General features: G+C 39.5%; 5 protein-coding genes across 11 annotated transcripts; 4 read left to right on the top strand and 1 right to left on the bottom strand.

The window, feature by feature from the left end:
* Positions 1–7,447: 7,447 nt before the first annotated feature.
* exoc3l4 (exocyst complex component 3-like 4) lies at positions 7,448–34,307 on the top strand. 2 transcript variants are annotated; one of them, XM_080870646.1, is made up of 14 exons: positions 7,448–7,857; positions 8,664–8,949; positions 11,654–11,764; positions 12,913–13,137; positions 15,490–16,102; positions 18,307–18,424; positions 20,242–20,367; positions 20,601–20,701; positions 22,034–22,126; positions 24,410–24,533; positions 27,079–27,201; positions 27,871–28,023; positions 28,615–28,736; positions 33,956–34,307. In XM_080870646.1, exons 2-14 carry the CDS (start codon positions 8,685–8,687, stop codon positions 34,173–34,175), a joined length of 2,394 nt encoding a protein of 797 aa, XP_080726772.1. In that variant the 5' UTR covers positions 7,448–7,857; positions 8,664–8,684; the 3' UTR covers positions 34,176–34,307. The 2 variants fall into 2 exon arrangements, with proteins under 2 accessions (XP_080726772.1, XP_080726773.1); XM_080870647.1 differs by lacking the exon at positions 20,242–20,367.
* An 18,859-nt stretch (positions 34,308–53,166) lies between these two features.
* Positions 53,167–59,308, top strand: LOC308389322 (tumor necrosis factor alpha-induced protein 2-like). Its single transcript, XM_080870662.1, has 12 exons — positions 53,167–53,245; positions 53,469–53,702; positions 53,960–54,602; positions 54,856–54,967; positions 55,175–55,297; positions 55,895–55,989; positions 56,105–56,197; positions 56,300–56,423; positions 56,526–56,645; positions 56,740–56,895; positions 57,743–57,864; positions 58,582–59,308. The coding sequence occupies exons 2-12, from the start codon at positions 53,522–53,524 to the stop codon at positions 58,730–58,732; spliced, it is 1,920 nt and encodes a 639-aa protein (XP_080726788.1). The 5' UTR covers positions 53,167–53,245; positions 53,469–53,521; the 3' UTR covers positions 58,733–59,308.
* Positions 59,309–69,405: 10,097 nt separating this feature from the next.
* Positions 69,406–74,967, top strand: LOC308389323 (exocyst complex component 3-like protein 2). The gene is made up of 6 exons (XM_080870663.1): positions 69,406–69,412; positions 69,498–69,652; positions 69,748–69,903; positions 70,460–70,581; positions 71,452–71,598; positions 74,879–74,967. Exons 3-6 carry the CDS (start codon positions 69,775–69,777, stop codon positions 74,883–74,885), a joined length of 405 nt encoding a protein of 134 aa, XP_080726789.1. The 5' UTR covers positions 69,406–69,412; positions 69,498–69,652; positions 69,748–69,774; the 3' UTR covers positions 74,886–74,967.
* On the top strand, positions 71,496–90,765 carry LOC308389319 (tumor necrosis factor alpha-induced protein 2-like; the record flags this gene model as incomplete). 4 transcript variants are annotated; one of them, XM_080870652.1, is made up of 12 exons in its annotated part: positions 71,496–71,593; positions 81,593–81,826; positions 82,096–82,741; positions 82,995–83,106; positions 83,314–83,436; positions 84,023–84,117; positions 84,233–84,325; positions 84,428–84,551; positions 84,654–84,773; positions 84,889–85,044; positions 86,244–86,365; positions 90,140–90,765. In XM_080870652.1, the coding sequence occupies 11 exons, from the start codon at positions 81,646–81,648 to the stop codon at positions 90,279–90,281; spliced, it is 1,914 nt and encodes a 637-aa protein (XP_080726778.1). In that variant the 3' UTR covers positions 90,282–90,765. The 4 variants fall into 4 exon arrangements, 3 of the variants coding, with proteins under 3 accessions (XP_080726778.1, XP_080726776.1, XP_080726777.1); XM_080870650.1 differs by lacking the exon at positions 71,496–71,593 and adding an exon at positions 78,941–79,001; XR_013970252.1 differs by lacking the exon at positions 71,496–71,593 and adding an exon at positions 81,127–81,265 and having other exon boundaries at positions 86,244–88,190; positions 90,140–90,265.
* A 2,507-nt stretch (positions 90,766–93,272) lies between these two features.
* LOC308389490 (uncharacterized protein) lies at positions 93,273–101,133 on the bottom strand. Of its 3 annotated transcripts, none has more exons than XM_080870940.1 (11): positions 100,986–101,133; positions 99,590–99,884; positions 98,886–98,970; positions 97,308–97,412; positions 96,890–96,990; positions 96,679–96,780; positions 96,379–96,505; positions 96,184–96,288; positions 95,926–96,081; positions 95,679–95,800; positions 93,273–94,813 (listed from the first exon to the last, which is right to left on the bottom strand). In XM_080870940.1, the coding sequence occupies exons 1-11, from the start codon at positions 101,071–101,073 to the stop codon at positions 94,672–94,674; spliced, it is 1,428 nt and encodes a 475-aa protein (XP_080727066.1). In that variant the 5' UTR covers positions 101,074–101,133; the 3' UTR covers positions 93,273–94,671. The 3 variants fall into 3 exon arrangements, with proteins under 3 accessions (XP_080727066.1, XP_080727068.1, XP_080727067.1); XM_080870942.1 differs by having other exon boundaries at positions 95,926–96,078; XM_080870941.1 differs by having other exon boundaries at positions 98,886–98,967.
* Positions 101,134–102,850: the final 1,717 nt, after the last annotated feature.

Genomic DNA, 102,850 nt, shown 5'->3' with positions numbered 1-102,850 from the left:
GTGTGATAGATTAGATGGCGTGAATTCTAGTGTTTTCAGTCTGTCTGTAAAGATGTTCAAGTGAATGCCATGGACAATTCTCCATGTCATTTTTCTTGTTGTCTGTTAGTGTTTGACACAGCAAGTATCAGCCTAAGTTTTTTTTTTTTCATTTAGTCATTTTTCATTTTTGGATGACCATCACTTATGTGGAAACACTTCCTCCTTGGACCTCAGACACTTATTCCATTTTCTACAGTCAAACTTTCTCCTAAATTCTTGTCTTAGAGCTGCAGGCTTCTCTCTTAAAACATCGTCACCACGTGCTCTGCTTCACTTGGAGGTAAACATAGTTTTGTACATAGAGAAATGGGGAAATGTGCATGTTGGTTCCAAATGCTTTTGATTTACTAGCATATGCGCATTGGTGACATCAGAATAGTCTGGCACGCAACGTTTCACAAATCTAACAGTAATTTTTCGTGTGGACTTGTTTATGTATTAGTACATGAGGCCCATTGTCTCCACCATGTTTCACAGATAATGTGGTAGTGAAATGGATCACAAGCTGTTTCTCTTCTTCTCTTGACTTTCTCTTCCCATGTTTCTTAAGTTACAAGTTAATCTTGGTTTCAACTTTTCAAAGATGGCTTTTCAAAACCTGTGCGAGGTCTTTTAGATGTTTTCTGGCAAATCTAATCTGACCTTCTTGTTCTTCAGTTTAACCTCATGTTTGCACCTTGTTTTAAACCCTGTATATTTACAGGGTATATTTACTGTTATCATCCACTTTAGTGTTCTTCTTTGGTCTTTTGGACCTTTCAGTGTTGCTGAGCTGGTTGGAGCATTCATTCTTCTTATGAATAAATCAGATTGTTGATTCGGCCGTTTCTAATCAAGTTTTTCCTGTCTCAGATGGGTTTATTTTGATTTTTGGGTCTAATCACACCCTCTTTCACTGGCATTAACATCTCTTTAGACCTCATGACTACATTCCAGTGAAATAATATAAACTCCAGATCTTTTGTCTGCTTAAACTGTCATGGAAAAATCATGGAACTGACCTCACCTAATCATGAAAATACTTTATAATCAACTGTATAGTACAGGTAGCCTGCATTTAAACAAACAGTGTAAATTTGATTGAACTTAACCATCTTCATATGTAATTTATTTTCAATCAAATCATTTTGTAATTTTACAAAGAGTCAAACAGAGCATAAGCATGGTGTTACACTTTAATTTGCATTTAAGCACAAAAGAAGACATTTACAGTCTTATGCAACATTTAGCGATATTTGCAAGTTCTTTCTTTGGATAAAAAATACAAATTAATTGACTAAACACAAACTGAGTTAGCTTAAATTTAAAACATTCGTTCATCATAATACAACAACAAGTACTGTTGTTTTTATGCCATGGTGGACTCAGACACACGTGCTTTGCACCACAGCAATATTTATGACCCTGGATAATAATAAATCTACTGGAAGTGCAGGGCCAGCTCAGTGTTTCCTATTTTCCTATTACTGTGTTAGATACTGCTGAAATCATAGAAACCATGTGTTGTAACAAAATGGATAAATAATACTCTGAAGCGCTGGAACATTGTTTCACATGTAACCTTTGGGTAAATAGTGAAGTTTTCATTTTGATATTATCCAGTAGTTTTGTAAGAATAGAACAGAATAGAATAGAATAAAATACTACAACATAAGGTAATGCTTTTTAAAAAAAATAATAAATACACAACCACTGAAAGAAGTCAGAATTTCTGCAACTTATGTTTCTTGGTTTGTGCAAGTTAGTACTGAATAATTCTTTATTCTTGTATATGTACCAGAAGATAAATGGTAATATTGTGTTGACAGTAAAGTAACAAAACACACTGTTTAAAAATATTTCCTTTGTGCTCTGATGTTTTACACACTATTGTTTGACATCAGAAAAAGAAAAATGACATATTTCACATATTTCAGTGACATGTCAATCTCAAGGAAACCAGACATATAGCCGTCAAAGTCAATTAATTTCTCAGGTAAAAATATTTTAATGTGTATTATTGTTATTATTTATTTCTTTTGTATTTAGTATAAGTGGCTTAACCTGGTTTTTTTCCCAGTTTTTGTGATTGTAGCTAAGAAGATTTAAACATTGCTTTACTGAAATGCATATATGGTAATACCAATAAAAGGCCACTATATCCACTAAGCAATTGATTCACTGTTTTTTTAACCCTACTCCACTCACACTTAGTCACTTATTTCGATTTCAAATGTCTTCTTTTCCTGAATCGAATATCTGTAATGATGTGCATTAAAACAGCCCTTGGAAAAAAAAATATAAAGCTCAAATATTCAACTTTTTTTTTTACTCAAATAGGTATGGACAAACACTCAACCACTGCACCGGCAGTGTTTGGGCTGAAACAAATACAGCACACAGCCCCCTCTAGTGGACATAAATGTCCTGATATCATGTCGGATTTGGTTTTATTACAACTTGTTTACATTTACCTGCCTCCCCAGTATATAAGTGGTAACCAGCCTGAGTCAGATATTTTCTCTAACTTCTCCTAATGTTAAATATTGTACAGGCACTTTTCCTTCTTTACATCTTTAAGAAGGTAATACAGAGGGAAAAAGTACAACTCATCTGTTGCAGGAGTTTTTCTATCTGTTATGATACCTCTTGTTGTATATCATTCTTAAGCAGCCAATGCAACACAGCCATAGGTGAGCTCAGACCCTTTTTAGTGGTCCCATTAAAAAAAAACATCCTTAAATTTAATCACAGCACCCCTAAAAGTAACTATAGTAATAGTTGGCTGGCATATCGCCAGTTGCCAGAAAAAGAGCTACTTTATTGATTCAGTTTGTTAAAGATTTCTATTCCTATTCTGTTTAAATTGGGTTTCAGTGTTTATTAACAGCACAGCTCCAGTTCCAGGTGACAGTAAGTTAAAAGGATGCTACCTGTCGACATCCAGCAGCAGCCTGTATTCAGTTTGAATACTGCTAGAAATTGGTATGGATCAATTTGTGCCTTTTATTAGTTTGTAAATTCTGTTTCACTGTTACTTTTAACTTTTGGGTGACCGCACAAGGTCTGAGAGAGGAGGACACAGAGGGAGAGAAAGAAACAGGTGAGACATGTACAGCTGTAGCTTCTGTTTTGGCCACAGTTAATGATAATTTTACATAACTAAGCTGTTTTATACTGATATCAAAAATGGATCCCCAACTGCTATTACAATAATGATCATCAGATTATAGTATTGTGCTTTTTGTAGTTGAATGCAGTGTTTGTGCTATTATCAGTGGAACGAGGGCGTGCGGAGGATGGAGAGAGAGGGCAGAGCGATTGTAGAAGAGCAGGAAGAATCAGGTGAGTAAATGGGCAGACGGTGAGGTTAGCCGGAAATGTTTTACCAAATAAGTTGACATGCATTTCATGGATACTGTGTGCTTTCCAGCAGCACACTTAAAAATATCTGTGGTTTTTCTTAAGAACGTACTAGCTAATATGAATAGTAGTGTTTGATGGGATTCAAATCATGGCCTAAACAAGATAGCTGAAACTGCATTGGCGTCACAGACTACAAATCTGCCCCCCACTCTTGGATTTAGGATAGATGATGATGCTCTGTGCTGAATCTGCAGAATGAAGGGAGGGTTTGTATGAATTTAAAAAAACTCTCTTACCATTTTGCTTCTTGGCAGTGAGATTTTCCACTTTGTTTATTGAATAATGGTACTTTAAGTGCTTAAAGTACCATTGTCCTGTCCCCTCTCCCCTCAACCGACCCTGCTCCGGTCCTGAGCACTCATGAGCTGAGGCGTGTGTTCCGGAGCATTAACACCAGGAAGGCGGCCGGGCCGGATGGAGTGCTGGGCCGGGTGCTAAAAGACTGTGCTGCGGACCTGGCGGACGTCTTCACCTCTATATATAACACCTCGTTGTCCTGTTCACTGGTACCATCCTGTTTCAAAGCAGCAACCATCGTTCCCATCCCAAAACAGTCAAATGTCACATGTCTGAACGATTTCAGACCTGTGGCACTCACCCCCATTCCCGCCAAATGCCTGGAGAGACTGGTCATTAAACACATCAGAGCTGCTTTTCCACCATCCCTGGACTCGCACCAGTTTGCATACAGGGAGAACCGGTCAACCGAGGATGCGATCGCCACAGTGCTGCACACATTACTGAAGCACTTGGAACACAGGAACACCTATGCACGGCTCCTCTTTGTAGACTACAGCTCGGCTTTTAATACCATCCGGCCATACAAACTCCGTCCCAAACTCCACCAACTGGGACTTAACTCCTCTCTGTGCAACTGGATTGTGGACTTCCTCACTAACCGTAGACAGAGTGTCAGAGTGGGTAAGAACACCTCTTCCACCCTTGTGGTCAACACCGGTGCCCCTCAGGGGTGTGTTCTGAGCCCTCTGCTATACACTCTCTTCACCCATGACTGTATTTCCTCCTGCGCGTCCAATCTCATTGTTAAGTTTGCAGATGACACTACAGTGCTCGGACTTATATCCAACAATGATGAGACAAACTATAGGACAGAGGTGCAACAACTAGAGTCATGGTGCCACGACAATAACTTGGTCTTAAACACCAAAAAGACCAAGGAGATCATTGTAGATTTCCGGAAGAGGGGTCATAACAACCATCTGCCTCTCTTCATTGGCAGTGAGGCGGTGGAGAGGGTGAGCAGTTTTAAATTCTTGGGGGTAACTGTGACCGAGGACCTGTCCTGGGGCAACCATATCACCTCAGTTGTACGGAAGGCCCAACAGCGCCTCTACTACCTGAGGAGACTGCGGAGCGCACACATTCCCAGATCTCTGATGTTGAACTTCTACAACTGTGCCATCAGCAGCGTTCTGACGTATGGATTTCTAGTGTGGTTCCCCAGCTGCACCAAGGCCGATCAGCAAGCACTCCAGCGGGTGGTGAAAGAAGCTGGCAGAATTATTGGAACAAGTCTGCCAGAGATCAGTAATATCTTCCCCACTCGCTGTCTGAGGAGGGTGCACAGTATCCTGCGGGACCAACATCACCCTGCGCGCCACCTTTTCCATCTGCTGCCCTCAGGGAGAAGGTACAGGTCTATACAGGCCAGAACATCCAGACTGGCCAACAGCCTGTATCCACAGGCTGTGAGGCTCCTGAACTCTCTGCCCCCCTCTCACGGACAATAACCATATCCAACTTCTTAATAGCAATGAACTGGTCTGCATTGGTGCATCATATCTTTATTCTCTTCCCCCTCCTGCCCCCCCCCCTTTCTTAAATAGATAACTATCATATCTGATATCATATCTCACAGTACAATAATATTGAATGGGTTGCATTGTTGTATTTTGTCATGTTTCTCAGGTCTTTGTCTGAATTTCTACGAACATTATTGCTAAGGATTGTCTTATTGCATTGGAGTCACACTGGGTTAAATATGTACACTTGGGTTTTAAGGGGTATTTATTATTTTCTTCTTTTTTTTGGGTTGTATGGAAGCCCCAAACGCAATTTCATTGTTCTTGACAATGACAATAAATAAATAAATACTAAATACTAAATACTAATGATTTGGTTGACCTCCATGTGTTTAAGAGATTGAAAAAAAGCTGTGCTCTCCTCACAAGTTGTTCTTTACTTTGGAAAACTCTGGTCAAAATGATTGAGACTAAAGTTTCCACCTTAAAGCTGTTTATTATATTTAAATCTGTGATTATTTATTATGAATTATTTTTAGACACTGCAATATGTCATCAGCTATTTAAGCTGTTTTTGAAGTTGACATTCTACTGAAATTGCAAATGTGGAAAGAGCTGACTACATTTGAAAGAAGTATATTCCATTAATATTAATTTTAGAGCACTAACCCTGGCATTGTGGCTGGGGGCTGAGGCCCTCTAAAGCTTCGTATCTAGATTCGCCCCTGAACATAGCCAAAGGTTATGCAAGAGAAATATTTAATGATGCGTCAGTTTGGGTCCTGAGTAAGTAAAGCTCCGTGGATAAGTGGTCCCAGTAGGGGAGACCGGGGATAGTTGTAACATTTTTGACATTTCTGTCTGTAAATTGGAGCTCGTTTAAGGTAGTGGATTCAAAATGTAATGCAAAGTATTTACATGTGTCGGCTATTAAATAGTGCAGCTATTTTCTCTGCAGCACAATTACCCATTGCATGGTATGGTCTCAAACACAAAGAGTGAAATGTTACAATTAACCCCATAGTCTGGGTTAGTTGTAACATATCCTGGGGTGAAATGTAACACAATGAAATAAGGGTACTGACAAAATATTAACATGTAATCTCTGTTTATTCAACACATGAATGCACTTAGAGCCATTTATGTAGCTCTGTGTGTGTGTGACAGAATGCAGAAATCTAGCTTTTGAACATATTCCAACCCCCCCAAAAAAGACAAAATATGGAATTTTCTGCAACTGAATATTTCATTAATTTTGGTTGGTCTTCCTTGAGTTTGGCCTCATTGGCTCAGTGAGCATTATAACCTACAACTCTTGCACCAATGTTAAACATAACAATGAAGCTGAAAAAATGTAGTTGTTCACCAGCATCGCAATTCCATTTTACTTTTTATCATGGCTTACCTTGGTGTGGTTTGCAAAGTGCTTCAGAAAGATGAGGAAATCTGTTTCTTGCACCCATCCTGATTTATTTCCACTACCAGTACTTCCTACTGGTCCATCTCTGACACAGTGGTCTGCATAATGTATGTGTGGGAACACAAACAGTGAAGTAATTGTGTTGCCAATGGCATTAACCACATATACAAAAGCGACCAGTGAACCTCTCTCTGCTGATGTCGTTGCCCCAACTTGTTTAATATAAGTTAAAGTAATAGTGTGGTAAGTTGTAACATCTGCATTATTGTTACAACTAACCCAGACTGTTGCTGTTACAACTGACCCAGACTCCTATAGCCATGAACTAGCTAACATTACAGCCAACGGCTAAAACACTAGCTCTAAAGACCTACACAGAATATATCCCCATAGACATACAAATAACATAATTTAAGTTTGATGAGTTTAACTGCAAAGCAGATAATGCTATTAGAAATTGAAATAAAGTAGAAAAACTTACTTTTTGGCATACAAATTACTTTTTTTCGTGTTAAATTGTCTGTGTTTGACAAAATGTGCTGATTTTTCACATGTGATAGCAGAACTGAGTTGGGCATGCACAGGATGAGTCACATCATTTGAAACTTAGCCCTGATTGGAGAAATTGGAAGTGTTACAACTGACCCACGTTACAACTATCCCCGGTCTCCCCTACAATTTAAATTCTGAGTCTTTTTCGTTGCTGCGCTCTTACGTACAGAATGAGCGCTTGTTGCACCACTGCAAGGTTTAAACTCTTAACCTTGAAACATGAGCTGATGGGGGCAACGCGGCTGTAGGATTTTTGTGTGTGTTCGGGGGAAATCTTCCTGTAAACTGATCAGGGTGTTGGGAAAAGTAAAAAAAAAATGTCGGTCAGTGGTTTCAGCTTGTGCTGCGACCGACACTCCCGCTGACTAAATGTCCGTTTAATCATTAACAAGAGGTCTCTCTGTGTGTGTTTTTTCAGTCCGTAAACCTGCTCACTGGAAGGTGATCTCTGGCTTGTCCTTGTGCCCAGAGAAGCTAGTTCGCCTGCTTCACCTTGTGCTTTTACCGCCGGCTTTTTAAAAAACTTTCTCCTACAGAGACACAGCTGACGGTAAAGATTTCCTGTCTGCCTTCATGCCAGCAATGCAAATTTAAGAAAGCGAAAGCACCGAATAAGCTATAAAGAGTGAAGCACAAAAACAGCGGAAGTTTTATTAACCGAGGAATCGGCCAGAGGTAAGTTGACTTTTCTTTCCCCCTCATCCGGTCATTGTTAGTAGCAAACCTTTATTATATAAAATAATATAATGTAATAAAATAAAATCACTATATATATATACTGTGAATGCATTCAGCAAGTAGCATATTTTTGGCATCTATATGCACATATAGTAAAAGAGTTGTTGGAGGTTTGACCTCTGCTTCTTAATCCACATCAGAAGTTATAGAATTTTAGTCGCTGCAGTCATTTCTAGTAAATTATGAAGACATGTCAAGTCATGATCATGTAACACATAGTTAGAATTATTATTATTATAATGTCTTGAATAAAAAGTGATTGTTTTTAGGTTTTTTTTCTTTATCTCATGACTCTGCAAATATCCAAATGACATTTTTGGATGTCATTTTTTGTACATTGGTCCAGAGCTACATCAAACATGTAGCATCTGTCAAAACAGTCACTGACCATTTTTTGTTCATTGACTGACTTCTTTAATATTGAACTCCTCTCCTTGGTTTTAGTTTTTTGTTGTTGTTGTTGTTGTTGTTTTTTAAAAACAGCCAGAGAGAGACAGGGGAATTTCTTTAGTTCAGCCTGTACCTGCAGATACAGCAGTTTTAATTTTAATCTGCAGTGTCTTTTGGGTGCTTATGAAAACTGCTGGCTCATGTGTTATTAGTCAACAAAATTCCTCCACCCATTTATTTTCTCAGCAGTCACAATGATTAAACACTCACACACATGCTCACTTGTAGAGCAAAGGCACGGCACAGAGAGACATTTTGTCCTTACAACTTTTCTTTTACATTTTCACTCGCAGTTGGGTAGTAAATGAAATGAGATGTCGCAAATGATGGAAAAGTCTACCGAGAGCCCCAGCGAGGACAGAGCGTCCTTCAAGAGCAACGGGTCCATCAAGAGCGATGAGAAGTTGTCGACCGATGGCGGCACAAAGTTGGGCAGGCTGCGATCGTTTAGAAAGAGCATCCAGCATGCAACACAGAAGAGTCCTCTGTCATCTGTCAAGGGATCAAAGGTCACGTCCAAATCAGATACACCTACAAATGAGTCAGATTCTGCGGCTTCACCACCACCTCCGTCACCCAGTGAGTACCCTCATGGCTGTAATAAAATCTGCTGTGAAGCAGGTTTTGCAGACAGGTGGAATCTCAAGGTCAAAAGAAGAGCCAAGAGGATCTTACAGATAATTTACACCTCGCTATCTCTCTTAAAAAGGTCCTCTCACAAAACATAAATAATGTTGTGTCCTAGCTCTTATTAATTAATGCTTGTTTACATTTTTTCCCATGAGCGCCCAGGAGAAAGATCGTGTGAAGTCATTCCCCTCAGATGTGGGTGCTATTTTAAAGAGAGTATGCAAAGGTGAAAGGAGCAGTTGTCTGGGAAAAGGGCAGAAAGGGCCAAAACGCAAATATATCCGTTTGATCAAAGTATCTTAGCAAATGTCAAACAAAATGTTTCCTTGCTCAAAGAAGGACTGCAGGACCATGCATTACTGTGCAAAAGTCTATATTTTCCAAGGAAAGTGGAAAATTGCTCCAGAGATTTATTGGAATTTGTGCAAAAAATATGAAAATGTGGTATGTGAGGCTAGTATTTGTATTTATATTTTATATCAATTCTAATGAGCATGAAAATCAGTATTTGTTATGGCATGGCCACCTTTTACTCTCCAGCTTGGCCTGAACTCTTAGCCAAAGTTTGTTTTGTAATTTCTTTAAGTAGCCTTCAGGAAGAGTTCTCCAGGTTTCTTGATATTCAGAGCTCTTCTCTGGATGTTGGTGGCCTTTTTTCTGTTCTTTGTCAACATACATAGTACATGACTGATAGTGTTTTCTTTCTAGATGTTCATTCACTGCATTGGCGGCATTGTGTGTAGAATTTTGAGTTGAAAAATGAATGAGTCCATTGTAATCAGGCTGTAACATGGCAAGATGTGGAACAAGTGAAGCACTGTGAATACTTCCTGGATGCACTTTAAGAAAGTCTGGCTCAGTATCAGGTAGATAAATTACTTTTATCTGATTAGATGTGTATGAAATGTCATTTAGCATATAAACCAAAAACATCATGATTCAACGATGAATATACTACACTATAGTGTACCTCCAGAAGAGTACAATCAAAGAATAATTGATTAAAGCGCAGCTATGCTCAGTAGAATACAAACAACACCAGCTTTCAGAAATGGAAAACAGCATGCTGATGTCATGTGTTGTGAGTGAGGCAATAATTACCTTTGGAGTTCATGCTTTGCTCAAAGTTCTCCTGACTTTAGCCTGAGGACACTTTAAACAGGTCACACTTTAGAAACATGAGGCTTTGCTGTAAGATGTCAACACACTGCTCCCTTTCCTGACAATAATAATAATACAAATATAAATTCTTAATAAAATGAGCAAAATCCCACGTTTTCAGTTATTTTCTGGATTTGTGGATAAAACATATTTAGCTATTGCCCACTCCCATTTGTTACTGCTGAACTTTTCAGTCTGTGCAAGAGGGTGGAAGAAACCACTCTACAGGTCTGTACAGGTCTGTCCACAGCTCCAAGTTACCTCAATTTGAGCCATGGTTACAGTTATCCTTCCCCTCAGGTCTGACATTTTAATAATAATTTCATCCTGCAACACGTGGAATTTGCTTGTGATTTTCCCTGTGAATAAACGTCTAATTTTACTTCACTGTGGTGATTTCTGACCGTTTGTACATGTGAGACTTTAGAAATAAAGTCCTGTCCTGGCCATCAAATCAACTAATTAGTAGGAAAGCTGTTTGAATGTAGATAATTTGGGAAATTTGACAAAAGCAATTCATTGCTTCACAGGAAAGGAGTTGCCTCTCTTTTCATGGCACCCTCTTAGAAATTTTCTGTTGACGAGGCAGAATCGGGCCTCATTTAGATCCATGTTGTCATGTTTCACTGTTAGCAAAGGTCAGGAGTTCAGAGGAGCATCAAGCCTCCTTTTCATCTATTTTTAAAGTGAACTAAAAGCTTGTTTTAAAGCTGCTGCTGATGTGCAGTTTGTCCAAGCTTCATTTTAGAAGGAGAAGAATGAACATTAATTAACTGATTAAACATTCAAAGAGATTATTTGTGTAGATAAGAGAGTTTTCGCAGGGGGGCGTGTAGTCCTGGAGCGTCCAGGTGTGTGTGCAAATTCACCCCAAGGTCTGACCGTGCAATTCTCAGAGAAACTGCAAAAAAGATGTTTTGTCACAATGCACAAGACCACATTTGGAAAAAACCACACACAGCAAGTCAGTGCAATCACCTCATACCAACTCTCACTTGTGAATGAGGGGTTATGATTTGGGCTTGTTTTGCAGCCACATGATCCGGGCACCTTGCAGTCATTGAACTTCTGTGTAATCTGAGCCCATCTGCCCGACAGTTAAAACTTGGCTGAAGTCGGGTCATGCAACAGAACAACCATCCCAAAACATTTGGCACAAGTTATGTGATTATTTGTAAATCATTATCTCATCAGAAATCAGGTCAGGCTGTCTCCTAATGATGAAACTCATTAGGAGGCAGCTTTTTAGGCACTAGCACTCTGAACTTTTATTTCTAACACAGCTTACAGTTTTTTGCATTCTTCAGATTGCATAATAGCATTGCCAAAGCCATGCACATACAAACACCCACATAAATGGATATAACCTTTAGTTTATATCCCTGTGACACCACAAAGAGAAATTTCTTTGTTTTATTAAACTAAGGACTCCAGAGTCAGTTTATGAGAAACTTCTGCTGCTACTGATGTGCTCTTCTTGCCTCTCTGTCAGGTCTGAGCGCCGGCTCTCCGGCCACCCCTCTGAAGAACAACCAGAAAAAAGATGATGATGAGGCAGATGCTTCTTTTCGCATATCCAAACCACTGACACGATCAAAGACAGGTAAAATGTTAACTTTAATACTAGATCAATGTTGCTACATACTGGCAATATTAAAATATTAAACTGCTACCTATATTTTTTTAGTATTTACAAATTTACTACTAATAATCTACTCTAGAAAGATCAGCGTTCTATAGTTGGAAGTAATGTATTCAGGTAAAGCTGCTATTTCTTTTTACAAGTGTAACATTAAGATATATGACTGATTATTCTGGCCCCTCATTTTCCTGGCAAACTGATTTCTGTTAAAGCAAAATAAATAAATAAAATAAAATACAAAACAAGTACAAATACTACTTGATCTTAGTGACGAGCCCACAAAATGATGTGAATAAAGCATTTGGTATTAACTGCATTATTAAATTCATGTCTAACACTTTGGATTCAGAATTTTATTTGCTGGTTGACCAGCATGTTTTCACATCTAAACATACATCATAAATGCACAGACGACTAGTATAAAAAGTGTCAAGTGTTTAAAAACCTCCCTCATCGACTTTCGTATTCAAGATTACTTCCTTGCAAACAAGCAAAAAAACAGTAAAATCGGTCCAGTTTCTTCCAGTTTTTTTTAAAGGACACACTGCACAACATATGTCATGGTTTCAGCTAGTACATCTTTGGTAATCACCTTGTTGGTGCAAAAATACTAATACGAAGAACAAGGAATAAAACAGAAAAGTACAAACAAAGAATACTTGATTGAAGGACAGCTATGCCAAGTAGAATACCAGATATACAAGTTTTCCTCAATGGAAAACAGCAACTTGATGTCATGTGAGGTGAGTGAAGCAATAGTTATCTTTAGAATTTATCTGTTGCTCAAAGTTCCCCTAGGTTTTCACCCAGACCCTTCTAAGTTGAACTGGTAAGCGCCTTATACTTTAGACATGTAAATATGAGTCTTTACTGTAAGGTGTAAACACACTGCTCTGTTTCCCAAAAATGAGTCTTATAGTCCGTACAAAGGTAATAATATATGTCTATGTGAAAGAGCAAATCAAAGTGCCTAAAATCTGCACATTTACAAATTGCCATTATAGTGGAGCATATAAACTTACGGCTTTTTGCTGCTGAGTTTAAAACTATGCCTGTAGAAAAGGGAGGATAACAAAACACCCTGAAATCATCAAACTTTTCTTTTTTAGATCCTGGTACTTCCAAATTCAGTAATTCTTTTATGAAAAGAGGAGCATCCATTCGTCGGAGTCTGAAAATGGTTACTAAGAAGGATACTGATAAAGTCTCCACTAACTCCATCTCTGAGGCCTCAGTGGAGGAAGACATGGAGGAGAAAGAGGAGGAGGAGGTTCTTAGAGAAGAGATCGAAGATTGCTACGTACTGCCAAGTATCCCCCTCACACCACTGTCAGGTACAGTCTCCACTACATGTTCACGTTGGTTTAAATTGACTGTGACTTCATATAGCACATTTTTGACTGTAACAATTTTTCCACCTACAAGTGAAAAGGCAGAATAGCACCGTGTCTCGAATGTCCCCTAACATGTTTTCTGTGTATACATGCCACGCTGTAGTCTGGATCTGTCTCTTTACTGTTTGTTTTCGCAACAGACAGAGCCAATGATAAGAGCTTCCTTTGTCATGTAAATAACAGAGGGTCAGTTTATCTGTAGACACAGTTTCAAATCCAGTCTCATAAATGGGACACTGGTTTAGCTGTTAAAAAACAGTGATGGTGGCATCTTCTACTCTTAAGAATAAGTTGATGGATTTAAGAGAATTATAATCTCTTTCTTATTTAGGGACTCTATGAAAATGATTGACAAGCTCGTTAACTATTATAATGCTGTAACACCAGCAACATCAACTTCCTTGCTTCCCTGAAAACCAGGATCGTCTCTTTTACCTGCCTTTATGACTTTAATAACCTCCTGCAGTTTAACTATCTGGTATGTGTTATCTGATTTCATGGATAGATACAGTTAGGTATCATCTGCATAGGAGTGAAAATGATATTATAACAATACTGCCTGGGAATGATGTATAACAGATTGAGTCCCAGCACAGAACCCTGTGGAACTCCATAATTAGCCTTTGTGAAGAAGACTGCATAAACAAACTGGAGTCTATTAGACATGATTCAGTCGACTGCAGTGCAGTATCTTTAATACCTATGGCATTCTGTAGTAAAATGTTATGGTCGAGAGTATTGAACCCTTCACTGAGGTCTAGCAGGACAAATACAGAGATGTGTCTGCTGCCAGAAACCAAAATGATGAACCTTGTCCTGCGTGTCACTTGAAGATTCAGCTTTTTAGATCCAATTAAAAAATAAAATCACTCACAAAAGATTGTCTGGAGAAAGCAGAATGTGTTGAAACAAAGTCTATCAGGCTTCTACAACAAGAGCAGAGTCATATAAAAATCAAAACAGAGCAGCGAAATAACACAAATTAAAGCAACATAAGGGCGAAGAGCCTTAAGCACATCCACAAAAGGCAAGGTGATAGGGTAACAGAGAGATAGAGACGTAATTTAAAGAAACAAAGAGAAAAGAAGTAACGGAAAGAGAGAAAAATGAAGCAAGGGGCACAAGAGACAAAGAAAAAAAGAGAAATATAAAAGAGAGTGGCAAAATGAAGCGAAAGGGACATGGACCCCCTATTGATCCTCTACTTAATCACACAAGCCAAGGTGTGAAAGTAGAGGATCAATAGGGGTCCATGTCCCTCTTTGGGGACACTCCCATAGGGCTTAAATCTGGGACTCTCCACCATTTGACCCTTAAACTGAAGAAGCTTATCAGATGAGAGGTGGAACGTCTTCAAGCAACTTAAAAAAGTCCAGACGCTTTTCTTTCCAAGCTCCTTAGACTACAATGACCTGGATGACTGAGAACCTTCACAGACATTTCTTTATAATTTCTCAGTAACCTTAAAACCCATTAATCTCACGAAGAACCTTCAAAGTCATAATTTTTCACATCAAACGTGTAGAATCAAGGATTACCTCCAAAGCACAGCATAGCTATGGTAATGGCATATTTAGTTAGTAAACATAGCTTACTACAGATAGCATAACTGACTACTACCTAAAAATTACTTCAGTATATAAACAAAACACTTATATTAATTATCTAAATTTAAAATAAAAATTATTACTTATTCTAAAACACATTGCCTCCACTTTAAGAAAAAAGACTTTAGACATTTAAAATTAATTCAGATATTTCAACATTATTTAATTTCATTGGTATGCAAGTGTGCCAGGATACTGTACCAGCAGCTGAAATTGCAATTTGCAACAGCCTTCTTTGCTAGCCTATAGCAGGAGACCAATTCCAACTCACCATCTCCACAAAAGCTGCAGGTAGGTTTCATTACAGGGTAAAATTAAAGATCTTTGATGTTTCTGAACTTTTACTTTATTAACTTTTGCTGTTTAACTATGATATCCAGTAAAAATGAGCAGTAATCCTATTTTACAAGGATTATACCGTAAATCTAAAATTAAATTCTTTGACATCAAGCAGCATCAAGCCAGTGTAACGATGTGACACCTGATGTGATGAATTGTTCTGGATTTACTGTTTCTGAATGAGCTGCAATAAGTCTACTGAAGTCTGGCTTTTTTTGCTGCGTTTATGTTGACTGGAGCAGCACTACACTCTGATTTCTACCATTGTGGTTTCATAATGAGACATAACTGATTACAGGAGCTCTGTTAAGCCCTTGGTGATACGATTACTTCTGCTTGCTCACAGTGATGGAGATCAACAAACTGATAGAGACGGGGGAGCTGGAGGAGGCTCACCTGAACCTGCTCGCCCTGCGGCAGGAGTTTCACCAGCAGCCAGAGTCGTGCTCCGATGGCTCAGCTATGGAGCTGGCCACAAGGGAAAAAGACCTCAACCTTCTCTATGGAACAATGAGGAAAAAGGTCAGCGACATAGTGTGCGACCCTCTCTCCGACAAAAACAAGAAGCTGCTGCTCCAAATGGCCCGCGTCATCCAGGAGGAAGAGAAGAGATTAAGAGAACCAGGAGGCCTGAAAGACAGCTGGATGGACGCTTGGAGGGAATCGGTTAGTGCGGGTGTGCAGGTGAAGGTGCAGAGTGTTCACTTGGACAGAGTAGAGCAGAACTCCGCCTGGTTAGCTGTTCACTTGGGTCTGTTGGGTAAAGTCATTGTGGAGGACTTAGAGAATGTGAAGCAGGAACTGCGGTGGTCCTACCCACCCAGTTTTAAAGTCTTCAGCACTTATGTGAGAGGTTATAACAGAGTCGTTGCACAGCACCTGAAGAAGCTGGAGCAGCAGGTGACGGAGCTGAAGGATTTCTATGGTCTGCTGGACTGGATCATCAACAAGTACAAGAGGTGAGTGGGTAGATTGTTCAAATAGGGCTGTTGTTTTTCCTCAAGGACACCTCTCAAAGGAATTTCCTATTCAGCCAAAACAGTACATAAATAGATGGAGACAAAATTGAAATGAACTCTTGTGCATTATATTTCACTTTTTAGAATGATGTTAAACAGTATTTTCTATTTATTGTGGTGTGATCACAAAAACTGACATGCAGTTACTTATTGTAATGTAGTTTTGTAATGTAATTTCTAACTCTGATGCTGTACAGCTTCAAAAGCGTTCAGTCGTCTTTGTCCAACATGACATTTGTCATTAGCCTTGCAAACATAGTTTGTTGAAAGCAGCTACAAAATTGAGTACCCTATAAACAATCGTTATGCATCATTTTAGCCAGTCACACATTGCACTGTTGACAGACCGTACTCTGCCAAGAAGATTTTATTTTGGTAGCATTTGTGTGTCATTCTTACTGTACTTACTTACTTACTGTGATCATGTTAGCGATCCATTAAAATTTGGCATACATCCACTTTCAAAGTCAAGTTAATGATTTATTGGTGGAAAATTGACAAAGAGCCTTAAAATTTCTCATGTATATCTCACATGTATATGTATTGTCAACATATTGAAAATAATGTATAAAGATTTTAAATATCATGTCACATTTGACCTCTGACCTCTCCTTTAAGGCCAATTGATAGGCCAAAGTGATAATAATGCTATATAGATTTATTTAAAACTATGTTTTCTTTTTATTATTAAATTTAAAAAAAAACCTTAAAGTCATTGTTTCAATAAAGCTCTAGATCTGTTGTCGAAAAAGGACAAGCATTAAAAGTGGTCAGATGATGGGCACATTTCCTGTCATGGTTCTCTGTGTGGCAGGCAGTGATTGGACCCAAACGCAGGACTCTCAGGTGGTATTTTTAACTTAAAGGCAGCAGTTTTTATTTGCAAAACAAACTGAAAAACACAATACACGAGCACTACAAATAAAATTAAAACTCAAACTAGGACGACTGACCTAAACTGGGAGTTCATGGCATGACATGACAATTCAAAATACACAAAACACTGGGGCATCGACCCAGGACCGTGACATATCCAGTAAGTGCACAACCCATCCTACCACAAATGAAAAGAGCTTTTTTTAAAAATATGTTACATATTAAAATGCTTTTTTATTTGATGATTGCAGCCAGTAAAAAAAAAATCACCAGCATTGTGTTTCCTCAGGTTTGAAACCTAGAAAACTGTGAAAAACTTGTGGTGTTGCATCTGAAAGCTGTGGGTGTTTGTTGGGCAGTGAAGGTCAGAAAAGCTCAGCTCTACAAGTCTCCATATTTCAGTAACTCTGCCTCTGCTGCTGTGATTTAGGCTATTCTTTATAGTTTTTTATGAATCTCCCATCATTACGTTAGTATGGTGAAGAGAATAAGTGAATTCAGGTGTTTTTTGGAATATACATAGAATACAGAAAATGTATTTTGTGATTTAAATTGAATTCAGATAGCCTTTGTAATGATTGCATACAGCAAACAGAGACAGATGATATGCAATAAACTCCTCAGTCGGATTCTTTGAAGGCGTGATGTGTTATGCAAACATTATAAAAGGGAAAAGTATGTCTGCATGTCCTCCTGCAGCTTTTTTATCATCTCAGATTTACAGGGGGAAGGCACCTAAAACCACATCTTCACTGTCCACATAAAAATGTGTTCACACATGGTGCAGACAGCCGTTTTAATAATACCCAACACAAAAGCAGGACTGCGAGCGTGAGTGAGGTAGGCAGTGCTGACATTATTTGTTGAATCAGGGCATGGGAAACATAAAATAAACCTGTGCTCAGAACAACATTTGGGAGACCAAAAATAAACAGCTGATCTGATAAAAAAGAAGCACAACACTCTCGAGGCCAAAATGGGAAAAATAAAATCAGGTCACGACCACATTTTTCACAGATTATGTAAAATAGGATCCTCTTCATAAAGTATATCGCACACAGACCATAATGTAACATGGTTTTCATAAAGCAAATACACTCATTCAATATTGCATTGCAGTGTGCAAAGGACTACTGAATGTATTTAATTGGATTTTATGTTAGATTTTTTTAAACGTTTTATTTTCAACATCACAGGTAGGAAAATGTATTTTGGCCGATCTTAGTACCACAAAATGTTGTGAACTGCATCTTGTTTCACTCCAACAGTGAGAGGATCATGGGAAGTCTGTCTCTGCAGCCAGACATCCAAGATGAAAGCACTGATCTGCAGCTTGAGGAGAACTTCCTGAAACAAGTGAAAGAGAAGTACTGCAGGAGAATGCAGGTGAGGCGCTCACACTGAACTCACAACACACAGACTTTTAAATGTGTTTCTTGTTGGAATTTCATCCATAGATGAAATTTTAGTCTTTCATATTGTTATTCTTTGTGTAATTATGAGAATGAGTTGAATTAAAAGACCATTGAGATATTATGAAGCACACACTTCATTACTATATGTCTTTATTATGCCTCACTTTAAGAATAATGTCACGTTAAAAGATCTGCTAACTGGTTTTGTGACTTTCATGACCTAAACTGAGCTGACTTGACATGAATCAATTATGTATAATTGATTCATTGGTTTGTGGATTACCATTTGTGTTTGCTTTAGCTGTCTTGGCTTTTATGACCTGGGTAGAACTTCTGAAGGGTTAGGGTGGAAGTGTGGATAGATGGATGGATTGGTGGATGAATGGAAACCATGGAAAGAGAGGTTAGGCTGAAAACAAATGCTAGCTAGCTGGGTTAGCATAGTGAGCCCGTACACACAGACTCAGATACCAAATTATCAATTATGTAGATATAGATACCTAATTAGTGCTAGCATATACATTCAGCAAGATAGTACACTGAAAAAACCCCCACATAAAATCCATCACACTCACAAACCAGTGTGTGATGTCACAGGAGCTAAGTGGCCATCAAGTGGTTATTTATAGAAATGCAGTTTTTGCTAAATGGCTTGCATATGTGAAGGAACAAAAGGTGTCTGTCGCTAGGTATTTTCTGCTGTTGTTTTCTTCTAAAATTGAATAATTTGGGGGAATATGCATTAAAAGTCTAAATATTTAAAGAGAGATTGTTTTGAAGAAATGTAACAGAGTACTATCAATCTGTCTACATGCCAGATAGCCTCTCAGTAATGGTGGGATAAGTTGCAGTAAACCTCCAACATTCAATCAGATTAGAAGTTTAGTGATTAACTTGGTTACATGATGTCAGTCACTACAGGCCAGAGGTTTGTTTGGTTTTATTGCTTTAACATTCATGCCATAAAACACATTTACAGTTTGAGCACACTGATGTTGAACCAGCTACAATCTTGCCTTCAGAATAACATCAGGTCAGGTGACTTTTTAATGTGACAGAGGTCACTAACACTCATGGTAACAACCTCCCAGAGAATAAAGACCTCAGTCTGCAGCTCTGTTTCAGGAGTATTGGAGAAAGCATATCCTCTGATAATTAACCCATCTACACAGTGAAGATGTCAATCATCTGTGATGTAGTTGCAAGTTTTCAGTTCACAGTCTGATGCACAGTACTGTTAAACTTCCAGTTAAAGACACATAAAACAATAAAACCTTGGTAGGAATCAGGCAGTTTCTTCAACAGATTGTTTAAAATCATTAACCAAGTTGCCTCGATCACAACTTAGTCACATAACCAAAACATGAGTATACAAAATAGTACAACGAAAGCCTTTGATTTATTTTCTCAAAGTGCGTCAAACCCATTGACATGGTAATAAAACAAGATCACAGATAACTGAGCACATTATCAGTGTACGGTTTTTTACCAGTGCTTGTTATTTTCTTGATTGATTTTTATGTTACTGAAAAAACATATTCCTTGCTTATTGTATTTAACAGTTGTTGTTTTTTTACTAGTGAAAAACACAAAGATATTCACTGTACTTGCATAGAAGAAAAGAAAATACTCAAAGCATCAGTTTTGAGTGGTTACACCCAGCAAATGTTTGACTAATGGTTTCATTTCTGATATAGTTCTCAGAAGAGATGTTGCCACGAGTTGCTGAAACAGCTGTTTTGCTTGCACTTTAATGCTGACTTCCACTCTGCTTGGCTCTTCCTGCAGGAGGAACTGAGAATGATACAGGGCAGAGTCATTGAACTTGAAAATGAAGAGGTGTGGAAGGATGGCAAAGCTCCTAAAAAGGAGGACAACTTCCCCATTTCTTCATTTCCCATTGACATCCTAACGGTACTTATTGAAATATCACATAATGCACATAATGGGTACATGCTAAACACATCAAACCCATCAGATACAGATAAAATCTCACATTTATTTATTTAAATTAGTGAAGATTTCTCTGCCAACAGATCTTCTTTTTTAATCCTCCAAGTTGCAATGTAGTGTTTTCACCATAGGGTGGCAGCACATAACTTCTGTTTCCTTACACTGTGTACCAGCTCTGTTTTTTTCCTCAACAGAGCGTGAAATCGTTTGTTTTAAACTCCATCAAACTTGATGCTCAGCTGGAAAAGAAAGTGGTTTCTTCCTGCCTCAAGGAGTTGAAACAGTTCCCAAATGGGTATGGCAACACAGAGACAGCACATCTATCTATCCATCTGTCATAGACATTTAACAGGCCACGTTACCACAGGAATCTCAGTGGAAAAATTTCACTCCACCCTCCTGGAAGCAAGCTGATTTTACTCTTATCTTAGTGGCTTCGAAATAAACTCCAGATTACAATTTCTTATGATGGTGTGTTGTAATCTGAGGATTATTTCTTGTGACTGAGCACAGGCATTAAAGTGAGTCACAAGTATATAGATGGTTTTCTGTCTGATTACCATGACATGTAGTGCAGATGTTGTTTAAATCCATGTCTTTGATCAGTGGTGGCATTTTCAATCACTTTGGTCGCTTTTCTGACTCTTCTCATTAAAATGAAAAGTACCATGAAAATTCAAAACTCTTCCTTTCTTTGGAAGTGAACAAAGTTCCAAATTCAGCGAGGGATCAACCATTTATTTCCCCCACTGTACACATGGCGAGGGTGGGATCAAAGGTATTATGGCCACAACAAGAGAACAGCAAAAACAACTGGATTAAAATAACTTGTGATAAAGAACTGAGATGAGGAAGAGGAAAGCATCCACCTAAAAAAGCAAACAAATGAAAAATCAGGACGCTGACCTTTTTGCAGTGATCAGACAGTAATGTTATGTTATGTTATGTTATGTTATGTTATGTTATGTTATGTTATGTTATGTTATGTTATGTTATGTTATGTTATGTTATGTTATGTTATGTTAAGCAATACAAGAATATTCCCCTCGATTGGTCAGACAATCCTCTGAGGATCATGTGTTTGTCCCCATCCCACACAGTGTGTATAAGCAATCTCCCTCCTCCATCTTCCCCTGCAGACATTCTACCCAAAATATAACAGAAAAGAAACAAAACATAATCAAAATAAAGGATTATACACCAGAATTAATCAGTGAAAAGGAAATAACAAGACTCCCACACAAAACACAAGCGCTGTCATGCTGAAACAGAAAAGACCTTTTATTTACTTGGAGCTGCGAAGCTGATGGAAAACTTTCTGCATCGTGCAGCTATGACTTTTCAGCCTTTCTGCAAATCCCCCTAGTGTATTTATGATTAATAAATAACCTTTCTTTGCACTTTTGCACATTTTAACAACACTTCTTATGCATTCATTATTTTAAACATCACTTTTTCCTGTTATCTTTCCATCCCCCTTGGAGGGTTTGTTTCCTATAAAGTCTGTAACTTTGCTTTACAACAAAATGTCACAAAATGTTATTATTTTTAAACCCCTGTTATTTATCTGGCTTGTTTAACTCTGTCCGCCTCATCTTTTGACTGAAGCTTCTTCTTTCCTCTGCAGGTTTGAAAAAGCGTTCAGCCAGCATTGCACCTCTCACCAGCCTTTGTGGACAGAGTATCGCATTACATACATTAACAGCTTTACTTCTTTAAAGTAAGTCACGTGACTTCCTGAAAACATTCACGAATGCCCTGCCAGATTTAGCATGTCGTGACACGGTTATCTAGAGGGTTCACGCCACATTTTTCCCCCCAATAAATCTGTCAGCTCATTCATCTCGTGTGGATTTAGAGACAGGATGGATTTATGAGCAATTTTAATTAAAAAAAATGCACCAGGGTGCTATTTAGTCCCGATTTTTTGATTAAAAAAAAAAGCATGCAAAATCAAAGCGAATGAAAGGTATATTACCTAAAGTCAGAAAAAGCATTACAATTTATCTCAAGAAAACCAAAAGTGTGACGAACATGACTGCCAGTAGGTTCTGAATATGTATTACCCATCCTCTGAAAACAATATGTGTATTGTTCATTGTAACAAAGCAGTTTAATGTTTATAACAGAGAATCTATTCTGTCATTCTCTTTATTCAAGTTTTTTGAAATGAATCAAAAAAATCGAATGTGCAGACTTGAGCGGAAGTTCATGGTTGTCTTGTGCTTGGATGAGTCATCTCGCAGATATTCAGCTCTGACATATATCTGCCGGGACAGTAATTCTGTTGTGTGCCACGACTGCTGAGTCTCACAAGTGTGGGAGTTCTTTGGATGGGACAGCAGAGGCTTTTATATGCCAGAGCAAAAAGAGATCCACGTGATTTCAGAGAAGCAGGGCTCTGAATGTGAAACGCTGCTGTGGTATAATCGGGAGAAAGAGAAAGTACTGCGGGCACACCAGCTGCTTCTGTCACTCGCTGTGCTGGTTAGCTCAGTTTCTGCAGGGATATTTAATCAAGGTTCTAACACTTTATATTTATAGCTGCAGGCGTAGCTGCAGGTTAAACCTAGAGCCTATCCTAGCTTCCATAGGGCACGATGTGGGGTATACCCTGGACAGATTTGCTATCTGTTCAGGGAGTATTTTCATGCTTAGTTTAAGTTTTTGCTATCATTTTGGTTAGCTGGGCTTTGCTTGATTTAATTACTGCTATCTCTTTTGTTACTGATCCTGCTGTGTTCATGTTTCTCCTGTCACCGCCTGTTTCTTTCCATATATGTACATGGAAGGACTGGGAAGAGAAATAGATGTAGTGCTAAAGTCTGTCTGGGAAATCTCATCAGACCTTTTGTTATGTTTAAACTAGGAAAGCCCTCCAGTATTCCTGTTTGAAAGCTTGATTCAGTACACACACTTTTCCTGCCTGTAGTGCCAGGGAAAACACAAGGAAGTCTAGAAATATGCAGGGAACTGGAGACACATTAAGGGAAAAGACACACCGTGTCTGCCTTTGATAAAGTTAATTAAAAAAACAAACAAAAATAATAATTCAGCTCCACTGTATTGAGTTTTCTGCAGGAAGTTTAGGAGATGGCTTAATCAAAATGCCTAAACAGGCTAAAACAACAGTGAATAGCAGTGATAAAAAGACCTGATAGGACCACATTCAACATGTTACTGAAATAAAAGCATACGTCATATTGGCAGAGGTGTCCTCATTCTGCAGAGAATTCAGTCTGAGAATTCAGATCCTGGTGATATATAGAGTCTGTAAAAAGAGGTGGTTAGGATGAATGGCAAAAAAAACCCCCTAAATAACACAGATGGTAGAACCAAAGCCTGATCACACAATGGCTCCCTGGGCTTTCACATCATTATCATCATTGTAACCATGATTGTCGTCACCGTGCTGATGCCTTAGATCCATCAGATGAGTTTAAATCTCACTGAGGTCGAAATTGAGGTCATAGTTTTCTGGAAATCTTGTAAATCCAAAGAATGACGTCACCTGGGATGTTCACACTTACAGGTACATCTGTTAGGAAGCTGAGGGGGTAGCAACTCTGTAGATAACCCTCTCAGGACACACCAACTCTTGCAGAGTATTAAACAGGGAATGGGAAAAATAAAAAACAAAATATAAATAAAATTACACCAACCCTACCCTGTAAAAACATGCGAGTTATTTAAATGAATTGAGATGTGAAGTGTGAAGAGAAATATATCTCACGGTTTGCCCCAAAGTGCTTCATTAAAAAACAAAAAGTCTGGAAAAATTGATTAAAAAACTGTAATTTTGAAAACACGTGTAACTTGTAGGTAGTATAAGACAGAAATTAACATGCAACATACTCAAGTAATTACTTAAAATTAATGTAAGCAAATGAGATGTGCTTCACCAGACTCACCAGTGCAGTTCTGATTGAAAATGTGGCAATATTGTCACCATCCAACCTCATGATGATCAAGTTTTTTTATTTGTTGTTGTTTTCTCCTGCAGGAAACACATGGAGGAGTACAAAGAAACCTGTAAAGATGGGGTGAACGGCTTTCAAAAAGCGGTAGATAGTTTGATTGACAAGCTTATGCGAGACCTGGAGGATCAGTTTAAAGAAGATGTCAAGGTACGGCAATCTAGTGAATCATATGTTGTACAGGATATAAAACTGAGGAAAAGGAATCTTCCCATTTAACTTTTTTTTGTTATTTCCTTCCTCTTTGGAGCTACAGTAAAACAGGCCACCCAAACACATGAGATATCAACAAAAAGCCCAGAATCTCCTCTATTAAGTACATCAGGACTTAGTAGAATAGCTCACAAAAAGGGGATTCCTCCTTTCTTGCAGTAATAGCCAAGAGCACTTAGGGAAAATTCACAGAAGAAGAAAAAAAAAAGGGCCAAACAGAGCAGCAGACAACACGCCAAGTTGCACCAATATTTGGACAAAAGGATGAAGATGGTAACTTATCAGCTAGTTCACACTTTGCTAAATGCTAGTTATTTAGCAAAGTGTATCTGTGGCTGCAAGAAGGAGGAAATCCGGTAACTAAATGGTGCAGACAGCACCACCTGGGGAGGGAGTTACACCCCAGGAGAGATTACAGTAACCAGTGCAAACGTTGTGGGCACACAGGCTCATTACTAACGAGCAGAGGCGTGGCAAATCAATTTCATAGAACAAAGTTTAGACAAAACTACAAATATACACCTGCAGAAAAGAAAACAGCAACTTAAGCAGCAGGGCTGGCAATACCGAACCATTAATTAAGACACTTTATTAACAAACATTAGTTAAAAGAACAAGGTTCAATACCAGCCAACACGACAGCAACAAAGCAACAACAAGGCTAAAGGAAGACAGCAGCAGTGTGTAGTCCTGGAACAACAGAAAGAACCACCCTTTAACAGTCACACAGCTTAAACAATTGCCAGGGGAAATGAATCCAATCTATAATACTTAAAGACAGCCTGTGAATAACAGGAATGAGTGCACATTGCCAGGGACCAGGAGGAGGCCACAGCTGCTTCTTATAACCGGCCTCTGACTAACCCCTAAGAAAGGGGTGAATGTTCATGCTGCGTTTGCTGACACCATGCATGAATCAAACATCTCCTACCAAATCTAACCAACTGCATACTTATTATTCACAACTATACTAGATGCTATGAGTGTTTAGACCAAAAACGTTTGGTATTGTGGAAAGTTTTAGTATATTCAAAGACACAAACTCATGCAGAATGACCCCCTAAGTAAGCGTAAGAGTACTTTCCTAAAATCTTTCTCCAGATGTTATGTCTTTAAAGTGAGAAGTAACTTTCTTGAAACATTCAAAGATACAAGGAAGTATGATATAAGCTAAATCCAGATGTTTGGCTTACATGCTGTTCAGTTCTACAGTTGTACCATTCTAATCAGCTTGGAAGTCAATATCTGGTATGATTGCTGTTATTTTCAACACAGCCTGAACTCTCACTCTCACTGTTAGCCTTTAAAAAGTCTTCAGGAATAGTTTTACAGACTTCTTGAACAATACGTGAATGCTCTTTAAGATGTTGACTTATCTTTGGTATTTTTTAACTAAAACTAAAGTGCAGACAGTTGCCTTTTTGTGTTCATTTCTAAGTTGTTTGTTACGTGTAGCCACAACTATGGTTCATTCCTTGAGTTAGGTTTCTTTTTTATGCTTGAATGATTCATAGGTCAGTGTTAAGAGGCTCGAGGACTGGACTGAAAATGAGGGAAAACACAGATAATGGCCAAAGAAAAAGACTTTCTGAAAGCGTGGAGAAATAATACTTAATACTAGTCTGGCTCCTTCAAAACAAAATTTTGGACTTTTGCACATTACTTTGTCTGTGAAGGTTCTCAGTCATCCAGGTCATCGTAGTCTAAGGAGCTTGGAAAGAAAAGCATCTGGACTCGTTTAAGTTGCTTGAAGACGTTTCACCTCTCGTCCGAGAAGCTTCTTCAGTTCTAGGGTCAAATGGTGGAGAGTCCCAGATGGTCGCTCACAGTGGACATAAATGGCCTCTTTTACTCGTCTTTCAAACCATCTGTCCTCTTTTTCCAAAATATGAGCATTGGCATCCTTGAAAGAGTGGCCGTTGTCCTTTGAGGATTCCATCTGCCCTCAGAAAATCACATGGTATGCTGGGGTTAGGTTTCACAATGAGCTCACCCGAAACCTTGGCTGATTGTGACCTACACATGAGCCACACCTTGGCTCGTGTTATTAGTTAGTGGATCATTACGGGGTCCATCATCCTCTTGGGGGGACACTCCCACAGGGCTTAAATCTGGGACTCTCCACCATTTGACCCTAGAACAGAAGAAGCTTCTCGGATGAGAGGTGAAACATCTTCAAGCAACTTAAAGAAGTCCAGACGCTTTTCTTTCCAAGCTCCTTAGATTGCACATTACTTTAGATTTTGTGATGAAGATAAATACGCATATAAGTAGGCTTTGAGAGGAGGTAGTTCCATTAACTGCTTCTCATTCAATATATTCCTTTTAATATGAGGTTTGAGGTTTGTTTGTTTTTTTACTTTTAGCCTATTTAGTAGAATAATCAGGTGTTAACTTGAAATGTGACTTTTTATAATCTGTCGTGAGTAAACCCTCAAAGGCATTGTGTGATTAATGGCTGTGTTATTTGTTGTTTTTCCAGTCTTACTTAAGGAGAATGATGACAAGGAAATGGCTCACCAACGATGAAGACTTTGATCAACTCTACAGCCGGACAAAGCTGCTTTCCCAGCACTGCAGTCTCATGATGCCACCACAAGCCAAGGTGAGAAGGAGGAGATGGCCTGGAAAAAAGTCAACAGGGGCAGTCCAGAGTTGACCAACTACTTTATAAAACTTAACAGCCAAATGTTTTTACTTACAGTACAGGAAAGGCCGCCGCTTGGAATAAAGACAGGTTGCCTGCCAAAGTCAAGTCCCTTGCTAAGGCTAAGGATTTTCTGGCATTTGTCCCAGTCTGATTAGACAGTTACCATGAAGGGAATTACCTTCAACAGAAGTTTTTATGGTAATTATGGTTTTATTTGTAGGGTGTTAAGTGATTTAAATAGGAACAAAAGATGCAGAATATCATCTAATATCTATTGTACTTAGACGTTTTTTTAATGCTTACTATGAAATCGGGAAGTCCTGTTTATTTTAGATCGATTGTCTCGGAAGTTCCAGTTAATACATTTTGCTGTCCCATTGTTTTTCTCCGGATGCTGCAAGAGCAGAAAAAAAAACTGTGAGTGTCATGAATCCTAACAGGAAAGAATGAATAGGTAGATTAAAAGGTGTCAGTTCAGATGAATTGAACCCTGGTGGTCACGATGCATTATCACCTCCAAACTAACATTTCCCGTTTTTTGCGTCCATCCTGTTATGCCGCCACCTAACTCCCTCTTTCTGTGTGTGTGTATGTGTGTTTGTGACTCTGTTACCCTGGAGACAGGCGTTTGCAAGCAAACTGCACTACCATGTGGTGATAGAATACATCGGTCAGCTGATGAAGAGTAACTACTCGTGCAAAAATCGGAAACACGAGAAGGCCGCGACCAAGATCCGTCATCAGTGGAATAAACTCAGTGATCTATTTGAGGACATGGTAATTAAGTCATCACTTCCCTATCAACACTAAAAGCAAATAAAAAGTAAAATACAAATTAATTGCTGTAGGTATTTTTAAGTACATGTCATGATTCAGTAAACCTTCAAACTACTTTGAATTTTAAACAGGTTTAATGAACAGGTGGAACGTTTCTAATTATTTTTAGCCAAGTAATCTAAACACTTTTAACCTCCTAAGACCTGAACTCTTTCATGGCATGCATTTGTAATTTCTCTTTGCTATTTGGGACCTGATGAATGTAAAAACAAAGAATGATGTCTAAATGGTCCTTTATTTTCATTTCACATAATATGCATCCTCTTTTGCTTCAAAATACAAAATACTGACCTGATCTTTGGTCCACAGATCCTTCGTTCATGTTAAAAGCAGTATAAGTGTATGTTTAAGTGGCGTATTTGCCTTTGATGGCTGGTCACATTCCTCTCAATGAGCAGCATAACAGGAAATCCTCTGCTGTGCAGCCCCTTTATTTGTGTAGTCATGTGTTTTATTCAAAATTCAAAGGATGTTCAAGGTCAGCAGCAACTCCATCAGTTTTAATGTTTTGATATTTTTTGTCTTTTACAGAAGTCGAATAATGAGTGGCTCTACCATGTAGGAGACGACTTGAGCAACATCATTGGACAGAAAAACACATCAGACATCAAGAACCATCTGCAGCCTGTAATAGAGAATTACCCAGACTTCAGGTAAGCACTTCTGCCAAATGCAACATGACGATTCACTAAAAATAAACCAGGAAAAATCCCGTTCTACCCTCTCTTAGTCTTTAGGATGCAGGCAGATTAGGGTTTTCCCATAATCCACTAGGTGACAGATAAGGAACGCTTAGGCTGGACTGGTTTCTAGCCTTTTACAGATTTGGTGTGTACAATTTAGGCCAGGTTTCTACAAAATAACCCTGTTTTATGCCAACGGTTATATCTGAATATAGAGAGCAGTGTTTTCTGCTCTGACATTTACCAAAATTTGGCTCCAGTGCTTGTTGCAGTTGAGCGTTATTAAAATTTTCCTTTACTGAGCTTTGTTAATATTGTACAAATCAACAGAAACAAAAGGACATCGCTGTTTGTCTTGGATTAATATTTAGCTGTTAGAGAGGCGTTAAAGTAGGATTTGGTGGAAGAGGAAATCCTAAAATTGAGTGCTTTGCAAGGGCAAAAGAATTGCTCAGTAATAAGTTACATAATAGCTTATTTTGTGAGTGCCGGTACATTTTTCTTTGTGTACAGGCTGTGATCAGCTGACCTGTGCTGCTTCTTTGATGGTGGTGGCAACCCCCAATCCTACTCAAGTAAATAAAAGTGAAGTAAAGTGTTTGGAAAAATGTACTTCTAAAAGTACTTTTTGTTGCACCATGTTCATTCATTCATGAGCTGCTGTAGCATGAGTCAAATGGATAAACTGCACGTCAGCACCTCAGCATGCAGTCGAGTTCTATAGTCTTACTAATGACCTACTAATTTCATTCACATGTGTTGCAGCAGGGACACATAGAAACGTTTCAGGACACTGGCCCTCGAAGACACCTGGGATGTAACCTAACATTGACCATGAACACCACAGAGCCTGTTTAGCCTTCACTAAACTGTATAAAACTCCTTAGAGCTAGCTAGATGTTAGCCGCACTACAACTTTATTTACATCTGTCCATGAACACATCACAGGACAAAGTGTAAGCCACTCTGGGATGTCATATTTATTTATGTATTTATTTATTTTTGGTAAAAAAAATAATAAAAATTTTGCACTGTAGTTCAGGACAAGCTAAGATCACGCAGTATGTAGGCTTTAGGGGTTTCCCATCTACCAGGTTTCTATTGAAATTGTTTTATAAAAGTGAAACATGTATGGAGTAAACTATAAAACAACAGCATGTCTGCGTCAGAAATTTGTGGTTGTGACATGCGAAGAAAAGCAGAAAGAAAAAAAAATCCAAAATGAAGACACAACAAAAGTGTCAGACCTTCCCCTTTGTGGTTGTTGAAGCACATAAAGGAATTCTTTATTTTATATTGGTGTAAAACAGAAGTGGGCAGATTGTAGCTGAATAGGAATCCCCCATTATCAGCTGTCAAGTAAACCTAAGTGGACTTTGACTATCATCAGGAGAATGAGGAAGTGAAGCGAATTTCAATGACTGACCCAAAGCAGAAGAGCAATGTTTAATTAGCTGTCTGTGAGATTCATATAAACCCCTCTGACATTTAGCATCAGGGATATATCTCGTCCAAGCACGACATCTGAGATGTGATTTTCTTGAAAGGAAGCCGATAAAACGGTGAATGGTATTTTTAACAGCCATCACATGATAATGACCTTTGCTCTCACTTTATGAGTTATGAACATGAGTGGGACAAACTGCAGACATGTGAGGTGATCAAAATAAACAAAAGGACATGTTGGTAACAAAGATGAAATCCACAAGTCGTGGTGATTACTCAGTTTCTTTTTCTTTGCAGAAATTTGGATATTGTTTGCACTAAATTTAGATCTGACAGCTTTTTTATGATGAGACAACACACTCCACTCAGCAAACATGAACGGTAGAAAAGACAGTAGTTGTTCCAGTCTTTTGACAGATATCAGCAAGTGATGAAATGATGCCTGAAAGTGTGTTCCTGAATCAGTGTTATACACGTGAAAACAAAAGCATGAGCTCATTGGGGACAGAAAAACAGATTAGCTCATCTTACTGCTGTCCAGTGGATGGGGGATAAGTCCAGTGGACATTTCAGTGAACAGTTCCTGAATGACATTCAAAGCTCTTCTTTGGATGTTGCAAAACAGGCAGACTGGTCATGGTTTGTTGTAACAAAGTGCCTGAACATTATATTTAAAATAGGTTCTTTGCGAAGTTATGTGTTATGTGTAGACACAATGCACCTCCATTCCTTGAGTAAGGAGCATTTTTTATAGTCAGCTGATGCATAGGTCAGTGAAAGCAGCAAAACAAATAAAATGGTTTTTCAGAAAATGGTCATGAACTCGACTGAAAACAAGTGGAAAAAAACCCGAAGAAAGAAAGAAACACCCTGGAGGACTTTTGCTCAAGACACTTTTAAAAAGTTACAAGAAAGTCTAGCTCTGTTGAAGCGATATATAAAGAGATTAAGGGTGGCTAAATAGTGTTGTACATTATATAAATGTCCAAAATTAATTATGATCTTGTTCAGCTAGAGATATGCTCTTGGAGATTATCTCAGATTTTCTCCACCTGTGAGAAAACATGATCTGAGAGGACTTTAAAAAGGACATTTTGAGATGCTGTGAAAGTTTTACTTTGGTGTATTTTGGCCATGGCCACAAAACTCAGCTTTTACCTTTCAGGGTTCTAGGAAATGGTTTTATCCTTCACAGTGAAAGCTTAAAATGTTTGGTGACTAATGAGAAGAGCCTGTGGAGTTTTTTTGTTCTACTGCCCAGCTGTCAACTGTTCAGGAATCATAATCTGAGTGACCCATTTGTGGATGCCTGTGGTGATAATACCCCTGAAGTTGAGTCTTCTGGAATGCACAAGGAGTTACGGTCATTCACGATTAAAAATGCTCTGCTGTAAATGATCTGATGGTTCTTAGGTCTGCTTCACTCTCTGTTTAAAGGCATTTTAGAGTTTTGTTTCCTCAGTTCCCACCAGATTGCTGCTGTAAATAAACCTCTTAACTGCTCACTGCAGGCAAAATCCAGATGTTCCAGCATTCCTATCATTTGATGCCTGTGCCCTGTTATTGTGCAATACACAGCTTATCTTAGGTAAAACTTCACAAAACATGGCAAGAAGAACTATCTAACAAGATAGATCAACATCTGTCTGTCTGCCTCTCACACAGGCTGCAAACTGCAACCGTTTTAGTTTCTAAAAGAAAATTGCGTATTCCTCTCACAACATAACAGAAAGCTGAAAACCACATAAACTTGTGCGCAGGAGACGGATGTTTTTGTTAATGAGAGCTAATTGCAGCCTCTGTAACAAAAAAGCAAGCTGGAAGCACAGAGTGCAGCCTGTTGACCCTGTATAGCTGAGGCACGCTGAGTTGGGATTTACGTAATATCTCACAAAGTTTCCCCCAGCAGTAGAAATGTGAGAGGAGGGCCTTAAATGATCCTGCAATGCTGTGGTTAACTTTAGACTTCATGCAATATGTGCATGGGGCATTTCCACATTCTTTCCCCTTTTTCTCTTTCTTTCGGTTCTGCTAAATGAAAACATGTGCATCTTTTTTTATTTCCCAAATGAGAAAATAAATACATTTAGCAAGAAAAGCAGATGTTTCTCTTGCCAGTTAAAACTGAACTGATGTAAAGTGTGGGAAAAAAACTGAAGTTTCAAAAAAAGGTCGAAACTTAAAGAGATGATCCCTGAAACTAGAATGTTGGTTTGTGCTGTGAAGTTTGTAAGTCATAGGACCACAGCAGATACGGTTTGAGTAAGTACAGGAATTTAAACTGTATGTTCAAAAACTGTACGTGAGTGAAGAGATCATTATAACAGGTTTAACTGTACTACCAAAAAATCTAGTTGTAAAGATACCGTGGTTATTTTTCCATTAATATCCATATTGGAGTGCCTTTTTTGCTATGACATGCAGTATGATTTTATTTTATTTTTGCCCCTTTTTTGTCAGAACCTCACTGTTACAGCGCAAAGGTCTACGTGATGTGATCCTGAAAATATCCAATAAAAATAACAAACTATTGCACAATTATAAACAACTCATACATCTGCAGTTTGGAAAGGACAACACTGTTGAAGTGATTATTCCCAAGTTTAAATATTTTTTTGATGGATTTATGTATCATATGGTGTTGGCATCTGTGGATTGGCAAGGCTTTACTTCTACCCCGAAAAGGGAGGGAGTGTGTAGCTATGGACAGTTTGACTCTCTGTTGGTTTGCAGTCTAGGGTCCACATTTTTCAAGATATCTGTGTGATGTGTGAATTCTGTGTGAATTCTGTGTGATGATAGATACCAATGGCAGCTCGAGCTGATTTAATTTTTGTTAAAATTGGGTCAAGGGTACAACAAAAGTTAAAAATCAGTAAAAAACTTTGCATTACCCAGAACTTCACAACAGTAAACTAGACCTTGGGAGGTTTGCTAAGCAAGTAGCTATCTTCGTAAAATCCTGGAAACTATTCTCACATTGTTAGTGACATACAGAACAGAACTAGGGGTGGCTGTGGCTCAGGCGGTAGAGCAGATCAGCTACTGATTGGAAGGTCGGTGGTTTGATCCTTGGCTTCCCCAGTCTGCATGTCAAGTATCCTTGGGCAAGATACTAACCCCAAATTGACCTCCGATGAGTTCATGTGTGAATGCAGGTTAGTTTGCACTTGTGTATAGAAGTGCTTGTACGAGTGGGTGTGAATGATGTTGTATAGAGCGCTTTGAGTACTCCGGGAGAGTAGAAAAGCGCTATATAAGATTCATACCATGTACCGGAACTTGTTGTTAATAGTATGAGGGAGGTTGTCTGATGTCATCTTTATGGGGGAAGAAGTTAAGACTCTCACTGCAGTATTAGCCAGATAGTTTTAAAGCATGTAGAAAAAGCAAAAGCCAGCGCTGTTGGAGCTTTGAATTCTTCAAATTCTAAAGAATTTAATAAATGTGTTATATTTTCCAGAGTCAAAAAGTTACATTGTTTCTCATGGACTTAAGTATTTAGATGACCCCCATGTCTCAGAAAGTCACAGTTAATACACTCAACTACTCAACAGCCTACAAAAAATACTTGGTGTTTGTATTTGGTGGGGGGGGGGGGGGGGGGGGGGGGGGGGGGTTCAGGTAAACTGGACTTTCAATGGAATTAATATAAATTGGTTAACTAATGAATTAAAATAAATATAAATAGTATTAATAAATATGGAATTAATAAGCATTTTGATGTTGTTCTCCACTTGCAGTAAGAAGCACCTGGTTGCTGTTCTGTACTTCAGGGGCCTCATTAGGGGCCACGAACACCAGCTGATCCTCCGGCGACTCACAGCACTGAAGAGGGAAGGGAACATTGCCAGTAGTGACAGAAACCAAGTGTTATTTAGTAATATGCAGGTTACGGTCAACACAAACTGCCTGTCCAACTTCCCTTACTCCTGCTTCAGCTTTCTGATGCCAGACAACTAGGAAAACACTGCAGGTGTAACACCACAGAGTGTAATGAAGTGTGTCACCTGTGGATTGGTATTGGTGACCTGTCCAAAGCCTTATATACTTTGCACTACTGATATTTGTTATGTCACATGTTTTTTTGTTTGTTTGTTTGTTTGTTTTTGTTTGGGGGGGGGTGCTTGTTTGTTTGTTTCTTGTTTATTTATGTGATAAGATACAAATAACTCGGACCAAAATGAATGTATCACTCAGACTGAACTAATTTCTCGTCAGTAAAGCAAACATGATTTGAGAGATATTTGTTAGTTCACTGTTCACTGAGTTAAAAATCTATTTCTACTGATAGGGTTAAATTAAAGCTCACAGGTGTTATGTTAGTACTTTGCTTCTTGCTGGTCATGTGAGCAGTGTACTGTGTTTATACTGTTCATACTTGATGTGTTATATATAATGACAGTGTAAACTAGGAGATCGAAACTAAATTGTGTTTAATTTATGTGCATGTGTGTAAAACATTCTTCAGGATAATATGAAGCTAACAAAAGACGTGTTTGCCGCAGTGCGAATGTATATAAGTATATAAAAAGTATATGTATTTAAGACTTAAAGATAAATATTTGCTGGCCATGTGAGATTTGTGTTTTCCAGTAACTGGCACGTGCAGTTTTTTTGCTTAATGTTCACCAAAGAACCTGAATTTGTTTTCAACAAATTTTACAAAAAAATGAAATGAACACTACACATGCATAAGAAATAAATTAACTTACCAATCAATCAATACTCAATATTATGTCAAGCATTCAATTCAATTTTATTTATACAGCGCCAAATCACAACAGTCGCCTCAAGGTGCTTTATATTGTAAGGTAGACCCTTCAATAATACATACAGAAAAAAACCCAACAATCATATGACCCCGTATGAGCAAGCACTTTGCTGACAGTGGAAAGGAAAAACTCCCTTTTAACAGGAAGAAACCTCCAGCAGAGCCAGGCTCAGGGAGGGGCGGACATCTGCCGCAACCAGTTGGGGTGACAGGAGGAGGACAGGACAAAAGACATGCTGTGGAAGAGAGCCAGAGATTAAGAAGAAGTATGATTCAGTGCAGAGAGGTCTGTTAACACATAGTGAGCAAGAAGGGTGACTAAAGAAGAAATATAAGAAGTATAATAAAATCGGTTCTAACAAAGCAAATAACTAAATCCTGCACGTTTTTTACCGCACTACATCTTTTTCAAAGAAAACAAAATGAATATGTAAAAAATGCATTCTTATTCCCTCAAAGTTTCATGAAACTTATGCAAGCTACAGATTTTGCATAGATGCATAGACTCCGTTAGAGGTTGGATGGCTGATAACTTTCTTCAACTCTATGAGGAGAAAACTGAAGTCCTTGTCTGTGCTCCTGAAACATTTGTATCTAGGGTTATGGAAAATTTAAGTCCTCTTGCTACATTTGCCAAACCTTCTGTCAGGAATCTTGGCGTAACTTTTGACTCAGCCCTGACTTTGGATGCTCATGTTGAATCTCTGGTTAACTCCTGTTTTTATCACTTGAGAAACATTTCTAAGCTGAGTCACAGTGTCTCACGCTTAGAACTGGAAATTGTCATAGATGCATTTGTTTGATCTCGTTTGGACTATTGTAATCCTTTCTTCACTTGTATATGCAAGGCCTCCTCGTCCTCCTGTTTGTTTTACAGAACACCGCTGCAAGGCTTCTGACCGAGTCTCCCAAGTACTCGCAAGTCACACCCCTGCTAATCCAGCTGCATTGCTTCTTGTTACTTTATATTTTGTTTCCAGCGAGTCTTTTAATTTCTGAAAGTGGTCTTGCACATCACTTTTACCCCCTTCTGTGGGCCTTTAAAAGTTTTTCTGTGGATATTGTCTGCTTTTTCACTCATTTTCAGTCCCGTCATTGTATCTGACTATTTTCAGATGAATGTATTTTTAATACTGACCTATGAATCATTCAAGCATGATGAACCTGTGTTAATTGTATATTTAGGAACATTGTTACTACCGGCCTGTCATATAAACATGATATGTGCCAATTTGTGTAGCTGAACACAAAATGCAGAAGTTTACACATTTTGCACCAACAAAAATGGTTTCTCATGTCCTTAAAAAAAATTGAGGAAACTGGGCAAGCGGAGGACAAAACAGGCTTAAAAAAAAACAATCTACAACAAATAATTGTTATCTGAAAGTCATGTCCCTAAGAAATAAGAGAAAATCCAGCAAAGACCTGACACAGGACCTGAGCGATTAATCTGACACTTTAGTTGATCCATCTACTGTTTGCTGAAGCTTCATGAGAGCCAACATCCAAAGAAGAACTTTGAATGTCATTCAAGAAACCTGGACAACTATTTCTGAAGATTGCTTAGAGAAACGACAAACAAGCTGCCTAAGAGAGTTCAGGCTGTGTTGAAGAATAAAGGTGGTCATACCAAATATTGACTTTCAAGTTTGTTAGTATTGCACAAAGTTTCCATGTATGTTTGTACTTTCAGGAAACCACTTCACCTTCTTCCTGTTTGCTAGCAAAACGTAATGAATTGAGGAGTGTACAATGTTATCCCTCTCCCACACCGATCACTACTTGGCAACTATTGTAATCTATGACTTCCAGCATCGACCACTTAATGATCGTACTGTAAACAAAAAAACAAACAAACCTATAAATACATTCATGGACAATTTGCTTCTATTACAGGCAGGTCAGTCTTTTTTTGTCAAAGCACAATAAATCATCCAATGCTGTCTCATTATTGCTTATTTATGGAAGCAATAGGATGTTAATATTAATATCATGCCCTCATTTCCCAATGTACACTGCTCAAAAGGCTACAGAGTACATACATGTAAAATCACTCGCCTTGAACAGAAACTTTCACTTGACTGAGTCCTTTAATGCAAAGATTTTTTCCTTGTACTTCCATATTTTTGCCTCTCACTTTTAAAAAAGTAATCACATTGGAGCTGTTTGTACAATTTCTCTGAGGGTTCCCAGGATGTTTCTTCAAAATACTTAAATCAACACTTTTTTCATTCAAAATGTGATTAGCAGCCAATATAATGAGTCACATGAAAAAGAAGAAAAGAAAAGATATAAATTGTCAAGCACAGTGGGGGTGGGCTGAGAACTTGGGCTGTCTGTTTGACAGCTAAAGCTTGGCTGAAATGAAGTCATGCAGCAGGACAATGATCCAAATCAACAGAAGTGCTGAAAAAGAAAATGATCAGGTTAGCGCACTGGCCCAGAAAAGTCCAGAGCTCATACTCAGAGAAATGCACAAGTGGGGCCTTAGGAATGCTGTGCACAGAGAAATAAAGAAATGTAATGACTAATGTAGTTTGCGTTTGCAGGCATTTTTTCTTCTTCTTTAAGTGGTGCTAAAACTAAGCTATCATGCAAATATGCCAATGACAAGTTCTTTTCCTTCCCAGTTACATGGCTAGGAATGTGAAACCAGGGTCAAGTCACGAGTCATTTATTGTCCCACTCCTTAATAAAAGGCTTAACCTCCTAAGACCCAGAAATTATCTTTTGCTTTCTGTCTGGGATTTGACTCTGGGCCATTTCTTAATTTATCTATATGAATCCTGCTGCACGATCAAGGAGGCATCATGGGCTTTCTAATGATGCCACATTTGTGGGGGATGTGCTAACAGAGCACATGAACTTTCTTTCTTTTTAAAAATGGTGGAAATTGCAGCATCCATATTATTAAGGCTACAAAGGAGGTTAAGTGATATCTTTTTTGTTGCTATTGCGGTTCTATTGCTTAAACTCAAATTCATTTTTTCAGTAAAAACGAACCTTTCAAATTAAGCCATAAAAAGTTGATTCTGTTCATCTGGACGTTGCGTTTTCAGTGGAAGAGACGTTTCATCACAGGGCCTTCTTTAATGTGGGCTGACTGCAGGTTTCCCCAACCTTATTAGCTGTAACCTGCACAATGACTTGAACAATGGGCTGTGAGGTGAGTTTCTTGATCAAGGAACTGACCTCACAGCCCATTGTTCGTCGGTGGTGATAGTTTCAGTCATTGTGCAAATGTACTGTTTATAAGGTTGGGGAAACCTGCAGTCAGCCCACATTAAAGAGGTCACTTGGATGAGTGACGAAACATCTCTTCCACTGAAAACTCAACGTCCAGATGAACAGAAACAACTTTTTGGGATTTTCTTACCTGGATGATTGAGCATGCATCAAGACCTTTCAAACACAAACAGACACCAGTTATGAGTTTGATTTCTCTATACTGTTTTTCTTTTATCCTGTCAGTTTATGTAATTAATAACATATATGCTAAATGTGCACTAAACTCTATGTCTCTTGTCTTTATCAATTCAATTTCAACCATACAGAATTTTTTTTTAGGATGAAACATGAAAGCAGGGCACCGTTGACCACAACTGCCAAATTTCTGGTCCTCTGAATACATCAAACAGAAAACATGCAAACTGGATCTTAAAGGAAGATCTGAATTTACTGGTTCCTAGTTAAAGTTAGTTCAGTAAGTTGAGGGAGAGTCTTCAAAATTAGGCAGTCCATCAAAGTATAAATTGATCTAAACGATCTGATACAGCGAATAGTGACAACTTTCTTAAACAGAATGCAACAAGGCCACCATGGAAAGATGGTTCACTTCCTGAATGGCAGTTCAGCAACCAAATCCCACAACTTCAGCGTTATAGCTTACACAATACTTTGTATCCATAATGGACTTTGGATGGCGTCATTTTGCCTTTGCACAGGTTCCTCAAAAGCTGGTATGTCCTCCCCATGAACTTTCGCCTTCTTCCTTTAATGTCTGGCCTTCCTCCACATCAACGTTTGTTCCACTACCACAGCTCTAAGTAAACTATCTCACAGCCACCATATCATTCTGTGATCAACAAGACCTGATGCCCATTTCAAGAGATAGAAGATAAAACATTGGCTCTTGACGGAGGCAGTTGCACTTTCTCCCTCTCCCTTATCTTTCCTGCTTGGCTTCTCATGTCTTTTGTATAGGCTCGCTTATTCTCTAACCCTAAGAGAGTCTCCCAGACTTAAAGAAGAATTATGGATTTGATCAACTGGTCCCATGATGAAACTGACACCCTCCTGGGCTTGGGAGAGCCCGTTTGTCCTGCAGAGACGTGGGCTGCCAGATACTCGATGGTCGGTTGCGTCGTGTGTCTGGCGACACTCTCGATGGAGGACACTGAACGAGATCTGCCGATTTGGAACTACGATAACAGAGTTCTGGCTGATTGGAGCTGGCTCGGAACCGGCTTATCGAAGAACAAGAAGCAGCTACAGCTGTTCAAAATCCCACAAGGCTGGCCGACATGATATACATTGGGAGGGCTGTGAGTACTCAAGACTGTGTTTATTGAACGCAATATGGATAAGATCTTGAAGAACAACAGGAATTAAGAGACCTGGTGACCAGTGATTAATATTAGACCAACTGTAAAACTGGAAGCAGTTTGTTCGCACTAACCAAAACAACTGCCATCTTCATCTCATGCGGCCCCCCTGGTGCCAGCTGGATGCTCAAGGCAAAAGCTGATGGGAATAACAAAATTCTCCCTTAGAAAACAAAACTGTGTTGTGAGTCTTCCCCCTCATTCAAGGCCACCCACGTCAACCGAAGATTGTTGACTTTTGCCTAACCGAGTGAAGGGACACTTTCTCTCATCTGAACATGGAACACACACACATACGCATGTACACTGACACAGACCTACACCCCCCCCCCCCCCCCCCCCCCCCCCCAAACGCCTTCGAAGCTTAGTCTTCTATGTTGTGAGATGTGATGGTTCATGTTCATGTTCTCAAACTGATCTCCCTGTTGGAGCTCAGTCTGGGGGGAGTTCTTTTTTCTCCTCGTCTTTCCTCATTTTGTGCATTTTCCATTGTTTCAGTTCGGGTCGTTGCTTGTGCGATCGACTGGCCGGTGCCTGACTTGTCTCCCCAATGTGATGTTTGTGTATTGTATGTACGGTTGGCAAGGTATCATCTATCTTAATTGCCCCTTGAGGATAAATAAAGTCTCTCTGACTGATAAATCTCAGGACGTTAATCCAAACACAGATTTCTATTACCCAAATTAAACTTAGTGAAAAATGTTTTAACCTCTAACAATCTGGCAAATCAGGAGTTAATACATGGGCTGCTTTCTTACTAAGCTTATTAAATGTTCTGCATATGCAGTGAATTACGCTTTTTTGCTCCGAGCATCGTGGGGGAATTGTGAAATCATTTTCTGGGAAGGAACGAATTTCAATAGTTGGATCAAGTAGAGTAGCAGAGAGAAACATTGTGAAACTTCACGTGTGGAGGCATGTTAAATTGAGTTAATAACTCTGAGCAAGGTTTTAAAGTAAATCTTTTGCTGTCTCTGCTTTGTCTTAAGACTTCGTTTATTTTGCTTTGACACATTTAAAAACTGAAAGTGAGACAGAGAATAAATATATGCGAATTTACAAGTCTCCAGACTTTCATATAATGAGCTTGTAGGATCTAGTAAAAGGATCTAGCAAAGAAAATGATAAACTACAGACTAAACAACAAAACACAGGAAGTTCTAATCAGTGACCATGAAAAGGGGGAAAAAATAGTTTAGTTGTCTAGTTTTGCAAAGACTTACAGGAATAAACAAAAACATGCAAAGAAAAAAACAAACCTATAATACGTATATTATTCGCCAAATGTTAAACCAAACTACAGCAGCTTAAATAAGTTGTTTAAACCAAATTTAAAAGCTGGATGTGCAAAAAGCTACTGACTGAGCCATCAGCTGACAGCTGCCAATGAGATGAACTTATCTGTGTGGATAAGTTGTTTAATCATGGAGGCCATTTGGTTCAGTTACTATGTTTGCAGTCATTTTTAAGTAACCTATAATAAATAAGATATAATGGACAGATATCAGACAAATCACAACATTTATTACATCCACAGGGAGTTTTCAGATGCCATCCGGATGTTATTCACATCCTTTAATGTTTGATCATCAGTGTAACAAGATCAAAAGCCTCCCTCCTAACTTCCTGCTGTGAAGCAAACGCAGAGAGAATCGAAAGACAACGACTGCAAGATAAGATCCCTAAATACATGGTCTTGACTTGATTTTGTTGCGTCTCTGTGTGTATATGCACAGACATTCTCACGATATGCGTAGACAGATCGTTTGGATTCTTTTAAGTGAGGACCCGAATGCAGACCACAGAAGATGAAAACGGGAAGTAACTAAAAGGGCGCCATTTATTAAGGCAGAAACAACAAACTAGGAGAAACATAAATAATAAACTAAACAGAAGATCACCTGAACTGGGAAAACTAAGCATAATAAAACTAAACCCGGATAATTAGAGAGACCTGGAAAGCAAAGCTAAACATACTGAACGTGGAAAACTCGTGACTGTCAAAATAAAACAGGAAACCTAGATAGACGTGGACTGGAAATGACGGACAGACAAAGAACACGTACACTTAAAAACATACAGAGGGGAAAAGGGGACCGGACATGAGACATGGACACAACAAAGCACTAACAGAACATGATGGTGGGAGAAACACACATGACAGAAGGAATGTGTCACATGTAAACAAGAGGAGAGGACAGGAGACAAAGACATTACTGGAACACATGAAGGGTGAGGGAGACACAAGGGGAATCTTATAAACAATGAACTACAACAGGGCAACCTATGCCAAACAGAATGAGCTTAAGACAGCTAAATGAACTTAAACATAAATCCTAAACCATCAAAATATATTCAACTCAAAGCACTGGGTCGGAACTAGAGCTGGGCGATATAAGATTTTTTCATATCACGATATGTTTTTTTCATTTATATCACGATATAAGCCAAATAACTATATTTGTAAGATTTAAATGTGCTGTTGCTCACAAGTAAAATGTGAAATAATCAGCAGCTTGTTTTGATTTAAATATTTATTTCCCATAATAAATCAAATATTGCAAAATAAAATATAAGGCAAATATTGCAAACTACACAAAGGTAGCCGCTAAAGCGTTTAAGTTTCAAAATAGAACAAACAAAACAGACTAAATTGTCAATTCCACTTAGAAACAAAATATTAATTCTAAAAATAAATCTTAGTTTGTTTTACAGAAGAACAGACAAAATTGACTAACTTTTGTCAATATCAAATAAACTGAGAACTAAAATGAAATTCTCAATCTCTCCTTGTTGTATAGCTTAGCTTTTCAAACAGTTTTAACAGTTACTTTAGTCTGACAAAAGCCGAATGACGAATTAGCGCTTCCAGTCAGAGACTGAGTATGCACCGCTTTATTGTATTTCCAGACTTGCTTTCGGCACAATTTACAGTGCGCGCTACTCTGTTTTTTGTTAGACTTTAAATAGCCGAAATACCTTCACGCTACAGAACTTCTATGGCTCTTCTGTTCAACAATCTCTCCAGCATTGGAACCATCATCTGTTTTCTCTTCGGTAACCTTTGGTCACTCTCTCGGTTGATTTTTCTCTAGTCGGCACACTCATTTCCTCCATTACCCGGGCGGCACGGCGGCTGGCTGCTTCCCAAACAAATACACATGTGCGGCTTGGCACTTGTGCTGTACGTAACAAGTCACGTGACGTGACGCTGCGGCTGTGATTGGTTCGGCTCTGCGCTACTTAATTTGGATTGGCTGTTCTTTTTTTTCTTTTTCTTTTTTTTGTAAGAGGACAAGAGCGGCGAGGCCTATCGCAATCCGATTATTAAGTGATGACGTGACGAATCCTACTTCCGGGCCTAAAGTAGTGTGCATTTTATATGGCTTTTGTGTTGTTAACATGTTTAATGCTTTGTATTTTCTTTTATTTAATCTCAAAAAGTTCCTTAAAAAAAGTCAGTGATCACTGTTGACCTCCCTCGGCTTTTATTACCGCTAATCATTTATTTAAGCTCAGTTTTTAAAACCTTAGGATGTAACTACAGCCCAGCCCATGCAGCAGTATATGAATGACTAACCTCGTATTGTGGATGGATTATCTCAGTTGTTCTCCTGGCTGAAGTTTGGTCCTTTTACAGCATCCTGCCATGCGATTACATTTGTTCCTGACCACTGAGAACACTCACGTTAACTTTTATCGAGTGGAAAAAAAGTTAGCTTGTTTATATTATGCTAACATAGCTGTGTCGCTAGCGGTCACGTAGCACATCATGACCAGCTAGCCAAACTTCAGTAACCCTACAAACGTCACTGCTGTTTAGTTTTCTGTCTTCATTTATGTTGGAAGTGATAAGAAAGCTGTACATTTTAATTTGTTTCCAAAACCCCGCAGTCAGGACATGCTATATTGTATTTAGATGGAAGCTAGCGAGCTAACTTCCTGCTAACTTCTAACTCCGTTAAATGTCATAAATTCCGTTTTCATGGATGCCTGGATGTTAAACTCAGTTGTTACACCTGGTAGATAACGCTGATAATTTTATTAAAGATGAAAGACTTAAGACAGTGTTTTAACTCTCAGTAATGCCACAGTGATCATTTGATATGTGGACCTGCAGCAGAGTTTAGGCCCAGACACGGCTAGTGACGTCAGACTGAACAATCGGATAGTTTAATTTTTCTATTGAGAAAAAGTTATTTCGCAATACATATCGTTATCGTTCTATCGCCCAGCTCTAGTCGGAACCCATCTGTCGATATGGACTTTTTTATTCTGACGAGCTTCTGTGATTCAGAAAGACACACTCCCTCCACTACAGAGGTTTAAATGCAAATGTAGCACAAACGTTAACAAAATTTCTACATCATATGAGTCAACTACATTCTGCACAACCGCCCTAAACCTGTTTGATAAGCTGCACATTAATCAAACAGCTATGGAATGTATCCTACAAATTTAGGTCACATAAATGTTAGAAACCTGCAATTTCCAAATCTGAGAAATCTGAATTTTAGAAGTGAAATTGCTGGAGGTTTTTTGTAATTTTAGAAAAATTAGAATAGTTTGATTAGCATAAACAGGCCCTAAGTTCAAAGTTAGGTGCTATTAACACCCTACTTTGAAAAGCACTGCCTGCTTTGTGGCATCTGCTTCCTCTGTCATTCTATCAATGTAGGTTTTACGCTCTTATTTGCTCTAATGTAGGCTCTTAGCCATATTGTACCATATTAGCACTAACACACACTCATTTCACCAACTATAAAATACACGCACTCAGATCATTGTTCCGCTGTCAGAGTGGCATTGTGAAGCAGTGAACTGGCTTAATAAAGGCACTGAAATACTGAAATAGAGGCACGTCCTCAAACTAGAGCTGAACTTTTGCAGATAAGAAAGACATTCATCTTTCATACAGTGTTACAACAGCACTGGCTTGAAGACTCCTCAGCAGGACCCAAGACTTAACAGTTTATAGTTCAAAGTTTTTATTTCTGGAATTGAGAAACTGAGAAGGCTTGAAAAAACTGGTCAGACAGTCCGAGAGGGCAACTTTGGGAGAGAGGAGAATTAGTCCAGGCCAAGTTATATGTCAAAGATTGCCTAACGGTGCTAAAAAGCTGATGATGATATGATGATATGTCTGGTTTCTGTGGTAAGGTGATTCAAATGACTGGTAAGTATTTGGCCAGAATCTTCCAGATGAAATAGATCAACTTCACAGGTCAGTGGGTATTAAAGGGGTGTGCACTCAGAAGTCATGTAGTAAAGACTGGAAACCAAGAGAACGCTTTGTGAACTAGAGCCATGACGAAACCTGATTATTACAGATAACAATCTGGTGGAGACTGGATGTTGATAGTCCAACCTATCAAAACTACTGACCATTGCAAGACCGCGACACAAAGACAGCACTAACAGGTGGATGGAAAATGTAATTGGTAATTTACATGCTGTTATGAGTCCCTTGCCAGTCATGTTGACCATTGACAAGTGTGCATCAGCTAGCAAACCACAGTGTATCTTCCTAATAAAGAACCCATTCAAGTATGTTTCCTTTACATCACCACTATGCCACATCATTTAGTTATGTGTTCCTCATCAAAGGATATTCAACCATAATCCAAAGCAATGGCTTTAAAATAATTTGAACGTGGCAATGGCACAAAAACAACATTTGATTTATAAAACAATAATCCCCGCAGAGGTTAAGCAAGTCTTTAACTCATCATCTAGCTATTTGACAAAACAGAACAACACCCCCTCCTCGCCCTCCTGCCCCTGTTAGAGACTGCTCTGTTTCTGTTGCAGTTGGTGATTGTATTTCTGCCTCTTGGTCTCCTTTCATAGTTTCTCTCTTTGCTGTCCATGCCAGTCTTCTAGATATACCTCTGATCACTAACCACAAACCATTGCTAGCTGCTGCTCACATATAAAAAGACCATAACAGTCAGGGGTATTTTTGTGCCAGTGTTTTCTCCACAATGTCAAGAGCCCTGTCATCCTTTAAATGTGACTCGAGCATCACTAAAACAGGCTTACAGAATGTCTGAAGTCCTGAGAGAAGCACACATAGCATTATGCACATACACATAGCACACAAAACATAGCATTATGCACTTTGTTTTAAAACATCTTGAAGATCACAGCTTATGTTCAGCTGCTTTTTATAGATTTTAGCGCTGCATTTAATGCTATCTACTCTTTTCTTTTTTCCACAAGCTAAAATAATTGGATGTACCCTCCTAATCATTAAACTGTATCATTCTTATTTAAAGTCAATAACACTGTGACCCAGCTGAAAGCAATGAGTACTGGTGCTGCTCAAGGTTGTGTTAGAGCTCCTATATTTTTGCACTTTCTAAAAATGAAGTCTTGGCTAAGCACATGCAGAACTATTTTTAAACACTCATATGATTGTTCCAAGGTCAAGTCTGCTTCACAAGAAAACGGATATGATGATTTCCAATAAATGACAGTTTGTGGCATTGTGTTAGTTTTGAACGGAAAGAAAACCCGAGAGAAATTTGGAGTATCCGTGGTCACTCTGTTGTACAGGTTCAGCCTGATAAGTAGTTTGATGTTTACAGTGATAGCAGATTTACTTGGAGTTTTCATGTTGACTGGGTTTGCTCTTTTGAACAACAGATATTACATTTTTTACACAGACTGTGCATATAAAGTAAATAAAATCATGCTTCTTTTTTTTGACTGTAGCACAATGGCATGGTGGTTAATGGTTACCTGACAGCAGGAAGCAGGAAGGGCCTTTTTGTGTGGAGTTTGCACATTCTGAGTACTGCAACTTCCCCTCGCAATACAAACACATGCATTTAGCATGGTTAGTTAGTTGGTGATTAACTTTTGTGTGTTAGCTCTTCGAAAGACGAAGTGGTGATCTGTTAAGGTTTTACCTTGCCTCTCACCATATGCATATCCATAGCTGGGACATGCTCCCTCAGATAAGGATAAGTGGAAGATGTCTGTGAAGGTTCTCAGTCATCCAGGTCATCGTAGTCAAAGGAGCTTGCAAAGAAAAGCGTCTGGACTTCTTTAAGTTACTTGAAGACGTTTCACCTCTCATCCGAGAAGCTTCTTCAGTTCTAAGGTCAAATGGTGGAGAGTCCCAGATATAAACCTAGTGGGAGTAACCCCCCACAGAGGGACAAAAGGACCCCCTGATCATCCTCTAATCGCCTGAGCCAAGGTGTGAAACTGGGTGTGGGTCCCAATCAGCCAGAGTTTCGGGTGTGTTCATTGTGAAACCTGGCCCCACCTTATCATGCGAATTCCTGAGGTCAGATGGCCCAGGATGTGAGTGGGCGTTAAGGCGTCTGGGAAGGGATCTCAAAACTGGATTATAGATGGCAGAGAGTTGGTGTCGTAAACCCCCGCCTCTGTTCAAAGATGGTCGCTCACAGTGAACATACAGATGGCTTCTTTCACTCCTCTTTCAAACCATCTGTCCTCTCTGTCCAAAATGTGAACATTTTATCACAGCTTTTATCACAGCTTCTATCACAACTTTCGAGGATGCCAATGTTCACATTTTGGACAGAGAGGACAGATGGTTTGAAAGAGGAGTGAAAGAAGCCATCTATGTTCACTGTGAGCGACCATCTTTGAACAGAGGCGGTGGTTTACGACACCAACTCTCTGCCATCTATAATCCAGTTTTGAGATCCCTTCCCAGACGCCTTAACGCCCACTCACATCCTGGGCCATCTGACCTCAGGAATTCGCATGATAAGGTGGGGCCAGGTTTCACAATGAACACACCCGAAACTCTGGCTGATTGGGACCCACACCCAGTTTCACACCTTGGCTCAGGCGATTAGAGGATGATCAGGGGGTCCTTTTGTCCCTCTGTGGGGGGTTACTCCCACTAGGTTTATATCTGGGACTCTCCACCATTTGACCTTAGAACTGAAGAAGCTTCTCGGATGAGAGGTGAAACGTCTTCAAGTAACTTAAAGAAGTCCAGACGCTTTTCTTTGCAAGCTCCTTTGATAAGTGGAAGAGAATGGATGGATAGTGTGTGGATTTTGGTCAATATCATGGTACTGCAGATCATTATAAGCCAGCGAGCAAAGGTGGTGAAAGTCTAAAAACTGTGTAAGTTAATAGACTTATCAGTACAACTGCTAAGTTGTAAAAATGTAAGGGTGGGTTAGAGATCCTAAAATAGAATTTCTCATAGGGATAGTTTATTTGCATAAAGTAAAATTATTTCAAAGAGTTCATATTTCGTGATTAGCCCACAGAGTGTTTCAGACGAAGCACAATCTTAAGTGAGTTTAAAAGAGTAGCAGCTGTAATATCAAAGGAATCCTTAAAGATAATGTCCACTCTGTTCAGGCTTTAATCATCTGCTTGTGGCACATTTAGGAAGCGAGCGCTTTAATATTTCACAATATTACTGGAAATATTGAGCTGGCTGAACACACATGACACTATGTGTGGCAACAAAAGGCCATTACAGGCTAACATGTAAACATCACCACACAGATTATGAATAACAGAGTCAGAGGAAGACCAAGTAGCAGACCTTTAGTCTCAACAAAAGCAGTGTGATAGTTCAGTGGTTGCTTTGTTTAATAAGGACAGAAAAGAAATGAATATCATTGCTGGCCCATTATAAATACAATAGATTGTCTGAGGTGAATATATTTTATAAAGTATGAGTGCAGAAAACCAGGTAACTCTGCAGGATTCATATGTTGACTTGCAGGCCAAATGACTGCGTAAAAATGCATATTTTTAAATAAGCAATTACTTCTGTTGACCTTCATTGTCAAGTTCTTTATTTCCTTTGAGACCTTTTGCATCCATAAGATAACACATAAAGAGCAAATCTTAGTTTTTGATATGAAGTCAAGGCTTTTGTGCTACATTAAAAAAAGTGTAAATATGTTCTCAGATTGTGTTTTCTTCTTCAGAATGCAAAATGAGTGGAAATTATGGGTATGCGTATCATGGTTTCTGTGTTTTTCCTGGTTATGCTTGGACAAGAACACCTTTGACCTCCTCTCGCAACATCCCAGCATTAATAACTGCAGACATCTGGAAAATGCAGCAGCAGATGAATAATAACGGGGCTATTTCCTGTAAAGTCTCCCTTGTCTTATAGCAGAACCATAGTTCCACTCGCTCTGGCTTTGGTAATTGCGGTGTCTGCCAGTTCCTGTTTCACCAGCTGCTTTCCTCCATCACAGAACTTAGAAGGCAACAGTTCTGATACTTTCACTTTTTCATTTAGCCTCATATGTTTTGCAAAGACTATTTTGTATTAACCCTGTGGTTACATGTCAAGTTGCACCAATGTCTTGTGACATTGTGGGAAAGAATTTAAAATTAAGATATTATGAGCAAAAAACATGAAAACGCCTCCTCTTCTGGAAACAGGAGAGACAAAAAGCTTGTTTTACAGCATCCCAATTTATGATCTTCATGTATTCAAGTTAAAGGCCCCTACAATTATATTTAAAAAAAAAAAGGGGGGGGGGGGGGGGTAATACTTGAAACATGAATATACTAGAGCAACAATTTCTTTATTTTACATTTGGTTTGGTTAAAGTCTGAAATGGATTCTCTATATTTTATTTCAGGAAACAATCTCAGATCAAAAGACCAGCAGATTTCTTCAAAATTTCATTTTCTCCAGTGGCCTAACTTTGTTGGCAATTTAAACATTTATATTTCCATCACGTTTGTCAAACTCCACTTTCCACTGTCAGTTCGAACTCAGAGTTAAACGGTAGGATAAATTTCTACTAATTTCTACTAATTTATTATCCCCAAATAGGTTGAAAGCCTGTTTTTGAAACCAGAGAAACACAAATTAGGTGTGTAATCTTTTTAAAAGCTCAAGTAGAGTTTGAAATAGGAAGCTTACTGATAAGGGGTAGTACAGTCTATATGTGCGTGAGACACAGAGAGATATCAACATCAACATGTTTTGTGTAAAAAGATACAATTCCTCTATGTGACTCCCCCAAAAACAAAAAACTAGAACTGAAATATAATAATCAGTTAAGATTTTGGGTTTTAAGGGAATCTAAACTTTACATCCAGCTATGAGTGTTTTCTAAACTTTCAAATGAAAGAATCACAGAAACCTGTGAAAAGAAAAGAAAAATGGCAAACAGTTTCTTGTAGGTACTATTGGTAGTAGCAACTATTCATCCTCTCTTTATTTTATGTATGAATGGCCATAGGGCCATACAACTTTTCCTTCTTTTTATGATTAAGACAAGCTGAAAAACCTGTAAAGATATACTTAAATGTATGACTTCCTTCACATTTTTCAAAGCAGTCCAGGGTGCCCATTTGGAGTTTTGGTTTTGTTCCTGGGCCTCAGAGTACTCAGACATTACAATCAGTGATTTAGTTGCAGTTTTTAACAGAGCTTAAATGTCTTTCATAGCCCTGAAATAAATGTATTGCTACTTCTTTTGTTAACAATACCAGTACGTTTAGGTCACATGCATGTAAGCTAAGCGCTGTTTGGAGGATACCTCACATTTTTGTGGCAAATAGTAGAAAATAGTGTTAAATCTGTTCAGGCCTGACACTTCTGTTTTTCTTAAGGAAGTGAAAATATTCTTTATGTTCCTCCTTTTGCCTAGATGTTTTATGAACAGTAGTTGTACAAAAGCAAGTATTATGTGTGCAAAATATATATATGTGGAATTAAGTTATTAAGCTCCTGAGTGAATGTGAGATTTTGCCTCTTAAACACATCTCACCCACTATGAGGTTTTACAGTTTCACTCTCATATCATAGGTGCAAACTCAGAGGAAGCCCATATAGGTGCAAAAACAGTAAACGGAGAAGTGTTTCTCACTGTGTGACTTTGCCAACATCCTCACATCAAATGGTATTTGCGTACTTATTTGCATCTCGTCCTCGACTCAGTTGAGTTGATCTGCTGCTGAGACTCGACTGTTAGTTGCTGCATTAAGGAAAAATGTGTTCGACATTTCCCCGCTGCTTCCCCCGCAGATCCTGCAGATCCTACAGAGTGAACGGTAAGACTGTTACTGTATCACAGCAGCAGATTTAAGTTATAGGCAGTAAAAACCACACAGGTCGAATGTGGCTGACACTTTTAACTGACAAAAATGTTACTATAAAAATCAGTTGAAGTCATTTAAATTGCAAAAGAGACACTTTGAATGTTTCTCAATTGCTGTTGCAATTTTGTATGAAATCATAGAGGGTCTTGAAGGGGAAGAACAATTGCCTTAGATCTGAAAAAACACCAGAGCAAGAAAACAAAACTGGTTTTGACCTTTTGTGCCTCACTTTAGTGGTTAGCGCTCTACAGCAACAAGCGGGGCCTTCATGTGGAGCGTTTGCATGTTCTTCCTGCACCTGCGTGGATTTCCTCCCAAAGTGTACGAGTGTGTGCTTGTCATTCTCTTTTTGTTAGTCCAATAATTACATCTCCCAGATCAGGATAAAGAAAGAAAGGCATCTTAAATGGACTGGTGTTTATATAGCGCAACAGAGCAAAGAGCTAAAGGGTTTAGAGGAGCCTACGCAGGGGTTTGTGCGTGTATGTGTTGTTGTCATTTCTCCATCTAGACATCATAATACTTAAAGCCTTCAGGGCGCTGCATTAAACAATACATATTATTATAGGTGGTGGCTACAAACACATTCTCCCTGTTGGGCATCCTCAAAGCTTTTATCTCTTCCTCTCAGCTTTCACCTTCCTGTCTGATCCTGCCTTGCTCCAACTCATCTCCTGGCACCTCTTCCACAATGTTGAGTAAAATCCTTTCTGCCTGACCAAGCTGTTGTTCCTTTTAATTTGAACAGAAAGTCTGTGTACTCTGTTTGCCCAACCGCCACTAATGTGGCATCAACAAAGAGGCCACTGTGTCCTTTTGAAAGGACTGTAAGACTCATACAAATTGTAGAAATGGTGTTTGATGCTATTTGTCTTAAATTAAATGGTGACATTTAGCTGGTCTATGTTCCTACTCTCACTAATGGCCAAGAGCTCTTGGTAGTGACCAAAAACATGAGACTGTGGATACAAATGCTGGAAATAACCTTTCTAAGAGGGTAGGGGGACTTTCACTTAGAGATGGGGTGAGAATCTCAATCATTCGGAGGGACTCACAACTGCTGCTCCTCCACATGGAAAGCAGCCACTGGTGTGGATATGTGACTAGGGAGCCTCCTAGGTGAGAGCTTTCAAGCATATCCAGCTGGGATAAGGCTCTCAGGCACACCCCTACACTGGAGAGATTCTCCTGGATGACCCAGGAACAGCTCAGTGCCCTATACTGGAAGAGCTAGGGAGAGAGAGATCTGGGTGTCTCTGTGTAGACTGCAGCCCTCTGTAACTCAGGCCTGGATAAATGTTTGTTTGACTTAGTAAAAGATATACCTGCAGTGTGTATCCACACAGCAGCAGAAAGGTCAAAGTGGATGTCAGTCGTTTAAAAGATGCAATGTAAACACCAGAAAGAACAATATGAAACCAAAATAAGTAAGTAAGTCATACTGGACTTTTTCTGTATTAAAACAAAATAACAGATCTAAAGAGTCTGTTCACATGTACAAATGAACCTTTAATAATTAACTGATACCCAAACCAAGTTAAAGCATCATTTACTTTTGTGACTGCATTAGTGTGTTATTCTGGTCCTGAATGCTGCTGTAACAACAGAAAATTGCAAGGATACATCATTTGGCAGAAAGAAAAATCATTTTAGTACTTGTTCAGATTTGTTTTCAAACATTTTATTTCATTTGCTTTTATGTTTGTCTGTCATAACAGTCAGCTCGATGTTTCACTGAGTCACCAAACAAAAGCAAAAGTCTTTATTTGTCAGTGCCATCCAAAGCATACTACGCACCGAGACTTTCTGACCTGCAAAAAAATCTGGTTGAGTGTGGTGGTCTGGGTTGAGGTTTGGCATTATTAGTTGTCATGGTTCTGTTTTTTTTACTTTCACAAAATCACAAACTTCCACCTTTAGCTTATTTAGGAGTCTAACAAATAAGTGAGTCATACTGATTATAATATCTTTTCTTTAAAAAGCAGACAAAAAAACACTGACGGTGTACTTAAGGCTGGTCAATGTTTAATAAGGATCATCACCTTTTTACACTTTTTCTGGCCATCAATTTTAGTTGGTTACAAAATAAACACTAAATGGCTAAAAACATAACATTCTAGTGAGCTTTTAGTGTTGTTGTGCAATTGACTTGCTAATGGCATAAAAATAAAAGTACAGGATCATGAAAGTCATAAAGAAAGTATGAAAGACTGTACAACATTTCCTAACAGTCGACAAAGTACCTGTTAAGAGAAGTTGGTCCAGAAGCCACATAAGACAAATGCTTCTGTGCTAGTGCTAAAAACAGCACAGCTTTCTGTGTGTGTGTGTGTGCGCACGCACGTGTGTGTGTGTGTGCGCGCGCTTGTGTGTGTGTGTGTGTGTGTGTGTGTGTGTGTGTGTGTGTGTGTGTGTGTGTGTGTGTGTGCGCTTTGGAAGGGGAGGGATTGCATGTGTGGCTCTGTGGGTCTCTCTGAAATTTCCCTACATCGTCTGAGCGGGAGGAGCTTGTCTCGTTAGGCATAAAAGCTCACAGCAGCTGCAGTTACTTTCAAAGCAGTGACTGTGAAGCTTATGTGAGTAGAATCTTAATGAATTTTTTTGATATATATAATGTGGATAGTTTGTTTGGCAACAAAAATACTTTTTACAGACTTACTTTGGCATATTGTTGTAATTAGAATGGATTTAATCTATTTTTAATTTCACGGTCATGCTATAAACAAGGCTAAAATGTTTAGTTTATGCCAATCATATTAAAAAAATGTATATTAAAGCAGGTTTTTTTTAAAATTGCAGATTTCTCAGCACCTTTCTTGGCCTGTTGGTCACGTTTTACAACCTGGAGAAGAATGCGGACACAGTCGGATTCATCCACAACAGGCACGTCCAACAGTTCTCCTGAACAAACTTTAAGAGCTGGAGGAAAATGGTTTAAAAAGTTCTGGCGAAGCCCCACAGGTCAACCCAGCGACAACGGTCCTTCCACTACTGATGGACACCAATCACCTACTGAAGAAGAGCGGCCAGTTGGTAGGTGACATACATCCAGCTGTTATTAGCTATTTCCTGTTAACCCTCTGTATCTCAACTAAATTGTGTTTTGTGTGACATATTAAAAAAAGAAAGGAAATTGATGTTACGGTTGTTCCACGAAATAGTGCTGATGTGTAAAAAACACCTCTATTACAGAAATAAGGTTCTCCATTTCTTCCAGAAATGTTAAATACCTTATTTTAGGAGAAATATGAACTGTTTAAAGATTATTTATCTTTGTTTTTGTCCACCAGTGACTCCTACTTTTGAGGAATGCCTTGAAGGACAATACCTGTTTGAAGCCACTCAACAACTGATCAAGAGGGAGAAACATCTGTTTGGAGAGATAACAGAGGCTGATGCACTCAAAGCTCACGAGGAAGCAGTAAAAAAGCTTGCTGCAGACTATGAAGCCCTTGAAAAGCGTTTAGAGCAGACCGTGCAGCAGAGTCTTTCTCTCAGCTGTGAGGAAGAGGTGTTTGCTTTGATATCAGCAGTGAAAGCCATCAAGCTTGAGGAAGAGCAGGACCTGGGGAGACAAAGATGCCAGACACCACCAGCCTGGAGGCCCAAGAAGTGGAAGGAGCACCATGACAAAGTGCTCCATGAATTAGTGTATAGTCGTTTGGAGAACCCATCGAGCCCCACTGGTGATCAGGTGAACCAGTCCTCGATCCAGGCAGACATCCAGTCCATGGGCAAGCAGCTGAAGGAAGACATGGAGTGGGTGGTGGATGTTGTGAAGAACTGCTACCCACCAGAGATGGACATCTGTAACTTTTATGCAAGACAGTACCATCAAACTTTCAGCGCAAGACTCAAAAAGATTGCAGACTTTGTTCTGGATGACAAGGACTGCAGCTTCCTCCTGCGATGGGTGAAGGAGTTTTATCCAGGGTAAGCCACCAGTTCAATTATTGTTTGAAGCAGCATCTTTCTGTGCCTAAACATGAGGATGTCTGTCAGTGTGAGGTCCTTCATTGGTTTTAGAAGAATAAATACCTGAGCAATTACAGATAGTGAATAATAATACAAATGTAACGGCTAATTTCTTGTTTTCTTAATGTGCTAAATAAAATGACATTTTTGTAGACTAAACACAACTTGGGGTGTTTATAGAAACTCATGTGTTATCTGCTCTGTGTACCAGAATCCTTGAAAAACCTGAGCTGGCCAGTAATATCAATACTGAAGCGCTGGGAAACCTGCTTCCTGACGAGTTACTGAAACCTCTGGAGGAGCAGTACCTCAGCAAACAACAGGTAACACAGTGTATCTGAGGCGTGTATCCAGTTAATCAGTATGGTCATTGCAGGGCTTAAAGTGAGATGTGCAAGACAAGCATCAAAGAGTTGTTGGTTTAATTTTTTTTAACATAATATTGTAGATGTAATTATTACTGTCAGTAATTAAATCTTTACACATGAAAGCGGTTTAAAAGTGACAGCTGTGTGTTGTTGTGTGTTTAGAGCGACCTGATGATTTATATTGGCCGAGTATTGGATGAAGCAAAGAAAGAGTGGGATCAAGGAAAGGAGCCGACAAGATATGATGGTTGCTACTCCAGTCCTGTGGCCTATGATGTCATCCAGGTACAGTTGCCGTAGAGTTGCTACAACTTGATATAAAAGAGGCTGAAATTGATGCTTTTATAAAAAGGTGTTAATATAAAGTGAAAGGCGTCACTTGTGTTGGCCTGCTTTAAGGGTCCTTATCATGGGTTCGTTGACTTCTAATTGTTGACCATTACTAACCATGATTAGAGGCTTTGTATACATTGCTATGTCAGAACTGTGCAATAAAATTATTGTGGTGAAATATTGACAGAACATTGTTTTGATCATAGAAGAACAAAATGTGCAGACAAATATTTTCCAGCCTGCTGCACATATTAACCAAACTGAAAAAGACTTCTAGAAACTTTGAGAAAAAGATTAACAAACAAAGAAAGGACCGTCATTTTTGTTTGGGTCATTTATAGAAACTCGTTTACTGTCAGATCAGCGTCACAGTTTCAAACCCTCCCATGGTTCTGTAGTTTAATCACTTGGGTTTGTCACTAACATTGTAAAGCACTGGGTTTGGTTCCTGGTGCTTAACTGGATCTGAAAATGATGGAAGTGCATTGCTGTGTAAAGTGCTTTGAGTACTTGAAACTGCCACTGATTTGTCAATACATTTGTCTTCAGTTGATCAACGGCATGGTGACATCAGCACATATAACTGTAAGAGACCGACACAAGGCCCAGGAAATAACATCCAACCTGACAGACTTCATGCAGAGGTAACAAGGCTTCACAAGGCTGTCTTTTAAATATTGTCATTTGAAAATACATTTTAGTTTAATGTTTGGTAATAACAAGATAATAGAAGTGAAAACTGTTTTTAATCTTCTGCAGGTATAAAGAGTTTCATGAAGACATCATTAAGCAGAACAAACCGCACAGCAAAGCTTTCATAAAGGCAAACCTCAGCTGTGTCGAAAAGTTCAGGTATGTTTCTGATCCAGTTAGATGGAAATTCAGATTTTAACTTCATCATAAAAGGAGAATACTTCACTGTGAGCTAATGTGTCCTGTGTGGTCTGTCTAAAGGGACTTCTTTGAGAAGCACGATCTGTTCCCAGAGAATGTGCGGGAAAACTGTTTGCAGGTCCTGACTGAGATGAAACAGTCTGCCCACACTTATTTATTAACTCCTGTGCACAAGATCCTCAAAGTAAGTTCTTTACAACTGCAGATATCAATAATCCTCAGAATTAAATCCTAATATGTTTTAATCAAAGATTTTAAAACAATGTGTTATTTGTTCCTCACACAGCCACACTACAAGAAGGTGGGAACCAGTGACTGGCTGAAGAAGAACACGTTTGAGAAGCTGCTGAACAGCACTGAAGACCAGCTTCAGGAACTTCAGGGTTCGACTCAATCCTGTCATCAGGTAGAAACATGACAGCGTGAAACTTTGCTATGAAGCCATTATTACCAACTTTTAAATCAATGGACTAAAATATGATTTTGTTACTTACATTCAGGAGCTGATTGGTCGGCTTCAGCAGGAAATGACAGTAGAATATGTCCAGAGGCTCCTGAAAGGAGAGGTCAAACTGAAGGACAAGGATCATCAGCTGAAGGCTTACGAGACTGTGCAAGAAAATGCAGAGAGACTGCACGAGCTGTTTGCCAGAATGGTGAGACTTGATCTTTAATGCACACTTTAACTGAGACACAAATAAAATCAATCAAGCACAAACACTGATCAGCATAACATTGTTTGACAGGGTGAAACAACCTTAGTCACAAATTCAGCTAACATCAACAACATCTGTGTAACTGAAAGAATTTAAAATTCACATATATTTACCAGTGTTAAATATCAACACTTCACCAAGTTTTTTGATTCATCATAAGCATCTGATGGAAGACAACACACTGCTCAGTAGACCATTTTAACACTTTTATTACTTCTGGAAAGGAGATGCGTCCTGCATGACACTCTGCCGCGAATCTTGAAATAATGATGTGCACTTACCAGTTTTATCACAGGGTGTCCCGCTCTAGTCTAAACAACAGTATTACACAAGCATTCAGTAGTCACATTGCATAGCATACCTATAGGTTGTTGTCTGTTAGCTGCAAGACATCTTTTCTCAGCTCTGGCGAGGCTGCGACTTTTCCATAGTCCCTTCTAGTAAATTTCCACTGGCAGATGTTCCCTGTTATCAACTTCTGCAGACAAGCGTGGGCAGGAGTCTCTTACATTTCTATCACTAAAAGACATGCAGTCTAAGGCCTTTAATATCTGGGCCACGTCCATTCATTACTACACTATATGATTATATGACACTTTAGTTAATATAAAGCACAGCATTGAGGCACTTCAGATAATTTCATTTTCACATTTAACACACCAGCTGGAAGTTCCAGTGCAATTACTCCAGAAGAAAAAGCATCATTATTTCCAAAAACAGCAGCTATGCTGATTACAGTTTGGGGAAACTTGCAGACTAAACTGACGTCACTGATTTGTCTTCACAGGGATCCAAACAAGACTGGTTAAAGGAAATCCTGACCAAGATTGCAGAAGTGCTAAAACTCCAAGATATTCCTGCCATACAGATGCAAATCGTTTCACTGGGATCTGCTTATCCCGACCTCAGGTAACTTTTGAATTGACTCAGACATTATTTACTTTAATACAGAAACATACAGAGTATAACTCACACAAATGTAATGTGCTCTCGTTTTTTGGGACCTGTTGTATCAACTGTAACATAAACAATAAGGACAGAACTATATCATGATAAGAGGTTTGTGAGACATTAGGTCAGGATAAACAATCGTACTTTTCAGAGAGAGCTGAGGGAAAACAGGAAGCAGACTGAGCGAAACATCTTAATTGGTTTCGGATCTTGTGAGCAGGATGAGCTACATTCACGGGAACTAACATGAGCTAAAAGTAGCTCCACCTATTGTCACATTTCCAACAGAGGTGGGCTGAGACATTTTCCACCTCCCCTCTTCTCAGCAGTTTAAAGAGGTGTAGTAAAGTGTTAATGACAGCTGTTAGTGTTTGCAGGAAGGATGTGTGTCAGGAGCAGAAAACTGGTTACACAAAAAGACATAACATGTCAGTGAAACACAAGTTTAGACGGGATCAGTGAAGTTATAACTTTTTCTGTTATTCGTATGTTGAAAGTGAAATAAAAGATTGCAGATTATATTTAGCTAAAAAAAATGCTCAAATTTCTTTATATTTTTTCTTTTCTATGTCAAATGTGGCAGCTTTCACATGACAATCCTTTTTTCACAGTCTCTGACTTTACATAGAGAAAATAATCTCTTTTTAAACTCTTTCTTCTTTCTGTCACCAACAGTGAAAAACATGTTTCGGCTCTGCTCAAACTCAAGACAAACATCTCCAAAGCCGACAGGAAAATCGTCAAAACCACTCTGTCAGACACACTGAAAGAGAGCCGTGCTGATCCTGGAACCCGGAAGTTTTTCTCCAAAGTTGAAGTCAGATGAGCCGCACATTTGCTTCTTAGAGTATCACTGACTGAGAGTGTGGTTGCAGAGCAGCAATATTATTGTGTATTATATTGTGTTACAGTCTATCTCTGTAAAGACATGCAGAGTGAATGCCAGGGAAAAACATTGGTTCAGATGCTACTTAGACTGAAATCCCGATTATACGCAGACTCTGTGATGGTGAATGTTTGCTGTAGTCACTGTATGTTACTGTATACATAAGCTAGATGTCACATTCATGCTGGTAATTTTTGTGCATTTCATGTAAAATGTATTTTTGTAAATAAGTATGCAAGTGTGTGTTTTTACACACTTACAGACAGGTCAGTGTCATTCTATTATATGTCGTTTTGTTTAAAAACTACAATGGTGTTAAAGTCTAATATTTTCATGCCATAAATAGTATTACAGAGAATTATAAATGTCTCATGTACATAAAAAGACGTAAGTTCAGTTTTTTAATAAATGTGCAAAAACCAGCTCAATTTGTTTTTACGATTTACTCTGTGTTTAGTAGATGATCCACATGTAAACTGACTGTAGGGTTTATAGCAGGGGTAGGTAACCTTTCTGATGGCGATTGCCATTTAAAATTTCCTCAGAAGTCAGTGTGCCATATGATTGCATTAGCAATAAATTTAATAATGCTCTATATGAACAGTTACACAATATATAGAACCATTTTATAGAGTTATATTTGTTTGCAGATGTTGGCAGCTATCAGCGAATAGTTATCAGCTACTTTGAAACAAAAAAAGACACTTTTTATCCATAACAGCAAATGAACTGTACAACGGAAAATACAAATGCTATTTATGGTCTCCTCACAACAATGATAAGAAAAATAAACTAAGCCAATATGGCATGTCTGTTAATACAGAGATACACATGTTAATGTGATCTTTGGTCTCCCACTCAGAGACACAGGTCTCCGAGTGTCCAGCATTCAGACGGCTACCTGAGGACTCATGTGAGAGAAAATCTGCTCACACAGACATGTAGAGCCAAATACTGTCAATAGGCCTCTGCAATGTTCTGAAGACAGTTAAACTTGTCAGATAGTGATGTCCAGCAGGTGAAAATGCAAGCTCCATGAACACGCACAGCTATGGATTCCAGCTGCTTCGATGTTGCATTAACTGGCATTAACTCAGCCAGTTAAAGCGAGACAAATCCAGCTGCACATTAAAGATTTGTGGTTTGATCAGAAAATAAAACATTGGTCCATACACCTGAAAGTCCCAAAAATGCATTGCGTCTCGAGTCTACGGATGTATCTGTGTATCTCCGTGGTGCTGATGCTGTGCTGAAGCTTTTGAAGTGTCAGAATTGTTACACCCTGGCCTAGGCAACCGGCGTGCAACGCAGGAAAATAAAAATAAGGAAAAAACACACGAAAAAAAAACACTAAGGCTCTCCACCAAAATCCCCAAAACGGAAGTGTCTCAAAACGAAAGTATTGACAAAACCCATTTACAGCTATTTACAACAAACTTTTTATTTACAACACGGGGGCAGATCACGCACATGACATACTGAAACACAAGGCTTAAATACATAGAAGGAGCAATCAGGGAATGGACCACAGGAGGGAAACACAGCTGGGGCAAATTAGACCTGACGAGACAAGGAAGCGTAAACTGAACACACTAAGATGACACAGACTTTCAAAGTAAAGCAGGAAATACATGACAGTCACGCAAAAAACAAAACACTGACAACACCGAAACGTAACATTTCCCCCCACCCAAAAATCAAACATGTAACCCCAAGTGAAAAGTTTGATCCAGACAGACAAAGCCGATGAAGGCTGGAGCGGTCTCACGGACCCTCCAGCAGATGACGAAGGCTGAAGCGGTCCCCCGGACCCTCCAGCGAAGGCGGATGAAGGCTGGAGCGGTCCCTCGGACCCTCCAGCGGAGACGGACGGCTGAAGCGAAGGCAGACGAAGCTGATGAAGGCTGGAGCGGTCCCACTGACCCTCCAGCAGACGACGAAGGCTGGAGCGGTCCCTCGGACCCTCCAGCGAAGGCGGATGAAGGCTGGAGCGGTCCCACGGACCCTCCAGCGACGACAAAGGCTGGGGCGGTCCCACGGACCCTCCCCCCAGCGAAGGCGGATGAAGGCAGACGAAGCTGATGGAGGCTGGAGCGGTCCCACGGACCCTCCAGCAGACGACGAAGGCTGGTGCGGTCCCCCGGACCCTCCAGCAGAGGCGGATGAAGGCTGGAGCGGTCCCTCGGACCCTCCAGCGAAGGCGGATGGCTGAAACGAAGGCAGGCGAAGCTGATGAAGGCTGGAGCGGTCCCACTGACCCTCCAGCAGACGACGAAGGCTGGAGCGGTCCCTCGGACCCCCCAGCGAAGGCGGATGAAGGCTGGAGCAGTCCCACGGACCCTCCAGCAGACGACAAAGGCTGGGGCGGTCCCCGGACCCCCCAGCGAAGGCAATCCCGGACGAGCCCCCATATGTTACACCCCGGCCTAGGCAACCGGCGTGCAACGCAGGAAAATAAAAATAAGGAAAAAACACACGAAAAAAAACCACTAAGGCTCTCCACCAAAATCCCCAAAACGGAAGTGTCTCAAAACGAAAGTATTGACAAAACCCATTTACAGCTATTTACAACAAACTTTTTATTTACAACACGGGGGCAGATCGCGCACATGACATACTGAAACACAAGGCTTAAATACATAGAAGGAGCAATCAGGGAATGGACCACAGGAGGGAAACACAGCTGGGGCAAATTAGACCAGACGAGACAAGGAAGCGTAAACTGAACACACTAAGATGACACAGACTTTCAAAGTAAAGCAGGAAATACATGACAGTCACGCAAAAAACAAAACACTGACAACACCGAAACGTAACAGAATGTGGAAAGCTAACAACGTCCCTCTGACCAGTAGGCTAAGTTATTTTTAGCCAATTACAAGTTGAATCTGGTATTTGGGTTTGTTAGCTAAGATACCGTCATAAAGAAGCAGCACAACTAATGTGTCTATGCAAGCTGATTTGTGATGTGCACCGCTGGCGCGGCCATTTATTTTTTGATGCACCTTCTCAGATTAATTCACTGCGTGTCGTGCCCAGGGCTGGACTGGGACAAAAAAACAGCCCGGGCATTTTGACTAGAGACGGCCAACCAGGTATTAAAGCCATAAAGCCTTTGAATGAAAACAAATGCTGTTGTGACATTGATGTACAGTCTAGTTGGTATATGTATGATTTCTATACATTTTATATCAGATAAAAACTTTGGTTGTAAGCTTCAGATAATTATTTAATAACAGCCAGACATTTTAAATGAGAATAAGGAAGTATTTCTTTGTGCCCCCCTTTCCCTGGCCCCTTGGCAGAACTTTGCTAGATCCACCCCTGCACAGTTACCAGCATCAGCTACAAAGAAACAGATCCTGGTGTTATTTGTCTCTCAGAAACAGTTCATAACTTCCCTTCAACTCATTCATGTCACCTAAAAGGTAAACCTGTTTCTCCATCACCTGTTCAGCTCTGATGATTCAGTAAGGACATCTCCTGGTTTCATCTTCATGTTTCCCTCTCACCACATATCCAAACCAACATCATGACCAGCAGCTTTACAGCTGTGGCTCCAGCAAACATCAGCTGATACTAGAAATTAATATTAAATAAATTCTAACAACATCTGATCAAGCTTAAACGTGCTGCTGTTGTTTAGCGCGACATCCGCTGGCTTCCCCGTTCTGGCGCAAAGTGGGCGATAAACAAACAAAAGAGATCATTGACAGTGTTGGGGAGTAACGGAATACATGTACCGCCGTTACGTATTTAAAATACAAATTATGAGTAACTGTATTCCGTTACAGTTACCGTTTAAAAAGGTGGTATTCAGAATACAGTTACTTTGTTGAGATAAATGGATTACACTGCGGTACTTTCCTGTTTCATATAGTCGCGGGTCAGGACTGTTTGGGTTTTGTTTGACAGCTACGTTCTGTTGTTCCAGGCGGCAGCGTTACGGTTGCCATGGTTACAGGGCGACACGCTCTCTCTCTCTCTCTCTGCGACTGTGTGTTTCCTGGGTGTGAGAGCGCCTTTTCGTTGTTGTTGTTGTTGTGCTAAGCTAACAGGCAGAATGCTACAAGCATAGCTCTAAAGAATGTAGCATCATGGGCAGTGTAGTCCGTGTTGCAGGGAGAATGGACTGCCATACACGTTATGTGTCTGTGAGCGCGAGGAGGGAGAAAAAGGGGAGTGGAAAGGTACGAGTTGTCATCGAGGAAAAACGGGAGCTGGAAGCATGTAAATATAATAATAACCACTTCAGCCAAGAAGAGAGCCTGACGAGCCCAGTTGTAAGTAAGCTATTAAGACTCGACTGTACACCGTGTTCCTGTTTTCCTCTGAAAACAATAAGTTCCGTTGGAGCAGTCTTTCAATGCCTCTCTCTGTCTCTCACAAGAAAAGTTGACCCACACAACAAAGTAAAGCTATTTTTCGGCTACGAGCCAACAGGGACCCCGCCGTATTAGTCAGAGGTCCCTTTACTACAGTTCGGAGTCGCGGACCTTCAGTAACAGTAATAAATCACACAGCAATAGTACATTCATGTAGTTGTAAAAAGCATGATAATATATTAAGTAATCCAAAGTATTCAGAATACGTTACTCTCATTGAGTAACGTAACGGAATACGTTACAGAATACATTTTGGGGCATGTATTCTGTAATCTGTAATGGAATACATTTTAAAAGTAACCTTCCCAACACTGATCATTGATCAGTTTCATGATTAAAGTAGCAACAGGAGAGAGAAGGGAGAGAATGAGAGGAGAAGAAGAGGCAGCTGACAGCGTAACGACAGAATTAATCCACCTTTGTGTCTTTTTCCATCCTAGCTGAAGTCCGGGACAAACTGCGTCCCTTCTCAGCTCAACATAAAACGCGTAATAATTTCTCTGAATGCGGGACGATTCCGTCTTTTTACGGGACGGTTGGCAACTCTACTAACTAACCTTATGAATAAAATAAAGTTCACTATCAGTAACATCATAGCACCCACCCAGCTGTATAGAAACTCCATCATGCTAGCTAGTAGCTGTACGAGTTATTGTAACTGACTGTAAAAAGTTAGCACAACGAAAATAAACTCAACCTAAACTTGGTTTATATCTGGCCCAGATAGACTGCAGGTCATAACTTCTTACCTGAAGTTCAGTTCACCTGACACTCGGACCAGCGGCTGCCTCGGGTCTCTGCTCCTCCTGCCTCCCCTCTCCCTGATCCACCTGCCGGCCTCCACCACTTGCTAATGTTACTGAATCTGTGCAAGCTCCGCCATAGCCACCACTAAATAACTTTAGTTATTTTTACACACCGGCCAGCATCTGGCCAATCCACCACCTTTCATTGTTTATACCGTTACAAAAAAAAAAGAAAGAAAATTAATTAGCATGGCCAGTCCAGCTATGGTCATGCCATCAGTTAACCCACAGTTGGCACGCGTGCCTAGGGTTGCCGACCCCTGGTTTATAGTATGTGGAAAAAACAGCAATAGTACTGGCAACAGACAGGGAATGGAGTTACAGTTAATGTCTATAATAAGTATCAACATATGTTAAATATAAAAATCATAAGAATGATAACTGCAGGTTACAAGTGAACATGATAGATGCTTGGCTACAAGATGAACAGCCACAAGGAGCATTGCCCTCCATGGAGGAGAAGACTAGAAGCTAAAATCAAGGTAGCACAGAGGCAAGTTAACCATTAATAGTTCAGAAATGGTTCCAAAAATAAGTAAGTACATAAGTAAGTAAAGTTTATTTATATAGCACCTGTCACAGACATATGTCACAAAGTGCTTTACAAGGTAAAAACATAATACAGTCATAAAATACATCACAAAAACCCTGGTCTAATTAAAAGGTTTTTGAAATAAAAATGTCTTTAGCTGCTTTTTGAAGGTCTCCACTGAGTCCAAGCCCCGTAGTAGTAGGGGAAGTGCATTCCACAGTCTGGGTGCAACAGTTTGGAAAGATCGCTCCCCTCGGTTTTTAAAATGAGTGTGGGGGACCACTAAAAGGTTTTGGTTTGATGACCTCAGGTTACGAGTGGAGGTATGTGGGGGGCATTAACTTTCTGTAATGCTCTGAAAGTTAAAACTAGAATTTTAAAATGGAACCTGAATCTGATTGGTAGCCAGTGCAGCGACTTTAAAAAAGGGGTCATATGAGCACCCTTGTTCGAGCGGGTCAGTAGCCTCGATGCAGTTTTGAACAACCTGTAGGCGGGCTAGCCCTTTCATGTTTAGACAAGTAAACAGGCTGTTACAGTAGTCAAGTCTTGTAGAGATAAAAGCATGTATTATCATCTCGAGTTCACTTGTTGACACGATGGATGTTTAGAAATGTTCCTCAAGTGAAAAAAGCAGGTTCCTACTATCTGATTTAAATGTCCCTCCAAAGAAAAAGCTTCATCAAAAATACAACCAGGTTTCTAAGGTTATGTTTCTGTGAGGAACCAAAGTCACCCAGTCGCCGTTTAATATCAGGTATTTCACTGCCTGGTGCAATAATCAAAGTTTCTGTTTTGACCGGGTTTAGCTGTAAGCAATTATTGTTCAACCATTGTTTAATGGTGGTTAAACAGTCAATCAGATTGGAGAGCTTATGAGCTTCAGCAGGCTTAAAAGAATAATATAGCTGAATATCGTCAGCAAAAAGATGATAAGATACTTCAGGAAACTGCTGTATTATCTGACTTAAAGGAAGAATGTATATTAAAAACAGAATAGGTCCCAGCACAGAGCCCTGAGGAACTCCACAACAACTCTGTAGATTCCGACATGATCTGGTTTGCAGACACACTAAAACTCATTTCAGATATATAAGATGAAAACCAGTCTAGAACAGAGCCAGACATCCCAACCAGGTCTCTCAGTCTGTTTATCAGGATGGTATGGTTGACTGTATCAAAGGCTGAGGTAAGGTCTAACAAGACTAGGACTGTGTATTCTCCGGAGTCTGCTGACATCATAATATCATTAGTAACTTTCAGTAGTGCTGACTCGGTGGAGTGCAACTTACGGAACCCAGATTGAAAACGGTCATGGATGTTATATTTCTCCAAGTATGCCGTAAGGTGGACAGCTACTGCCTTCTCAAGGAGTTTTGACATAAATGGGAGTTTGGACATAGGTCTTACATTTTGAAATAGTGTTGGATCCAGGTTGGGTTTTTTGAGCCTTGGTTCCACAATGGCATGTTTAAAAAAGCTGGGGAACACCCCAGTCTAATGGGAAACATTAAAAAGGTTCACAACCCAAGGACCAATGGTGTCAAAGGCATTAATAAAAAGCTTAGTGGGGATAATGGCTGAGGGGCTTGAGGATGGCTTCATTTTGTCCACCAGGGCTGCTATTTCATCATATGTTACAGTTGTAAAAGTCGACCAGGAGTACAAAGGGAGTGCCTGACTCGGAGAACAGGAAAGCCTTGGGGAGATTTTAGCATTGATGTCATTAATCTTATCAACAAAAAATCGGAGGAGTTTATTACTATCTACTTTAGAGAGTACATCTAAAGGTATCACATCTGGGGAGACAATTGCACTAATTTTGTCAAAAAGAAACTTGGGATTTCTCTTTATTTTTGTTATGAGTCTAGAAAAGTATTCTGATCTAACAGTTTTCACCGTGTCACTTAAGGAGAGCATGAGATCTCGAAGATGGAGCCTGTGTAGTCAAGTTTGGTTTTCTTCCCTAGTCGTTCTATTTTGCGGCATATTCTCCTTAAGTTTAAGATAGACTCATTTATCCAAGGGCATGCCTTCTTTTGTAAAGCCGAGCTTGTTTTAATAGGTGCCACTTGATCCAAAATGGATGTGCATTCCCTATTAAAAGACTGAATAAGAACATTTACATAGTTTCCGGTAAAAAGTAGAGACCTGTCAAACATAATGGAGAACCTCTCAGCAGTAGTCTCAGTTATTATGCGTCTATGAGTTTTTAACTTCACAGGCGTTTGTTTAGAGCTAAAATTGAGTTCAACAAAGATACAGTTATGATCACTCAAATGTACATCCTCAGCAAACACATTGCCAATGTTGAGGCCCAAGGAAAAAACAAGGTCCAAGGTATGGCCTTTTACATGGGTTGGACCGGAGACATGTTGGACAAAGTTAAAAGACTCAGATATAGATAAAAGTTCAGCTGCAGAGTTAGGTGAGGCATCATCAATATGAATGTTAAAATCCCCAAGAATTAAAACTTTCTCCAGCTTGATAATAGAAGATAAGAAGTCCATAAAATCCTTTAAGAACTCAGTAGCAGGGCCAGGAGAGCAATAGACTAAAACACAATAAAAGATGTTCGTAGAGCCCACCTTAATTGTTTGCGACTCAAAAGAAGAATTGTTTTCAGTTTGCATACCTCTGCAGGTGAAACTGTCCTTAAAGACAACAGCAAGTCCTCCACCACAGCGACCTAAACGGGGGGCGCCCAAGTAAGAGCAGTCTGCATGACACTGTTCGTTTAGGTGAATAAACTCGCCATCCCTCTGCCATGTTTCAGTGAGGAACAGAAAGTCCAGGTTTTTCCCTGTGAAGAGCTCATTCAGAGAGAAGGATTTGTTTGCGATGGAGCGGGCGTTCAAGAGCGCAATCCGATTAAAAGCTGGCAGCACAGGTTTCCCATCAGCTCTGTCGGCATGGAACTGACAGCAAACACTGTGTCCGCACGCGAGGTCTCCAGCAGCGCCACGGAACCGGCGGGACCAACCACCGGTTGTGCGATGCAGGCTGTGAGGGCCCAGCGGTGGGGAGATAATCGGCAAAATCCAGAGCATCAGATGGGCAGGATCCACGCTGTAGTGGCTGCAAGTACGTGTTTCCAATCAAATCCGGAAGGGTAACTGGCAGCAGAAACCGGGGACGCCTCCAGACGAGTCGGGAAATCTCCGATCTGTAGGCTCGTCTGATGTGTACCTGGATACCGGCCCTACAGCCTCTTTTCCTCGATTTCTTCTTGGAATTGCTTAGGGCACGTTTCGAGTCTCTGTGTAGACTGCAGCCCTCTGTAACCCAGGCCTGGATAAATGTTAGTTTGACTTAGTAAAAGATATACCTGCAGTGAGTATCCACACAGCAGAAAGGAGGTCAGTCATTTAAAGGATGCAACATAAGCACCAGAAAGCACAATATGAAACCAAAGTACATGATGGCAAAGGTTTCTGTTGAATGTCAATAAAGTAATAGTCATAGTTGATTTTTTTCTGTATTAAAACAAAGTGATCTAAAGAGTCTGTTCACATGTATGAATAAACCTTTAATAATTAACTGATAGCAAACCAAGTTAAAGGATCACTTACTTTTGTGGCCCTGACTCCGTTAGCGTGTTATTCTGGTCCTGAATGCTGCTGTAACAACAAGATATTATATTGCAAGGTTATATCATCTGGCAGAAAGAAAAAATATTTTGTTACTTGTTCAGCTTTTGCAAAATCCCCGATATGTTTTCATCAACTTTTTTTTTTCTTTTGGTCTGTCACAACAGTCAACTCAATGTTTCACTGAGTCGCCAAACAAAAGCAACAGTCTTAATTTGTCAGTGCAATCCAAAGCATACTACGCACCGAGACTTTCTGACCTGCAAACAATCTGGTTAAGTGCGTGCGTGTGTGTCTGTGTGTGTCTGTGTGCTTTGGAAGGGGAGGGATTGCATGCGTGGCTCTGTGGGTCTCTCTGAAATTTCCCTACATCGTCTGAGCAGGAGGAGCTTGTCTCGTTAGGCATAAAAGCTCACAGCAGCTGCAGTTACTTTCAAAGTAGTGACTGTGACGTAGAATCTGAAAGATGTTTTATGTTCTTTATAGATATATATCATGTGGATAGTTTGTTTGGCCACAAAAATACTTTTTACAGACAAGCAAAGAAAGAAAAAGAAAGGTTGTTGTGGAAATTTTAACAATAACAGTGAGCTCTCAAACAAAGAGCATTCCACAGCACATCACATATCCCCATGCCTTCAGTCCAGCTCATCCTTGACCCCCGCCCACTCTAAGAAAAGTTATGACCACCGTCACCTCCAGGATGTCTGCAGATATTCAAGTCTACAATGGGTCCACCGTGAAGGTGCAATAAAACTTGGGGCCTACCTGTGATGATATTCTACATGCATGCATACTATACTAAAGTGAGGAAGTGAAATTACTATTACTAATGTGAAATGGTTACAGTATGTGATTAATACATCAGAAAAGAAATCTGCCACGACACGGTCTACTTAATGCTCATCACACGTGTTTATTGATGATAATTGCCGCTAAAGCTCTGATGGCTCCAAATTCAGTAAATGACTAAACCTGAACACAACATCACCGTTTTACACTTTTTATGGCCATCAGTTTTGGTTGGTAACAAAATAAAAACTAAATTTTCAAAAACATAACATTCTAGTGAGCTTTTAGTGTTGTTGCACAACTGACCTGACCATGAAAATAAAAGTAAAAGGATCATTGAAAGTATGAAAGACCGCACAATATTTCAGTCTACAAAGTCTGTTTAGAGAAGTTGACCCAGAAGCCAAGAATGCTGATGTCCTAGCGCTAAAAACAGCACAGCTTTCTGTGTGTGTGCGCGCACATGTGTGCGTGACTGTGTGCTTTAGAAGGGGAGGGATGGCATGTGTGGCTCTGTGGGTCTCTCTGAAATTTCCCTACATCTTTAAAACAGATTTAGGAAGTTTTTCCTCATTTCAGCTATCCTCTTCATCTCCACAGATCAACAGAATGCCTTACATTTGTTCCCCACACAGCCACACTACCAGAAGGTGGGAACCAGTGACTGGCTGAAGAAGAACACGTTTGAGAAGCTGCTGAACAGCACTGAAGACGTGCTTCAAGAACTTCAGGGTTCGACTCAATCCTGTCATCAGGTAGAAACATGACCGCGTGAAACTTTGCTATGAAGCCATTATTACCAACTTTTAAATCAATGGACAAAAAATGTTTTTTTGTTACTTACATTCAGGAGCTGATTGGTCGGCTTCAGCAGGAAATGACAGTAGAATATGTCCGGAGGCTCCTGAAAGGAGAGGTCAAACTGACGGACAAGGATCGTCAGCTGAAGGCTTACATGACTGTGAAAGAAAATGCAGAGAGACTGCACGAGCTGTTTGCCAGAATGGTGAAACTCACCTTCACTCCACACTTTAGCTGAGACACAATTAAAATCAATCAAGCACAAACACTGATCAGCATAACATTGTTTGACAGGGTGAAACAACCTTAGTCACAAATTCAGCTAACAATAATAAAAGAACCATTGACGGGCTATATTAAAGTTTTGAAATTTATCCTCTTACTTTCGTTTTACTTTCAAAATGAAGTGAAGAAATAGAAAAATCAGTAAGAAATAGAAAAAAGACATTTGTCAATAGATATTGGATCTGGAATGGTGAGAGGACAAGGAGTTACAATTATGAGACAGGGATTATAATATTATTAAATGGAACAAGATCCTTTGCCACTTGCAGTACAAGATTTTTGGTAAGAATTGGAGCAAAATTCCAGTTTGTTTAACTGAAATAATTTAGATTCACATTTACTGCCCAGCTAGCTGGAAGTTCCAGTGCAATAGCTCCTGAAGGAAAAACATCATTATTTCCAAAAACAGCAGCTATGCTGATTACAGTTTGGGGAAACTTGCAGACTAAACTGACGTCACTGATTTGTCTTCACAGGGATCCAAACAAGACTGGTTAAAGGAAATCCTGACCAAGATTGCAGAAGTGCTAAAACTCCAAGATATTCCTGCCATACAGATGCAAATCGTTTCACTGGGATCTGCTTATCCCGACCTCAGGTAAACAGGAAGCTGACTGAGCGAAACATCTTAATTGGTATCAGATATATCTTGTGAGCAGGATGAGCTACATTCATGGGAACTAACATGAGCTGAAAGTAGATGTGCTGCCTTTCTATTTTACATTACCAGTTTCACTGATAGTGCACTGAAACAGAGAACTAAATAAAACATGCTGGCATGAGAGAAGCAGCAGCAGCTGTGAGTAGATGAAGTCAATAATGCTGTTAATTAGAGTTAAATGAAAGATTTCTTCCACCAGAAAACCAAACTGTCTAGTTTTGGTTTTATTTCTAACCTTAAAGAAAAAGGAAGAAGGGAACCAGGAGACATAAACACTGCTCTTGATAGCACTCATATATGTTTATGCTGAATAAGAGTTTTATGGAAGAGTTATTTGGTAAAAATAGTTCATATTCGGAGAGTCACATGCATTTGAAGCACGGATCCATTTCAGTAAGAGCTCCACCTATTGTCAGATTTCCAACAGAGGTGGACTGAGACCTTTTCCATCTCCCCTCTTCTCAGCAATTCAAAGAGGTTTGGTGATGTGCTAATGACAGCTGTTAGTGTTTGTAGGAAGGATGTGTGTCAAGGGGCAGAAAACTGGCTACACACAGAAAAAGACATAACATGTCAATGAAACACAAGTTTAGACGGGATCAGTGAAGTTAGAACTTCTGCTGTTATTCTTATGTTGAAAGTGAAATAAAACATTGCAGATTCTATTTAGCTAAAAAAAAGCTCAATTTCTTTATATTTTTTCTTTTCTATATCAAATGTGGCAGCTTTCACATGACAATCCTTTTTTCACAGTCTCTGACTTTACGTCACTTTTTTAAAACCCTTTCTTCTTTCTGTCACCAACAGTGAAAAACATGTTTCGGCTCTGCTCAAACTCAAGACAAACCTCTCCAGAGCCGACAGGAAAATCGTCAAAACCACTCTGTCAGACACACTGAAAGAGAGCCGTGCTGATCCTGGAACCCGGAAGTTTTTCTCCAAAATTAAAGTGAGGTGAGCCGCACATTTGCTTCTTAGAGTATCACTGACTGAGAGTTTGGTTGCAGAGCAGCAATATTATCGTGTATTATATTGTGTTACAGTCTATCTCTGTAAAGACATACAGAGTGAATGCCAGGGAAAAACCTTCAGATGCTACTTAGACTGAAATCCCTATTATACGCAGACTCGGTGATGGTGAATGCTTGCTGTAGTTACTGTATGTTATTGTATACATAAGCTAGATTTTACATTCATGCTGGCAATTTTTGTGCATTTCATAGAAACTGTGAATAAGTATGCAAGAGTCTGTTTTTACACACTTACAAACAGGTCAGTGCCGTTCTATTATATGTCGTTTTGTTTAAAAACTACAATGATATTAAAGTCTAGTTTTTTCATAAGTTGTATTTTATGCTATATTGTATTACAGAGAATTATACATGTCTCATGTACATAAATAGATGTAAGTTGAGGTTTTTTTTAATAAATGTGCAAAAACCAGCTCAATTTGTTTTTACTGTTTACTCTGTTTAGTAGATGATCCACATGTAAACTGACTGTAGGGTTTATAGTATGTGGAAAAAACAGCAATAGTACTGGCAACAGACAGGGAATGGAGTTACAGTTAATGTCTATAATAAGCAGTGTTGGACAAGTTACTTTGAAAAAGTAATTGTGTGGATGCTTTAAGCATCCACACTATCCGGTTGTTCAGTCTGACGTCACTAGCCGTGTCTGGGTCTAAACTCCGCTGCAGGTCCACATATCAAACGATCACTGTGGCATTACTGAGAGTTGAAAAACTGTCTAAAGTCTTTCATCTTTAATAAAATGATCAGCGTTCTGCTCTACCAGGTGTAACAATTGAGTTTAACATCCAGGCATCCATGAAAACGGAATTTATGACATTTAACGGAGTTAGAAGTTAGCAGGGAGTTAGCTCGCTAGCTTCTATCTAAATACAATATAGCATGTCTTGACTGCGGGGTTTTGGAAACAAATTAAAACGTACAGCTTTCTTATCACTTCCAGCATAAATGAAGACAGAAAACTAAACAGCAGTGACGTTTGTAGGGTTACTGAAGTTGGGCTAGCTGGTATATAATGTGCTACGTGACCGCTAGCGACATAGCTATGTTAGCATAATATAAACAAGCTAACTTTTTTTCCCACTCGATAAAAGTTAACGTGAGTGTTCTCGGTGGTCAGAAACAAATGTAATCGCATGGCAGGATGCTGTAAAAGGACCAAACTTCAGCCAGGAGAACAACTGAGATAATCCATCCACAATACGAGGTTAGTCATTCATATACTGCTGCATGGGCTGGGCTGTAGTTACATCCTAAGGTTTTAAAAACTGAGCTTAAATAAATGATTAGCGGTAATAAAAGCCGAGGGAGGTCAACAGTGATCACTGACTGTTTTAGGAGCTTTTTGAGATTAAATAGAAGAAAATACATAACATTAAACATGTTAACAACACAAAAGCCATATTAAACGCAGACTACTTTAGACCCGGAAGTAGGATTCGTCGCGTCAACACTCAGTTATGGTGCATTAGAAGTCAAATATCTTTAATAATTCATATTTTAATGATAAATTGTCAACACTTTAAGATTCCCCCATCTCTTCTGAACAAAACGGTGTAAGAATGACCGTTCTAGCCCCTACGGTTAGGAAATTATGGTCATTTGTTTGAGGGGAGTCGTCATTATGAGAAATAGACTGCAAAAATCCTGTCTCTGTGCTGCGTGTGTGCACCTGTTTTGGCGGGAAAAAGTACACAGCCTCTGTGGATTCAAATTTAGCAGCTCCCAGGCTGCTTGACTGAAAACGTGCTTCTCTCTCCCTGTGTGTGTGCATGAGAGAGAGAGAGAGAGAGAGAGAGAGACCCTGTTTAGGGCAGCATCTCATTGTTGGAAAAAATATAATATATTCAGACTGGTTGACTGGCATAGACCCTCCGTTATGGGCAGAAATCTGTGCCATCAGAAACTGAATTTGAATAAGTTAAATTTGAATTTGAATTGCTCAGACTGAATCTGAATTGTAACTTGAATAAATGCTTTTGAAAACCGAATTTGAATTAGTCTCATTTGAAATTGAATTTATGGTTTGAAAATGAATTGATTTGCTTTGAAACTGCATTTTATCCTTTAAAAATTCAGCTCTCGGATAATTTCAGTTTCACTTCTCACCATTCAGTTTCAGTTCTACAATTCAATTTCAGTTCCAAAATTCAGTTTTTTGGAACTTACATCCGGTTCCGGTTCAAGCGCAGATTAATAGAACTACGTTTTACTAGCGGACCGAAAGTGTTACTGACGGGAATCTACAGCATCTTTAGCTGAATTAAGACTTCAGAAGTCATTCGTCATGTCGAATGACCAGCGGATAAACTCTCAGGTTGGTAATAAATGTATTACATGTATAAGAACAAGCATCATGTTAACAAATGATAGCCGTACAGTAACTGTTATGCTTATTGTAGCTGTTAGCTAAAAACGCTAATTTAGCGTAGTTTGCCCTGAATTCAGCTTTGACAACAAATATGATCGACTGTTTCTAGTAGAATTCCAAAGTTGTCATCTTGTACCCTCTCAGAGTGCCCCTCTGTATGCTTGCAGAGACCCCTACAGTAGGGAAACATGCAAAACGGTGCCCAAACCTTTGTATTTTAGCTTTATTTATGTCTTACACAGCATCCCAACTCTTTAGCTAACTTAATAACTTTAGCTAAAGTGAATAGTTAGTCTAATTCATTAGTGCAGCATTACTGGGTCACCTCTGTTTGAAGTGATATAATGTGATATACAACTATCACTGTGTTTAACTACCATAATAATTCTACTTAATTAGATTTTTTATTTTTAAACATACTGCTCCATTAATATGTTCGACAGGCTGAAGTTGTCGGGTCACCTCCTAAATCGACCATCTGTTACAGGTGTTTTGTGCCAGAAATGGAGTGTCCACTGAAGACTGAAGATACTGAATCTCTACGCCTTGCCATCCATCCCTCTTGTGCCTTCATCTAGACAAGAGACATTAACTTAACCACTCTCATATGCTCTGTACCTACATCACCTTCCCTGACAGTCGTAGCTTGGCTCATCTGAGGGTGAAATTACAAGAATGTGTTATTTTGCAAAGTGCTCTCTAGGGTTCCTAAATAAAATATGGCATTGAGGTCTTTTGAATTAATCCCTTCTTCTGAAATATAAGAACCTCTCCTGGTTTTAATGGCACTTTGGATTTCCTTACTTTCTGTTCCACTCCCAACCCCAAATAGATGCTGACAAGCTGCCACAGTAACATGGAAGAGGGAAAGAAGTTGGAAAGGACTACTACAAATAAACCCAATGCCTAACAATGAAAAATAAGAACAATAATAAAGATAAGATGAAGTAACAAGTTTTTAGTTTTCTGTTTATTCCAAATGATCATCCAGATGTCTGTGACATGTGATGACAAACACCATAATGGAAGGCCTTAGTCATCACATGCTTAAACTCATATATTTTTGCATATGCTGAACAGGCAGTCAGACATGCTGTAACTGTGGGGTAGAAAACAGCATAAACACCATACGGCAGGGGTCTCAAACTCCAGTCCTCGAGGGCATGGAAAAGTTGCATGACACTGGCCCTTGAGGACTGGAGTTTGAGACCCCTGTCATATGGAATATGACAGGTGTGGTTGAACTGCATGAAGACTCTGAAGCTTCTCTTCTCTTCTGGCAGGACAGGAATGTGGCCTTGTCCTGTGAGCCACAGTAAGGATGTACTTAGAGTAGAACTGGACTGTCACCGGCCTCAGGCTCTTCACCCTTTTCAAAGACAAAGCAGTCATTTAGATAAAATCTTAGATATTGTTTACCTGTAAATGCACAAAGTAAATTTAGAAATGTAATTATTGTTAAGAGTGAATAAGCACTGATAGTGTAATCTACAGCTGTGGCCAAACGCTTAGAGAATGAGAAGTGTTGTTTGCTTATTTACAAAGTTTGCTGTTTCAGTGATAGTTGTATATCACTTCAAACAGAGGTGACCCAGTAATGCTGCACTAATGAATTAGACTAACTATTCACTTTAGCTAAAGTTATTAAGTCAGCTAAAGAGTTGGGATGCTGTGTAAGACATAAATAAAGCTAAAATACAAAGGTTTGGACACCGTTTTGCATGTTTCCCTACTGTAGGGGTCTCTGCAAGCATACAGAGGGGGTACTCTGAGAGGGTCCAAGATGACAACTTTGGAATTCTACTAGAAACAGTCGATCATATTTGTTGTCAAAGCTGAATTCAGGGCAAACTACGCTAAATTAGCGTTTTTAGCTAACAGCTACAATAAGCATAACAGTTACTGTACGGCTATCATTTGTTAACATGATGCTTGTTCTTATACATGTAATACATTTATTACCAACCTGAGAGTTTATCCGCTGGTCATTCGACATGACGAATGACTTCTGAAGTCTTAATTCAGCTAAAGATGCTGTAGATTCCCGTCAGTAACACTTTCGGTCCGCTAGTAAAACGTAGTTCTATTAATCTGCGCTTGAACCGGAACCGGATGTAAGTTCCAAAAAACTGAATTTTGGAACTGAAATTGAATTGTAGAACTGAAACTGAATGGTGAGAAGTGAAACTGAAATTATTCGAGAGCTGAATTTTTAAAGGATAAAATGCAGTTTCAAAGCAAATCAATTCATTTTCAAAATATAAAATTCAATTTCAATTTAGTGATGATCATTTTCAAACCATAAATTCAATTTCAAATGAGACTAATTCAAATTCGGTTTTCAAAAGCATTTATTCAAGTTACAATTCAGATTCAGTCTGAGCAATTCAAATTCAAATTTAACTTATTCAAATTCAGTTTCTGATGGCACAGATTTCTGCCCATACTCCGTGTGTCTCTCTCTCTGTGCATTTGTGTATACATATTTGATTTTGTGTGTATCTGTTGGCTGTTCCTTCTTGTTTTTTAAATTTATTTTTATTTCTTTTTTTTTTTTTTCACAGGTGAATAACAATTAGTTTTGAGGGAACTTAACCATGTTCCGTTTTTTTTTTTCAGCTTGTCATCTTACATTTTCCAGTATTTTCACTTAAGTTATTACTATTCTGTTCAATCATAGTATTTGTTCTAAATCATTGTTATTATGCTATATTGTAGTATTTCTGCTAAATCATACTATTTCTACTATATTATATTTTTCTTTCTAAATATAGCATTTCTGCTATATAATTGTATTTCTGCTATGTTATAATATTTGTGCTAAACCAGAGTATTTGTGTTGAAACATGGTATTTCTGCCAAATTATAGTATTTCTGTCAAATTATAGTATTTGTGCTGAAACATAGTATTGATTTAAAATTACAATATTCATAGTTCATCACAGTGTCTCTGGTAAATCACAGTATTTCTGCTATGTTGTACTATTTTTCTAAATCATAGTGTTTCTGTAATGCTTAAGTATTTTTGGCTAAATACATTCTTTCTGTTATCTTATACTATTTCTCCTAAATTCTTGTATTTTTGAGAAGTTATCATGTTTCTGGTAAGTTACAATATTTCTGCTAAGTTCTGGTATGCTATTGTATTTCTGCCAAGTATTATGTTTCCTCTAAGATATTGCAGTTCTGCTAAGTTATTTCATTTTAGCAAAGTTCCTTTGCTTCTGCAAAGTTTTTACAATTTCTGCAACTTTTCAGCTTTTTCAGCTAGTTTTTGCAGACAGCTTCAGCTTTAAAGCATCCACACTGCATTTTCGCAGGAAATGCAAATTTTTCTAGTTATAGTTACTAGGTACTTCAAAAAAAGTAACTGAGTTGGTAACCGAGTTAGAATATTCTAAAAGTAATTAATTACTTGAAAAGTAACTATTGCGTTAGTTTAAAAAAAATGTTTAACCCTCTGGGGTCCAGGGTGTAATTGGCAATTTTTAACTACTTTTGATATTTCCTCTACATTTCACCTTTAAATACTGTTTACTTTGCCTTGTTTGGTATCATCCTTTTCAGCACAACCTCACATGTCTGAATTTACAGTTATGTTTTCATTTTGACATACTGTATTAACACAATTGATCTAAAATGAAACAAAAACCATAAAATCTGAGTAGAAAGTTATATTTTTAATGTAACAACCACAAACATGGTTAATGAATCATATTTCATAACTTTAAATGCAATATAAATGGTCAATTTTAAAATCCTATGCACACTTTTTGCAAACACCAAAGCTGTTTGCAGCCATTTACCTTTTACCCCTTTTAAATTAACCACTTCAAACTATTTATATAACAATCAGCTGCATTCAATAAGATGCCACACAAATTATTTGTGCCACTCCAAACAATAATTTCTGTCCACTGTAAAGAAGAACATCACAGCCTGATACCTGCAGGTCTGACAGGAGCAGGTGTATCACTCCTGTTTCTACCTGGAGACAGCAGTCGCCTCATTGTTCTGACACACAACACAAAACTATCCACAACACTGCACACTAACTACACAAGACAACATGAACTACACACTCCAAACACGCTAAACGTCACAAATCTCTCACATCTTAAAACTCGCTCTCTCTCTTTTTTCTGCTGTCTCTCTCTCTCTCGCTCTCTCTCTCACTCACTCACACTCTCTCTCTCTCTCTCTCTCTCTCTCGCCGTCACTCCTAAAACTTCCCTAAACAACCAAATGTCATATTGCCATATCATTTTTTGATTGGTCGACATGGTGCATTTTTCCACCAACAGGAACCGGCTGTTTTTTGGTTTGTTTGTTTTTAAATTTTTTGCTCATAAGCAGAGAGTGCTTGCTAGCTTGCTAAAAGTGATGAAAGTATTCAGGAAAAAACACGCGTGTATATTGTTTATCATGACTCTGGTTTTACGTGGCCTATTAACACAATTTAAAAACTGGTAAATATTACCTTGTTGCTTTGTCTTGAAGTGGTCATGTGATTGGCTTAACACGACTACGACTACTTTATTCTTCCTCAGTCAAACAGCAGCACTCATGTGATTGTTTTGCCCCATTAACTCCAGGTGTTGTGCCAAAAAGTGATGTCTGCCAGAAAGTGATAACCGTCTGCGGGAGCGCGCCTAGCTGCTTAAAGCTGTTGTGCCCAGATTACTTACGTAGACAGCTACTTACATGGAACTGATATAAGATGCGGTAAGCTGAAGACAGCTTTGACCGTCTGCTTGTTGAAAGATAGTAACGCAACCGCACTGCATTTTCTTGTTAGTGACGGTAACCCAGATTACTCATTAGTGAAAAAAGTAACGCCGTTATTCCCATCACTGCTGCTGAGACACGACTGTTAGTTGCTGCATTAAGGAAAATGTGTTCGACATTTCCCCGCTGCTTCCCCCGCAGATCCTGCAGATCCTGCAGAGTGAAGGGTAAGAAAAACTGTTACTGCATCACAGCAGGAAATTTAAGTTATAGGCAGTAAAAACCACACAGGTCGAATGTGGCTGACACTTTTAACTGACAAAAATGTTACTATAAAAATCAGTTGAAGTCATTTAAATTGCAAAAGAGACACTTTGAATGTTTCTCAATTGCTGTTGCAATTTTGTATGAAATCATAGAGGGTCTTGAAGGGGAAGAACAATTGCCTTAGATCTGAAAAAACACCAGAGCAAGAAAACAAAACTGGTTTTGACCTTTTGTGCCTCACTTTAGTGGTTAGCGCTCTACAGCAACAAGCGGGGCCTTCATGTGGAGCGTTTGCATGTTCTTCCTGCACCTGCGTGGATTTCCTCCCAAAGTGTACGAGTGTGTGCTTGTCGTTTTCTTTTTGTTAGTCCAATAATTACATCTCCCAGATCAGGATCAAGAAAGAAAGGCATCTTAAATGGACTGGTGTTTATATAGCGCAACAGAGCAAGGAGCTAAAGGGTTTAGAGGAGCCTACGCAGGGGTTTGTGCGTGTATGTGTTGTTGTCATTTCTCCATCTAGACATCATAATACTTAAAGCCTTCAGAGCGCTCTGATCCTGCCTTGCTCCAACTCATCTCCTGGCACCTCTTCCACAATGTTGAGTAAAATCCTTTCTGGCTGACCAAGCTGTTGTTCCTTTTAATTTGAACAGAAAGTCTGTGTACTCTGTTTGCCCAACCGCCACTAATGTGGCATCAACATAGAAGTCCACTGTGTCCTTTTGACAGGACTGTAGGACTCATACAAATTGCAGAAATGGTGTTTGATGCCAAAGTCTCAGTCATGAACACACTAACACTTTGATGAATGCATCAGGATTAACTCAGGGTTCAGTATCTTGCCCAAGGATACTTCCACACACAGTTTGGAGGAGCCAGGGATCAATCCGCAGACCTTCCAACTGGTAAACGACCTGCTGGACTACCTGAGCAAGCACCTTTTTTACAGATAATGTGGGTGGGGTTTTTTTTGTATTTTTTGTCTTAAATTAAATGGTGACATTTAGCTGGTCTATGTTCCTACACTCACTAATGGCCAAGAGCTCTTGGTAGGGACCAAAAACATGAGACTGTGGATACAAATGCTGGAAATAACCTTTCTAAGAGGGTAGGGGGACTTTCACTTAGAGATGGGGTGAGAATCTCAGAACTGCTGCTCCTCCACATGGAAAGCAGCCACTGGTGTGGATATGTGACTAGGGAGCCTCCTAGGTGAGAGCTTTCAAGCATATCCAGCTGGGATAAGGCTCTCAGGCACACCCCTACACTGGAGAGATTCTCCTGGATGACCCAGGAACAGCTCAGTGCCCTATACTGGAAGAGCTAGGGAGAGAGAGATCTGGGTGTCTCTGTGTAGACTGCAGCCCTCTGTAACTCAGGCCTGGATAAATGTTTGTTTGACTTAGTAAAAGATATACCTGCAGTGTGTATCCACACAGCAGCAGAAAGGTCAAAGTGGATGTCAGTTGTTTAAAAGATGCAATGTAAACACCAGAAAGAACAATATGAAACCAAAATAAGTAAGTAAGTCATACTGGACTTTTTCTGTATTAAAACAAAATAACAGATCTAAAGAGTCTGTTCACATGTACAAATGAACCTTTAATAATTAACTGATACCCAAACCAAGTTAAAGCATCATTTACTTTTGTGACTGCATTAGTGTGTTATTCTGGTCCTGAATGCTGCTGTAACAACAGAAAATTGCAAGGATACATCATTTGGCAGAAAGAAAAATCATTTTAGTACTTGTTCAGATTTGTTTTCAAACATTTTATTTCATTTGCTTTTATGTTTGTCTGTCATAACAGTCAGCTCGATGTTTCACTGAGTCACCAAACAAAAGCAAAACTCTTTATTTGTCAGTGCCATCCAAAGCATACTACGCACCGAGACTTTCTGACCTGCAAATAATCTGGTTAAGTGCGTGCGTGCGTGTGTGTCTGTGTGTGTCTGTGTGCTTTGGAAGGGGAGGGATTGCATGCGTGGCTCTGTGGGTCTCTCTGAAATTTCCCTACATCGTCTGAGCAGGAGGAGCTTGTCTCGTTAGGCATAAAAGCTCACAGCAGCTGCAGTTACTTTCAAAGCAGTGACTGTGACGTAGAATCTGAAAGATGTTTTATGTTCTTTATAGATATATATCATGTGGATAGTTTGTTTGGCCACAAAAATACTTTTTACAGACTTACTTTGGTGTATTGTTGTAATTCGATTGGATGATGTCAGTAGTTTTCTTTGTTGTGTTAGGGCTGATGTTGTTTATGTCTCATTTTTAAATGTGTTGTTCTGTAAAAAGTGTTTTTTCATCTTCCTTCCTGCATGAAACATGACAGTTTCACTTGTTCTTTATGTAATCTTATTGGAATTCAAAGCAATTCAATGTATTTATTTATTGATTATTATGTATTATGACAATGTACATATTGCAGATTTATGGTTTAATCTATTTTTAATTTCACGGTCATGCTATACACAAGGCTAAAATGTTTCGTTTATGCCAATCATATTAAAAAAATGTATATTAAAACAGTTTTTTTTTAAATTGCAGATTTCTCAGCACCTTTCTTGGCCTGTTGGTCACGTTTTACAACCTGGAGAAGAATGCGGACACTGTCAGGTTCATCCACAACAGGCACGTCCAACAGTTCCCCTGAACAAACTTTAAGAGCTGGAGGAAAATGGTTTAAAAAGTTCTGGCGAAGCCCCACAGGTCAACCCAGCAACAACGGTCCTTCCACTACTGATGGACACCAATCACCTACTGAAGAAGAGCGGCCAGTTGGTAGGTGACATACATCCAGCTGTTATTAGCTATTTCCTGTTAACCCTCTGTATCTCAACTAAATTATGTTTTGTGTGACATATTAAAAAAAGAAAGGAAATTGATGTTACGGTTGTTCCACAAAATTTTGTGGAAAATAGTGCTGATGTGTGAAAAACACCTCTGTTACAGAAATAAGGTTCTCCATTTGTTCCAGAAATGTTAAATACCTTATTTTAGGAGAAATATGAACTGTTTGAAGATTATTTATCTTTGTTTTTCTCCACCAGTGACTCCTACTTTTGAGGAATGCCTTGAAGGACAAAACCTGTTCGAAGCCGCTCAACTGTTGATAGACAGGGAGAAACATCTGTTTGGAGAGATAACAGAGGCTGATGCACTCAAAGCTCACGAGGAAGCAGTAAAAAAGCTTGCTGCAGACTATGAAGCCCTTGAAAAGCGTTTAGAGCAGACCGTGCAGCAGAGTCTTTCTCTCAGCTGTGAGGAAGAGGTGTTTGCTTTGATATCAGCAGTGAAAGCCATCAACCTTGAGGAAGAGCAGGACCAGCTGTGGGGACAAATATGCCGGACGCCACCAGCCTGGAGGCCCAAGAAGTGGAAGGAGCACCATGACAAAGTGCTTCATGAATTAGTGTATAGTCGTTTGGAGAACCCATCGAGCCTCATTGGTGATCAGGTGAACCAGTCCTCGATCCAGGCAGACATCCAGTCCATGGGCAAACAGCTGAAGGAGGACCTGCAGTGGGTGGTGGAGATTGTGAACAACTGCTACCCACCAGAGATGGACATCTGTAACTTTTATGCAAGACAGTACCATCAAACTTTCAGCGCAAGACTCAAACAGATTGCAGACTTTGTTCTGGATGACAAGGACTGCAGCTTCCTCCTGCGATGGGTGAAGGAGTTTTATCCAGAGTAAGCCACCAGTTCAATTATTGTTTGAAGCAGCATCTTTCTGTGACTAAACATGAGGATGTCTGTCAGTGTGAGGTCCTTCATTGTTTTTAGAAGAATAAATACCTGAGCAATTACAGATAGTGAATAATAATACAAATGTAACAGCCAGTTTCTTGTTTTCTTAATGTGCTAAATAAAATGCCATTTTTGTAGACTAAACACAACTTGGGTTGTTTATAGAAACTCATGTGTTATCTGCTCTGTGTACCAGAATCCTTGAAAAAGCTGAGCTGGCCAGTAATATCAATACTGAAGCGCTGGGAAACCTGCTTCCTGACGAGTTACTGAAAGCTCTGGAGGAGCAGTACCTCAGCAAACAACAGGTAACACAGTGTATCTGAGGCGTGTATCCAGTTAATCAGTATGGTCATTGCAGGGCTTAAAGTGAGATGTGCAAGACAAGCATCAAAGAGTTGTTGATTTAATTTTTTTGAACATAATATTGTAGATGTAATTATTACTGTCAGTAATTAAATCTTTACACATGAAAGCGGTTTAAAACTGGCAGCTGTGTGTTGTTGTGTGTTTAGAGCGACCTGATGATTTATATTGGCCGAGTATTGGATGAAGCAAAGAAAGAGTGGGATCAAGGAAAGGAGCCGACAAGAGATGATGGTTGCTACGCCAGTCCTGTGGCCTATGATGTCATCCAGGTACAGTTGCTGCATAAACTTGTTATTAAAAAGGCTGAAATCGATGCTTTTATGAAAATGTATTAATACAATGTGAAAGGTGTCACTTGTGGTGGCCAACTTCAAGGATCCTTATAGTGAGTCCTGCATTTGTTGACTTCTAATTGTTGACCATGATGAGAGGCTTTGAATAAATTGCTATGTTGTGGTTAAATATTGACGTAACATTGTTTTGACATCACATTTCCTCTGTTATTCACTGTAGAACACTTAAGAAGTGCCGACAAATATTTTCCAGCCTGCTGCACATATTAACCAAACTGAAAAAGACTTTGAGAAACTTTGAGAAAAAGATTTACAAACAAGGAAGACAATTATTTTTGTTTGGGTCATTTATAGAAACGTATTTACTGTCGGATCAGAGTCACAGTTTCAAACCCTCCCATGGTTCCGTAGTTTAATCACTTGGGTTTGTCACTAACATTGTAAAGCACTGGGTTTGGTTCCTGGTGTTTAACTGGATCTGAAAATGATGGAAGTGCATTGCTGTGTAAAGTGCTTTGAGAACTTAAAACTGCCACTGATTTGTCAATCCATTTGTCTTCAGTTTATCAACGGCATGGTGACATCAGCACATATAACTGTAAGAGACCGACACAAGGCCCAGGAAATAACATCCAACCTGACAGACTTCATGCAGAGGTAACAAGGCTTCACAAGGCTGTCTTTTAAATATTTAAATTTGAAAATACATTTTAGTTTTACGTTTGGTAATAACAAGATAATAAAAGTGAAAGCTGTTCTTAATCTTCTGCAGGTATAAAGAGTTTCATGAAGACATCATAAGGCAGAACAAACGGCACAGCAAAGCTTTCATAAAGGCAAACCTCAGCTGTGTCGAACAGTTCAGGTTTGTTTCTGATCCAGTTAGATGGAAATTCAGATTTTAACTTCATCATAAAAGGAGAATACTTCACTGTGAGCTAATGTGTCCTGTGTGGTCTGTCTAAAGGGATTTCTTTGAGAAGCACGATCTGTTCCCAGAGAATGTGCGGGAAAACTGTTTGCAGGTCCTGACTGAGATGAAACAGTCTGCCCACACTTATTTATTAACCCCTGTGCACAAGATCCTCAAAGTAAGTTCTTTACAACTGCAGATATCAATAATCCTCAGGATTAAATCCTAACATGTTTTAATCAAAGATTTTAAAACAATGTGTTATTTGTTCCTCACACAGCCACACTACCAGAAGGTGGGAACCAGTGACTGGCTGAAGAAGAACACGTTTGAGAAGCTGCTGAACAGCACTGAAGACCAGCTTCAAGAACTTCAGGGTTCCAGTCAGTCCTCTTACCAGGTAAAAGGAGGAAACTTTATAATGGACTGAATGGCCATTATTGCCTTCATTGCCACCTTTTTAGTAAAAGGATTATGATGCGCTCTGACTACTTAAATACTTGGTTTAAATTCAGGAGCTGATTGGTCGGCTTTACCAGGAAATGACAGTGGAATATGTCCAGAGTCTCCTGAAAGGAGAGGTCAAACTGAAGGACAGCAATCAGCAGCAGAAGGCTTACGAGACTGTGCAAGAAAATGGAGAGAAACTGCACGAGCTGTTTGCCAAAATGGTGAGACTTGATCTTTAATGCACACTTTAACTGAGACACAAATTAAATCAATCAAGCACAAACACTGATCAGCAAAACATTGTTTGACAGGGTGAATCAGAATCAGAAAGGGTTTTATTGTCAAATGTTGAGCAGGTTTACAACATTAGGAAATTGCTGTGGTACTTATTGCAAAACATACTGTGAGACAAACGCTTAAATAAACATAAAAATTTAAATTAAAAGTGCTAAGCAGATTGATATATACATGTATGCAGGTGATGATCAGTGCAAAAATGGAACAGATGCACAGAACACAGTATAGTGTCATGTGTTTGTGGTGGGAACAGTCATATGGTTATTGTTCATGAGTCCAACAGCAGAGGGGAAGAAACTGTTCTTCTGCCTGAGGGGAGCAGGTCGAACAAGCTGTGTCCAGGATGAGAAGGGTCAGCTGTGATCCGAGTTGCACGCCCCAGTGTCCTGGAGGTGTACAGGTGCTGCAGAGATGGGAGTCTGCAGCCAATCACCATCTCAGCAGAGCACACAACACGCTGCAGTCTGTTTGTCCCTGATGGTGGCTCCATCATACCACACGGTAATGGAGGAGATGAGGATGGACTCAATGATTGCAGTGTTGTTGGCAGGTTGAATTTCTTCAGCTGCCTCAGCAAGTACATCCTCTGCTGGGCCTTATGACGGAGGTGATGGTGGGCTCCCACTTGAGGACCTGGGTGTTGGTGGTACCAAGGAAGCGGAATGAGGCGAACAACCTTAGTCACAAATTCAACTAACTACACTAAAAGAACCGTTGACGGGCTGTATTTAAGTTTTGAAATTTACCCTCTTACTTTGGTTATACTTTTAAAATCAAGTGAATAAAAAGAAAAATCAGTAAGAAATAGAAAAAAGACATTTCTCAATAGATATTGGATCTGGAATGATGAGAGGACAAGGAGTGGGAGGGGGTCACTATTATGATACAGGGATTATAATAAGCTAAAATGAATCCTTTGCCATTGCAGTACAGGACTGGAGCAAATTTTCAGCCTGTGTAACTGAAAGAATTTAAAATTCACATTTACTGCCCAGCTAGCTTAAAATTCCAGTGCAATTACTCCAGAAGAAAAAACATCATTATTTCCAAAAACAGCAGCTATGCTGATTACAGTTTGGGGAAACTTGCAGACTAAACTGACGTCGCTGATTTGTCTTCACAGGGATCCAAACAAGACTGGTTAAAGGAAATCCTGACCAAGATTGCAGAAGTGCTAAAACTCCAAGATATTCCTGCCATACAGATGCAAATCGTTTCACTGGGATCTGCTTATCCCGACCTCAGGTAAACAGGAAGCTGACTGAGCGAAACATCTTAATTGGTATCAGATATATCTTGTGAGCAGGATGAGCTACATTCATGGGAACTAACATGAGCTGAAAGTAGATGTGCTGCCTTTCTATTTTACATTACCAGTTTCACTGATAGTGCACTGAAACAGAGAACTAAATAAAACATGCTGGCATGAGAGAAGCAGCAGCAGCTGTGAGTAGATGAAGTCAATAATTCTTGTTAATTAGAGTTAAAAGGAGAGTTTTTTCCAAATGTGGCACCAGAAACCAAACTGTCTTGTTCTGGTCTTCAGTTTAGCAAAGGTCTGGGGTAGGGGTGGGTTTTTATAATCGATTTATCGATTAAAATCGATTCTGGCTTGGATAACGTAAAATCGATTCATTAAAATCCTGAATCAATTTTTTAATATAAATTTATTTTGCCCGAAATGCCAGAATCTCTGGTGAAATCTCACAAAATTTCAAGAACCACCAAACAGCTAAGACAGTAAATGAGAGCAGGAACACGGATTCTGCACAAAGACTTAAACACACAGCGCAACCCGCAGATCAGAATCAGTTAGATGTCGCCCTTCTCACAGTCGGGGCTGAAAGCTGACAGCTCGCTGATTCTGATGTTTCGGCGGGTCGGCGCTTTGTGTTCACGCCCTTCATGCGCTGATTCTAAAGCTGTTAGTTTGATGTCTCTCCAAACAATATTGACTGAACCAGCAGCAAAAGAAGATCCAAACTACGCTTCACATAAACATCGTCATGAATTCACTCTGACTTTTACTGTTTTGCTTCCACCACGATGCACAGCTCTCCCCCCCTCCCCCCCCCCTCTCTTCAACAACAGTTTCCCGTCTAAAAATCTGTTTTCTTCATTATTCGCTTGCTTGTTACGCACAACTCTACCGTTGTTTACAGCGCTGTCGGCCGACGTTTTTTTTCCCTTTTACATTCTTCCGGAAAGAAAACCTCATTTCTGCCGTTCAATACTGAACAAATGTAAACTTTTTAAAATGATGCAAAATGCAAAACGCTTAGTCGTGTCTCTAATAAAACCGCTGTAACTCCAGAGGTAATGTTCATGTGTTGATTAATGGTTTTCTTTCGTTTTTGATGTACTGCAGAATATTTTTATAAAATCCCAGGCCAGGAAACTCGCCTTCATGTTTTTCTGTGTTTTATCTTCAGCTACTTTGACACAAAGGCATCTGCTGTGACGCCCACACCTTTGATAAAGTCTTGCGTGTGTCAGCTTCCTTTTTATAGATACAAAAATATGTAAATGTACTGATCTGAATTATAATATTTCTGACTGTCAAAATTTCCCAGATTCAAATCGAATTGAATTGAATCGAATCGAATCGATTCGGGACCTTGTGAATCGGAATTGAATCGATTCTAGAAATCAGTGACGATACCCAGCCCTAGTCCGGGGCTACGTTCAGGGCCATCACTGGAGGAGGCGTGTGTGCTGAACTTCGTGGTCCTCGAGCAGTGTTTTTTGAGGGGCTGGCCGAGGCCACTGCCCACTGGGTCCGCTTCCATCACCTGCCACCAGACCGGAGGCTACACGGCGGAGCTCATCAAACGCTGAGTTTAGGCGCCGGCGTGTGGGGTCCCACAAACCCCTTCACAGCGCTGCTTTAGGCCGGTGGCCCAGAATTGCCCGACGGCCACGGGGCCGCGCTTCTGAGCCACGGGGAGCCGCACAGAGTCCTGGAAGTGTGTGTGGCCGGGGCACCTACTGCGGGAATGTCCAATGAGTTGGGACGGGTGTTCCGCGTCCAGCGTCGCCGGGGCTACAGCACCCGCCCCTGGTCCCGGAGGTACGTAGCACATTCCGGTAAGGTGTCAAGAAGGTGGACTCGGGCTGGACGCAGATCCTGGTCCACCAAAGCTTGGTTCAGCCTGGGGCGTTGGAAGCAGAATGGGTGGAGGTGAAATGTGTGTATGGGGACACAAGTATCCTGTGGTGCCGCTTCTGCTACAATACAAGGGCAAAACGCAAGGGGTAAAGGCAGCAGTTGGTCAGCGCCTGTTGCATCCCCTAATTTTGGACACCAACTAATTGGCCAGGGTTACATAGCTTGCTGGGGCAGTATGCGGGGATGAGACGTGGGGTCATCTAACACTGACTCTGGGGGGAGGAGGCAGAAAAGTGTGCGCAAGCCCTGTTTAAGGTCATCTCCCAGGTCGGTATTCCAAAAGAAATACTGACCACCCAGGGCACGGCGTTCATGTCTCGCACACTAAAGGAGCTATAAAAATTACTGGGCATTAAATCTGTTCAGACCAGTGTCTACCTCCTTCAGACTGACAGGCTGGTGGAGCGGCTGAACAAGACTTTAAAGTCCATGATTCATAAGTTCATACATGAGGATGAACGCAATTGGGATCGCTGGTTAGACCCTCTGTTTGCAGTGAGGGAGGTACCCCAGACCTCCACAGGATTTTCTCCTTTGAGTTGCTGTAGAGCAGACAGCCATAGAAGGTGCTCGACCTGATTAAAGAAAACTGGGAGAAAGGGTCGAGCCCCGTGAAAAATGAGATTCAGTACGTGCTGGACCTGAGAGCAAAACTGCACAGGTTGGGGAGTCTGTCACGGGCAGGTGCGTCCGCAGGTGGAGGAAACAGCAGCGATTGCATCCTGTCTGCGCCAGAAGACCAAAAAGGAGGTGGGACGTCTCCTGGGGCTGGCAGGCTACTACTGCCGGTTTGTGCCTAGGTTCGCGGACCTGGCCAGCCGCTTGACCGATCTCACCAGGAAAGGTGCCCCCGATCTGGTCCAGTGCCAGGTGGCGTTTGTGCAGCTAAAACAGGCTCTCTGTGGGGAGCCGCTGCTGTTCACACCTAACTTTTGGTGGTTGTGGCCGATTTCCTCTCCTGCTCGCGGGGGTGTACGTTCGGCTGGCCTCAGTCGGGCGGTGGGGGTGTGTGGGGGAGGTGTGGTTTCTGGCCTGCTGCAGCGGAGGAGTGACACAGTGAGCTCGCAGGGCGGTGCGCAGGCAGGAAGAACAGGTGTGCCTGACTGTTTCAATAACTGTGTGTTCTGTTTGGCAGTGAGAGCTGACATGAGACGTGTGTGTGTGACACAGAGTGAGGAGTGTGTGCATAAACAAAGAACTGTTCCTTTCACTTTCGAGACTGTGTGTGTGTGTTACAGGGTCCCATGTCACAATAAGTAAACTAAATGTGCGCTTACAAATTGAACGAATGTGCTTAAACCAATCAATAAACTTATTGGAAACTAAAGTGTGTTATTGTGTTCAAATGAAGAAATAAAAATACACGAGAGTTACCAACTGTAGAGTGTGACCATGGGTTTTGCCATCACATGGAGAATCACATGCATTTCAGGCACGGATCCATTTCAGCAGTAGGAGTTCCACCTATTGTCACATTTCCAACAGAGGTGGACTGAGTCACATTTTCCATCTCCCCTCTTCTCAGCAGTTTAGATGATGGTGATGTGTTACTGACAGCTTTCAGTGTTTGCAGGAAGGATGTGTGTCAGGGGCAGACAGAAAAAGACATAACATGGCAATGAAACACAAGTTTAGACGGGATCAGTGAAGTTAGAACTTCTGCTGTTATTCTTATGTTGAAAGTGAAATAAAACATTGCAGATTATATTTAGCTAAAAAAAAAAGCTCAATTTCTTTATATATTTTTTTTCTATATCAAATGTGGCAGCTTTCACATGACAATCCTTTTTTCACAGTCTCTGACTTTACGTCACTTTTTTAAAACCCTTTCTTCTTTCTGTCACCAACAGTGAAAAACATGTTTCGGCTCTGCTCAAACTCAAGACAAACATCTCCAAAGCCGACAGGAAAATCGTCAAAACCACTCTGTCAGACACACTGAAAGAGAGCCGTGCTGATCCTGGAACCCGGAAGTTTTTCTCCAAAGTTTAAGTGAGATGAGCCGCACATTTGCTTCTTAGAGTATCACTGACTGAGAGTTTGGTTGCACAGCAGCAATATTATCGTGTATTATATTGTGTTACAGTCTATCTCTGTAAAGACATACAGAGTGAATGCCAGGGAAAAACCTTCAGATGCTACTTAGACTGAAATCCCGATTATACGCGGACTCTGTGATGGTGAATGCTTGCTGTAGTTACTGTATGTTATTGTATACATAAGCTAGATTTTACATTCATGCTGGCAATTTTTGTGCATTTCATAGAAACTGTGAATAAGTATGCAAGAGTCTGTTTTTACACACTTACAAACAGGTCAGTGCCGTTCTATTATATGTCGTTTTGTTTAAAAACTACAATGATATTAAAGTCTAGTTTTTTCATAAGTTGTATTTTATGCTATATTGTATTACAGAGAATTATACATGTCTCATGTACATAAATAGATGTAAGTTGAGTTTTTTTAATAAATGTGCAAAAACCAGCTCAATTTGTTTTTACTGTTTACTCTGTTTAGTAGATGATCCACATGTAAACTGACTGTAGGGTTTATAGTATGTGGAAAAAACAGCAATAGTACTGGCAACAGACAGGGAATGGAGTTACAGTTAATGTCTATAATAAGTATCAACATGTGTTAATTATAAAAATCATAAGAATGATAACTGCAGGTTACAAGTGAACACTATAGCTTGATAGGTAATGCAGCATTATGGACAAACCCTACAGCAGCTATCTCCACCAAAACCATGGAGGAGGAGAGGCTATGATCAAGGTAGCATGGAGGGAAGTTAGCCATTAATAGTTCAGAAATGGTTCTAAAAGATCTTCCCAGCTTGTGTAAATCTACAACTCTCCTTCTTAGAGGTTTATTTATTGAATCATATAAGGAATCATCTGATATTTCTAAGAAATTATCTTGCATGAAACCCATGGATCTTTGAGGAAGTCTTTTAAGAAATCCTGTGAAGTCCAAGGTTACATGGCTTTAAAGATTATATTTAATGAGCCGTTCATCAAGGGAGTATTAACAATACTCATCCACCCAGAGAGGAATTGCTCTTCCGTGTCTCCAGCAGCTTTGAACAATTCTGGGAAATCATTGGCACGCTCAATGAATCCCAGTTTATTTAGTCATTGTTTATATACTTGTAGCTAATGAGCTGGGGGAGCATGTCTTGAAGGAAACTATTTTCAAAATGCGGCTTTTGTCCTGAAAGTGTGTCATAACTGCAGGACGTGGGATGTCGCCTAGTCAGGGGGGAGGAGGTCACAGTAAAAAATTTCCCAATGAGAGGCAGAGGGAGTAAAGGAAAGCGAACTCATTAAAGGATCTAGTGATGAATTGGACTGGGAATAACCAGGCTGATAAGAAACTCCATGGTGCTTTCCTGCTATGACACTCTGACCTCCACAGTCTGACAGTTTGTTGTTTTTATCAATATCTTTTGACCTTTTAACTTTTTCTGTTAAAAGGGCAAGATTTTTGAAAAAATAGAAGAGCGAGGGGGGATTTTTTTTTTTCCCCCATGAAAATAAAGCAGGAACCTGCATGGGTCAATATACTCTGAAGCCTGTTACGGCCTGGGACAACAGCCTTGGTCCACAGCAGTTCGTGCTGTAAGATGCCGAAATAGAAGCTTCAGATCTCGCCTTTGCAGGTGATGTAGATGATCAGGTATGATGGTTGACACTCAGTAAGAAGATGACCTGTTATGCTTTACTTATTTCTTAATCTTTCCCTCCTTTTTTTGTGGTCTTCTCTTTTCTTCTTGCTAATCTGCCCCTCTCTGCCTGTGAGTTCTGGCACTGTTACACTGCAGCACATCTGGAAAGTATTCACAGCCTTATGATTTCGTCACACTACAGCCTTATTCCAAAATGGATGAATTCTACACACACTATCCAATAATGACAAAGTGAAATAAGTTTGCTTGAAATTTAGGGTTTGATTAATAATATTGTCACGGCTGGCGGAGTGAGCCGTGTGGAGTGGAGGAAAAGGAGGACCCAAAATGCAGCAAACTGATGATACGAGTGAAGTTTATTTACACGGTGGCAGTGGCAAAAACAGGCAATGAAGCATGAGTAATGACAAACCTAAACTGGGAGAACTAAAGAGCAAACCTGAAATCTACAGAACGGAGAGCGGAGCAGAGAGACGCAGACTAAGGAACAGGATACCAAGAAACACAGAGGAATGCAGATTAACGCAGATACACACGGATGAATGCAGACGAGCCGACAACGAACACAGACCGACACCCACTAAATACACACACACAAGGTAATCAGGTAATCACACACAGGAGGGAAGAACAGCTGAACCTAATACACATGGGGACCGGAGGAGACAAGCTGAACACAATAACAACAGACACAGACCTTCAGAACAGAACAGGAAATCCAGAACACGAGCCTTCAAAATAAAACAGGAAACAGACTGATGTACAACACAACACGGGGACATGAACAGAGCACCAAGGACAGACACAGGTAGGGCTGACAATACACCAAACTTCAGGTTAACCCCTAAACTAATACAAATCAGAATAAACACAAAACGCTGGGTCAACGACCCAGGACCATGACAAATATAGCCCGATATCCTTCATCACCTGTCCATGTTCCTGTCTGTCATCATCTCTGAATCTGGACCTGTATGCATGCATGGACAGTATACACATGGCTTTAAATATCCATAGTGTTACAAAACATAATAAACTTACTGTTTGTTTTGTCTAAAGATTCGTCAGATTTTTCTCCCTATGAAAACTACAACATGGGACCAGCTCTGCGAAGCAAGTCTCATTTTACTATGGTGATGTTGGTCTCCATCTAGTGGTGTTTGCTGGTGGCGCAAAGACTATACTGCCATTTGTTTTTAAATTGAAGTTTATTCATCACAGTCAGTCTTTAGCAACAGAACGATCGTGGGAATGTACAGAATCATTTCTTTCACGAAGAAAAGTCATTGAACAGAGAGGCTTAAAACGTAAAACCATAAACCAGAGCTGATGGAGGAGGTTCACGCAAAGTAGCAGGTAAAGATTAAAGCAATTTCAGAACGTTGAGATTTTGTGTAGAAGGCACATAATCTGAAGAACAGTACACAGTTCAAAGAAAATTCAGAATTACTAAGGACAACAAAAGTCAGGTTTCTTCAACAGAAATAGAACAAAGAAACTGCATCAAAACCATACATTCCCATGTCCTGGAAACAGTATAAGCCACATTTGAGACGCTACAGGAACCTATCAACTAGTCTGCTGACTGCTTACTCTATGGATCATGGCTTTCTAGCAACAGACTCAGGTATTTCCTGGCATATTGTTTTTCCATCCTGTCTGTCAGAGAAGCCAGGGTCAAAGGTTACAACTGAAAGAAAGCTACAATTTTTCTAGATGCCCAAAGATTACATCTAAGCAACACTTTCATTTAAGGGAATAACACAGCTGCAGTTATGCCTTCACTGTTCCATTAACCTGCACATGCACACTCTTACAGCTTTGTGGTAACTTTACTTCACAGCCTGGACTGTAGCAACTGTGTTGCATTCAGCCTGTGTTATATTTTTACACTCATCATATCTATTTTTAATTATTCCTTGTTTTTCTTGTTCAAAATTAGCAGTTTAGGAAGTGTGTGTGTGTGTGTTGTAAGTAGTTGTCAACAGCAGAAAAATGAGGCCAAAGCTGAAGTGGCAAAAATTGCAGTTCAGGCTGGGGAAGTGAGTCCCCATCAGGGGGCAGTGATGACTTACACAGGCAGCTCATGCTCATCTGACTCATCTGCTACTTCGGGTCATTAAACGGGACCTGTGTGTGAGCATTTGTCGCCTTTTTTGAGAATTTTTAATGGAATTTGTAATATTACAGCTTGCTAGGCAGTAGAAATAATCCCAGGAGCTTGTGCTTCATTATCAGACAATGAGGTTTTGCATGTTTATTAACAAGGCAGGAGCAGTCTCAGTGTAGATAACGGAATAATAGGTGGGCTTTTAAATCGCCTCACTCTGTAGAAATGTATGTTTGTACCTTCATAAATAAAATGTAATAAATATTAAAATATTTTTTAAAAACATGATCTAAACATTTCTTTCACTAACTTCAGTAAACAAAGCAAATTCAAGTACATAAACAACCATTACTGTTGTTTACTGTAATACAGAGTAAGAGTAAAAAACACACATTTTGCTGCTACTAAATGTCACTAAAAAGCTCTTTCACCAAAACTTTTTTGTGCCATTTGAAATTGCACAGCTTATAATGCTCCCGCAGCCAAACTCCACCTGCTGTCTTTTTTATGTTTCATAAACAAACATGTAACAATCAGCATTGATCTTTTTGTTGCGCTTCATCCCGTGTTGCCCAACTAAGCCGTCACCAGCAGGTAAGGCAGGAGAAACAGGACCTGCAAATAGGTCTGGATTCACTGCCGGGAAGAGCGTCCAGCACCTCGTTGACATCGCCATTAGAAAGACCCTTCCACTTCAGCAACTTGTTCAGGAACTTGAAGTCCTCACTGTAGTCAAAGAAGAAACCCCACAGAGTTAGTGACACATAAATTATTCTGTTAGACAGGTCTATTCATTTAAAAGAGTTTTTCTTTTCTTTTATACAGCGAAGAACAATATTTACAAGATTAAAAGTATAAAATAAGGCATCTAGAAAAGATGTTTTCCTTGATGACCTCTTTGCACACTGTCATCTGGAAGGATGAGCTAAACTGCGCACAACTGTTTTGTGCCAAGTGTTTGCATCCAGAAAATAGACATGAGGGATGTTTGACGAATTGAGAATATAGCTGCTCTGCTGGGGAAGTGTGTTTTACACGTGCAAGCTGGTAAGACGTTACTAAAAACGACTGAATGAAGCACAAATTTGTGTGCATTTTCAAGGGGAGTGTAGCAATGAGACTGTTGACTGCTCGATCAAATAGGTTATCTATGGAAGCTCCTAATTATGATCTATAGTTATATTTACATTTGTTTTACAGCAGTGAAATAGTCATATCAAGAAAAATCCTTAGGGCTCTTAGTGATCCCATGGTCTCTTGGTGAAAATGGGTTTCACAACCAGTTGGTCAGGGATGTTGCTTCCTGTCCTTGCAATTGCTTTGGTTGCAAGCAGATTGCTGTGGTTGCCCATAGTTTGCTCATAACATGGAAGAAGCGTACTTTGACTTACATTTCCAGCATGTGTCAAATTGCACTACAGTTTGAAAATAAGTCTGTGTCTCTGAAGGAAACTACAGAAATCTGCTGGTCAGAGCAGTCAGAAGGAGGCTATCGATGCAGCACCCTCTTTCCTATCAGCGAGAGGCTGAGGCCTTTACTGAGAAGGTGTGTAAACATGTTTGTATTGATACAGGTAAGAGATCATTTTACCTCTTTCTGAAATAGTCCTGCTGTAGACGTGCCATTATTATCTTCAGTGCATCAATGGATGTGCAGTCCAACACCTCTTGGATGCCCAGCATCATCTTGCGCCACTCGTGGACACCGGGAGCCTGATAAATCACAAAAAAGTATGACAGGAATGCATGTCAAGGTTAAGATTTTTTTCCAGTTGCTCTTTTGGTAAAACGTCATTCACATAACAATAAGCAGACTGTTTGCAACTTGTTGATCTCACCAAGAGTGAAATGCTCTTGTGAAGATGGTTTGCATCTTCATGTATTTGTTCACCAATATTAGGAGCCCATCGGCCCTTCAGGGTTCTCTGCTTGTTTGTTATAAGATGTTCGACATAAGTGCGGGCGATGATCTTATAGGCCTCATCCACCACCTCCTGAGACACATAAAGACAACATGAATGCAGTTTGACTGAATCGGTTTAAAAAAACAACTACAGGTAAATTTGTGTATATTTGACATCTGGGAATTTTCTTACATTTTTCTCATCCATAACATAGGGCAGTGTGGGGAAGTGACTGTAAACACGGTAAACAAAGTGGTTCAAGTTGCTGCCCGATCTGAAGAAATCTTTAAAGTGGTTCTGCCGGACAGAAAATGTCGTATTAATAGAAGAAAATATATTTACCTATATATATATATTTTTTAATCTGTGGTTAGGATGGATAGATACCTCTGCAATAACAGTTATAATTTCCATCAGGAATGTTAAAGTAGACTGCTCCAGGTTCTCCAGTGTTTCCACAGTTTCTTTGACAAGAGAAGGTGTGACTCCCGTACCAATCGTCTGAGCATACTTCCTGAAAGAAACAGCATAAAATATTTATAAAACAGGCATCAGCTTTGATCATCATGTTCTACAGCATGTTAAGCCTTCAAGTAGATATCCAGTGGTGAATAAGTATTTTGATTCAATTATAGGGCTCAAAGAAACTGAATTAACATTTGCCACAGAAACACAGAAACCACTCACCTGAGTTCCTTACATGTTTTCAGTGTTTTGAGGAAGTGTATTGTTTCTGGGTTGTCAGTTTGTGCCCATTTTTTAAGATCGACATACTGCTCTTCACTGTACCTACAAACCAAAGAGAATACACAGTGAAAAAAAAAACATGAGTTTCATCAAATCTCAAAATCTCAGACGTGATGAATCACCTATTTCTGAAGAAAAGATAAAGACTCACCTCTTGACAAATGTTCGAAACTCTTGGAAACAAATTTCTTGCACTTCATCGTGCAGTTCTGGAAGGAGTTTTTGTGCTTCTCTGGGTACGGCATTAATACACTTCAAGAGGGACAAATGATATGATAGGTCACTAACAGTTTTTCACTATTTACAACAGAAATTTCAAATAAACTTTCTTTGCAATGATCTACCAGAACATTTTCTATAATTTCACAGAAAACTTTTAGCATTCCTGTCATTTACTACAACAGCATTTCTCTGTCATGCAGAAAAACTGAGACATACTGTTAACATTGTATTTTCAGCTAACTCATGGACTAAATGCATAAACTTCATTAGACTGACAAAAAGTGCCCTGTATGTGACCTATGATATAAAACTCATCTGACGCTCCTGCTGAAGAGCATTTTTCCTACCTGGATAGTGTCCACATAAAGTTTAACATAATCTTCTTCTATGCAGTTTGGAGCTATGCCGGTCTCATTCTGCAGGATTTTGTCCAGGGACTCTCTGATCTCTTTCTGTGGACAAAAACGACACAGAAGTAGACTGTAAGCTTACTTTCTATCAGGCATACAATCTGAGAGTCTACCAGGGAAACACCATGTCCCAAATTAGAAATGTAACTTTGCATATTTTTAATGAAGTGAGCCCTGAGGCCAATTTTGCTCATGTCAGTTGAGGTTAACTCTAGTGGCCATTTTGGTTCAGAGTAGTTTGGTTTCTATTTTGTACATTTGTACTGCTGAGAGGATGGACGTTGTTGCTTTCATTTAAATGTGTCATTGAGGAATCTGACAGACTTACTGAGTGACACTTTCTCCCAGCAGGCTGTTGATATCAGATTACTGTCTGGCCTGTTTTTCTTACAGATGATTGTAACAGTGTTTCTGTTCCTTTTCTTCTTGTGACATCTGATTGGGCTGAAGTTTCAGAAAGTCAAGTCAACTTTGAGCACTTTTAGTACCTGCATGACTCCTACAGATACTTAAAATGTATAAACCACTTTGCTTACTAACTCATATTCAAAGAAGACTCAATGAAGTAATGCAAATACTGCGTTTAGAAACATTTTCATTTCCAGTTCATTTATATGGCGATCATGAGCCAGTCTACTTGTGAACAGGGGCTGAGATTGTGGCTTTTTTTTTTCTCAACTACTTCTATGCATCTGTTCTTTGATCTGGTTAAGGCCTGAGGTTGATCACACCTTTCAAACCAAAGAGCAACACTGCCACCAAAGGGATTGTGGGGAAAGTGTTACACTTCCAGGAAATAACTTGGTCCCACAGCTGTGGTTTACACTGGCACACAATAACAACCTCTGCGTGAGAAGTGTTGAGAGAGGTGGGACAGATAGAGACTGAAGTCCCACTGGCTTACCTCTCACTACATCTGAGAAAAGGCTAAACATCCGGAAACAGAGTTTGTGTGCGTTTGCTAATCATCATTATTTTTAATCAAACATAACTCAAAATACAAGTTGGGTCAATATGTTAAATGAGAAATGTGATTTGTGTAGTGAAAAGGTTTTGATTTTGTGTCTGTAGACATGATCTAGCTTTGACCTTGGCATAATAGTGTCAGGAATGTGAAGCATTAGAAATGTGTCACCAACACATGATTATACATGTTTTTGAACAAGACTTGGAAAAACACAAAATCATAATTTATTTGTGATTTTGCTGATGGTTAATTATGCTTAATGCTGATGCTTATATTGAATATACCTGATATTTGGGTATTTTTAAAAAAAACAAAAAAAACAAATAGTATTTGTAAAGACACACCTAACTACACAGAGGCTGTGTAGAAAACAACCTTGAATGATATCAGTGTGTGTGTGTGTGTGTGTGTGTGTGTGTGTGTGTGTGTGTGTGTGTGTGTGTGTGTGTGTGTGTGTGTGTGTGTGTGTGTGTGTGTGTGTGTGTGTGTGTGTCACCAAAGATTGTCTGGCTCATAAAATGTATGATAAGTTATATTGGTATTCTTACCTGCACACTTTGAAGCAGCTTCTCCTTTGCCTTGTCTTTCCATTCACAGAACAGCTTTTGGTCTGAACTAAAAAGCACCTCCCTGCTTGGAAAGTACCAGAAAATACCCACATCAGAAGTGAGCACCAGCATGTGTTAACAGCTAACATTCAGACAAGAGACAAATGCTTTCAATCCTAATTCCCTATTGATATGATGAAACCTGCTTTAACATTTTAATTCCCTGTTTTTGAAATAACAGGTTGAAGATATTGTGAATAACAATGAATAAAAGCAGACTGAACCAGTTTGCTATATGCCAGGATTTTATAGCAAATCTCTGTATTTATGCTTAAATTTTAAACACATAAAACAGAAATAACACACTGAATTAATCCGAGAGCTCTAGACGTGATGATCATAGTTCATATTTTTTCTTACCTTTTGTGCTTAACTATAAATTTGAACGCTAGTTTTCATAGATGTATGTGAATGGTGACTAGATTGGTTGTTATATAGTTACTTAGGTCTTACTGACCATTCAAAATGCTCATTTGCATATTCTGGCATCTGGGCTGGAAGACACGCCCAACAACCAGCTTAACATCCAAGTGCGTCATTGGTTTGATCTTCACCAAATCTATATTTAAAGGTACAAATGCACACAACAGCACTGAGCTGATGTGGCTAGTTAAACAAAAAAAGGTAAGCTGGCACATAAATACCTCAGATATTTATGTTGGACCCAGTCCATCAGTTGCAGGCATTGCTTGACAGATTTGATCTCCTGGAGCATTTTGTTCAGGATATTGAATGTCTGAGGGTTGGACCAAGCAATGACACTCTGTTGTCCCAAATTAGCCTCTATGAGGTTGTAAAGGCTTTCAGAGGACACCCCAAGACACTGAATGAGATCCATAAGTGAGCTGCTTTGTTGTCTCTGCATGGATTGCTCCTCTGCAGAGTTAAAGGAGTTCTGGGCCAAAGGGTTCTCATACTCATGACCTGCACAGTCATGTCCTATGAAAGAGCCAGAAAGAACAAACAAACATGTGAACTCTACATTTGTTTCATGTTTTGACTTGATCCAAGCCAAATGAAGGGGTTATATTTTATTTTATTTTTTTTCTGATAAAAAGGGGCGCCGTGTCAGACGAGGTAAGGTAAAATTCTTGCTGTGACTCGGCCAAGATATGTGACAATGAGCCTGTCAGAGTTTGCCAGCTTCTAAAAGCCTGGGTGATGTAATTGTGAATGAATGAAGTGCCAGAGACTAAGCAATTTATCAAGCTCATCCTTACTCCTGATGCTCTTTCCATTTGAGCTCAGGTGATTTTCTTTTCCATCAAGACAACAGTGTCTACCACTGAGTTGGTCCCTTTGAGAAGGACTAATAGGTGTCAGTTTTAACCCTCTCAGGCTCAAATTAAGTTTTTTGTTGCTGATGCACAACCAAGTCCTGCAGTGGTACTTCTGAGTAAAAAAAAAAACTCATAAAATATTTATGTGGGGTAATCAGGTTGTTAGTTTTTAACTGTCGCAAATCGGCAACGCCTGCCTCGAGAGTGTTAACATTGGTGATAGTCACCTGATGCCATTGGTTATGAGTCTTATTGTCTACTTCCTTTAATCTTGACATTCCACTTGTAGCTTGTGGCTAGTTTCTGGCTACAGTGCATGTTTTTTCACTTAATCATATCCAAACATAAAATTCGCTTTGTTTTCGGATAGGAGGAAGTAAAACCAGCACTTATGATGAAATTTAAGTGTGCACTTGGAAGCCTCGACACTTATCGATATTAACTTGGGAATGCATGTTGGGACATATTTGTTCTGGTTTGTTTGGGAATACCCTGCATACCTGAGGCTAAGCTGCGCTGATATGCAAATATTGCAACGTTACTTTGTTGCCGCTTCAGCAACAGCTTGTGCTGCTCGTGTGTTAAACTAGTTTTTATTTCTGAGTTAATGGCCTATCAGTAACAATCAATCAATAAATAGCAATTATTTCAAACAAATATAAAATAGCCAGTCCGTGGATGATTCCAGTTATTATTCCTTGCTACATATAAACTATACAGATGAAGGATTCCCACAGTAATAATAGTAAAGCGCTCTTACCGTCTTGTATGTTGTTGTTATTTTCTATTAAGGGTTTCTTGCCCTCACTCATCCGAATCTTCTTCTTTCTGCTGAAAATCTTCTTCATATCGACTTTAACTGCTCGCTCTTTTAGCAAAGACGATGCTTGAACACATGCAGTGTCACGTTTCAGTAATGCACTCCTGGCAGCGCTGTGTGGTGTGGAGCTTATAAAGCAGTCGAAGGGATTTTCCCGTAGCATCACTGCGACTGTACAAAATGCTTTCGTTTCTGCATCATTTGACATCATCCTAACAGCAATGATGCAATGTGTAATAATAATAACAACAATAATACCTACAACTCGCCGAAGAAAGCCTGTTGTCCTAACTTTTGTGAAATTTGTGAAAACATCCTAACATTTAAATAATATATCGCTTTGGGGGGTTAAAGTGTGAACACTGTGGTTACACATTGCTGAATGAGTCGTTGTACTACAGTGTAAAACGAGTCCCACTTTAACTTGCACACATGAAAACTACATGATATCTGTTCATTAAGAATCAAGAAATGTCAGCTGAGACGCTGAACTGTGCTTTACATACATACTGTGTGTACTTATTACATATGCAACCTACAATTATGTAGTAACCTTAAAAAAGCAACAGCAGGAAAGTGAGTTGGAGACATTCTTTGGCTCTGCCCTTAGGACTTTGTCTATAAATAACTATCAATGCCAATGTAATGAGTCAGAGTGAAAAGAAAAAAAAGAAATGTGTGTATGTGTAGGCATGCAAAGTAAAGTAAAACTGCAGTACTGATTTATGTTGAACATAACAGACATTTTTAATCTGTAAAGTAGCTGACAAAATATGGCAACAGGTACACTATATGTACAAAAGTACTGGGTCACACCTCTTTGAATTCAGGTGTTTTTGGCCCTAAAACTGTATAAAATCACCTGGCTTGCAATCTGCTTTTACAAATATTTGTGAACGACTATAGAGCTCAGTGAATTTGAGTGCGTTCTATAATGTGTCACCATTACAACAAGTGAGTTTGTGAAATTTCTGTGGGTGATATTATTGCAAACGTGGAAGTTTTTGGGAACCACAGCAAATGGCAGTCCACACAAAGCTACAGATAAATTGCTTAGTGCGTCTGGCATTAACATCAGCATGAAAACGGTGCACCAATAGCTTCTTCCCACACCGGGTCATCCCGGGACACTTCCTCACTTTTAAGCCGAACAACGTACACGAAATACATACATACATACATACGTACGTACGTACATACGTACGTACACGGAATTTACATGTAACGTCAACAAGGTAAGTGCACCTGTAATGTAGACATAACATAGACATAATGTACACTTAGATGAAATATACATACATGTACATGTAACATACAGGTAGAAGATAATGTACATGTAATGTCAACGAGATACACGAAAGTGCAACGAAGACATGTCACTGTTCAATTTCAAAATAAAATAAAAACTTAAATCAATTGTTAAGTGGTAACTGTAGCCCTGTCTCAGATCTTTATTTTCTCAGCATTCAAAGGTTTCATGATTTAGTTGGTTTAACAGATCAGGTTCTTAACTGATTTTTATCACAATGAGGATAGATGTGTTTGTATTTCAGTAGTTGTAGATCTGCAGAAATCAAAATTTGAACAGTGGATCCTTGAGGATGTGTTCTTTGTTACTCTTTACCTATCTTTAATACAAATGCAGCTCTTTTAAACCAGAATTAGTGCATTGGTGCTTTCAGTTACTGTGCTCCTGTCCTTTGGAACAAGCTGTCTGCTGACGTGAGGTCAAACAGAGCCGTGTCTACATTCAAAAGCAAACTCAGAACCTCTTTATTCTCACAGGCTGATATTTAATCACTGTG

This window comes from Rhamphochromis sp. 'chilingali', assembly GCF_963969265.1.
Source record: "Rhamphochromis sp. 'chilingali' genome assembly, chromosome: 21".
In the NCBI taxonomy this organism is placed as follows: Eukaryota; Metazoa; Chordata; class Actinopteri; order Cichliformes; family Cichlidae; genus Rhamphochromis; species Rhamphochromis sp. 'chilingali'.
This window is presented reverse-complemented; position numbering and strand designations above follow the sequence as displayed.

Excerpts from the sequence above, each read along its gene's own strand:
- exoc3l4 (XM_080870646.1), top strand. The coding sequence starts at position 8,685 with ATGTCGCAAATGATGGAAAAGTCTACCGAGAGCCCCAGCGAGGACAGA. Across the intron at positions 20,702-22,033 it reads TTGAAACAGTTCCCAAATGG|GTTTGAAAAAGCGTTCAGCC; the intron begins GTATGGCAACAC and ends TTTCCTCTGCAG. Across the intron at positions 28,737-33,955 it reads GAGAATTACCCAGACTTCAG|TAAGAAGCACCTGGTTGCTG; the intron begins GTAAGCACTTCT and ends CTCCACTTGCAG.
- LOC308389322 (XM_080870662.1), top strand. The coding sequence starts at position 53,522 with ATGCGGACACAGTCGGATTCATCCACAACAGGCACGTCCAACAGTTCT. Across the intron at positions 55,298-55,894 it reads TGGCCTATGATGTCATCCAG|TTGATCAACGGCATGGTGAC; the intron begins GTACAGTTGCCG and ends ATTTGTCTTCAG. Across the intron at positions 55,990-56,104 it reads CTGACAGACTTCATGCAGAG|GTATAAAGAGTTTCATGAAG; the intron begins GTAACAAGGCTT and ends AATCTTCTGCAG.
- LOC308389323 (XM_080870663.1), top strand. The coding sequence starts at position 69,775 with ATGACAGTAGAATATGTCCGGAGGCTCCTGAAAGGAGAGGTCAAACTG. Across the intron at positions 69,904-70,459 it reads ACGAGCTGTTTGCCAGAATG|GGATCCAAACAAGACTGGTT; the intron begins GTGAAACTCACC and ends TTGTCTTCACAG. Across the intron at positions 70,582-71,451 it reads TCTGCTTATCCCGACCTCAG|TGAAAAACATGTTTCGGCTC; the intron begins GTAAACAGGAAG and ends TGTCACCAACAG.
- LOC308389490 (XM_080870940.1), bottom strand. The coding sequence starts at position 101,073 with ATGAAGAAGATTTTCAGCAGAAAGAAGAAGATTCGGATGAGTGAGGGC. Across the intron at positions 96,289-96,378 it reads TTATAACTGTTATTGCAGAG|AACCACTTTAAAGATTTCTT; the intron begins GTATCTATCCAT and ends TCTGTCCGGCAG. Across the intron at positions 95,801-95,925 it reads ACAAGAGCATTTCACTCTTG|GCTCCCGGTGTCCACGAGTG; the intron begins GTGAGATCAACA and ends GTGATTTATCAG.